The sequence below is a fragment of the Adiantum capillus-veneris genome, chromosome 9 (genome assembly GCF_014529385.1).
Source record: "Adiantum capillus-veneris isolate H3 chromosome 9, ASM1452938v2, whole genome shotgun sequence".
Taxonomy (NCBI): Eukaryota; Viridiplantae; Streptophyta; class Polypodiopsida; order Polypodiales; family Pteridaceae; genus Adiantum; species Adiantum capillus-veneris.
The window spans coordinates 121,886,686-122,030,864 of NC_140939.1; the positions used below are offsets into that span (position 1 = coordinate 121,886,686).

The 144,179-nt window shown below is 44.1% G+C and overlaps 1 protein-coding gene across 5 annotated transcripts; it reads right to left on the reverse strand.

Annotated features, from left to right (window-relative positions):
* Positions 1 to 31,928: 31,928 nt before the first annotated feature.
* On the reverse strand, positions 31,929 to 114,078 carry LOC147451105 (uncharacterized). 5 transcript variants are annotated; one of them, XM_086520066.1, is made up of 11 exons: positions 113,879 to 114,078; positions 113,645 to 113,756; positions 101,167 to 101,203; positions 100,703 to 100,772; positions 100,453 to 100,557; positions 87,066 to 87,216; positions 86,900 to 86,982; positions 86,701 to 86,794; positions 82,334 to 82,455; positions 33,801 to 34,003; positions 31,929 to 32,326 (listed from the first exon to the last, which is right to left on the reverse strand). In XM_086520066.1, exons 1-10 carry the CDS (start codon positions 114,033 to 114,035, stop codon positions 33,810 to 33,812), a joined length of 1,125 nt encoding a protein of 374 aa, XP_086376192.1. In that variant the 5' UTR covers positions 114,036 to 114,078; the 3' UTR covers positions 31,929 to 32,326; positions 33,801 to 33,809. The 5 variants fall into 5 exon arrangements, with proteins under 5 accessions (XP_086376192.1, XP_086376193.1, XP_086376194.1 ...); XM_086520067.1 differs by having other exon boundaries at positions 33,801 to 33,952; positions 113,879 to 114,077; XM_086520068.1 differs by lacking the exon at positions 33,801 to 34,003 and having other exon boundaries at positions 113,879 to 114,075.
* Positions 114,079 to 144,179: the final 30,101 nt, after the last annotated feature.

A 144,179-nucleotide genomic window follows, 5' to 3' on the forward strand; every position in this document is an offset into this window, starting at 1 on the left:
ACAATTGAGGCAAGTACATCTCCTCCGATTTCAAAGACTTTTGTAGTAAACAAGGCATTAGAAGATAATTTACCACTCCTTACACACCCACCCAAAACGGTGTGGCTGAGAGAATGAATAGAACCATTTAGGAACAGGTCACTTATATGTTGTCTACGGCCAACTTACCTCAAGAATTTTGGGGAGAATCTGTTACGACGGCTGCTTACTTGATCAATTGATCACCTAGTACACCACTAAAGTACAAGGTTCCATAGGAGATGTGGATTGGCAAAGAGTCCAATTATGATAGGTTACGTGTATTTGGGTGTGAGGCATTCTCACATGTGCCAAAAGCACTTAGACAAAAGCTCGACCCCAAATCACACAAGTGCATCTTCATTGGATATGTTGTAGATGGAGAGATCGGATATTGTCTCTTGCGCCTATAATCAAAGAAGGTTATACGCAGCTCATAGGTAATATTCAATGATTTTAAGATGCATAGAAATCTAGTGAAAGACATTGAGTATTGTAGAGTACGGTTTGAGGATGTTTTCTCATCGCACCAGTTACACAGAATGTTGGACGTGCTAGTGATGCACCTTCCACTAGTACACACACACATGTTGCTCTAGAGAGAGAGAGAGAGAAATCTAGCAGCTAAGCACTTTGAAGATCTACTCGTACATCTCATGCACGTGAGCGTTTTGAGCCAGGATTGGACTACTTGTTAGTCAGTGATTGCGATGGACCCACTTGCTACAAAAAGTCCATTAAAAGCGTGAAGTGGGAGGAGGCTATGCAGTTTGAGTATAACTTGATCTTGGCAAATGAAACTTGGGAATTGATAGAGTTACCTACAGGTAAATAGGCATTGCCATGCAAATAGGTCTATAAGAAGCAGTACACGTCAAATGATCTCCAGCCTAAGTATAAGGCAAGATTGGCTGCAAAAGGGTTCAAGCAAACAAAAGGCAGGGATTTTGATAAAATCTTTTCTCCAATGGTCAAGATGATTACATTGCCTCTTATGCTTGGTCTATTAGTCATCAAGGACATGGAATTGGTTCAAATGGATGTGAAGACAATGTTTCTTCATGGGGATCTTGAAGACGATGTCTACATGAAATATCCAGAAGGTTTTGCAATAAAGCCTGAGAAGCCAACACAAGTAGAACTACTGTGTAGACTCAATAAACTTTGTATGGATTAAATCAAGGATCAAGGAAATGGTACATCAAGTTTGATAAGTACATTCAGTCCCAAGGTTACATACGGAGCCAAGAGGATCACTGCTTGTACACAAAGAGGTTGAATGATGGTTCCCTCATCATTCTGATTTTGTACGTGGATGATATGCTCAGAGCCGGGAAATCAAAAGATGATATTTCTCTTCTCAAGGATACCTTAAGCAAGCAGTTTTCTATGAAAGATTTGCGCGATGCACATCACTTTCTTTGTATGCATATCAAGAGAGATCGCAAACGTGGAACACTTGAACTTTCACAGGAAGAGTATATTCACAAGGTCTTGCAACGTTTTAACATGCAAGGGGGGAAACCATTTCGTCTTCCACCATTGAGGCCACTCCCACTACATATGCAATGTCTGGCCGTGTGCTAGCCATGACGAACATGAGATGGAATTGCACTTCGTCTTCCACCATTGAGGCAGAGTACGTTGCAATTTCTAGTTCTAGTAAGGAAGTTGTGTGGTTATCTCGTCTAGTGGGAGACCTTGGTATACACCGGACTCCAGGTGCTACATTGTGATAGTCATAGTCGAAACACATAGAGGTCAAGTATCATGTGGTACGTGATATTTTGGCTAGAAAACAGATTGAGTTAGTCAAAGTTCACACATATGAAAACCCAGTGGATTCTCTAACAAAGATCTTAGCCTCAAAGCGGTTTGCACATTGCATAGAGATGATGGGCATAGGGTGAAGCTACACTCACGCTTCATGTTTGTACAGTTGTACATAATAGCCCCTATATTCTGTAGCCACTTAGGCCACATTGGCCTTCAAGTGGAAAATTGTAAGGTTTCAGGCCCCATGGTCGGGCGCCTACCTATTACATTCTTGCTTATATAGAGAATAAGGAGAGTGAGAAGGGTTCTTCTCACAAGCTCCACCACATCCTATGTATTCTCTTCATCCCCTTCCCCTTCTCTTCTTCCCTCTCTTGCACTCCGCATTTGTATCTACAAGCTGGAAAAGTGGCATGGATAATTTCTTGGGGGGGGGAGGGGGGGGTCACTATGTACACATTGTGTATATCATGTGCATTCAAGGACTATTTTTTAAACTCCTTATCTGTGAATTTTTACGAATAAAATATACCCTTTTTGTCATGAAAACTAATATTTAATACTTCCAAATGATTTTCTCATGTTAAATTGATCATTTAATATGGGGAAGTACCAGGGGAGTGAAAGCTAGAATATTGGTAAGGCTACCAGACTAGTCTCTATCAGGGATCCAAAGGAGGGAGCTAGGGATCCAAAGGGGGATAGTCTGCAAAAGAGCAATGTGCCAGACTAGTCTCTATTAGGGATCCAAAGGGGGATAGAATGCAAAAGAGCAATGTGCATCAATGGGGCTTAAAAGACCTAAGGTTCAGCTCCATTAAGACTTCCATAGGCTAAGGTTCCAAAAATTAACTCATTTGTCCAAAGGCCAAAATAGGAGAAATATTGGATGGTCATGGGAAGACTCAAAAATCTTCCCACATCCCTAGGAAGGAGGGGGCATGCCCTTATTATAGGGGATGAGAGAGACACACACACGCGCGCGCGCGTGTGCACTCTAAGGCTTCCCCTTTACACAAAGGGAATACTGGACACATGTCAGGTTCCTAGGCTAGTTGCCCCCAACCTCCCCTCAAATCCTATTTGATGGCCATAGAGGTGGACCAATGAGAATTAGGCTAGAGTAAAATTAGTCTAATCAATTTAAAAATGCTTGATAAAAGAACCAATAGAAATTAATCTCCCTAGAAGAATATTGGACAGTCTACCAAGGGGCCCAATGAGCATTCAGGAGCCCAATGGCTTGCCTAATTCCTATTGGCCAGAAGACTAAGAGGTCCAATGAGAGTTTAATTGAATTAATTAATTACCTAAATCTCTCACAAAAGGGGAAAGGGGGATAAATGCCACAAGGCTAGAAGTTATGCTTCTAATTTGTGATTGGCTAAGCTTTACAGGGGCCAATGGGATGCCAGCATTGGCAAATAGCAAGAGGGGTCGACCAAGACGAGAGAGAAGGCTGCATTTTACTCTAACTCATTGCTACACACACACACAAATCATGTGTGCAAGAAGAACTCCATCTCCTTCTCCAAGCATTGATAAGTAGAGGCCTACACCAACAACTCTTGGCTATGGAATGCAAATTGAACCAAGAGCCAAGCTTCAGTGGCATGCTCATCTTCGCTACCATGTTAATTACTAAGCTAATCTATGCTATTAGAGTAATTATGTGAGGAGAATACTTGTTTCTTGTAAGATACATCTTCTTCCTCTCAATCTATCCTCATTCCCTGCTAGCTCTCACCATTTTTGAAGGTGTGTGAGGTCTTGGGACTGAGGCAAGGGACACTAGGTGTGTTTTTCAAGCATAATTTGGTGCATGAAGCTTCCATCTTCATTGCACCAACAAGTTTTGTCAAGGAACACAAGAATCGTATTGTACAAAAGCCTCCTTTGATGGGAGAAGCTATAATACAAAGACTTTATGGAGGGGGAACCGGCCCCATGTAAATCCGGTCCTCAACTGTTTTCAATTGTTCTATTTCTCTCTCTTTTCAAACATTTTCAATGCCAAATTAGCTAAGTGTAAATTTCTATGTTTCTTTCTCAAATTAATTACTCTATCTGTGCGCATTAGGAACTTGTTCTTAATAAAATGCTCACTATGTTATCAATTTCCGCTACACACAAGTTACTAGTGCATTAAATGTTACATTGGTACTAGAGCTATTGGTTTCTCTTTTCTTGCTCAAGAAGAGAGTTCCTCAAGCTTGCTACAAATGGTTGTATTATTAATTGCAAAAGAGTAAGTAGAGTAGGGATTTTTCATCCTTGAAGCACGCCTGCTTTATGCAGTTAACATGGACACTGTTGAGAGCTATTGTCTTAATAATGGACACCTACGGGGCTTGACTATGGCTTAACCATTACTGAGCTATTAGAAGCTTGATAGGAACTGATGTTGTCTTGGCTCCGTTGAACCCTCTCTTCTATTTCTTGAAATTAAGAATATTTGAACCAAGGGTATAGATGCTTGAGTGCTTATCTTTGAAGGTAAAGAGGAGTAGAAACTAGGGATTAAAGTCCCAAAATACAAGTAAAATTTACACCTAAAATTTGCTAGTATGGCTAACAAGGGAAAAGAGATTGAAATGAATGTTTATAGCTTTGATTTTGCTAATGAAAGAGCAACTATGATGTTGTAAACTATCTTGTTTCTAGGCTTCAACAAGCCTTGGCAGCCATCCCTCCAAGGTGAAGTGCTATAGCGATTGTGCACCCATGGTATTCTCCAAACTCCCCACAAAGAAGAGAGAGTACCTAAGAAAGCTCCTGGTGAGACTTCCAAAAGAGGACTCTCTCCGATAATGGAAGAAGAGGAGGATCCGTACGAAGGGCTTAAAAATCTACAACTATGTCCTTCCCAAAGGAGAGCCCAAGTTTCAACGGTAGAGCCCCCATCATAAGAACAAGAAAGAAGTGAGTCTCCTACCACCTCGGCGGAGATGGCTCCACAAAGACGACTGGCAAAACGTTCTCCAACACCCCCTAAACGGAGAAGACCATCACATACTTCTCCACACCATAAATCAAACAGGGAAGAGAGAAAACAAGAGAAGAAAAAGGCGAGGAAGAGGTCACCCTCTTCTCCATCTTCCTCATCCTCTTCCTCTTCTGGAGAAAGTGACGGTGCAGACACGGAGGAACAAGGGAAGAAAAAGGCAAGAAATAGGTCACCCTCTGCTCCATCCTCCTCATACTCTTCCTCTTCTAAAGAAAGTGATGGTGCAGCTCTTGAACCACCTAAAATAAGAGGCCATTGGAAATCCTATGCCACCTGGAAGAGGTTGTCCCGGCTCAAAAAGTTCCAAGAGGGAGGAAAGAACATCTCTTTCCTTACCTACGATGGCACTTTTGGTGCTACGGAAAAAGTCTTGGCCTTTCCCCGCATCCAACAATTGGATGCGATATTTGGAGATGAGGTCTTCACGAAGTCCTCTAAGCTATGCCATGTAGCCATGCATTTCAAAAGTCCGCCATGCAATGGTGGTCTAGCCTACAGGAAAACGATGAAGCTCCATGAACATGGAAAGCTTTAAGAGCTTCCATCTTGAAGCAATTTTTGGCTATCGATGCCAAAGGCAATGTAGTCCCCGAATGGCGAAGCTTGAAGCTATCTCCCTATGAACCTATTCACAAATATGTAGACAAGTTTTGAGATTTACATCTCAAAGTCACTGTCTTCAAAAAGATGGATTTTGGAGAGCAAAAACAACAATTTTGTGCGAGTTTAACTGAGGATATGGTGGAGTATGTTAACTCCCAAAGGCCACGCAACATATCTACGCTCATACACCATACCATGGTGGCTTCACAAATTAACTTCCAACAAGGGGCTAAGAGAAATATTAATCCCACAAAAAACAAGGACCGTAACGAGCCTAAGGGGAAGGACGACGTCCAAAAGTCTCCTAAAGTCAATGCCAACAACAACAAAGCCAAGGAGAAGGAAGTTTATAAAGGCAAAAATAAACTCTCCCTTGAAGAGGTAGAGAGTTATTGAAAAGATAACCGTTGTTTAAAGTGCGGGGAGCAAGGGCATGCCTATCGTGCTTGCCCCCAGAAGAATACATGTAATGAGCCTTCTAGAGCTACCTTGGTCAAAATTCAAGAAGAGGATGCTCATCACAAAGATCTCCTCTATGCCATGCTTGGGGAAATGTAAGAGACCATGATGCTTTTAAACTCTTTAACCCTAGTTCTACTCACAATTTCATATCCACAGAGTTGGCCACCAAGCTAGGCATCCAAGCCTATGAGATGGGATATGTCCTACCTATCGATGGTGCTTTTAAGGGGCAAGAAGCCTCAGTCACTCCCTTAATTGGGAAATTGAGGCTCCATGTCCAAAGCTATGTGGACAAGGAGGGTTTATTTATCTCTCCTCTCAAGCACGAGGATGTAATCCTAGGGGCACCATGGTTTGATCGCATGGCTGCCAATGTTAAATTCCATGAAATGGGTAGTACCATACCCTTTGTACATAAGCAAGCTTTCAATAAGTCAATAAAGAGCTCTATTTCCTGTACATGATTTTTGTTAAATATTCTCAAAATGAACCTAATGCTCTAGCAAAAGAAAATATAAATAATTAAAAGGAATTAGAGTTATCCAACTTCCTCAAGGGGTTCCAAGATGTTTTTATTGACAACATCCCTTGTGAACTATCTCCCAAACGAGGCACTGACGAACATGCAATTGAACTTCTTCCAAGAAGTTCACCACCTAATAAACCTCCTTATAGAGTTTCTCAAGCTCAACAAGAGGAGATTATGCAGCAAGTGCATGAGTTAGTTGAGCAAGGCATGGTTAGGCCTAGCTCATCTCCATTTTGTTCACCAGTGTTATTAGTGCAAAAGAAAGATAGCACATATCGTATGTGTGTTGACTATCAAGCACTAAATAGAATCACTATCAAGAATAGGTTTCCCGTTCCACAAGTAGAAGACCTATTTGATAAGCTACAAGGAAGAAGAGGAGAACCCGTATGAAGGGCTCAAAAATCTTCTACTTGATGACGCATCTCCTTCCCAAAGGAGAACCCAAGTCTCAACGGTAGAACCCCCACCAAAAGAATGAGAAAGAAGTGAGTCTCCTGCCACCTCGATGGAGATGGCTCCATGAAGATGACGGGAAAAACGCTCTCCAACACCCCCTAAACGGAGAAGACCATGACGTACTTCTCTACACCGTAATTCAAAGAAGGAAGAGAGAAAACAAGAGAAGAAAAAGGCGAGAAAAAGGTCACCCTCTTCTCCATCTTCCTCATCCTCTTCCTCTTTTGAAGAAAGTGATGGTGCAGACAAGGAGGAACAAGGCAAGAAAAAGTTGAGAAAGAGGTCACCCTCTTCTCCATCCTCCTCATACTCTTCCTCTTCTGAAGAAAGTGATGGTGCAGCTCTTGAACCACCTAAAATAAGAGGCCATAGGAAATCCTATTCCACCTAGAAGAGGTCTTCCAAGCTCAAAAAGTTCAAAGAGGGAGGAAAGAACATGTATTTCCTTACCTACGATGGCACTTTTGGTGCTACGGACAAAGTCTTGGACTTTATCCAACAATTCAATGCGGTGTTTGGAGATAAGGGCTTCACGGAGTCCTCTAAGCTACGTTATGTAGCCATGCATTTTTCAAAATTCCACCAGGCAATTGTGGTCTAGCCTACGGGCAAACGGTGAAGCTCCACGAACATGGAAAGCTTTAAGACCTTCCATCATGAGCCAGTTTTTGGCTACCGATGCCAAAGACAAAGTACTCACCGAATGGTGAAGCTTGAAGCTCTCTCCATACGAATCTATCCACAAATATTTTGACAAGTTTTGGGATTTACATCTCAAAACCATTGTCTTCAAAAAAGATGGATTTTGGAAAGCAAAAACTACAATTTTGTGCGGGTTTAACTGAGGATATGGTGGAGTATGTTAATTCCCAAAGGCCACGCACCATATCTGCGGTCATACACCATACCATGGTGGCTTCACGAATTAACTTCCAACAAGGGGCTAAGACAAATCTTAAGCCCACTAAAAACAAGGACCGTAATGAGTCTAAGGGGAAGGATACGAAAAGTCTCCTAAAGCAATGCCAACAACAACAAATATAAGGAGAAGGGAGTTTATAAAGGCAAAAATAAACTCTCTCCTGAAGAGCTAGAGTGTTATCAAAAAGATAATCGTTGTTTAAAGTGCGGGGAGCAAGGGCATGCCTATCCTGCTTGCCACCACAAGAATACACATAATGAGCCTCCTAGAGCTACCTTGGTCAAAATTCAAGAATAGGATGCTCATCACAAAGGATCTCCTCTATGCCATGCTTGGGGAAAGGTAAGAGAACATGATGCTTGTATTCTCTTTGACCCTGGTTCTACTCACAATTTCATATTCACAGAGTTGGCCACCAAGCTAGGCATCCAAGCCTATGAGATGGGAGATGTCCTACATGCCATGCTGCTTTCAAGGGGCAAGAAGCCTCACTCACTCCCTTAATTGGGAAATTGAGGCTCCATGTCCAAAGCTATGTGGACAAGGAGGATTTCTTTATCTCTTCTCTCAAGCACGAGGATGTAATCCTAGGGGCACCATGGTTTGATTGCATGGATGCCAATGTTAAATTCCCTGAAAGGCAAACCTAGTTTAGGTTTAGGGGAAAATATATGTACATAGATTCTAAGGAGTTGGGTAGTACCACACCCCTTGTACGTAAGCAAGCTTTCAATAAGTCAATAAAGAGCTCTATTTCCCTGTACATGATTTTTGTTAAAGATTCTCAAAATGAACCTAATGCTCTAGCAAAAGAAAATATAAATAATCAAAAGGAATTAGACTTATCCAACTTCCTCAAGGGGTTCCAAGATGTTTTTATCGACGACATCCCTTGTGAACTACCTCCCAAACGAGGCAATGACAACCATGCAATTGAACTTCTTCTAGGAAGTTCACCGCTTGATAAACCTCCTTATAGAGTTTCTCAAGCTCAACAAAAGGAGATTATGCGACAAGTGAATGAGTTAGGTGAGAAAGACATGGTTAGGCCTAGCTCATCTCCATTTTGTTCACTAGTGTTATCAGTGCAAAAGAAATACGGCACGTATCGTATGTGTATCGACTATTGAGCACTAAATAGAATCACTATTAAGAATATGTTTCCCGTTCCACGGGTAGAAGACCTAGTTGATAAGCGACAGGGGTCAACCTACTTCAGGTGGATTGACCTAAAAAGTGGCTACCATCAAATAAGGATAGTTGATCAAGACATTGTAAAGACCGCATTTTGGACTACGTTTGGTCTTTATGAGTACATTGTCATCCTTTTGGCTTGACCAATGCACCAGTCACATTTAACCGCTTGATGGAGAAGCTATCCAAGCCTCACCAAACCTTTACTGGAGTGTTCTTTGATGATACAGTCATCTACTCTAATTCATTAGATGAACACAAGCAACACCTCCAGGTAATATTTCAAGTTTTACGAGAGAATAAGCTTTATGTAAACCGAAAGAAAAGTGAATGTTTCTTACAAGATATTTAGTATTTAGGTCATATTATCTCTCAAGTTGGCATCCAAATGGATCCATCAAAGTTAGAGGTAATAAAAGGATGGCCTAATCCAAGGAATCTGCATGAACTAAGAAGATTTATAGGTATGTGTGAATACTATAGATGCTTCATGGAAAAGTTCTCACAAATTGCAGGACCATTACATAACCTAGCTAAGAAAAATGTTAGGTATATATGGTCCACCAAGGAGAAAAATGCTTTCAAAAATCTTAAAGAGTAGATTATCTCTTAACTTGTGCTTATAATGTCGGATCTCTTAAAGCCATTTGAGGTCCAATGTGACGCTTGTGGTGATTGCCATGGAGTTGTTTTGCTCCAAGAAGGGAACGCCATAGCCTATGAAAGTTGAAGGCTCGACCCTGTTGAGCAAGCTCTAGGCATATATGACAAGGAACTCTTAGCAGTTCTACATGCTCTAGATTTGTGGAAGCACTATTTATTGGGAACTCCTTTCATTCTGTGAATGGATCACCAAAGCCTTAAGTACTTCATGACGCAGACCAAGCTCTCCGACAAACAAATGAGGTCAACAAATTTTCTTTTGCAATTTCATTCTCATATTGCTCATATTGTTGGCAAGCTTAATCAAGTAGCCGATGCACTCTCAAGACGACCGTGAGTGAATGCGGTATCCATAGCAACTCACAATTATCTATCTTCTATGATAGATGAGTACGCTATCGATCCCAATTTTAGAGATGTGATTTCAGCCCTTGCACTAGGGAAGAGAGAAGAACCATTTACCATGAAAGATGGTTATCTTCTCTATGGCAATAGACTATGTGTTATTAACTCACTACGTGAGAAAGTAATGTATGAATCTCATGCTCCTCCTTATGTAGGGCATAGAGGGATTCAGTCTACCCTAAAAGGGATAGAAACATATTTCTATAGGCCTGCCATGCAAGCAAACATACAAGAGTATGTTTCAAAATGTGTGGTATGCCAAAAGACAAAGTTTGATAGAGGGAAGCAACCTGGAATTCTTCAACCTTGCCAATCCCTAATTCATCGTGGGAGAGCATATCCATGGATTTTAACTTTGGATTGCCCAAGTCTATCCATGGGAATACAAGAATATGGACGATAGTAGACAGGTTTAGCAAAGAAGCACATTTCATACCTATCAAAAATACTATCAAAGCCCATCAAATGGCAACCCTCTTTATATCACAAATCTTCAAGTACCACGGCTTGCCAATGTCCATAGTGTCGGGGATAGAGATCCTAGAATGACCAATAATTTCTAGAAGGATCTCTTTGAGGATTTAAGTACAAGGCTAAACTTCTCTTTGGCCTATCATCCCCAAACGGATGGCCAAAGTGAAATAGCTAACGTAAAAATTCTTGATCTAGTAAAAGCTTATGTCACAGAAGTAGATCAAAAGTCCCAAAGGGAGAAGTACTTACCCTTAGTGGAGTATTCTTACAATAACACTGTACATACTTCCGCGGGAAAGCTCAAGTTTCCCAACCATTGGCTCATACACAATGCTTTCCATGTGAGCCTATTAAAGCCTTACACAGTAGAGCAACCTCAAGAAGCAATCATTGAAGACCCACCAGAGATCGAGGACCAAGAAGAGGTGTTGCAGCCCGAGTCCATTCTCCGGCATGAAGACAAGGTATTACGAGGCGGTAAGACTATCCGGTGATATCTTATCAAGGTTAAAAAGTATCCTTTTGAAGATGCTAGATGGATGCAAGGCATACAATTAAAGGAGAACCTAAGCCTTGTCAATGCTTACAATGATTTCCTAGAGTAAGCAAATGTAAATATGTATAAATGAGCAAATTTTTTGTCTTATAAGACTCTCTTTTTCTTTATTGTGCATAAATTTTAATAAGTATGCATACTTAGGATCATGCTTGTGGAGACAACGGCTCCCAAACACCAAGTAGAGCTTGTCACTCTACTATAGAAGATTGATACGGACTAATGTGCAAACATGCTTGTGGCAGCTAAGGATCTCAAGCACCAAATGGACTAGTCATCCATTTTGAAACGTTGTCGTAGGGTAAAATAGGGATCCTCTACCCGCTAGCAAACAGACTAATGATTAGGCTTTATCTTCTCTACCTCATAGTCAAGGACAACTATGATTTCAAGAGAGAGGTAATGTCATAAAGACTAATATCTAATACTCCCAAATGATTTTCTCGTGTTAAATTCATCATATAATAGGGGGAAGTACCGGGGGAGTAAAAGTCAGAATATGGGTAAGGATACTATATCACTGTCTGTTAGGGATCCAAAGGAGGGAAAATAGGGATCTAAAGGGGGACAGTCTCCAAAAGAGCAATGTGCTTCAATGGGGCTTAAAAGACCTAAGGTTCAACTCCATTTAAGACTTCCATATGCTAAGGTTCCAAAAATTAACTTACTTGAACAAAGGCCAAAAAAAGGAGAAATATTGGATGGTCGTGGGAAGGCTCAAAAGACTTCCCACATCCCTAGGAAGGAGGGGGCGAGCCCTTATTGAGAGAGAAACACACAAAGACACACTCCAAGGCTTCCCCTTTACACAAAGGGAATATTAAACACATGTCAGGTTCCTAGGCTAGTTGCCCCCAACCTCCCCTCAAATCCTATTGGATGGCCATATAGGTGGACCAAAGAGAATTAGGCTAGAGTAAAATTAGCCTAATCAATTAAAAATTCTTGATAAAAGAACCAATAGAAATGAAGCTCCCTAGAAGACTATTGGATAGTCTACCAAGGGGTCCAATGAACATTCAGCAGTGCAATGGCTTGCCTAATTCTTATTGGCCAAAAGACTAAGAGGTCCAATGAGATTTTAATTGAGTTGTTTAATTACCTAAAGCTTTTGCAAAAGGATAAAGGGGGACACATGTCACAAGGCTAGCAATTATGCTTCTAATTTGTGATTGGCTAAGCTTTATAGGGACCAATGGGATGCCAGGATGAGGAAATAGAAAGAGGGGCCAACCAAGATGAGAGAGAAGGCTGCATTTTACTCTAACTCATTGCTACACACACACACATAACTCATGTGTGCAAGAAGAACTCCATCTCCTTCTCCAAGCATTGAGAAGTAGACGCCTACACCAACAACTCTTGGTTATGGAATGCAAATTCAACCAAGAGCCAAGCTTCAATGGAATTCTCATCTCCTCTACCATGCTAATTTCTAAGCTAAGCTATGCTATTAGAGTGATTATGTGAGGAGAATACTTCTCTCTCCTAATATACATCTTCTTCCTCTTAATCTATCCTCATTCCCTGCTAGCTCTCACCATTTTTGAAGGTGTGTGAGGTCTTGGGAATGAGGCTAGGGACACTAGGTGTGTTTTTCAAGCATAATTTGGTGCATGAATCTTCCATCTTCATTGCACCAACGATGTTTGTAAAGGAACACAAGAATTTTATTGTAAAAAAGTCTCCTTTGATGGGAGAAGTTATAATACAAAGCCTTTATGGAGGGGGGACCGGCTCCATGTAAATCCGGTCCTTAATTGTTGTCAATTGTTCTATTTCTCTCTCTTTTCAAGTATTGTCAATGCCAAATTATGTAGGTGTAAATTGCTATGTTGCTTTCTCAAATTAAGTACTCTATCTATGCTCATTAGGAACTTCTTCTTAATGAAATGCTTACTATGTTATCAATTTCCACTACACACAAGTTACTAGTGCATTAAATGTTACATTGGCATCAGAGCTATTGATTTCTCTTTCCTTGCTCAAGAAGAGAGGTCCTCAAGCTTGCTACAAATGGTTGGTGTTATTAATTACAAAAGAGTAAGTAGAATAGATATTTTTAAGATAAAAATGTGAGAAAGCGTGCGAAACGACTCGAAGTATAGAGAGACAAAAGGAACGGTGGGACGTTGAATATCCTTAAAGTACGTAGGGATACACGGGGAGATTGAGGGGTGATTTAGGTAGAGAAGATGGGAAACCAAACGCGTTTCGCTCATATTAAGCTCATCAGTGGTGTGAGTTTTGTTATACAGGTGAAGGAGGTGAATGGGGATTTATATAGGGGTAGCTTGAGGTGGACTTTGGGGGGGGAAAAAAGGGAGTTAAAGGTAGTGTACAAGTGTACATAGGAAAGAGTTAGGGTGGTGTACAAGTGTACCTAGGAAAGAGTTAGGGTGGAAGAGTTAGGGACAGGTGAGTTAATGGTAGTGTACAAAAGTACAAGGTGGAAGAGTTAGGGTAGACATGTTGTACCCAATAGAGTTATGTTTTTGGAGATGATGGTGATTTGATACCCAAGTTAGTGGGGAGATAGAGGGTGAAAAGAAAGGTCCAGATTTAGGGGAACATAAGAGGATTTTTTAATATCCATTTATATTATTTTTTCATGGAGCTAGTAGATCAAAGAAAATTTTATGGGGCTAGCATACCAAAGGTGTATTGGTAGGTGGAGTTGGCTTATGATTGAACAAGGGGTGTAGAAAGAGGTAGGTAAGAGAATGGTGGGGTTTAATTGGCTAAGGTGAGCTCCCAAGATAAGGGAGAAAGGAGTGGTGTTGGGGGGGGGGGGAGGAGAAAGGGCGCTCGAGGGGGGAAAACATGGGTAGGTCTGAACAAGATAAGGGATAAAGTGGAAGGGAGGGGCCTAACCAAAAAAGTCCCCTATTTTAAAGGGTAGGGTATTGAAGCGAAACGGAAATTTTCATATATATTTATTTATTTATTTATTTTATTTTTTGTCAAAGGTGTGTGGTAAGCCAAGTAAGGGGAACGTGTAGCCCATTCAAAGAGTTATGTGAGTCTTCCCGGGTGGTGCAAAGTATGTACAAGCATGCTATGGAGGTTAGGCCCAGAGGTCCAACAGATGGTGGGTCTAGGTAGATCCATGAGTAAGGGGTTGTATTGGCAAGCTGAAGCGATAGGGTTGCTGATACAAAGGGATGGTGGTAGCCTTCTAGTGGAGGGAGTGAAAGGTAACTTGAAGGTTATGGGAGGTGGTTTTTTAAGTCGAAGAGTGGGCTCCATGAGGGAGGTGCGATTCTGATAGGTGGCTTTTTTGAACACATAAAGAAGAAAACCTAGTGGATATCCTTTTGCCCTAAGGCGTTGATAGAAGAGATTGCGGATAGAATTGAAACCTTCCAAGGAGCTTTCTCTAATGATAAATCTTTTGAGTTCTAAAAAAATGAAAGCCACTTTTAAGTGTGTAGGGTGCCACGAGATCCATGGGATGTAGTTATAGGCATTTAAGGGTTTTTGGTGGCAGTGAGAGTCTAAAAGGCTTGAGGAGGCAAACTTTGTTCCTTTAAAAAATCCTATGTCGAGGATGGTGGCATGGTTGGGAGAGATGTGGCTAGATATTTTAATGTGATCTTGAAGTGGTTTTCCATAGTCATTCAAACAAGAGGTGAGGGAGGCCTTAGAGCCAATCCATAGTCCAAAGGCATCGTCTACATATCGCTTGAAGTAGAGAAGGTTAGGACTATTCAAAAGGGAAGAAGAGGCTTCCAAATGGCATAAGAAGAGGCATGCATACACTACGGCAAAATTGGAGCCCATAGCGGTGCCTTTGACTTGCTTCCAAAACTTACCTTTGAAGGTAATGTAGTGGTGCGACAAGACGCAAGAGAGAGGATGAAGTGGGTTTTGAGAGGGTCAAAATGGGTAGAAAGGGAGGCTTTGAGCGAGGCCATGTTGATTGGGATACTAGGGTAGTGGGCCTCTACATCAAAGGTGAAGAGTAGGGTATTGGGTGGGAGGGGGAGATTGTTAAGGTCCTGGATGAGGGTGAGCAAGTTTTTAAGATTTTTTTTAAAGGTGAGGAGGATAGGAAAGAGTTGGAAGTGAAGCCAAATGGAAGCTTTTTCAAAGATATAGCCTTTATAGGAGCAAATAGGCCGTGAGACAAGGGAGGGTTTGTGCAGTTTAGGGATGAAATAAATGGGGTAAGGTTTAAGTTGCTTGTCAAGGGGTGAGAGTATGAAGTTACGATCCAAAGTAGGTAACGTCAAAAATTGGCTGGTAATGGAGGAGAGAAGGGAAGCAATAAAGGAAAAGGGGATGGAGAGGCAAGGCTCGTAAGTGGAGGTATCATTGAGGTGAGTGAGGGCGTTGCTTTCGTACCAATCCAAAGGTAGTATGGCCAAGCCTAGGTTTTTGTCGGCAGGTTTTATCACAATGGAAGGATCCAATTTGAGGCTTTTTAAGGCTTGAATGACAAAACGGGGAGGTTTAGAGGGTGGGAAGAAATTAGAGTTTAAAATAATGTTAAGGTTAATATAGTTGGTGAGTAAGATTTGGTTGAGAGCTGGGTTTTGCAAGGGCGGCTTCCAAAGGGGATTTGGTATTTTGAAAGGAGAGGGTGGTAGAGTTGGATGATTCTTGAAGAAAAACTTAAGATTGAATTCTCTTGCCATTTTGGTATGAGCGTTAAGAAGAGAAACGGGTGAAGGGTTTGAAGGGGGAGGGATGTATTTTAAACCTAAAGCTAAGCATCGCTTTTCAGGGAGGGAGAGAGTTTTAGGTGAAAGGTTATGTACTTTAAAGTTGGAAACACCAAGCTCCAAAGAGCAGGTTTTAAGTTTACCAAAAAGGAGAAGTTTGTAGTGTTGAGGATTTACAAGGGGTAGCCAATAAAGTGGCATTCATCATCAATGAACTCAAAAGATATATCATTAGAGAGAGCTCCATGGAAGGTTTCCTCACTATCCGCAGCCTCTTCTACAAATTCCTTAGGACAAAAGGCTACCCACAAGGCTTTCTACATAAGGTGTTCAACAAAGTCACCTATCAGAACCGTACCTCCCTCATGGAGCCATCACTCCATTTTAATAAAACCCTCCCCATAACCTTCAAGCTACCTTTTACACCTTACACAAGAAGGCTATCACCCTCTCTTTGTATCAGTAATCCTATTGCTCGGGCCTGTCAGTTCAACCCCACACTCTCGCATCTACCTAGACCCACCATTTGTTGGACTTCGGGGCCCGGCATCCATAAGCTTCTTGTGCATACCTTACACCACCCTGACGGACACCCTTAACTTTTTTGGATGGACTACATGTCTTTCTAGTAAAGCATGCCACTCAAATTTTGCAAATAGAAATTCGAAAAGCTCCACTTTTTTGCACCCCTTCCCTACGAGGTAGGGCTCTCTACCCCTTTTTTTTAGGTCGCCACCCACCTTCGACTAATAAATTTTTGGAAAGCTCCACTTTTTTGTACCCCTAACCTGTGATGTTGCGGCTCTCCATGATTGATTGTTTTGCTCTTATGGGTAGTAGACGTTGATACCTATCCGCTATCTTCTTCCCATCAAATTCTCCCTCTTTCCATCAAACCCATAACATCCCCCCCCCCCCCCCCCCCCCCCCCCCCTCCCCCCCCCGCATAAAAATCTCTTTACTCCCAAATATGTTTTGGCATACCTCCTTCCAATGATCCCATGCCTTCTTCCCTCTACACCCCTTGCAAAAGCCTCGCCTACCATTTGCACCCTTTACTTACTCGAACATAAACAAATTCCCCCCCTTCCCTTCACACCCCCCCTCCCCAAACAATTTTTTGTATCAAATCACACCATCCCCTTAACTCTATTAGGTACACATTGTCTACCTCTCACCAATAAAACAGGTACCACCCCTTCTACCCTAACTCTTTCCCTATGTACTTGAGTACATTACCATTAACTTCCCCCTTTTTCCCCCCAAAAAACATCCCACCTAAAATTGCCCCTCTATAAAAACCCTCTCACCACCTCCTTTTGTATCTCTAAACTCACACCACTGATGAGCTCACTATGAGCGAAACGCGTTTGGTGTCCCACCCTATTTATCACCTCAATCACCCCATAACCCCCTCGTGTATCCCTATCTACTTTACGGTTTTTTAACGTCCCACCGATTTTTGTCTCTCTATACTTGGAGTCGTTTCGCACGCCTGTTTATGTTTTTATATTAAACAGGGACACCGTCGAGAGCTATGGTCTTAATAATGGAGTCCTAGGGGGCTTGCCTATGGCTTAACCATTATTGAGCTATTAGAAGCTTGATAGGAACCGATGTTGTCTTGGCTCTGTTGAACCGTCTCTTCTATTTCTTGCAATTAATAATAGTTGAACCATGGGTATATATGCTTGAGTGCTTATCTTTGAAGGTAAATAGGAGTAGCAACTAGGGATTGAAGTGCCAAAGTACAAGTAAAATTTACACCTAAAATTTTCTCGTATGGCTGACAAGGGAAAAGATATTGAAATGAATGTTTATAGCTTTGATTTTGCTAATGAAAGAGCAACTGATGATGCCCCTATGCTTGTAAACTATCTTGTTTCTAGGCTTCATCAAGCCCTGGCAACCCATCCCTCCAAGGTGAAGTGCTATACCAATTGCGCACCCATGGTATTCTCCAAACTCCCCACAAAGAAGAGAGAGTACCTAAGAAAGCTCTTGGTGAGACTTCCAAAAGAGGACTCTCTCCGATAAGGGAAGAAGAAGAGGATTCGTACGAATGGCTCAAAAACTGACTACTATCTCCTTCCCAAAGGAGAACCCAAGTTTCAACGGTAGAGCCCCCACCAAAAGAACGAGAAAGAAGTGAGTCTTCTGCCACCTCGGTGGAGATGGCTCCATGAAGATAGCGGGAGAAATGCTCTCCAACACCCTCTAAATGGAGAAGACCATCGCATACTTCTCTACACCATAATTCAAAGCAGGAAGAGAGAGAAAAAGAGAAGAAAAAGGCAAGAAACAGGTCACCCTCTTCTCCATCTTCCTCATCCTCTTCCGCTTCTGAAGAAAGTGATGGTGCAAACAAGGAGGAACAAGGGAATAAAAAGGCATGAAAGAGGTCACCCTCTTCTTCATCCTCCTCATACTCTTCCTCTTCTGAAGAAAGTCATGGTGCAGCCTTGAACCACATAAAAGAAAGGTGTTGTTTATGTGTAATAATAAGTTGCACTACCACCACTGTACCCCAGACAATATCCAAAACATTCTATAGAAAAAAAATTATCGGACGAGGATAACTTTGTCTACATTTTGTGGTACCATTGGTCCACCTAGGAAGCGTGAGAGCCTCTTGAGGGTGAATGTTGCAGTACTTCCCTCTTGGGAAATTCCATTGTGAAAGAATATTATGGGTGCCTCACAGAGTCTGGCAAGGTATTGTCCTAGTGCTGCATCCCTTTCCACAATACTCTCTTGTGCGACGACGAAGGAAGATATCCTTTTCAGCAATCCATGACTATACACAAAAGGATTAGTTAGAGAATGATAGATGAGTACTCTATCGATCCCGATTTTAGAGATGGGATTTCGTCCCTTGCACTAGGGAAGAAAGAAGAACCATTTACCCTACAAGATGGTTATCTTCCCTCTGGAAATAGACTATGCGTTACTAACTCACTACCTGAAAAAGTAATGTATGAATCTGATGCTCCTCCTAATGTGGGGTACAAAGGGATTCAGTCTAACCTAAAAGGGATAGAAACATATTTCTAATTGCATGCCATGAAAGCAAACATACAAGAGTATGTTTCAAAATGTGTGGTATGCCAAAAGACGAAGTTTGAAGAGGGAAGCAACCTGGATTGCTTCAACCCTTGCCAATCCCTAATTCACCGTGGGAGAGCATATCCATGGATTTTATCTTTGGATTGCCCAAGTCTATCCATGGGAATACAGGAATATGATGCTAGTAGACAAGTTTAGCAAACAAGCACATTTCATACCTGTCAAAAAGACTATCAAAGCCCACCTAATGGCAACCCTCTTTATATCACAAATCTTCAAGTACCACGGCTTGCCAATGTCCATAATGTTGGATAGAGATCCTAGAATGACCAGTAATTTCTGGAAGGGTCTCTTTGAGAAGTTGGGTACAAGGCTAAACTTCTCTTCGGGCTATCATCCCCAAATAGATGGCCAAAATAAAATAGCGAACCTAAAAATTCTTGATCTACTAAAAGCTTTTGTCACAGAAGTAGATCAAAAGTCCCAATGGGAGAAGTACTTACCCTTAATGGAGTATTCTTACAATAACATTGTACATACTTCCACGGGAAAAGCACCTATTGAGGTGATAGAGGGAAGATCAAAAAGTCCCCTGCTACTCAAGGTACATGGGAAGATCTTCGCTGCAGATGAATATAGGCGAAACCTGCAAGAATCTTTTCAAAAGATTAAGGATGCTATATCCATCTCTTAGCAAAGGCAAAAAGCTGTTATTGATAAGCACAAAAGAGCCCTAGCCTTTAAACGAAACAATTTGGTCTTGCTTAAGTTTCCCAAGGCTCGATTAAGGAACACAATGGGCAAGAATCCTATGGGACACCAAAAGTACTATGCTAAGTTAGCAAAAAGGTATTATGGTCCCTTTCAGATTCTTAGGCCCATCAATGAAATGACCTATCAACTCAAGTTTTCCAACCATTGGCTCATACACAATGCTTTCCACGTGAGCCTATTAAAGCCTTACAAAGTAGAGCCACCTCAAGAAGCGATCATTGAATACCCATCGGAGATCGAGGACCAAGAAGAGGTGTTGCATCCCGAGTCCATTCTCTGGCACAAAGACAAGGTATTATGAGGTGTTAGGACTATCCAACAATATCTTAGCAAGTTTAAAAATTATCCTTTTGAAGATGCTAGATAGATGCAAAGCATACAATTAAAGGATAATTTAAACCTTGTCAATGCTTACAGTGATTCCCTAGAGTAAACAATGTAAATATGTGTAAACGAGAAAATTTTTTGTCTTATAGGACTCTCTTTTTCTTTATTGTGTATAAATTTTAATAAGTATGCATGCTTAGGATCATGTTTGTGAAGACGACATCTCCCGAACACCAAGTAGAGCTTGTCACTATACTATGGAAGATTGATACGGAGTAATGTGCAAACATGCTTGCGGCAACTAAGACTCTCAAGCACCAAATGGACTAGTCATCCATTCCGGAACGGTGTCATAGGGTAAAATAGGGATCCTCTACCCACTAGCAAACGAACTAATGATTAGGCTTTATCTTCTCTACTTCATAGTCAAGGACAACTATGATTTCAAGAGAGAGGTAATGTCATAAAAACTTATACCTAATACTCCAAAATGATTTTCTCACGTTAAACTGATCAAATAATATGGGGAAGTACCAGGGGAGTAAAAGCTAGAATATTGCTAGACCAATCTCTGTCAGGAATCCAAAGGAGGAAAAATAGGGATCCAAAGGGGGACAGTCTTCGCGAAAGAGAAATGTGCTTCAATGGGGCTTAAAAGACCTAAGGTTCAGCTCCATTAAGACTTTCATAGGCTAAGGTTCCAAAAATTAACTCATTTGTTCAAAGGCCAAAATTGGGGAAATATTAGATGGTCATGGGAAGACTCAAAAGTCTTCCCACATCCCTAGGAAGGAGGGGGCTACCCCTTATTTTAGGGGATGAGACATAAACACACACACTCTCCAAGGTTTCCCCTTTACACAAAGGGAATATTGGACATATGTCAGGTTCCTAGGCTAGTTGCTCCCAACCTCCCCTCAAATCCTATTCGATGGCCATAGAGGTGGACCAATGAGAATTAGGCTAGAGTAAAATTAGTCTAATCAATTTAAAAATGCTTGATAAAAGAACCAATAGAAATAAAGCTCCCTAGAAGACTATTGGACGGTCTACCAAGGGGTCCAATGAGCATTTAGGAGCTCAATGGCTTGCCTGATTCCTATTGGCCAGAAGAATAAGAGGTCCAATGAGAGTTTAATTGAATTATTTAATTATCTAAGTCTCTCACAAAAGGGAAAAGGGGGACACATGTGACAAGGCTAGCAATTATGCTTCTAATTTGTGATTGGCTAAGCTTTACAGGGACCAATGGGATGCCAGCATGAACAAATAGCAAGAGGGGTCGCCCAAGATGAGAGAGAAGGCTGCACTTTACTCTAACTCATTTCTACACACACACACACACACACACACACACACACACACACACACACACACACACACAACTCATGTATGCAAGAAGAAATCCATCTCCTTTTCCAAGCATTGAGAAGTGGAGGCCTACACCAACAACTCTTGGCTATGGAATGTAAATGCAACCAAGATTCAAGATTCAAGCTTCAATGGCATGCTCATCTCCTCTACCATGATAATTACTAAGCTAAGATATGATATTAGAGTGATTATGTGAGGAGAATACTTCTTTCACGTAAGATACATCTTCTTCCTCTCAATCTATCCTCAGCTCTTTCCATTTTTGAAGGTGTGAGAGGTCTTGGGACCGATGCTAGGGACACTAGGTGTGTTTTTCAAGCATAATTTGGTGCATGAAGCTTCCATCTTCATTGAACCAACGAGTTTTGTCAAGGAACACAAGAATTGTATTGTACAAAAGTCTCCTTTAATGGGAGAAGCTATAATACAAAGCCTTTATGGAGGGAGGACTGGCTCCATGTAAATTCGGTCCTCAAGCGTTGTCAATTGTTCTAATTCTCTCTCTTTTCAAGTATTGTCAATGCAAAATTAGCAGGTGTAAATTGCTATGTTGCTTTTTCAAATAAGTATTCTATCTATGCTCATTAGGAACTTGCTCTTAATGAAATGCTCACTATATTATCAATTTCCACGACACACAACTTACTAGTGCATTACATGTTACACTTTTCTTATTCAATCTATAAATTTTATTTTATGGTACCCTTTTGTATGTGAAAATTTGAGAAAAATTAAAAATTACTAACCCCTTTTGTTGCACTCACGTGATAGTCACCAAATAATTAAGTGACCCCTCCGCTATCTATCTTTCCATTGTGCATTTAGCTTCCTTCATCTTCTCCAAGTTATGTGTGTTTTCCTACAACCCTAATTCCAACAATTGGTATCAAAGCAGGTTGCATCCTCTCGAGCTTAGTCGCTAGCAGAAAATGCTCAGATTTTTTATTCAGGCTCGTTTCAGCCTCCATTTCCACTACAAGTAACACTCCATAGGCTATTTTTTTCTTTTGTGCAAAAATTCTGTCAGTGTCGTTTTTTGCATAGAAGGTCCCTTACAGTCTTCTATAGTTTGTGCTATATAACACATGTTGTTCCCGCTTTGTTTCTCTTTTTTTCAAGTAGCTTTCACATCATGTGCAGCATTTTCTAGGGCTAACAACAACACAGATGTGTTCAAGATGTTTGTTGTTGAGGATAGATTGGATAGGGACAATTACCCTATGTGGGCTTACATGATGCAACATGTCCTTGTGTCAAAGGGTGTCTGGAATATTGTGCAAGGCATTGATGTACGTCCTAGTTTTGAGGATGTAGGCGATGTTGAGGATGTTTCACATTTTGGTGGCAAGGTTGCTACTGCCAAAGCTGTTTTGTCTACGACTGAGCAAGCTTGTTGGTATGTAAAAGATGCACAAGATCATGCTTTGATTGCATTGTCTATGAAGCGCACTATTACTCCTCATATTTGTTTAGCAAAATATGCAAAGCAGGCTTGGGATATTATGGCTGGTCTTTATGCAAGTCGCAATGAGTCAAAAATTGCATTGCTGCATAAAGACTTGGAGTTGAAGATTATGCATGAGTAAGATGATATGGACACTTTCCTTGTTGGTGTCAAGGATATTAATGAGCAACTTATTTATGCAGGTGAAGTCATTTTTGACAATTCCCTTGTGCAGACTGGTCTTGATGCTTTGCCAAATTCTTACCAGACTTTTGCTAGTTCTTGGAGACTTATGACCCAAGGAAATCCAAAAGTTGTCAAGTTTGGTGCATTATGCACATTGTTGTTGCAAGGTCACTTTTCAAAAACACGGGACTAGACAATGTGCAGTTAAACATGCCTTTATTATTGCTCAAAGAAAAGGTGATAATAGCAATGCAGCCACTTCTCATGGTTCTTCTATGAGTGGTAAATCACATGTTCCTAAAGGTTCTGCTGGTAAAAATTCATCTAGGAATTATGTTGAAAACGGCAAAAAGAAGATGCGTTGTCATTATTGTAAAGCTAATGATCACTTGATCAAGCAGTGTCCTAAGTTCAAGTCCAAAGAGGCTAAGAATAAAGAGGCTAGTTCCACTACAAATGCAGCTATTGTTGAGTCTTCTGTGAAAGGAGACAGTGATGCTGATGTTGATGTAGAATGGGCTCTTAGTGCAGAGCGCACTTATGATCCTTTTGTCCATGATGCATGCATGTCAGATGGTGTATATTCACATGTGTGGTACTTTGACAGTGGTGCTACAAAGCACATTACCTCTCATCGTGGCTTGTTTACCTCTCTCAAGAAAGTCCCTCATGAAAATTCAGTCACTTGCTCCAACAATGCCTCTTCTCCGGTCAAGGTAGTTAGAAAGATTGTGCTTACTATTGCAAATGGCAGTTATTTCACACTTGTTGATGCATTGTATGTACCTGGGATCAAGAAGAATCTTTTGTCTATATCTGCACTTGCTAGACTTGGTCTTGTAGTCAAATTTGTGGGTGGCAGATGTGTAATATATGATCTCAGTTTTGGTGAGATGAAAATGTTGCATCTTGCATTTTATGTCGTGGACTGTATAAGCTCACTTTGTATGACAAGTGTGGGTAGAATTTTGCAAATGCTCTTGTGGATTCAAAGGTTGTTACAGATGCAAAACTTTGGCATGCATATTTTGGGCTTCTAAATTTTGTCAGTTTGTTGTGTGCAAAAATCTGATATGGTTGCATCTTTGCCACCTCTTGAAGCACATGTCAAACATGTTTGTGAAGGTTGTAATTTGGGTAAGATGCATTGTTTAAAGTTTCCGAAGGATGGTTCAGCTAGGGCCACATATAGGTTTCAGCTTGTGCATAGTGATGTTTGTGGGCCCATGCAAACTTCGTCCTTGGGCAATTAACTTTACTTCATGACTTTCATTAATGATTACTCCAGGCATGCATGGGTGTATCCGCTTAAAGCAAAGTTTGATGAGTTTATGTGCTTGAAACAATTTTTGGCTATGGTTGAAAATGTCTCAAAATGTACTATGGGCACCCTCAGACCAAGGGAAGGAGTATATGTCTCATGAATTTAATGCTAGTCATGGGATAAAACACCAATGTACAATTCCTTATACACCTCAACAAAATAGTGTTGTTGAGAGGAAAAACAGATCACTTATGGAAATGGCGCAATGTATGGTCAAAAGTCAAGCTTTGTTGCATTCGTTTTGGCTTGAGACCATCATGTGTGCCACTTATGTACTTAATAGGTGTCCTAAAAATTCTTTGCAATCTATGACTCATTATGAAGCATGGCATGATAGAAAGCCTTCTATTGAGCCCATGCATGTTTTTGGATGTTTGGCATATGCTTTGGTGCCACAAGCACAGTGCAAAAAATTGGATGATAAGGTTGTCAGATGTATTTTTGTTGGTTATAGTGCTAAAACCAAAGGTTACAGGTTGTATCATCCGCAAACAAAGTGTATCTTGGTTCGCGAGATGTTGTGTTTGTGGAAGATTCTGTTCAGCCCTTGTTTTCATGTACTAGAGACAGTGTTCTAAGGTCAAAAGACATTTATGACACATTTTGTTGCCTCTTTTCAGCGGTGGAAGTTCGGATGTAAATTCTAATGAGGAAAATGTACAACCTATGGGGGTTTCTAAAAATGTTACATATCAGCATATTACTGATGTAGATGTACATGATGTACTTGATGAGGAAAGGGCTGAGAATGAGCATGCTAGAGGTATGTCAAAATGGCTGGTGCATACTTTGTGTGACAGTAAAATGGATGCACCTTTGTCTAGTCGTACTCGTTCAAGTTCTCGCCATGCATCTTATGCATCAAATTGTTATGCTTTTGCTGTGTCTAGCTTATGTGATGTTTTTTATGAAGCACAAAGTTTAGAAAATCGGATGGCTGCCATGCAATCAAAATATGATGCACTTATAGAAAATGACACATGGAATTTATGTGATTTGCCTCTTGGCAAAAAGGCTATTGGTACAAAGTGGGTTTACAAGTTGAAACGCAAGCCAGATGGTGATATTGATCGCTATAAGGCTTGACTTGTTGCAAAGGGTTATGCAAAGCAAAAATGCATCGATTATGAAGATACTTTTGTTCCCACTTGACGTATGACTACTGTGCATTTTCTATGTGCATTGGCAACTCATTTTGGTTGGGATGTACATCAGTCAGACATTATTACTACTTTCTTGAATGGTGACATATTTGAGGAAGTTTATGTAACGCAGTCACTATAGGGCAGGAATATAAAGTGTGAAAATGTAAGAAAGCTTTGTATGGGTTGAAGCAGTCTCCTCGTGCTTGATATCAGAAGTCTAACACTCATTTGGTCAAACAAGGCTTTCATAACAGTCCAGCAAAAAGCACATTGTATGTAAAGAGTGAGGGTGATGTAGTTCTCATTGTGGTTCTCTATGTGGATGATTTTTTTATCATTATTGGACCAAATGAGATATATTGTTGAATTTAAGGCTGATTTGAATGCTACTTTCAAGATGAAAGATTTGGGATGTTGTATCATTACTTGGGTATACAGTTTACACAATGTGATGGAGGTATTGCCTTGTGTCAAACAAGTTACATAAAGACATTGCTATGTAACTTTGAACTTGAGGATTGCAAACCTATTGCCACTTTTATGGAAACATGTTTGAAATTGAGTCTTCATGATGTTGGTGATCTTGCCGATGTCACTCTTTACCAAACTGTTGTTGGCTGTCTTATTTATGTATGCAACACGAGGCCAGATATTTAGTTTGCAGTCTCACAGGTCAGCAAATTTATGCACATCCTACGGTCTAAGCATTGGCAGGCTATCAAGAGGATTTTTTGCTACTTGAGTGGCACTTTACATCTTGGCTTGTTTTATCCCAAGGGGGGATCATTGCCACCAGATTTACATGCTTTTTCGGACTCAGATTGGGTTGGTTGTTTTGACACGCGAGTGTCCATGAGTGGTTTTTTTTCATGCTCGGTAGTTCATGCATATCATGGTTGAGAAAGAAGCAACCTACTATGGACACTTCTAGTTGTGAGGCTGAGTACAGGGCAGTCTTCACCCAGCTACAGTTGAGTGTGTATGGCTCAGACACCTTATGGCTGATTTGGGTGTTGGATAGGACATTGCCAACACTATCTACACTAACAGTCAGAGCGCATTGGCAATTGTGAGGAACCTAGTTTTCCATGCTTGCACAAAGCACATTGAGGTGCATTACCACTATGTCAGGGAGAGGCTCTCAGCAGGAGAGGTCAACTTAGCTTATGTGCCAACACAGGACAACCTTGCAAATCTTTTCACAAAGGCATTGTCTCGTGAGAAGTTCGAAGCTTTCTGCAAAGCTTTGGCCTTACAACCCTTTGTGGACTAATCATGTCCTTAGGGAATGACACTTCCCTATACTCTATGTTCCAACTATCACTCACCGCATCACTCCCAAGACGGATTTGTTAGCATATACATGTGGTAGTGATGTGTGTGAACACATTAGGATCTCCGCGGCATTTTTTCCCTCACTAGGTGATTTTTTTCCCCCATGCATTGTATATATGCCCATCACTCTAGGGCTATCTATCTTTCCATTTCACACTAAGTAATACACTCTCTGTTGTGTGCCTTGAACTTCCTTTGTCTTCTCCAAGCTATGTGTGTTTTCTTGCAACCACAATTCTAACAATTTGCAATATTTCAAGTTGGAATATGGTCAACAACTTTGCTCAAGAATTTCAAGGTGCTAATTAGATGCCTTGAGACTAATGCAAAGAATAGTTACCCTTTCTTCATGATTTGAGGCCAAGAACAATGCCATAGACATATAATAAAAACTATCTATTGCCCAGATAAGATGGGAGTGGAAGCAATCTATAAACCTTTAAAGTATGTCTAGAGTCAATTTGGAGATGGTTGTGAGCACACAAGGGCTATTCTAATAGATGATAGTCCTTACAATGCATATATAAATACTATTGAAAATTGTATCTTTCCAAATCCCTTTGATGTCAATCATCGAGAATCAATTCTAATTGAATAAGTCCTACCATAATTGATTTGCTTGAATGAGTCCAATGATGCATGTGGACTTATTAAGTTTGATCCCTGTGGACAAGAACCTATTCAATATGGGCATAAACTGTATGAACAATTTAAAATTTTAATCATTGAGTGGAATAAACCAAGTGAAATGATGTCTCATATTCTTTCTCAGTGCAATCTAGAAGTCTCAATGACAAACAAGTAGGATATATTTTCAAACTTCAATTACTTCAAGCTTTAAAAGACCATCTACCTTGCAAAGAATTGACATTGTCAGATATCTCAACAACGCCTCCATCTTTTCCACTAAAGAGCATACAAATAGAAAAGTTGCAACGGCTTCCTTTGCCTTAAACTTTGAAAGATATGGAGGCAATGTACATAGCTCAGGAATTGGGCTTATAACAAACATTACATAAATGGTCGCTCAGATCTACAAAAGTTGTACCTTCATAGAAAATGATTTCCATACACTTGTACACACTTCATGCTAGATCAATGAATTGGTAATTTTAATGTCTATATCCTATCAAAGTGTGCACAAAACTTTTATTGTCACTTTTAAAGTTTTGATGTTTTAATATGTTTTGAAATGATAGAAGTTTCGTCTATATATACATTATCTTTAAGAGAACTTCAAAGCATTATACAGAGTGATGCATACCTGCATCAATACTCTCAGTCAACTCTTTGGTGTTTATAAACACCATTAATCAAAATGAGTCTTCTTTGCCCAAAATGATATAGTAATACGCAGTTGTTCCTATTCATTTTCATGAAGATGATCTTTTCATTATACTTTGAAAACTCAGTCTCATTGTATTGAAATTAGTTGAACACAAAAAAACAATTCTCTTTACCTTTAACATTAAGTTATTAGCATAAAGAGCTCATGTGACATATTAAGAAGTAGTTGTGTGAATATCTTGATCTGTGAATTATTGCAATAAGTGAGCAAAAAAATCTCTAATATGGAATTCTACTTAGTGTTTATACATCATTTTAGATTGAAATTCCCAAATTCTCTAATATGGAGTTCTGCTTAGTGTTTATACATCATTTCAAATTGAATCATTTGCCCATTTTTGTAATGTATATAGACTTTCACACTACGAAAAAAACTTTTTACCTTTGACATTGGAAATCCCTTAACACATGTGTATCAATGAAACACAAATTATCTTCAAATTTCATGTCATCTTAATGTTTTTAGGTTCAATTATTTTTTATCATTGTCATTCGTTTTGAAAGTTCAAATTTTTTCACAATGGTAAATTATTTTCGTCCTACCACCCCAAAATTTTGCATTTACAGGTGTCAACATATGCGTCAATATATATGGTTATGTAGCATCGATATCACAATTGATATAGGCATCAATATCTACGTCGTCCAATGAACCTATATAGCAACGCAGATATCGATATCTACATTAATGTTTTGATCACGATGTAGATATCGATGCCTCGAGGGAGAGTCGATACAGGCATCACAAGTGTGAAGAGCCCTTGTAGTGTAAGTCATCCTACGTGTTTACCATTAAGAGATAAGCTTGTTCCTAGAGAGTTAATCCTGTGATATTTTTTTGTGACTCATCAAACAATACAAGATAGAAGAGCTCTAGCAAACATGCTTGTGCACTCATACACATGCACATGTATGTGCACGTTTTTGGGCACGCCCTTGCACACACACAATCTAGAGAAGAACAACGCGAGAGGGTGGTTTCTTCTTCTTTTATTTCTCCTCCTCCTCTTCCTTTAGAATGATGCTAAATCCACCACATGGAAAAAGAGCATTGCAAGTGTGGACAAACGATGACAAAGTGTGAAAATATGAGACATAAGTAGAATTAGATATGCATGTAATCTTTGCTAAAACATGAAGTGAATATTGATTATCATCATGCACATAATGTAGTGGTCGCATTCATATACTCAATGAGCTCATACTAAATATCCCGAAAAACCAGCTCACAAATATGTCAACGATCTGATCATATCCGTTGAGGTTGACAAAGTGAATGGCACCAGATGTTATTCTCTCCATTTAAGGGGGAGTCTATGGTGGTGATTTGTGGAGGCTTGTTTGTCAATGGTAAAACCAAGGACATGAAGAGCGTTGCTTGAGTTGCCATGGATGAAACTTGAGCTCTATGCCAAGTTAGTATTGGAAGTGTGATTTGTGAAGACTTGTTTGCCAATGGTAAAAATGAGGCCATGAAGAGCGTTGATTGAGATGACATGGATGAAACTTGAGCTCTAGACCAAGTTAGTATTGCAAGTGTGCTTGTCATTGCAGATCGCAAATGCATTCTTCATATTCCTATTCATGTATGGACATAAATTTCGTGCTTAAATGTGTGTATACTTGTACATATTTTTCTCTTCACATGATACGACATTGAAAAAGGTGTTGACTTGCACTTGTCAATACTAGTGTTTAAGAAAGGTGCGCCCCAACTTAGCATTGAGCCGGTTGAAAATCAAGAGTAGCAAGTTGCAAATGATGGTAAGGGGAAGAAAAACAACAAAATATACAAGAAAATAGTTCAAAAATCCTAGTATTTCTACTAGTATTTTTGGTTTCCATTTGCACAAGGAGGAAACCCGGTCGCTTAGGGACAAGTGCAAGATATGAACAATTACTAATGGATAATCTATCACGCTAAACCTAAAACTCACTTAGCTACATCAATCTAGGCTACACATTCTAAATGGCCTACTTTTTGTTTGAACAAAAATAAAAAATTTGCTATCTCTCTTGTTTATAGTGAGTTACTGATGGCTCAACAAATACTCAAGATCGTGTTTATGAGTCCAAGTTAATTGATCTTGAAACCTAATTTGCTTGAGTGATAATCTAACCAACACACACTCACTTGTGTGCACTATGTTTCTCTTTCATCCACCCTAGCTAGCACGATCGCATTCCCATCAAGTGGTATTAGAGCTTTAGGCTATGCTAGTTAGGTTTGTCATTATGCTTTTGTGTGTTAATTATTAGCATCTTCATTAAAGTAATTATTATTTCTCCATCATCGTTATGACCAACTGGCATTCTCATAACTAGTTGCATCTCTTGCTAATTAAACCCTAATTTAGCTATAAGTGGACATGTCCTTGGCACACTCAAGAGGCCACTACCTACCATGGCTAGGTGGGCTTGATTAGGAAAAGAATTAGTATCCAATTGAGCACTTGCATTTGCATTTAAGGTTGATTAGCATGCAATTAGGTAATCACATTTGTTGATTGGATGAACAATTAGTAACCTTACCATCTAGCTTTGACCAGATAATGACCATCATTGAGGAGAAGAATCCAACGCCAGATTTCCAAGATGTACTCTCTTTAATGTTCAAGAAGAAGAAGCAAGGAAGAAATGTTGCTTCAAGAGGAGCTTTTGCAATTAGCTCAAGTAACAAAACTAGTTTCAAGTGTAGCAAAGAAGGGCACATAGCAAAGGATTGTCTAGCATCGAAGACTTTACAGCATTTGTGCAAAGAAGGGTCATCTTCCTTCCAAGTGTTTCAAAAGGGACAGAGTTGGCACCAACCGAAATCCAAGGCCCAAAGTTTGTTTGGCAGAAGAAGACAAAGATGGAAGTGAAGAAGAAGGCGGCAATAGCCTCTAGTCTACCACGACATTCTCAAGTTTCTTTTGTTTTGCCTTTCCCCTTCAATTATGTTTATTTGGAGATAGCTTGGATTAGCTTGGTCTCAATTTTATACATCTGGTTGAGGGGAGGTATTTGAGAAGTCTCAATGGATTAGAGATAGTTTGTCTCCTAGATTGGGAATGGTCTCTTGGATTGGAGATGTTCTTTTGCTCCTGGATTGGAGTGTGCTAGAGATGTCATTTTCTGTAGTTTCTTCCTAATCCAAACCTCAAGGGGAAGATTGTAAAGTGTGAGCTTTGCTCTAGAGTACAAGAGTCTGAATCAAAGAGAAGAAAGGTGGATTCATCCCACATGCAATGGTGCGAAGCTGTAAAGCTACTTAAAGCTCATTTCATGAAAGAATAAACACAAGTCTATTTTGCATTACATCTCTCTTGTTTATAGTGAGTTTGTGATGGCTTAACAAATACTCAAGATTGTGTTTATGAATCCAAAGTTATTTGATCGTGGAAACTTATTCGCTTAAGTGACAATCTAGCCAACACACACACACTTGTGTATACTATATTTCTATTTTATCCACCTTGGCTAGCACGACCGCATTCCCATCAATTCCTAACACATCAATGGCCTGCATTCTATCTCACCTCAGCCTCGAGAAACTGCGAATGCATTTGGAGCCTCCATTGTCTGGCATCTATGTCACCTTTGTTGCACTCTAATGGCACTAGACACACGCACCTTGTTTTTGGTCCCCGAACACTTGACCACCGAGAATGGTCCGTCAGTGACCATTGCCCGCCCCTACCATGGCTCCCAACTCCCCGTCAATCGCCATGCAATCACAGTGGTTACGGGCAATGGTCACTGACGGACCCATCCCTACACCACAACAATGTTTCTTCCTTAATGTAGAGAGGGAAAATGATAAGAAACGGGTTGGGGCGTCGGAAGGGGGGGGGCGGGGGGGGGGGGGGGGGGGTTTCAAGTCTGAATCAATATAATTTCAGAATCATTACATCTTCCAAATTATTCATCCCTTACAAGACATTATCTGGAAAGGCTCTGAATTGTGTCTTCGCCACTTGATTCGTAATTTTACTGTTGATCAATTTAAAATGCAGTTAATAACAATCATAAGAGCGATGTACTCCTATGTACTCATTTCAATCAGGATTTGGTAGCCATCCAATTCACACTTAGCAGCTGACAATTTGAAATGTGGCTAACAACAATTACATGGCAATGTATTCAATCCAATCACGATGTTGACCTTAAAACTTCCGAAATTGAGCTCCCCCCTCAATTGAAGAGGTTCAGCCTTGCAATTGAAGCCTTTCTTTCAAAAAGGTACAGATGTCCTCCATCTCTGTGCTGTTTGTATAATGGCCCAGCCTGCATCAAAACATAGTAACACCATAGTAATCACTTGTCGCAGTATCTAATCTTTTATTTGGCAAAAGTTGTTATTCATCCCTTCCAACACTCTTTAGCTGTGGGAGTGCATCTCCTGGATCACCCTGTGCGTGTGTGTGTGTGTATGTGTGTGTGTGAGAGAGAGAGAGAGAGAGAGAGAGAGAGAGACACATGTGTGACGTGAAAACCCTAGCCTGTCTGAGAAACCCTAATCCTGCAGCGCCTCTGTAACCCTACAGTGCCTCAGCCCATCACCATTCCTTGAACCCCGTCGCCCTGCAGCCCTGTAGTCAGCTGCCATGTCGCACGATTTTGTAGAATCTGCATCTGCACCACACAGGTTTTGCGTGCACATTACAGGCGCGACCACCTCCCTTTTCCGCAAGCTCCTTACAACGCGCTGTTGCAGGTTGCACCTTGGGTCACCTCCACCTTTGCATCTATGCCCACCTTGCTTGCCTTTGTGGTGCAGAACCTCCATTCCCTGCCTTTGCTTCCTTGGAACTCCTTCCCACAACCACCTGCCCAGCTCTCCCATCTCCAATCATCCTCGCTGCTCCACCCCTATCGATAGCACTTAGCAGCATTAGTGCTGTGTGCTGTGCTGCCCCGCCACCCTTTTTCTCAAATAATGGCATAGATGCCCTAAACACTCTTCCACAATGGAGAAACATTTTGGAAGTGTTACAGAACTCCATTTCCCAGCCTATTCCGTTTCTCTTTTTTCAAAACCCCTGGGAACTATGCTTTTCTGCCTGCTGCTGTTGAGCTCTTGTCTCCATTATACGCTCACACAAAAATTGTCTCTGAGTCATTGCAGCACACGTGTCACGATTGTGACTATGTTGCAGTATTAAATCTACTCCTAGTTGCAGATACGCAAAGCGCCATGCCAAGGAAAACCCGGATGGTCACGACTCTTCGCTCAAGAGACATGCCTCTTCCCCAAACGCCACACTCCTTCGACGACTGTCAAACACCCCTTCGCTTTACGGTTGCCACTCTTCGTCCAATGGTTGCAGCTCTTCGCCAAAAGGATGTGTCTTTATGTCTAAAGTCATGTCTCTTCACCATGAGACGTATCTTTTCATTTGTGTCTCTTCGTCTCCTATATAAGGAGCCTATTGTACTCGGTTTTTAGGGCATTCATTCAATCAATCAAACACACATTCAATCTTTTGAGACTCAGTTTGATCTTAAGTATGAAGTCTTAAGTCTTAATTATAGGATTAGCACCACTAATCCTCACAGTGGTATCATAGCAAATTTTTTTCTCAAGACCCGAAGGTTGTGAGCCTCTCACCCTCGCCGCTACGCACTTTCCCTTCCCGGAGTTGTATGGAAGTGGAAGAAAGGTGGTACACACACACATCCGAGCATGAGGTAACTTGAAATTTTTTTGTTCCAATGTTATGAATAAAAAAGAGAACACAGATGCGTGTGTATGGCGTACCCGGTGAATTTATGTTGGTGACTCTTCGCGTACCCTTTCCTCAGGTGGCACCTCTTCAAAACCGCACTGGCACCCCTTCATGCGAAAGGACACCAAGCGCTGGCTGCTCACACCTCCTCCTCCAAGCTCGCATCCTTTCTCAATGCACTGGCCTGAAACACCGCCAAGCTGTTTTTCTCTTCGCTGAAGACCTCCCACGCTGGCTGAAATTTTTTTACGCTGGGAATTTAAACGCTGGCTGGACTTTAAGCTTGAGACTTAATTTTTTAAGTTGTTCGCTGCCTCTAATTGGGTGACCGACCAAAGAACCCCTTTTTTTAAATCCCATGTAAACTCACTTAATCAATTAAAAACCCCAAATAATCTAACTTTTTAAAGAAAAGAGAAAACCCACCATATCAAAATGAATTCAAACATTTGTTTATAGCAGCGTCACCCTCTCTCCGACTCTCCCGCGCTGGCCTTGTGTGCACTTTGCACGTGCGAGACTTTTTGCCATCATCGTCGGCGAAGACTTCCATATTCCGGTCCCATTCCTCTCGTATGTAGACGGGATTCCGAACACTGTTCTCCCATAAAAACCCCTTGCACCCGAAGTGGTCATAATTCCCGATTCCCCGACTCCAGAGCACGAACTTATTCGCGAGGGACTTTCCGCTCCCGGTACCCGTCCCATAACCTGCACTTGCACCTGTTTGAGAGTTCCCTTTGAGACATAACCATGCCGAATTCTCAAGACGGAGGTGGTCAATCTGACGATGCCCTTACTCTTATCAAAGAGTAGATGGCTACACTTTCCACAAGCCTCGCATCACTTCACTCTCGCATGGATCATATGCAGACGCAAAACACTTCTCGAAGTCGTCCTACTGCTTCTCAGACAACACCTTCTTTCGAAGCTTCAGTGGACGAACCAAACGAGCCAGATCCAACTGATAAGGTAGACAATCGCAAACTTCAATTACTTTATAAAAAAATTTGATGGTGCACAGAAGAAGAAACTAGATGTTAAACTGCCTGAGCCCTATAATGGTCGCCGCGACAAGCGCGTGCTGGACCAATGGCTATTCAAAATGAAGGTCTACTTGTCCAACACGGACTTAGTAGAGAGTAAAAAAGTTACACTTGCTAGTTCCCTGCTCAAGGACACACCATTTCTTTGGTGGCAACGACGGGTTGTTGATGGTAAACACACACCTTCTTGGGATAAATTTCGGCGTGCTATTCGCGAGGCGTTTGAACCTGCCATTGTAGATTTTCATGCCCGGTCCTCTCTTTGCCACCTAAGCCAAACAGGTTCCTTGGCCGCTACATCATAGAGTTCCAAAGGCTACCTATGGAGATAGAGACCCTTAGTCCCTCTGATAAACTTCACAGCTTTATCGACGGACTCGAACCCAACCTGAAGGACGATGTGCACAAATACAACCCTACCACCTTGGATGTTGCAATAGCTTATGTGGAGAATCTCGGCGATAATTGGTGCCCTACAGAGAATTTTCTCCCTGGCAATAGATCTTCAAACAGCACGCGCTTGTCACAGCAAGATCGCAGAGAAAGCTATAGCCAAAGTCAACAGCAGCAATCTCAGTTCAGGCAGCACGCAACGGAGTCTTAATCAGCTTCAAGGTTCTATTCTCAAGATCGACAATCTCAAAGCAGATCTTCTTCAAATGTTCCTCAACCTATTCGTGATAAAGGACGTGATTTTTCTCAAGATCGGCATTCCAATCCTCAGTAAGGCTCTTCGTCAAATGCATCTTCATCTTCAAAGGAGGATAGATTATGTACAATTTGCGGTGGTGACCATAGACGGTATCAATGTCCAAAGAAACCAAATCCATCTAATTTGAAACGAAATTCCAACAGGGAAAATTCATCGAATGCTGAACAACCAAATTCTGCTCAAGATAAAGGAAAATCAGCGGTCAATACAATTCATGTCTCCGAGGATACGACTGTTCTTATGAAGCATGCTCAGCGCAATTCTTCAGTTTTGGAGCAAGTTATGAGCCACAAGTTATGGTCGCTCCATTAACATTTTTATGGACAACGGATGCTCTAATAATTTTGTCAGCACTCAAATAGTTCGACAGCTTGGCTTGCCAACTCAGAAGACATCTCACTTATATGATGTGGAATCAGCAAATGGATCAATTTTAACTTGTGATTAGACAGTTCAACAATTACAGTTCGAGATTCAAAATTATGCATATCAACTGGATTTCGAAGTCATGCCTTTATCTTACTACGACATGATTCTTGGTTAGCATTGGTTATTCCAATATGATCCAGCAATTAGCTTTCGAGGACATACTATCAATTTGTTCAAAGATGGACGTGAATTGATTTTACACGGGCTTTATCAGGCGGAACGAGTGATTCAAGCCTCACGTCTACAAGTCAAACAACATGATACAGTGGATTATGAAGAGAATATGATTTCCGATGCGGATGCAGAAATTATTATTGATAAATTTTTGAATTCATTAACTTCTCTTGAATCAATTGCTAAAGACAAGAATGATTTCAAGCAAGAAGTTTTTCCAAGTGATACTTAGTTACCAGACAGAGATAAGGACATAGTTGAAGATTCTGAGTCTGCAGACGACTATGTTTTCTTTGATTCTTTGTTGGATGATGATATGCCAATTGCAAGTCATGAAGTGACAGTTTCTGAAGATGATTTTGAAGAACTTTGGGATTCATTATTGGAAGACGATTGCAGTCTCAATCCAAAATCCTCTCCAGTGATTGAAGTTACCCTCGCTGAAGAATGTCTTGAGAAGATTTCCTCTTCACCAAATATCTTGCACTAATCGGAAGATCTTAAACCAAAAATCTTACATTGCATGAAGAATTTTGAACATTAATCTCTTGTTGCAGTCAACCTAATTAAGCCAGATTCTTCTCAAAAGTCTTTGAATAATGCAATGACATGGGATTTAGTAGTCAAAGCAAAAAGGTTTCGCAAGAAGCAAAAGTTCAAGACAAAGATTTCAGATAACTCAAAGACTGAAGATTTTCAACGATTCAATGCTTTTCCAGAGTTCTATCAACATCAAAAGTCATTTCTTTAACCGAGGCTATGGGAGGGAACGTCACAATTGTGGCTATGTTATAGTATTACGTCTACTCCTAGTTGCAGATACGCAAAGTGCCATGCCAAGGAGAACCCCTACGCTTGGATGGTCACGACTCTTCGCTCAAGAGACAAGCCTCTTCGCCAAAAGCCACACTCCTTCGACGACTGGTCACACCCCTTCGCTCTACGGTTGCCACTCTTCGTCCAATGGTTGCAGCTCTTTGCCGAAAGGATGTGTCTTTACGTCTAGAGTCATGTCTCTTCACCATGAGACGAGCCTATTGTACTCAGTTTTTAGGGCATTCATTCAATCAATCAAAGACACATTCAATCTCTTGAGTCTCAATTTGATCTTAAGTATGAAGTCTTAAGTCTTGATTATAGGATTAGCACCACTAATCTCCACACACATACACACTTTCACACACACACAACACTTTCTCACTCGTACACACATAGTTACAGCCCTGACTATGTGAGGTAGTTTTCACATTATAGGTCTGTCGCCGCCATTGTTTTGCCCACCCTGTATTGATGGCAGTGTCATATAGTTTGCCACTTGGTGGCCCTGGGCCTAGAGTTTTTTTCCGTGATACCCTGTTCCACTGGCTTTCCCCTAGGGCTTGGTTTTTGTTTTCCCTATCTTAGAGTCGTGGGGTTTTCAGTGTGAGTCGGGCAAAGTTGGTTGGACACCTCATAAGGTGTTCAGAGTCCCTATGGAGGGAATCAATCAGTCACTTGTGCATTAGCAGACTCCCTCTCTCTCTCTAATAGGTCATTTTGGCCTTTTGAAGACGTTAATATAACATTTCATTTCATTGCATTTCTTCAGAATTTTTTTCTCTCTAGCGTTTCTTGCTCCAAATCACCCTCCCCTCTCTCTGCCTTTGCATTATTGTGAATCCCTCTTCTATTGTGCCCTCTCTTGCCCTAGGTGACTCTCGAGCTACGCTTACCTTGCAAATCTCAGAGATCACCATGACGGGGTTTCTAGGAGGTTCCACATTCAGAGGTTGCTGCGCTCTGCCATCAAATAGGAGAGGTTGTACACATGTTGCCGCTGTTTTCAGCCATATCCACCGATCCTCCATTGCAACTCCCGACACGGTATCAAAGCTCTGGTGTTGAAATCCAACCTTGGAACATTTTTGCAGTGTGTTCAGTGCTTTTCTTGAGTTTTCAAAGAGGAGTTAGCTTGCTGTTTTTACTATTCAGATCTGGTATTGTCACATCAGGTGCACGTTTTTGAGGATCTGGTTTGAGTTTTGCGAGTACAAAGAGGTTGTCTATTTGCTGCAGTAAAAAAAAAAAAATCAAGAAAAAGATCCTTCTATTAGTTAATGAAACTGCCCATAGGGCTACAACCACCTCTACTAGAGAGGGCTACAACAATCATAAGGGGGAGTGAAAAAATAACAAATGTACAATGAGGCTAAATCAAGAGATGGGAGGAGGGAAAAGCCACACAAGTGGACTATAGTGCCATCTCATCACACCTTGAACCATGGTGAAGAAGGGCCCAAGGCGCCAGAGTCGAAGAAAGCCTCTCTACGCTGCCGCATGCGGTCGGAGCTGCCCCGGAGTCTCTAGAACTGTCCTCTGAGAGTATGGATCAGCTCTAGCCACAGATCTCGAACAGTCTCTACTGGTGGTACAAGACGAGCCTCAAAGATGCTGAAGCAACGAGCCTGCCAGATGAACCAGAGTGTCAGGCCGCAGATGAGCTCCCAACACTCCTCTCTCTCACTGCACCACTCCTGTGGAGTAAGCTCTGTTAGCAGGCTCGAGTGTAGGTCGACCCCCCTGCATCACTATCATCCTGCAGGTGGAAGATAGCTCAAACTGAAGTGCCAAGCCCGTGAGAGTGGACCAAGCAGCTGCCACCCAAGTGTACTCTTGTCTCGTGGAAAGAGCTGGCATCAGCAGAAGGACACGAAACCAAACCTATTGTGCCAAAGGACAATCCCAATGACAATGACACTGACTCTCCACAGGATGGTCACAAGCTGCACATGCTGCTGAGAGACCACTATGTACAAGCCAGCTCCCAACTGTTGTAGCTCGATATGCAACCAGCCACTAGAACAAAGTGACTCGCCACAGCTGTCTGGAGTCCCACAACCTCGTCCAAAAAGCTGACAAGAACTCAGTTGTGAGACCCTCCTCTTGCCAATGAGGTGATACAGCAGGACAAGCCTCTCTCCGTGCTGCCAGTATGTGACGTCCCAGTCGTACAGTGTACTGAAAGAAAGGGACACCTGGATGGTTAGCTGAGGAGAAAGGGTCCCTCCAAAACCACTCTCTAGGATCCCACTGCACTCGTGCCAGTGGACAGCACTCCCAAGCCCACAGCCTCCAGTGGCCAGTCTCAAGAGCTGCAGGGTCGGGATCTATGACACAAGTCCTCCCACAGATGCCCACAACTCGGATCCTCTGAAAACAGCACTGCCACCTATGGGGCCTCTACTGAGACTCGGTGTAGACGACCCTCACCCTGTAGCTCAAAAAACAGGGAGGGTACAGTCTCTGAGCAAGCCCGAATTGTGATGAGAACCTCCAGTCACGTGAAGGCCCCCATCCATATGGGTGTTGCCGACTCGAGAGGCGTAAGCCACGCAGCTGTTACTGCCTCTGTGATGTCCTAACACATGCTCTGCACCCCTCTCATGCCCTGTAGCTGGATACTCTGAAGCTCCTCTGACAAGCCTGAGAACTGTAGCCAGTCACCTAGAGTGCGTGCTGGAACCTCTGCCATGGGACCCCAAGAAACATGAGGCTTACTACCAACCAAGTGGTCTCTCTGAGTGCTAACCATGGGGTTCCAAACAAGGGGCTGTCTCAGGCGCTCCTGCGTGCAAGTAGGGTGATGCTACTACAGGCCTCTCCACAGCTGCTCCCAGGAGCGGAGCAGACTCACAACAAAATGGTCCTCCAGTCTCCTACTCATGCCAACTCTGCACATCTCTATGAAAATCCATCTAGTCGAAGGTCGCTAGGGGCCTCCAGCCTGAGGCACTCTAGCTCTAAGCCCCTGAAGTAAAAACTCCTTCCACGGCTCCTTCCCTCGAAGTAATAAACTTCCCAAGAAGGGCTCTACTCTGTTGTGCTGGGTCTATGATCCCCGACCCTCCCTAAGAACAAGGAAGAGTGATGAACTACCAGGCCACTTTGGCCCGGGCTATCTGAGTGTCGCGCCCTGACCAAAGGAAGTTCCTCATCAGCCTCTCTACCTGGCTGATGTAGGAACTCGAGAAGATCCAACAAGAAGTGATGTACCACATAGTAGCCAACAACACCTGGTTGGCCACTACAACTCTGTCTGCCAGAGAAAGTCGTGCGGAGCTCCAATGTAACAACTTCCTCCTGATGGACAGGAGGAGGGGAGTAATCTGCTGCTGAGGAGACAAGTCCAAGCCAACCTGGTAGCCCAAGTATCGAGCTGCAGTCCTTGGGGGAATCCATTTGAAACCCTCACATGGCAGCCAATCAAGCGTAGGAGCACTACAACCGAGAAAGCCACTGCCTTTCTCCAATTGATCAGTGCGCCTGATGCACAACAAAAAGTCTCAAGAGCCTGCTCACACCTTTGAAGGTTGGCATCCTGGCCCTCCAAGTACAAGGCTAAGTCGTCTACAAACTCAGCATCCAGTAGCTCATCTCCCCGAATAGGTAACGCTAAGCCTCAAAGGCCAACCTGCTGTGAAACCAAAAACCTGCTCATTGCCTCAACATAGAACAGAAAGAGGAAGGGGGCAAGAGGGCAATCCCGTCTCACCGAACTTGTGAGCATGAAACAATCTCCTCTACCACCTGACAAAAGTACCTAACTGTGTGTCTGTCTGTAAAGAGCTGACACACCTTTGATCCAAGCATCTGAGAAGCCCATCCTACGTAAAGTGTCCTCCAAAAAAACCCAATCAACTGTATCGTAGGCCTTCTCAAAATCAAGAAGAAGTATCACCAAATCCTCACCACGGAGGCGCGCGAGGGCAAAAACCTCCCAAAAAGTAAAGATGTTGTCACGAATACTATGCTCCTTGACAAAATCTATTTATATCCCATGTATGATGCTCTCTAGAAGTGGCTGAATCCTCAAACTCAGGGCCATGGCAAGAATTTTGTAGGCTGAGTTGAGGATGGTGATGGGTCGCCACTGTCGAATCTTATCCAAGGAGCTGCCCTCCTTGGGAATGAGGTAGATCAGGCCCTCACTCATCCTGTTAGGCATCTCTCCTGTGTGTAGGATGTACTGAAAAGCGCTGCAGAGATCTGAGCCAAGCAAGTCCCGGTACTCTAAGAAAAAGCTGGGAGTCAAACCATCCTCACCTCAACAGCTACCACAAGGAAGTGCTCCCAGGGCCACGTGGAGATCCTCTAACTGAAGAGGCAGCTCAAGCCTCTGGCGCACCTCCTCAATCACAAGACAAGGCATTTGTGCCCACACCTGCTCTCTGCATGCATCATGACGCTCTGATTGAGGCTCTACTTACAGCAGGTCAACGATAAAAGCCAGTAGCAGTTGCACGCATGTCCTCTGGCTCTGAAGCAACTGACCCGTCAGGCCTCCTCAACTGGCAAACCCTGGCATGCGCATGTCGGGGCCCCACTGTCTCAAAGAAAGCCCATGTCACTCTGTCACCCACCTGGGTCCGCTGAGATGCCTGTCGATGAATAGGAAGCTCCTGGCGCCTCTCCTCTGTGCTAGCAAGCTCCTGGCGAGCCTGCTGCAATTACTTTGCAAGGAAGCGATGCCTCGTCGCAGACACTACTGCTCTTCTCTCGCTGCAGCCAGGCGGGCCGTAGACTACTGGAGAAATAGCCGCCTAAGTTGAGCAAGTCCAGAGGCCACTCTGTTAGCACGAGAGTCCTGCATGTCTAAGCCCTCTATCCAAAGAGCCACCACTCGCTCTCTGAACGCAGAGTCCAGCAAGACTCTCTCAGGAATGCAAAGCATTGTGCTCCCCTTCCTCTGTCTATCTGTCACTGTGAGGATCACTGGTGCATGGTCCAAAAAAGAAGTCCCAGCCAAAATGCAAACTGAGAAGTGGTCACTAGTGTAGAAGCGATCTATCCGAGATAGATTCACTCCTCCCACTCTCCGGTCCAAACGAGAAAAGGCCAGGCTATCAAGGGGCTCACAAAGCTAGAGTTCTGCCACACATCTGAAACCCGCAGAGTCATACATAACCTCTCCCAAGCTGCCAACTCAGCTCTATGTACAGTAGTATGGCTACCTCCAATCCTGTCAAAGGGTCCTCCAACATGTTGAAGTCACCCCCAATGCACCATTACTCTGCCTGCGGCAGAGACTCTACAATATGAGACCAAAACTCTGCACGTGCACTCGCCACATTGGGCCCATAGATGTTCAGGAAGCCCATGAGGCAACCCTGAACCTGCATAGTAATCCATTGAGCCCTACCTCGCACAATAATCCCTCTGCCCACAATGGCCTACTGCAAAGAATCTGCAATAGTCATACATACCCCACCCTGGATGCCTCTAGGTCCAAATGCAACTGACCAAAACGTCTCATAGCGACCACACAAAATCTAACCACATCGTCTAATGCGGCTCTCACAAAGATGATGCTCCTGCAGCATAAGAATGTCAATCTCACCACCCACAAGGCATCTGAAGCTCCTGTCGCAATCGACCCCTCTGACGCTGACACTGGGGCCCTCCTAATCCCTGCACATTCCATGAGATGATCCTCATGCAGTCAGTGAGAGAAAACAGTTGCTGCCACAGCAACCAACCTCGCTATCTTTGAGGCCGGTTTGGATGGGGAGTAATCCGCATCCGAACGACCTCTAGACAAGCGTAAAAGAAGTGACTGTCCCGCCCAAGCTCAAGCCGAGCGTGTAGCCTGAAGGACTACCTCCTCTGTCCAAGAATCCTCATGTACAAATACATAACAAGGAGGGCTCTGGGTGTCAGCAAACAAATGCACCACAATGTGTCTGCAACCTGCTGCATCCGGAGGCGTTACGCTAAACCTGGCAAGAGGCCAAAGTGTCTGCACCAGATCTGTCACCCCTATGTCCCTTGTGTGGTAGGAAGTCTCAGTAGCCTGAATCTGGAGCCAGTCAAGAACTGTGTGTTGGATCCACTCTGTAAGATCCCTACCACATAGCGGAAAGGAGAAACCCACCGTTGTGTCCAAAGCCTCAATGCCTCTAGCTGCAAGAAAGAGGACGTGGACTCGAAAGCTAGCCTCGTGTCACGGGGACGTGGCAACTGTTAACTATGTCACGAGGACGTGGCAACTGCTAACTTTAGTTGTTGGTTTCTTTCCAAGGGGTTTTGTTTTATTTTGGAGACCCTCTTCTTGAAGTAGCAAACGGTCGGGCATTGCATGGCTAATGTGAACGGTAGTTTCACCCGCAGATGGGTAGTGGTCGGCACTGGAATTCGTATGGTAAGAGGATGTCTAGGCTCAAAGCAAGATCATATAGGTCCCCCCGTCGCACTTAGCAAGTTGGTGGATACTAGGAAGTGAACTCACTAAAGGCCTAAAGTCAAGGTGTCATTACCAACAAAAAGTATACGACAGTTGGCCACATTGCACTTTTGGATGTGGTCCCAATGAGGATAGATGGTCAGATGACCACAGGGAGCCCAACGGAATCATTCCCTAAAATTTAGGAAACTGCTATTTTGGGCCGTGAAATGTGTTCGCATCATTACCTCCGGTATGACTAGGGGAACGTTTTACAACTGTGCCGCGAAGTCAACTGACACGTCGGTTGAGATATTTTTAAGCAGCAAACCCGAAACGAGCAAATGCTTGTAAATGCGCCAAGTGTCAGTTTTTCATGGACTTGCCTCCTACAGGAAAAAATGCGCTGAATTTTAAGCTGGGAGAGGGCTTCATTTGCATTTTGTCACAGGTTAAGAGCTATGGAGTGCTTCCTTTCCCTCTTATGTATAGTGTGGTGCTAGGAGTGATGCCCTGCACGCTACACACTGCTCTCTCTTTCCCCTACGTGCAGTTATGTGATGCCCCACAAGAGGGCTCCTCATTTGACTGATGTACAGTTGTGCGGATTCATGCTTTTGTGCTGAGGCAAGAGCCTTCTTGAGCAGGAACAGGGGTAGCTGACTGCTACTCCAAAGTAGGCACCAGTGAGGGTCATAACCTCACCGTACAGGTGCAAAATCAGCGTTGTGTATGTGCTGTAAATTGACTGTTTTTCATCCATACGGACGTCAAGACCATTGGGAATCGTGCCCCACTGACAGAGGACAGCTAGGGGAACAGGGCAAAAAACCAGTAAATACAACGTGCTGAATTTGTTTTTGGGCAGGAATCAGAGGGTATACGCCAGTAGAAGCGAGTTCTAGCAGGGGAATTGATTTTGTGCAAGTTTTGGGGCTGTTATGCTACCGAAATTTGGGCAAATCAGGTAGTATCTTACGGGATACAGGTGAAAGATTCCCGGGACTCTTTTTTGTAATTTACCCTCCTAAAGAATAAAGAAATACCGAAAGGAGCGCCAATTTTGGGGCCTACAGGTTGTGGGCGTCTGCTCGGGGCATTCTAGCTTATGAACTGTGTGTGTATTCAAGTGTTAATTCCCGTAGCACGTTTCCTTTGCACGTTCTCTCTGTGTGTGTCTAAAGTAAAGAATTTCGGGTGAGAGCCAACGCCTACCGCCCCACGGGCCGGTTTCATGGTTCCGTTGCCGGGACATCAATCACTTTTTCCTTAAAGAGTGAGCCTGGATTGTTTTGGGTAAAGACACAGAGTGCAGGAACGCGGGATTACACTATGGCCGACAAGGGGAAGGGCATTATGGAAGAGGGTTCCTCTTCAAAGGACAGGCAGGAGATCCCTATGGTTTTCGAGATTGGCGAGAGCTCACGGCCACGTCAGTCTGTACCTCCTATCAATGTGAATGTCCCTCCAGTAGTACAGGGCTTTATGACTGGGCAACTTGAGGATGATGCGTTCAAGACTCAGTTAGTTGCCGCAATGAATGTCTTTTCGCAACTAGTGTAGAATCCAAGGTTTATGGAGTTCTTGCAAGCGCCACCAGTGCAACAACAAAATAGGCAACCTACGCCGCGTACGGAGCTTGTTGATGCTCAAGCCCAGGTACTTCATGCGGCTCAGGAGGATAGGGAACACTCGCATGTTGCGGAGTCAGGGGCTCCAAAGCAGGTTCCTCCTGTGCTTGAACAGGTGGCTAGAACGCCTATTCCACAGGTTATGCCAGTTCAGCCCGCCACCTTTTAGAGCCAGCATGCTGTTTTGAATGGACAGGGAGCTGGATACCAGGCAATGCACTCAGTTTTTCCACCACCCACGGTACATCCTGGGTATTTCGGGGGTGAATCAGTGTTCCAAAGTATGGTTGGTTATGCGCCTGGAAGTCAGCCGTACATGCCAGGAACAGTGTTTGGGGGTATGCAAGGCATCATGCCAAACCCCATGTATGGTAGTATCGGCATGCAGCAAGGTTTTCACTGCAACAAGGCCAGTTTGGGATGCCACAGGGTCATTTTGGCATGGCTGGTTTTTCTGGATAGCAGCTAGATATCCCACCTCTGACACAAAATGTGAATGGCTAAGATGTGCCGATCATGCCTACTACAATACCCATGTTGCAGACCATTCCGTATGACAACTTGGGGGCACTAGAGAGGCCAAAGGCTTACAAAGAAGGTGGTGCAGCTGTAAAGTTCAGTACCTTCAGTGGTTTCGAGGATAAGACAAAGGCCCTCACTTTCCTCCAACAATTTGATACAGCTTATGCGGGAGGGAATTTTACAGAGGCCTCGAAGGTCAGAAAAGCTGCCACTTTTTTAAAGGACAATGCGCTTACATGGTGGACGACATTGTTAATGCACGGACAGGCACCCGCCGCTTGGGTTTACTTCAAGCAAATGTTTGCATCTGCTTGGCTGTCAAATGAATTTTAAGCCGGCGTCATGACAGATTGGCACCAGCTTACTTCAGCTTCGTGCAAGAGCTTGCTGGAGTACAATAGGAGGTTTTGTAAAGCGTTACTCTCAGTGACCTCCTACAGATTTGTGCCATTGACAGAGCAGATAGAGAAGTACTATTGTGGGCTACCTAAAGGGCTTCGCGATTACTGTACAAAGAATAGAGTGGCTACCCTCACTCAGCTTATGGAAGTTGCGAACACTGGTCTTGCCTTGTTGAAAGGAGAGGACAGTGGATTTCCGAGCAGTGACAAAGGAGGGCAGCAAAAGAAAAATTCAGCGAAGAAGCCCTTTGTGAAAACGACTCCTGATGCGTCACAGGGGTCAGAAAAGGCCACCAAAGACAAGGATTCAGCCGGGACTTCTGGAGCGCAGGCAAAAAAACAGAAAAGAAAGCCTTTTGTGCGCAAGTCGCTCGAGGAAAAGGTCCTAATGGCTGAGAACATGCGAGCAGCCTGGTCACTTTTCTATCAATTGTCCACAAAGGAAAAGACCAACTGACTCAGAGGATAAAGAAGACCAGAACGGCAAGAAGCCTAAACCCACGGCAGGATTAGTGCCAGACATGGTGGGTGACAGGCCCAACACAGATGCCAGTGAGTTATGCACGACATGGGGTAAAGTTAGGGATCAGACAGCACCCATCTTCTTTGATCCAGGTGCCAAAGCCAACTTTATCTCACCAAAGTTAGCTATGAAGCTAGGCATCAGAGTTGAAGAGATGGGGTACACAGCAGAGACAGGGTTGGCATGTCATGGCCACTCAGAGTGTGTTACTCCCATCATTGGAAAACTGCGTCTGCATATTCAGTCGTATATGGACACAGAAGAGTTTTACATCATGCCGCTTGAAGGTTGTGACGCCTTGTTGGGGATCCCGAGGATGTTCCGAGTGCATGGAGTCTTGGATGCCTACAACAAAAAGATCACTGTACATCATAGAGGCAAAACTCACATCTTGGATGTAAAGCTTAAAGGAGAGTCAGTCCCTATTGTATCTGCTTCTGCTATCACTTCTGTAAAAAAGAATCATCTTTCTGTGTACTTGATTTTTGCACGTGATGTCTCAGATAGTGATCAATCAAATTTATCTGTGTTAGATAAAGAAAGGTCAGCATTTTTGCAAAAGTTTAGTGATTGTTTTTCTTATTCATTACTGCCGCAATTGCCGCCAAAGAGACCTGAGGACCATCGGATAGATTTGGTGCCAATGTGTAACCCACCAAATAGACCTCCCTACAAGGTTAGTGCGGTGCAGCAGAAAGAGATTATGGGCCAGGTTGAGGAGTTATTAGAGAAGGGGCTGATTCAGCCTAGTCCTTCACCCTTTTGCTCCCCAGTGCTCCTAGTGCAGAAGAAGGATGGCTCATGGCGCATGTGTATTGATTACAGTGCGTTGAATAAGAATACCATCAAGAATAGGTTTCCTATTCCTAGAATTGATGATATTCTCGATCGTTTAGAGGGTGCTGAAACCGGCCCGTAGGGCGGTAGGCGTTGGCTTTCACCCGAAATTCTTTACTTTAAACACACACACAGAGCACTTTGCAAAGGAGACCTGTAACGGGAATTAACACTTACTCACACACACGGCTCGGAAGCTAGAATGCTCCAAGCAGACGCCGACAACCTGTAGGCCCCAAAATTGGCGCCCCTTTCGGTATTTCTTTATTCTTTAGGAGGGTAAAGTACAAAGAAGAGTCCTGGGAATCCTTTGACTGTATCCCACTAGATACCGCCTGTTTTGGCCAAATTTCGGCAACATAACAGCCCCAAAACTTGCGCGAAACCAATTCCCCTGCTGGAACTCGCTTCTACTGGCGTATACCCTCTGATTCCTGTCCAAAACCAGTAAATTCAGCACGCTGTATTTACTGGGTTTTGCCCTGTTTTCAGCCCCAAACAGTCCCCTAACTGTCCTCTGCCAGTGGGGCACGATTCCCAATGGTCTTGGCGTCCGTATGGCTGAAAAACAGTAAAATTACAACGCATACACAGCGCTAATTTTGCACCTGTACGGTGAGGTTATGACCCTCACCAGTGCCTGCTTTGGAGCAGCAGCTAGCTACCCCTGTTCCTGCTCAAGGAGGCTCTTGCCTCAGCACAAAAGCATGAACCCACACAACTGTACATCAGTCAAATGAGTAGCCCTCTTGTGGGGCATCACATAACTGCACGTAGGGGGGAGAGAGAGAGCAGTGTGTAGTGTGCAGGGCATCACTCCTAGCACCACACTGTACATGAGAGGGAAAGGAAGCACTCCATAGCTCTTAACCTGTGACAAATGCAAAAGGAGGCTCATCCAAGCTTAAAAATTCAGCGCCCATTTTTCTGGAAGAGGCAAGTCCCTGAAAATGTGACACTTGGCGCATTTACAAGCATTTTCACGTTTCGGGTTCGCCGCTTAAAAATATCCCAACCGACGCGTCAGGTGACTTCGCGGCAGAGTTATAAAATGTTCCCCTAGTCATACTGGAGGTAATGACGCGAACACATTTCACGGCCCAAAATATCAGTTCCCTAAATTTTAGGAGATGCTTCCGTTAGGCTTCCACTGGTCTTCTGACCATCTATCCTCATTGGAGCCGCATCCAAAAGCGCAATGTGGCCCAACTATCGGATACTTTTTGTTGGTAGTCCCACCTTGACTTTACGCCTTAATTGAGTTCACTTCCTAGTATCCACCAACTTGCTAAGTGCGACGGGGGAACCTATATGATCTTGCTCTGAGCCTAGACATCCTCTTACCATACGAATTCCAGTGCCAACCACTTCCCGTCTGCGGGTGAATCTACCGTTCACATTGGCCATACAATGTTTGACCGTTTGCTACTTCAAAAAGAGGGTCTCAAAACAAATAAAATAAACCCCATTGGAAAGAAACCAACAACCAAGGTTAGCAGTTGCCACATCTCTGTCACATGGTTAAAAACTGCCACGTCCTCGTGACATACCCCCCTCTTGAAATCGCAAACGTCCTCGATTGCATACCATAAATACACACCACTGATTATCTTGTGCTATTAACACTCTTTTATCATCGCATGTATCCGCAAGAAAGGTCGTAACATACATAGATACAAATGACTTAATGAGGCCTTCATACTTTTGCAAATTCCATCTATGGCACTGAACTCATATGTACATTTGATGTACTAGCTCTATCATTACCCCTCCTTTGCACACGTTGGGTTGGGGCATAAGTAGGTTGTAACCCAAAGGCTTCAAGGTAAAGCTGCAATACATTTGGTGACTCTGACAGGTCATGCTCTTCCATCCACTTTGCATCCATAGGCGGATAATTCTTGAACTTCACCAAATAGCGTCTTGCAACTTGTCCTTTAACTTTTCTCTCCTTATGTGCCAAAACTTTCTCAGGTACCAGGATCTCATCAAGTTCCTCAACTTCTGGCTGATCCTCAAATGGCATATCTTCTGGCACATCACCCACGAAGAGTCTTAGAAGACTCACGTGAAACGCATTATGAATCTTCCATGCATCAGGCAATTTCAGCCTGTAAGCCACATCGCTGATCTTGTGAAGCACTTGAAAAGGCCCATAGTAACGCATGCTGAGCTTAGGAAACAGCCGTTCCTTGCCCTTCATCTTCTTTAACTTTGCCTTTTCGAACCTTAACAGAACCCAATCACCAGGTGATAACAACAATTCACGACGGTGACGATCAGCAGCCTTTTTCTGCTTTGCGTGAGTCTTCTCCAAGGCAACTTTAATTTTCTTATACATCTCATCCATGTTCTCAACGTATCGATCTGCCTCAAAGATCTTGTCCTTTGTATGCAAAATGGAAGGAACCTTTTTGCCACCTTCAACAATCTCAAAAGGTGCTTTGCCAGTAGACGAATGCACCGTATTATTGTACGCATACTCAAGCATAGGCAAATACTGTTCCCACTTGCCCTTATTATCTGACACATAGCATTTCAGCAGACCTAAGACAATAGAATTAGCCTCTTCTGAATGTCCATCAGTTTGTGGATGAAACGAAGACGAAAACTTGAGCGTAGTGCCCATGTTCTCAAACAATCCTCTCCAGAACAAACTGGTCATGTGAGGATCACGATCACTGATAATCGATTGTGGCATACCATGGTACTTAAACACATTGTACATGAACAAGCGTGCCATCTGATCAGATTTTATCTTCTTCCTGACAGGGATAAAATGGGCTTGCTTGCTGAACCTGCAGATAATGGTCCATATACCATCATTCCATGTTGGCGTCCTTGGAAGATCAAAGATAAAGTCCATAGCAATGCTTTCCCATGGCTTATCCGGAATCGGCAGTGGTTGTAACAACCCTGGTGCCTTTTGCCTATCAAACTTGACCTTTTGGCAAACTATGCATGCTCGCACAAAGGCATCCACATCTCTCCTCAAGGTAGGCCAATAGAAGAACGTCTCTACCGCTTTAACTATTGCATCAATGCCACGATGCCCTGCATACAGTGGGACATGACTCTCTTCCATGACCTTATGTCGCAGTGGCCTAGTGACACAAAGTCTGCCATGCATCATCATAACACCATCTCTGAGGAGGTAGTGCTCGTGATGTTGCCCCTCTTGTAACTGTTCAAAGATCCTTGCAAAATCTTCATCAGCAGTGTACTGTTCCTTCATGTCATCTAACTCATGATGATAAGGAATTGACACAGCTGAAATTTGTGGCTTTCTTGATAACGCATCAGCCACAACATTCTTCTTACCTTCCACATGCATAATCTGGAAGTGGAACATGGAAAGAATGTTTGCCCATCGCATATGCTTTTCGGATAACTTTGACTGTGTCAAGAAGTATCGCAAGGTCTGATGATCTGTTTGGACAACAAAATCAGCACCTAAAAGGTAGTGCTTCCAGCTAGAAAGCGCATGAATCACGGCCAAGAGCTCTTTCTCATAGACTTGCATAGTCCTCTCTGGCCCTTGCAAAATTCGGCTTTCATAAGCTACTACCCGTCCATCTTGCATTAGCACTGCTCCGATGCTACTGCCACACGCATCACACTGGACCACAAATGACTTCCTAGGGTCTGGCAAAACAATAACTGGATCTGAAGTCAACTTTTCCTTTAAGAGACTAAAAGCTGAAATCTCTTTTTGGGTCCGTCTGAAAGTGACCTCTTTCTTTTGCAATGCGTGAAGAGGCGATGCTATCTCTGCAAAATTTCTGATAAACCTTCTATAGTAGGAACACAATCCCAAGAAGCTTCTGACATCGTGCACAGTCTTCAAGTCTGGCCATGTCTTGATAGCTTCGACCTTTGCGGGATCCATTCTAACACCATCCTTTGAGACTATGTGGCCCAGAAAGTGGATCTCTTCGAGGAAGAATTCACTTTTCTTAGGATTGACAAGTAACCTGTGACTGCGCAGCTCTTCGAACACAATGGTCAAGTGACGCCTATGCTCCTCTTCATTCTTCGAATACACTATCATGTCATCGAAGAACATTCCAACAAACTGTTGATGCGAGTTGAAAATCTGGTCCATCATTCTGTTGAACGTGGCAGGAGCATTTGTTAGCCCAAACGGCATCACTAGAAACTCATAAAGACCAAATGTCGTTCTAAACGCAGTCTTGTGCACATCTTCTGGCCTTATACGAATCTGATGGTACCCACTCTTAAGGTCTATCCTGCTAAAAATTGCAGCACCCTCTAAACGATCGAGAATATCATCAATGCGAGGAATAGGAAACCTATTCTTGATGGTATTCTTATTCAACGCACGGTAATCAATACACATGCGCCATGAGCCATCCTTCTTCTGCACTAGGAGCACTGGGGAGCAAAAGGGTGAAGAACTAGGCTAAATCAGCCCCTTCTCTAATAACTCCTCAACCTGGCCCATAATCTCTTTCTGTTGCGCCGCACTAACCCTGTAGGGAGGTCTATTTGGCGGGCTACACCCTGGCACCAAATCTATCCGATGGCCCTCAGGTCTCTCTGGCGGCAATTGCAACGGTAATGAATCAGAAAAACAGTCACTAAACTTTTGCAAAAATGCTGACCTTTCTTTATCTAACACAGATAAATTTGACCGATCACTATCTGAGACATCACGTGCAAAAATCAAGTACACAGAAAGATGATTCTTTATTACAGAAGTGATAGCAGAAGCAGATACAATAGGGACTGACTCTCCTTTAAGCTTTACATCCAAGATGTGAGTTTTGCCTCTATGATGTACAGTGATATTTTTGTTGTAGGCATCCAAGACTCCATGCACTCGGAACATCCACGGGATCCCCAACAAGGCGTCACAAACCTCCAGCGGCACGATGTAAAACTCTTCAGTGTCCACATACGACCAAATATGCAGACACAGTTTTCCAATTGGGAGTAACACACTCTGAGTGGCCAGGACATGCCAACCCTGCCTCTGCTATGTACCCCATCTCTTCAACTCTGATGCCCAGCTTCATAGCTAACTCTGGTGAGATAAAGTTGGCTTTGGCACCTGGATCAAAGAAGATAAGTGCCGTCTGATCCCTAACTTTACCCCATGCCCTGCATAACTCACTGGCATTTGTGTTGGGCCTGTCACCCACCATGTCTGGCACTAAACCTGCCGTGGGTTTTGGCTTCTTGCCTTTCTGATCTTCTTTATCCTCCGAGTCAGCTAGCCTTTTCCTTTGTGGACAATTGATAGAAAAGTGACCAGGCTGCTCGCATATAAAGCATTTGTTCTCAGCCATTAGGACCTTCTTTTCCTCGAGCGACTTGCGCACAAAAGGCTTCCTTTTCTGTTTCTGCGCTCCAGAAGTCCCGGCTGAATCCTTGTCTTTGATGGCCTTTTTTGACGCCTGTGACACATCAGGAGCCGTTTTCACAAAGGGCTTCTTCGCTGAATTTTTCTTTTGCTGCCCTCCTTTGTCACTGCTCGGAAATCCACTGTCCTCTCCTTTCAACAAGGCAAGACCAGTGTTCGCAACTTCCATAAGCTGAGTAAGGGTAGCCACTCTGTTCTTTGTACAGTAATCGCGAAGCCCTTTAGGCAGCCCACAACAGTACTTCTCTATTTGCTCTGTCAATGGCACAAATCTGTAGGAGGTCACTGAGAGTAATGCTTTACAAAACCTCCTATTGTACTCCAGCAAGCTCTTGCACGAAGCTACCGTAAGTTGGTGCCAATCTGTCAGGACATCGGCTTCAAATTCATTTGATAGCCAAGCAGATGCAAACATTTGCTTGAAGTAAACCCAAGTGGCGGGTGCCTGTCCTTGCATTAACAATGTCGTCCACCATGTAAGCGCATTGTCCTTTAAGAAAGTGACAGCTTTCTTGACCTTCGAGGCCTCAAAATTCCCTCCCGCATAAGCTGTATCAAATTGCTGGAGGAAAGTGAGTGCCTTTGTCTTGTCCTCGAAACCACTGAAGGTACTGAACTTTACCGCTGCACCACATTCTTTCTAAGCCTTCGGCTTCTCTAGTGCCCCCAAATTGTCATACGGAATGGTCTGCAACATGGGCACTCTACTAGGCATCATCGGCACGTGTTGGCCATTCACATTTTGCGTCAGAGGTGCGATATCTAGCTGCTGTCCAGAAAAACCAGCCATGCCAAAATGACCCTGTGGCACCCCAAACTGACCCTGGTTGCAATGGAAACCTTGTTGCATGCCGATACTACCATACATGGGGTTTGGCATGATGCCTTGCATACCTCCGAACACTGTTCCTGGCATGTACGGCTGACTTCCAGACGCATAACAAACCATACTTTGGAACACTGATCCACCCCCGAAATACCCAGGATGTACCGTGGGTGGTGGAAAAACTGAATGCATAGCCTGGTATCCAGCTCCCTGTCCATTCAAGACAGCATGCTAGCTCTAAAAGGTGGCGGGCTGAACTAGCATAACCTGTGGAATAGGCGTTCTAGCCACCTGTTCAAGCACGGGAGGAACCTGCTTTCGAGCCCTCGACTCCGCAACATGCGAGTGTTCCCTTTCCTCCTGCGCCACATGAAGTACCTGGGCTTGAGCTTCAACAAACTCCGTACGCGGCGTAGGTTGCCTATTTTGCTGTTGCACTGGTGGCGCCTGCAAGAATTCCATAAACCTCGGATTCTGCACCAGCTGCGAAAAGACATTCACCGCGGCAACTAACTGAGTCTTGAACGCATCATCCTCAAGTTGCCCTGTCATAAAGCCCTGTACTACTGGAGGGACATTCACCTTGACTTTTTGTTGGTAGTCCCACCTTGACTTTACGCCTTAATTGAGTTCACTTCCAAGTATCCACCAACTTGCTAAGTGCGACGGGGGAACCTATATGATCTTGCTCTAAGCCTAGACATCCTCTTACCATACGAATTCCAGTGCCAACCACTTCCCGTCTGCAGGTGAATCTACCGTTCATATTGGCCATACAATGTCCGACCGTTTGCTACTTCAAAAAGAGGGTCTCAAAACAAATAAAATAAACCCCATTGGAAAGAAACCAACAACCAAGGTTAGCAGTTGCCACATCTCTGTGACATGCTTAATAACTGCCACGTCCTCGTGACAGGTGCTGCAATTTTCAGCAGGATAACCTTAAGAGTGGGTACTATCAGATTCGTATAAGGCCAGAAGATGTGCACAAGACTGCGTTTAGAACGACATTTGGTCTTTATGAGTTTCTAGTGATGCCGTTTGGGCTAACAAATGCTCCTGCCACGTTCAACAGAATGATGGACCAGATTTTCAACTCGCATCAACAGTTTGTTGGAATGTTCTTCGATGACATGATAGTGTATTCGAAGAATGAAGAGGAGCATAGGCGTCACTTGACCATTGTGTTCGAAGAGCTGCGCAGTCACAGGTTACTTGTCAATCCTAAGAAAAGTGAATTCTTCCTCGAAGAGATCCACTTTCTGGGCCACATAGTCTCAAAGGATGGTGTTAGAATGGATCCCGCAAAGGTCGAAGCTATCAAGACATGGCCAGACTTGAAGACTGTGCACGATGTCAGAAGCTTCTTGGGATTGTGTTCCTACTATAGAAGGTTTATCAGAAATTTTGCAGAGATAGCATCGCCTCTTCACGCATTGCAAAAGAAAGAGGTCACTTTCAGACGGACCCAAAAAGAGATTTCAGCTTTTAGTCTCTTAAAGGAAAAGTTGACTTCAGATCCAGTTATTGTTTTGCCAGACCCTAGGAAGTCATTTGTGGTCCAGTGTGATGCGTGTGGCAGTAGCATCGGAGCAGTGCTAATGCAAGATGGACGGGTAGTAGCTTATGAAAGCCGAACTTTGCAAGGGCCAGAGAGGACTATGCAAGTCTATGAGAAAGAGCTCTTGGCCGTGATTCATGCGCTTTCTAGCTGGAAGCACTACCTTTTAGGTGCTGATTTTGTTGTCCAAACAGATCATCAGACCTTGCGATACTTCTTGACACAGTCAAAGTTATCCGAAAAGCATATGCGATGGGCAAACATTCTTTCCATGTTCCACTTCCAGATTATGCATGTGGAAGGTAAGAAGAATGTTGTGGCTGATGCGTTATCAAGAAAGCCACAAATTTCAGCTGTGTCAATTCCTTATCATCATGAGCTAGATGACATGAAGGAACAGTATACTGTTGATGAAGATTTTGCAAGGATCTTTCAACAGTTACAAGAGGGGCAACATCCAAGCACTACCTCCTCAGAGATGGTTTTATGATGATGCATGGCAGACTTTGTGTCACTAGGCCACTGCGACATAAGGTCATGGAAGAGAGTCATGTCCCACCGTATGCAGGGCATCGTGGCATTGATGCAACAGTTAAAGCGGTAGAGACATTCTTCTATTGGCCTACCTTAAGGAGAGATGTGGATGCCTTTCTGCGAGCATGCATAGTTTGCCAAAAGGTCAAGTTTGACAGGCAAAAGGCACCAGGGTTGTTACAACCACTGCCGATTCCGGATAAGCCATGGGAAAGCATTGCTATGGACTTTATCTTTGATCTTCCAAGGACGCCAACAGGGAATGATGGTATATGGACCATTATCTGCAGGTTCAGCAAGCAGGCCCATTTTATCCCTGTCAGGAAGAAGATAAAATCTGATCAGATGGCACGCTTGTTCATGTACAATGTGTTTAAGTACCATGGTATGCCACAATCGATTATTAGTGATCATGATCCTCGCATGAACAGTTTGTTCTGGAGGGGATTGTTTGAGAACATGGACACTACGCTCAAGTTCTCTTCTTCGTTTCATCCACACAACTGATGGACAATCAGAAGAGGCTAATTCTATTGTCTTAGGTCTGCTGAAATGCTATGTGTCAGATAATAAGGGCAAGTGGGAACAGTATTTGCCTATTCTTGAGTATGCGTACAACAATACAATGCATTCGTCCACAGGCAAGGCACCTTTTGAGATTGTTGAAGGCGGAAAAAAAGTTCCTCCCATTTTGCATACAAAGGACAAGATCTTTGAGGCGGATCGATATGTTGAGAACATGGATGAGATGTATAAGAAGATTAAAGTTGCCTTGGAGAAGACTCAGGCAAAGCAGAAAAAGGTTGTTGATCGTCACCGTCGTGAGTTGCTACTATCACCTGGTGATTGGGTTTTGTTAGGGTTCGAAAAGGCAAGGTTAAAGAAGATGAAGGGCAAGGAACAGCTGTTTCCTAAGCTCAGCATGCGTTACTATGGGCCTTTTCAAGTGCTTCACAAGATCAGCGATGTGGCTTACAGGCTAAAATTGCCTGATGCATAGAAGATTCATAATGCGTTTCACGTGAGTCTTCTAAGACCCTTCGTGGGTGATGTGCCTGTAGATATGCCAGATGAGGATCAGCCAGTAGTTGAGGAACTTGATGAGATCCTGGTACCTGAGCAAGTTTTGGCACATAAGGACAGAAAAGTTAAAGGACAAGTTGCAACACGCTATTTGGTGAAGTTCAAGAACTATCCACCTATGGATGCAAAGTGGATGGAAGAGCATGAACTGTCAGAGTCACCAAATGTATTGTAGCTTTACCTTGAAGCCTTTGGGTTACAACCTACTTATGCCCCAACCCAACGTGTGCAAAGGAGGGGTAATGATAGAGCTAGTACATCAAATGTGCATATGAATTCAGTGTAATAGATGGAAATGACAAAAGTATGAAGGCCTCATTAAGTCATTTGTATCTATATGTTATGACCTTTCTTGCGGATACATGCGATGATAAAAGAGTGTTAATAGCACAAGATCATCAGTGACGTGTATTTATGATATGGAATCGAGGACGTTTGCGATTTCAAGAGGGGGGTATGTCACAGGGATGTGGCAACTGTTAACTATGTCACGAGGACGTGGCAACTGCTAACTTCAGTTGTTGGTTTCTTTCCAAGGGGTTTTGTTTTATTTTTGAGACCCTCTTCTTGAAGTAGCAAACGGTTGGACATTGCATGGCTAATGTGAACGGTAGTTTCACCCGCAGATGGGTAGTGGTCGGCACTGGAATTCGTATGGTAAGAGGATGTCTAGGCTCAGAGCAAGCTCATATAGGTCCCCCCGTCGCACTTAGCAAGTTGGTGGATACTAGGAAGTGAACTCAATAAAGGCCTAAAGTCAAGGTGTGATTACCAACACAAAGTATCCGACAGTTGGGCCACATTGCACTTTTGGATGTGGTCCCAATGAGGATAGATGGTCAGATGACCACAGTGAGCCCAACAGAATCATTTCCTAAAATTTAGGGAACTGCTATTTTGGGCCGTGAAATGTGTTCGCGTCATTACCTCGGTATGACTAGGGAAACATTTTACAACTCTGCCGCGAAATCAACTGACGTGTCGGTTGAGATATTTTTAAGCGGAAACCCGAAACGGGCAAATGCTTGTAAATGCGCCAAGTGTCAGTTTTTCATGGACTTGCCTCCTATTTGAAAAAATGCGCTGAATTTTAAGCTGGGAGAGGGCTTCATTTGCATTTTGTCACAGGTTAAGAGCTATGGAGTGCTTCCTTTCCCTCTTATGTACAGTGTGGTGCTAGGAGTGATGCCGTGCACGCTACACACTGCTCTCTCTTTGCCCTACGTGCAGTTATGTGATGCCCCACAAGAGGGCTCCTCATTTGACTGATGTACAGCTGTGTGGGTTCATGCTTTTGTGTTTAGGCAAGAGCCTCCTTGAGCAGGAACAGGGGTAGCCGACTGCTACTCCAAAGCAGGCACCGGTGAGGGTCATAACCTCACCGTACAGGTGCAAAATCAGCGCTGTGTATGCGCTGTAAATTGACTGTTTTTCAGCCATACGGACGCCGGAACCATTGGGAATCGTGCCCCACTGGCAGAGGACAGCTAAGGAACTGTTTGGGGCTGAAAACAGGGCAAAAAACAGCGTGCTGAATTTACTGTTTTTGGGCAGGAATCAGAGGGTATACGCCAGTAGAAGCGAGTTCTAGCAGGGGAATTGATTTCGTGCAAGTTTTGGGGCTGTTATGCTGCCGAAATTTGGGCAAATCAGGTAGTATCTTGCGGGATACAGGTGAAAGATTCTCGGGACTCTTCTTTGTAATTTACCCTCCTAAAGAATAAAGAAATACCGAAAGGGGTGCCAATTTTGGGGCCTACAGGTTGTCGGGTCTGCTTGGGGCATTCTAGCTTTTGAGCCGTGTGTGTATTCAAGTGTTAATTCCCGTAGCAGGTTTCCTTTGCATGTTTTCTCTGTATGTGTCTAAAGTAAAGAATTTCGGGTGAAAGCCAACGCCTACCTCCCCACGGGCCGGTTTCACCTCGTCACGAGAAGAGTCGCCCAGAAACCGAGTGAAGATGTAGTCGAGGGAGCCCCATGGCTACGAATGTCGAAGCTAGTCAAACCTCTAGTAACTACTGCAAAGGGAGAAGTCTGCACCAAAATAGGAGGCCTCATGTGGGGCTGTCCCTCTAGAGCCACACGGCTCGTAGCAAAAGCACTACCAAGAGAACGCCTCGCGGCAGAAGCGTGTCGAGTCCCCTACGTCAGAGGAGGAGTGAAGGAGGGGTGGGGAGATGAGGCTGTGGGCCCCATCGGGGAGAGAGGAGGAGCGGGAGGCGAAGGTGGAGGTGGGGGAGGGGGAGGAGGCGGGGGAGGCGGATCGGCAACGTTTGTGGGAGGAGGAGGAGGAGGTGGAGGTGGAGGTGGAGGAACTAAAACGGACGGGGCCTCCTCAGGCGGGTCCTGCTAATGGGGGTGAAAACGGTTCCCAATCGGAACCCACTGCTGCTAAGCTACAGAAGGTCGGTCACCATGGGGAGCAGTGGGGCAAGCCTGCCCCTATCGGCGGCGACCACACAATTCCTACCAACCATCAGTTGTCTGATCGCTTGTCTCAGTCGAGGTACCAGCTTGTGCATCCTGTGTAGCTGGTTGTTGGGCAGGCTCAGCCTTGGGAGGCTACACATGCGTCGTAGGTCGAGGTCTCCTGTGAGGACATGCCTTTGCCAAATGGCTCATCTGTCTACAAATGAAACACTGATTCGAGAGGCCCGAATACTCCACACTCTGACGGAACCAACCACCAATCACCCGAGGTAGTAGGATGACCTTCGGGAGAGTATGGGTGTCCCTAACCAGAACACGTACTGTGGATATGCCGGTCGCCTTGGCAGCTACAGAGGTTGCCGTGCGAGGTGTCTCCAGGACAATCCCAATCGTTGATCCTATCCTTGAAAGGAGCGGAAGGTACTCCCTCCTCAAGCCGGGGAAGCAGACAGAGATGGACATGTCTACCTCCTCGACAAGAAAGTCGGTAGCTGGGTCGAAACCATGGCGCCACTATCGAAAGTGTGCTTGAACTGCTCGGATGGCCAAGGGGCTCATCGCAATGACCTTGGACGCCATCTCGGGAGTCTCAAACTCTATCTGGTAGTAGCCACATCCGAGAAGCTGAACATCGAGGATCTTGCCTACCTCTGCGAGAAGGCGGGCCTGGAGGAGATCACGCACCTCCCTCTGCTGAGTCTGGTGTCGAGAATCTTGCAGATAACAGAGGTGACCTGGAGGCGCACCACCTCTGCCTCTAAACTCGCTTGCCTCTGTCGGCGAAAGAGCAAGTCGGATGGTGGATTCTGCGGAGTCGGGCGAGGGGCTTCAGTGGAGTCCCTCTGTGGCGGAGCAGAATCCTCCATCTCTATCTACTGTTGTGAAGACGGGTGAAGGCGAATGAGAGTGTCGAAGAAGAGGCTAAATGAGGCGAATGGCTGAGCCGCTGCCACTGGGAAACAACACCAAGCCCACGCTTAGGTTAGCTAACCAACGAGCAACAGAAGAAAGGGGGGGGGGGGGGGGGGGGGGGATGGGGGACGAAAGCAGGACAAATAGCGCGCCAGGCGAGCTACCTCAACGCGGCAGCCTGTAGGGGGCAGTGCAAGCGCGGGTGGGCAGCCTGTAGAGGGCAGTGCAAGCGCGGGTGGGCAGGCTGAGAGCGGGCGGGCTGGCTAGAGCAGAAGGCGAGAGCACGAGGGTAGGGGACAGCGAAGGCGAAGGGCAGGGGGCAGCGTGAGCTGCTGGGCGGGGGGGGGTTTAGCGATGGCGAGGGAGGAGCGTGAGCAGCAGAGAGTTAGCTCCCATACTTGGGAGTGGCAATCGCTGCAGTAAAATTCATCTTCAATATTATCAATCTGTTTAAGTATAGACCCAGATTTGAAGGTGAAAATTAGTCTAGAGGAGAGACACTTTGCTATCTGTCCATTCGTGTCTCAAATTTGGTGCTGCTTTGGAGTTGTACGGGCTGATTTGGAGCCGACTCAAATGGTGATCGTGCTCGACCATCATCAGGTGCTACATAGGATTGGTTTTAGAAAAAAACCAGTGTCAAACCTGGGAAGAACCCTACCCTTCCAACTTTTTGGGTTGATTGTCGGTTAGATATTACCAGCTATAGTACTTGTAGTATTCAACTCGCATGATCTCCGCTTCTATGTGACCAAGAAGATAGAGAAGCCATCTACAACAAAGGAGATAGCACTTTGGGAGCGAGTCAATGCTTGAGTGCGATCTTTTCTCATCTTAAATTGTACCCCACAGATTTTGAATCATGTGAAGGCAATGACGAGTGCCAAGCAGATTTGGATCATTTAGAGTCTATCCATGAGCGTATTACCCCTATGAAGCGTGTTGCTTTGCAAGTGCAATTGGTCAACCCAAGCTACTTCTGTGAGCTCTCATATCAACAAGATGCAATCACTGCGGCAAGAAATTCTTCGGATGGGGAAGAACATCACATCGGAGGACATTTATTTGATGTCCCATTTACTGCCGTCTTACTCAGATTTCTTTTCTTCTTTGCTTGCAAGTCAACGACTGAATACTGTTACGTGGGAGGAGTTAGTGCCGATGGTTTTGGACCAAGAGGGGCACGTCAAATCCCAAGTTAGATTACGATCGTCAGATTCAACGCAGGATTTGGCTACAGATTCTGAAGGAAAACAGAAGGTTGATCCACATTCTTTGAAGACCTGTAAGGTGCAACGGAATGAATGTTGTATTTTTCTCAAGATGAGTGCTCCGTACTGTGCTCAAGGTTCCTTTTGTTCTTATGGAAGGGAGAGCCTTCCGTTTTTAATGCAAGAGTGCAATGGACACAAACAAAGTGAATGGACACTGTGCATGAGAGTGTCCAAGACTAAGAGACAGAGAGAGAAGAGAATACTACACCAGAGACGACGTAAAACCTTCCTCCGAATGCCCCACTCTCGTTGGCGAGAGTGGTCTACTATTGATTGCACAAACTGGTACAAAGTGGATGCATGTGATTAATGCAAGTCTAGGCTAGATCGATGACGAGGACGGGGATGGCGAGACCGATCTAAGGGCTGAAAGCTGATGCTTTTGTACTGCTGTCCAAAAATGCAATTGGCTGAAATCTGCTGCTTTTGTCCTGCTGTCCAAAAACGCAATTGACTGAAATCTGCTGGGATCAAAAACGCTGATGTGGGCTGCTCTTGCGGGCTGAAATCTGCCGGTTCTGAGGCTTGTCAAGGCTGAAATCTGCTGGTTCTTTATCTGCTGAAAAACGCCATGCAAATGGGGGCGACTTGGGGTTCTGGAAAACGCTAGAGCTGAGAGGCTATGGCGAGGGATGCTTGATGAAAAAACGCTAGGGACTGGGGTTCTTGCTTGGAGGAAAAAAAGCCACCAAGGCGGATCTTGCTGAGAAGTTGCCTGTTGAGAGCAATGGTGCTCCTGCTGCCTCTTCTGCCAATTAGTGCTAGCTTGAGAGCCAAGATCGATCCTTCGTGAGTGATCGAATCTGCAACGAGGTTAGCTTCGCTAGAAAAAGCATCAACCGACACATCATCTTCATGCAAATCATCATGCTTGTGAGAAATCACATCTTGATCAGCATGCAAACCATCATGCTTGTCAGTGTCATCCAGATCATCATGCTTGTCAGTGTCATCCAGATCATCATGCTCATCATTATCATTCAAATCATCATGTGTATCATCATGCAAATTTTGTGTATCATGCTTTGGAGAAGACGAGACCGAGAGAGTCTCCTTCTCCTGAATCTGTGCAAACTTCGCCTGCACAATAGAAAAGAGTCGCAAGAACTCTTTCATGTGTTGGTCGCTTTGTTCTTGTCTTGCTTTGGTCTCCCGATCAAATGTTGCTTGTCTTTCGTAGTTCTCGCGATCCAATTTGGCTCGACTTTCTTTGGCCTCCAAGTCGTACTTACGCTCTATGGCTGCCACGCTTTCTTTGTAGTCACAATCTATGGCTGCCATTGTTTCTTCGTAGGCCTTTCTTTCTGCTTCTCTTTCTTCGCGTTCTAACTTTCTTTCCATAAACGATTGCTTCAACTCCTCCATAGGAGTTAGTGCAATCCTTGGCGTAGATGGGGAAGGGGGAGGGTCGGAAAAGCCTCCTGGTGGGAAAAATTCTTCTTCGACTCTCTCATGCTCATCACCTGTATGCGAAGTATCCATTCCGCTTCGGGTGATGACCATGCACTATGATCTTTGGTTCTTAACTTCACGAGGAATTTGCGTTCTTGCGTGTCTTGGGGTCTTGGGTTCTTGAGGTTCTTGAGGGTCTTCTTTTGCTTGCAATCTGTGTTTGAGAAGGATCTTCTCTTCACCCGAGTTCTGCTCCTTTCCACGGGCGGACCCCTTGGCGGCCTTGCGCTCGCACCAAGGTTGCTTTTTTCCACCTGACGTCGATTGGCCGGCCGCTCTCAATGAGTGAAAAGAGGTACAAGGGGAGGCTGGACAAGCCCTTCTTTCTTGGGTTTCCTGTCACTCTTCAAAATCAAGATTAGGAATTGACACGCCCAAGCGAATTCGTGCGACCTCAACAAGCAAAAAAAATTATGTGGTTCTTGTGGTTCTTTCCTTGAGTGATACAGAACACTGCCAAAGCTCTCATAACCAATGTTAGGTGCACCGGAATGAATGTTGTATTTTTCTCAAGATAAGTGCTCTGTACTGTGCTCAAGGTTCCTTTTGTTCTTATGGAAAGGAGAGCCTTCCGTTCTTAATGCGAGAGTGCAATGGACACAAACAAAGTGAATGGACACTGTGCATGAGAGTGTGCGAGACTGAGAGATAGAGAGAGAAGAGAATACTACACCAGAGACGTAAAACCCTCCTCCGAAGGCCCCACTCTCGTTGGCGAGAGTCGTCTACTATTGATTGCACAAACTGGTACAAAGTGGATGCATGTGACTAATGCAAGTCTAGGCTAGATCGATGACGACGACGGGAATGGCGAGACCGATCTAAGGGCTGAAAACTTATGCTTTTGTACTGCTGTCTAAAAACTCAATTGGCTGAAATCTGCTGCTTTGTCCTGCTGTCCAAAAACGCAATTGGCTGAAATCTGCTGGGATCAAAAACGCTGATGTGGGCTGCTCTGCGGGCTGAAATCTGCCGGTTCTGAGGCTTGTCAAGGCTGAAATCTGTTGATTCTTTATCTGCTAAAAAACGCCATGCAAATGGGAGGCGACTTGGAGTTCTGGAAAACGCTAGAGCTGAGAGACTATGGCGAGGGATGCTTGATGAAAAAACGCTAGGGATTGGGATTCTTGCTTGGAGGAAAAACGCCACCAAGGGGGATCTTGCTGAGAAGTTGCCTGTTGAGGAATGGTGCTCCTGCTGCTTCTTCTGCCAATTAGTGCTAGTCTAGGTTTGCTTATATACAAACTTACTCAATTTGCCCTACCTACTTTCCAACAACAGTCACTTAAAAATAATGAGTGAAATGTCAAAAATAGGGAAAATAGGCTAATACTAGAAAATTCCCCTGAAGAATTCTGATTCTGATGGGAATGCTTATGATCATGTTGTGTGCAACCAAAGGATATGCATCTATACTAAGTGCCTGGGCATGCACGATCTGCGAACACACTCACAAAAGTGCCAGAACACTTGCTAATCTAGACTGACTGGACTGACGGAACCCTTGTCGTGCTGTAGCTTGTCCACAGACACATAGGGTTGGATGTGTCACGTGACAAGACCAATGCACATCAGGACACCTTGAAAGCCAAGAGGCATTATAACAATAGTGAAGATAAGGGTCATTACTTCAGGAATGTCCTTTGCGGACAACGGAGTCTATAGCAATGACTCTAGCACCTGCCTTTGTGTAAGCACATACTTTATTACACAGATGGAGATTCCTCATATCAAATACCTTTGGATCAGGAGGGGGATTTTACTTTCCACGATTCTCAAGATTGGATTCTTGACAATGGTGCTGCTAGGCACATGACTTCTTTGATGTACGATCTAAGGCAATATGAAGGTTCAATTATATTTGGAGGTAGATCAATGGCTTCTGTACACAATGAGGGGGCTATGGAACTTATTGTAATAATGTCAAACTTTGTATATAATTAATTTATTTACGAGAAAATAGCTATCTAATTAGTTGTGTGCACATCAGAATAGAACTAGCAGTTCTAGGGCCTCAAGTGCGCCCAAATTTGGGCCAAAGCACCTCAGGGAGACCCTAGCAGAAAATACCCTAAATCCCTAGTAATTGGGAAAGTGGGTCTTTAATAAGGGATAGATACTAGCCTCAGATTTCAGGCTCATAAAATTACGCGCATCAATACGAGCACAGGAATGAGATGGGGTCCTTAGTACAGTAATCTTAAGGCCTGGGGTATTTTTAAGGCCTTAAGATAAGTCAGTTAAACTAATTTAAATTGTTCGTGCCGGACCAAATGGTCGGACAAGTGCAAACAGGTAATGTCAAAGCAGTGCCAGTACGATAGTGTGTTGGGGAACAGCTAACGTTTTCATTAGTAGCATCCATGTGTGCAGTTGTGAGTTAATTTGCACATTTCATTAATAGCCTGGGAACATTTAAATGTGAAAGTTGAATGGTTTTGAAGTTATCAAATAAGTGTGCCACTTGGTACACTTACCATTGCAAAGTGACTCTCTCACTCTCACTCTCACCCTCCCTCATACTCTAGCGTCCCCTCTTCTTGCTAGCTATATAGGAGCACCCCCTCCCCCTCTTCACAGGTTTGTAGTGCACCTACCCCCCCTAAAGTGAGCGTGCTCTACACACCGGAGCTCTCCATTGAAGCTTAAGAATCAGCCCTTGTGGTGTATGTGGAGTTCTGGAACTCCCATCACCTAGAACAAGGTTTCTCTTTATCATAGGCTGCTGTGAGGGAAGATTCATCGCAAAAAGTAGAAGGAAACTCTCTTTCTCTCACGTCTAGCTGCTGCAAATTCTCTGTTTTCAGCTCCTAATCACCTCTATTAGGATGAATTTAAGCAAAGTACTCGTAGAATCTCGTTCTTCTCTACCTACACTACGCGTACACAAAGTTTGGTGCGATTTTATCGCGCAAAAGGTCTCTGTTTCGGCATTGGAACGTGCTCAGGTAACGTTTTCAGATTATGTGCAGAAAATTACAGCAAGCTTGTGTGCGTGCATTTTGCGTGTTTCTCCCTTGTTTTTATTACAGGAATGCTTATGCATGAAGGGACACGGTTAGTGGAAGGTAGACTCTCATTTTAGCTTCCGAGGAGTTTTGTGGAAGATAGACTCCCATTTACGAGAGCTTCCCAAAATCTCACAGCAGAGAAAAAATCCTCTCAGTAGTCACAGAGTAGTTTTCTCACTCTCTCAGTCACAAGCAGAAAAAAAACAAAGAAAGAATAGAGGACTGGCTTTTGAGCTCCGTTCCTGTGCTTGTAAAGATTCCCCTTAGTAATAAAGAAATTCTCTTTATGGGGGGGACCAGCCCATCTTCTGGTCCCCAATGAAGTGTCAAGCTCTCTCTCTCTCTCTCTCTCTCTCTCTCTCTCTCTCTCTCTCTCTCTCTCTCTCTCTCTCTCTCTCTCTCCAAATTCTTTTGAGTATTTGAAGTGCAATTAAAAGTCAGTTTACACTCCCGTATTTTTGTGACAGACAGAACGGGCTTTTGCCCCATTCCTATGCTTGTAAAGATTCTCCCTTAGTGATAAAGAAATTCTCTTTATGGGGGAGGGCCAGCCCATCTTCAAGAAATTCTCTTTATGGGGGGGGACCAGCCCATCTTCTGGTCCCCAATGAAGTGTCAAGCGCTCTCTCTCTCTCTCTCTCTCTCTCTCTCTCTCTCTCTCTCTCTCTCTCTCTCTCTCTCTCTCTCTCTCTAGTATTTGAAGTGCATTTAAAAGTCAGTTTACGCTTTCGTATTTTTGTGACACTTATTTTCGACGGTAAAGGGGGAATATATATCTCCCATGTTCTTTATGTGCCTCATCTTTAGTTACCACACTTTGTCAGTGTATGAGCTTTGCAAACTTGGTATGGGGATAGTATTTGATGTGAGCACAGGGTGCCGATTCGAGATAAAGCCTCCGACTCGGAAGTCAAAGGGGGTACAATTGTATGTGGATTGTACCGACTTGATCCTCTTCCTTCACATTTGGATTCATACCCAACAGAGTTTACTCCTACATAGGTCAGATCAAATGTTACATGGTGTGCCAGACGGGAGTGGTTACGTTCGAGAAGAGCAACAGAGTGCTCCAGTTGACGCGGCATGGATTGCGGAGATACCTAAATACATATGGGTTACTTCAAGAATTCAAGCGTATTGGATTTGTACCAGATGTGCGAGCTAGTGTTGACATTGGCAGACACCAGTTATAGTTACAATTACATAGTAGAGTTTTTTATGAGAGCGTATGGAGGCGTGCCTCGCCTTGTTGTCTTCTTGGATAGACAAGCTTCTTCTTCAGACGTCACTTAGCAGCTCCCAATTGTGTAGTTCAACCGTTAAGGATTCGTCATCTCTCCGGCCGGTCCTGGCGGAGCTGCTAGTGCCCCAATATCCCCCAGGGGCTGATCATAGGGAGTGAGGGCTGTTTTGTGCCACAGCTACGACAAAATGTTCACCCATCTCATTTGCTTCTCTGAAAGCTTGTTCTGAAACAAGAAGTATCTTAAACTTTAATAATCCATGTGTATTGTAAAATCTACACCAAGCAAGTAATGCCGCCACTAAGTCAAAGCATGTATAACTGCTAAAAGCTCCTCCTCATAAATTTGTGCAACCCTCTTTGGTTTAGACAACATCCTGCTTTCATAAGCTATAACATGGCCATCTTGCATTAAGATCTTTCCCAAACTACTTCCCACAACCATCACAATAGACTTCTATGATGAGTGCGCAGCAATGTGTGCAAGTGATAGAGCACGAGGAGATGTGCAGGAGTTGAGGCTTGGAGAGGAGGCGATGTTCTGCAGAGGTGAAGCGCTAGGGAATCGAAGAAGGAGAGAGAGAGGGAGCGCACGATTTTGTGAAGGGGAATATTGAGAGTGAGTAAGTTTGGGCTCTCATTCCCTTTATTAAAGTATAGGACCATTTTTAAGTTAGTGGCCAAGTTCAATGTGAACTTGGCCAAAGGTTAGTAACCTTTAAAAATGTACATAAAAGGGTCATTTGGGCCTTTAACCCAACAACCTCCCACTTAAAGACATAAATGGCGCCTTTAAGCTACGTGACTCCCACCATTTGTATGCATAGCTGATATTGTGCTTTGGGTAAGCACTTAGTGAGAGCATCTGCTGGATTTTGTGATGTATGGACCTTAACCAATGTAATAAGGCCATCCTCAAGCACTTCTCGAATAAAGTGATACCGCACATCAATATGCTTTGTGCGTGCATGAAACATGGCATTCTTTGCGAGACATATGGCACTCTGGCTGTCACAACCAAGCATAGGTGCCTTGTCAGGCAAACCAAAATTACTGCATAGGCGTGCTAACCAAATAGCTTCTTTAGAAGCCTCAGTGGCTGAAATATATTCGGCCTCTGTAGTAGACAACGCAACGATCTTTTGCAATCTAGAACACCATGAAACAGCACCTCCCGCGAGAGTAAACACATAGCCACTTGTGGATTTCCGTGTGTCCACATCAACAGCCATGTCAGAGTCACAAAATCCCTTCAACTCCAATGGTCCTTTACCATAGCATAGGCATTTGTTTTTAGTCCCTTTCAAGTACCTCATAATGGACTTCACTACATCCCAATGCAACCTGCCTCGATTAGCCATAAACCGGCTCACAACTCCCACTGCATGGGCTATGTCAGGCCTAGTAGCAACCATAGCATACATAAGTGAACCACAAGCTAGAGCGTAAGGCACACTTTGCATGTCATTGGCTTCTTCCTTTAACTTGGGGCAATCATTCTTGGAGATTTTGACATATGGTTGTAATGGCACGCCAAGAGGCTTTGCTTCAGCCATGTTAAATCTGTCCAGCACCTTTTCAATGTACTTTTCTTGCGACAAATACAATATGCGCTAGTCTCTTTGCCTTCTAACACGCACTCCAAGTATATGTTCAGCTGCCCCAAGGTCTTTCATTGAAAATGCAGATTTCAGCTGCCCTTTAAGAGCATCAACAGTGCTTCTTTTCTTTGAATCTATCAACATATCATCCACATAGAGCACAAGAATGATAGAGCTGCCATCCTCATCACGTTTGGTATACAAACAATGGTCTGCATGGCTTCTTTTGTAACCATGTTTGAGCATGAAGCGGTCAAACTTCTTGTACCATTGTCTACATGATTGTTTCAGCCCATACAAGCTTCTATTGAGCATACATACCAAATGTTCCTTGCCAGGAATAACAAAACCCTCGGGTTGCTTCATGTAAAGCTCTTCTTCCACATCACCATGCAAGAAAGCGGTATGTACATCCATTTGGTCCATTTCCAAATCAAGAGCAGCCACTATGGCAAATGTTGCTAAATTGGCTTTATCTGACAGAAAAATAATTCTAAATGAATTATTGGATTTATAAGTGAGGGTTTTCTCGCTTGGAACACCAAGAAACTAATTCTAAATGAATTATTGGAATTTTAAGTGAGAGGGTTTTTCTCACTGGAGACATCCGAGTACAGAGTATTCCTAGTGCGTCGTTCAAAGTAATGACCGAAGCACTGAGAACGGGAATATCTGTAAGGCCACCAGGAACGGGTACTTCTGATGCGTCACATCGGATGGGTGACAGGGAGTATCGGAAAGAAGTATCCGACCATCCGGGAACGGACATCTCTGATGCGTCATAGGATGGGTGACATAGAGCATCGTGAAGGAGATTGTACCGTAAGTTCGGTAGGAAAGGACTAGATGATGGGTATCCCTGATGCGTCACAAGGTGGGTGACGGGTGCATCGGAAAGGGAATATCCATAGTCGGGAGGAAATTCCGAACTGTGTTAGAATTGTGCACAAGGAAAAAGCAAGCACTTGAATGAAGATGGGTTCAGAGGAAACTTTGAGGAAAAATAGATGCTTCTGAGAAAGCTGGATTGCTTTTCGGGAAAGCAGATGCTTTCCCGCGAGGAAGTTTATGTTTGCATTGCAATTGTGCGTGTGATTGCATCCAGGGATGCCTGGGAAGTGCTGTGAAAGCATTGTTTTTAACTTATAAGGTTTTACAGAGTTTTTGGGTAGGTTCAGACTACTTTTACAATACGCCGGCCGCCCACTTAATAAGTGGGTAGCCATCTGATAAATAAGGCAATAGATCAACCAGCGTTTTCTCTCTCTTTTTCTGGCAGAACAGGAAAAAAAAAAAAAAAAACGGCCACGATCTCTACGCGAGCAGCTATTCGTGCCCGTGGCTAGGAGCTATAAAAGCATCACATGCCCTCACTCAGAGGGGAGGACCAATCTTTGCAAGGAGGAGATGCTGCTACAGATTTCAGCCGTAAAGAAGACGTTGCCGGTGATGCCCATGGCTGCCCCAAGTGTACCAGATGTCGCCAAGACCCAGTGCGTGAGTTCCCTCGCGAAGAAGTGCCTACGAAGCGTGTTTCCATCGCGACAAGTTGCTGTTTTTCTCTGTTTTCAGCCCATAAACGTCGTAGACGGGGCTGATTTACGAGAAGGAACCCGAGAACACACCTCTTTTGTGTGTAGGATTGGAAGAGAGGATTTTCTATGCAGAGATCTCTTCCGGGGAATTGCTTTTCGAGAATCGAGTTGCGTTTCGAGCGTCGAGACTTTGAAGGTAACGATTTTCATGTTCTGATCTTTGAGTATTTGATTGCAGGTGTACTTCCTCTTCGTGAGGGAGTAGGAGCAGAGGAAGGCATGAGCCTCTGCAGGAGAAAAGCGCTCTGAGGAACTAGAGCCAGATCAGCCCAAGGGTTTCGTACCCGAGTTTGGGAAGTAGATCCACGGATCGGAGAGAGGTAGTCTCTCAAGTTGTGATCCGAAAGTTGGGATTCCCAAGTAAGGACTTCGTGTCCGGGAAAGCAGAGTTGTTCTGCGGGAAGAGGACTCTGGAAAGAGAGTTGGAAAAGAGTTGCAGGGATGCCATGCCCTGAGTCTAGAAGGTGAGATCCAGAGGCGAGAACCTTGATTCTCGAGGAATTGGAATAAGGAACGGAAGTTCCTTGGAATAGGGTTTTGCCCTAGGAATCGGAAGTTGAGGCTTCCGGGAACCATCAAGTCTTATTCTAGAACGAACGTGGTAATACGTTCGATTCAAGTGCTTGTATAGACTTCTCCTCAATAATAAAGATACTATTACGGGGGGGACCAGCCCATCTTCTGATCCACAGTACTGTGTCGATCTTCTCACTTTATATTTCTCTCTCTATCTATTTCTCTCTATATCCTCTGGCTTCAATATTAAGTGATAAATTTTATTTATCCGAGTATATTTTATATTGCTATGCGCTCCCGTTTGTGACAGCAAACAATACACGCAAAGTGGTCATCTTCACTACAGGAGAGAACACTTCCTGAAATTCTATACCCTTGGTTTGAACATATCCCTTTGCAACTAGCCTTGCCTTATACTTGGGTTTTGCATCAACCGTCTTGATTTTCTACACCCATTTGTTAGGAATAGCCTTCCTGCCCTTGGGCAATTCCACCAAATCCCAAGTATGATTAGCATGCAAAGCTTTAATCTCTTCCTGCATAGCAAGCTCCCACTTGTCGCTGTGCTCACATGTCTTTACCTCTTTATACGTAAGAGGCTCTCCCTCATCTGTCAACATAATGTAATGCAAAGAGGGATCATATCTACTCACGGGCCTACTCACGGGCCGCCTTGGACGAGTAGACCGCCTCACCCAATGATCCACATTATCCGGCAATGGGTTTACATCAGGTGGCATGAGAAAATCATCAACAATGAGCTTCTGTACATCATTTTCAGCACCATTTTCAGCATTGTTTCGCAGTTGCAAATGCCCTTCACGAGCCTCAATTTGCTTCCCAACATCTTCTCGCTCAAACACCACTGGATCATCTACATTTTCAGCCATATGTGGTGCATCCTGAGGGTCAAGAATAGGCCTAACAGGTGGCTTGTCATGCTGAAATTTGACCCTTTTATGGTCATGCTTTGAGGCACAATTGTTTTGAAGCAACCTTGCCTCATTAAAAACAACATCCCGGCTGCGCACAACCCTTTTGAGCTGAGGTAACCAAATCCTGTAACCCATTTCGCCTTCTTTACCATATCCCATGAAAAGGCCTTTAATGGACTTGGCATCCAGTTTGCTTCTCAACTCAGGTCTAATATGCACAAAAGCTTCGCAACCAAAAATGCGTAAGTGATCATATGAAGCAGGCTTGCCAGACCAAACCTCTTCAGAGATGTCACCTTTCAAGGGGATCGATTGCATATATGCACTGCAGTTTTCAAAGCTTCTCCCCAAAATCCATGAGAGAGATTAGTTGTGGACAGCATGCATCTCACCCTCTCACAAAGTGTCCTATTGAATCTTTCAGCCACACCAATAGAAGAGAGGCTGTATGGCACAGTAAGCTCCCTCTTAATGCCCAAATTTTCACAAAATTTGTTAAATTCGGCACTTGTGAACTCCCCCCCATTGTCCGTACGCAAGCATTTAGCTTTCTACCTGTTTGGGTGGGGTCACAAATACATGAAATTTCTTAAACGCAGCAAAGGCTTCATCCTTAAATTTAAGCAAATAAACCCAAATTTTCCTAGAATGATCATCAACAAAGGAGACAAAATAGCATGCACCTCCCATAGACTTAGTAGGCATGCTACATACATCAGAATGTACAAGATCAAGCACACAAGATTTACGAGAGACGCCAGAGTAATAAGAATGCTTTACTTGCTTGCCATATTGACATTCATTACAAAAGTCAAGCTTTGTGCCTTTAGCATAAAGCTTGTTCAAAGTACAAAGCTTAGTTTGGCTCATATGGCCAAGCCTCTTGTGCCATAACTCCATGTGAGACATGCATGATTGTTTCCAAGGTATACATGGCCATGCTTGCCTGCAACAAAAGTAGAGAAACACTCCTTGATAGGAGTCACATGAAATGAAGCACCGGAATCAACTATCCAAGTTTGAGATAAATGCATCATTGACAGTCAACAAAGCATCAATAAGATCACTCTTGGTGATCTGCATGTCCTATGAATGAACATTAAGAGAGGCATCAAGGTCATAAGCATCATCATCTGACAAAGTGGCACACAAGATATCCTCTACATCTGACAGCTCCTCAATCACAACACTAGAAGCCACATTGGCCTTCTCTTTGTCCTTTGAGCTATCCTGTGCATCTGTCTTGACTTCCTTCTTCTCTTTCTTTTTGTCTCCACCATTCTTTTTCCGTTCTAACTCGGCTTTGTAGTACCTGCAATCGGGTTTCTTGTGACCTTTCCTGCCACACTGATAGCAAGTCACATCACCCTTGCCTTTGCTAGCATTTCCCCTTTCCTTACTCTTACTCTTACTCCTTTGTGCATAGACATTCTTCTTCTCTGTCCTGCCTCTAACCATGTTGGCAGAGCTACCTCCCTCTGCACTTGCTTTCCTCCTGATTTCCTCGTTCAAGATAGAACCCTTAACACCATCAAAGGTCAAATTGGGGTTATTCGACAATGAAACCACCAATGTTTCCCATGAATCAGGTAAGGTCATAAGCAAGAAGATAGCTTTCAGCTTATCATCAAAAGGAGGAAAACCTCAATCCCTGTAACTGCGACAAAGTACCTGCGAACAACGACAAGTGCTCTGCAGCGGTCTTGCACTCATCAAGTTGCATGCCAACAAGTTTTCGCATCAAATGCACTTGGTTGACAGGCCTTGTATTCTCATACATCCCCTTTAACTTCTCCCACACATCAAAAGCAGTTGTGAGACTTTCAAATCAATGACAGTCTCATCGGTCATGGCCATTTTAATGTATGTAACTGCCTTCCTGTTCAGGCTAACCCATGCTTCGTCCGTCATATTCTGTGGATTTACTTGTTCAAGTGCCCCTTCACAATCCTTAAGAAATAGGATTCCCTGGATCCTGTCTTTCCAAAGGTCGAAGCCTGTTCTATCGAACCTCCTAATCTCGAAGAGATTCTTCACATCCGAAGAAGATGAAGCCATAGTTGCACGAATAAGAGGACTAATACGCTGAATTTTTGGGCAGAATACACAAAAACCGGAGTATAACCTCATAGGAGTGCGCACTACAGCTCCAAATGGTCACAGGAGCAATTTGGGGCAAATGGGTCGATTTAGGCACAAAAAACAATTTCCGAAATTTATGCGCAGGAAATTTTAGCGAGTGAATTTGTGCTCAAAAACAACAATTTTAGTTGTTTTTAGCCTCACAGAACATACAAAAGGCTAATGCACAGCCTTTAGAAGCATGTATGAGCAAAAGCCCCAATTTGTAGCATCAAATTGCACAAAATTGAGCCACAAATGGTCATACATAGCCAAAACTTGTCAAATGTGTGCGCATCAAAAATACACTTGCAAAAACCTACGTAAATCTGAAATTTGCTGAAAACACCTGTTTTGGGACCTGTTTTTCGACAATTTCTTTATTTTCGGGTAGCGGGGACCTAGCAAAGATGTTCCCACCTTAATACATGATTTGCAAAACCTGTATTTTGCTGTCATAACCTGTAATTTGCTGATTTTGACATAATTTCAGCCCGTTTTAGGTCAATTTGACTTGCCGGGAGCCCTCTAGTGTCCGGGGAAGAGTCCTTTGACGATGAAATTGCAAAATCTCGCGTGAAAGTTGACCTCCTTGGCTGAAAATCAGCGTTTGCAGGTTTCGGAGCAAACCCTAATTTTGCTCTGATACCACTTGATGAGTGCAGCAATGTGTGCAAGTGATAGAGCACGAGGAGATGTGCAGGAGTTGAGGCTTGGAGAGGAGGCGATGTTCTGCAGAGGTGAAGCGTTAGGGAATCGAAGAAGGAGAGAGAGAGAGAGAGCACACGATTTTGTGAAGGGGAATATTGAGAGTGAGTAAGTTTGGGCTCTCATTCCCTTTATTAAAGTATAGGACCATTTTTAAGTTAGTGGCCAAGTTCAATGTGAACTTTGCCAAAGGTTAGTAACCTTTAAAAATGTACATAAAAGAGGTCATTTGGACCTTTAACCCAACATTCTACAGATCTGGTAACTTCAACATTGGCCGTGTAGTCAACTTTTGTTTTACTCTCTCAAAAGCCGTAATCTATAAAGGTCCCCGAGAGAAAGGAACCCCTTTCTGAACGATCTATAGTCAGAACATAGTCCCAAAAAGCTCCTTACATCATGTACATTCCAAAGAGTCAACAAATCTCGAACTGCAGCATACTAACACCTTCTGCTCACAAAAAGTGCATCTCTGGAAGTCGCATTTATATGTGCTGCCTTAATGCCTGAAACACTTTCAATAAATGCTCTCTATGTTCTATCTCAAATCAAGAGAGAACAATGATTTCATCAAAAAACGTTCCCACAAAGTGACGCTACTCCCTAAAGATCGGACCCATAGCATTCGTGAGTCCAAAAGGCATCACCAAATACTCGTACAATCCAAAGGACATCCTGAACATGGCCTTGTATAAATCTCCAGGAGTGATCTTGATCTGATGATAGAGACCTTTAAGATCAATTCTCTTAAAACAAGAAGAACTGCGCAATCGTAAGTATATCATTGATCCTGGGTATTGGAAAGTTGTTCTTGATGGTGATCACCTATAATCGATGCACAACCTCCATTTTTCTTCTAAACAAGAAACCTGAGAACAAAAAGGTGATGTATTGTGCTGGATCAATCCATTCCTCCAAAAGGTTTTGTTCTTGGCTCGTGATACCTTCCTGTTGAGCTCGACTCACTCTATAAGGGGGTCTATTTGGAGCACTATTGCCAATCAGGCCTATGGTGTGATCCTTTGGTCTTTCACGTAGTAACTTGCCAAGCAAAAACTCGGAAAACAATCGGCGCCGCTCCAGCTCTAAATCTGACAAATTGGAATCCTTATTGTCATCCACATTATTGAAAAGATCGAGTACACTAAAAGACTTGCTTTCATTAATTTAGAAATGGCCGAAGTTGATGCAATGGTACTGATTCGCTTTTCAGTTTTACATCAATCACTATTTCCCGACCCTTTCTATTCTTCAGCTGGATTTTCTTTGCCCTATAGTCCACTATTACTCTGCTTTGGACATGCCACAGCATTCCTAACAAAACATCGCACCCTTCCAGAGGCATGATGTTAAAGTCCTCATGCCCTAAGTAACCCTGAGAGTGTAGCCACAGCTTACGACAGTCATTACAACAACTTCATGCCTTGTGCCGCCAACTCTGCATCCATTTATGGCCCCCTGATCGATCTGCCATCTCAGTCCAAATAATATTGGCTTGGCTCCACTGTCAAAGAAGATAAGTGTCAAAGAAGATGAGCATTTCTTGGTCCTACTACAACTTGCCTTACATCTTGCAGAGCTCAATGTTGCAATCATGGTGACCTTCATGTGTCCCCATGAAATCTAGAATAGGTTCAGCCTTGGTTATTTTTTCTTTGTTGGTTGCTCTGCCGCTTTCGAAGATTCTGGCTTGTCTCCATTCATCTCCTCCTATCAACACTTCGCCAAGATGTGCCTTGTCTCTCCACACCCAAAGCATTTTCCTTGCTTGTAGTACTCTGCCTTTTACTCTACAAACCTATGTGGGGTGCAAGATTTCTTCTTCTTCATCTTGGATTTCTTTTTATCCTTTCATGCATCTCTCTATAGCCTTACTCATTGGATCATTTGCAACATAAGTCAATCACCCTATTCGTAATCAGAAACTATCCATTGCATGTTCCTTGAGTCTCTGAATGCTAGAAGACCATTGTTTGAGACAATATCTCTCTGTATCTCTTTAGGTAAGCCACAACAATATATATATATATATATACCTTCATAGTTCAGAATAGTCTGAACTCACGAATTATAAGAGGGAATAAAGCACTCATAAAACTATAAAAGCAAGGGACACAAGAAAAGAAAAGAAAAACAAAAACAAACAAACTAAATCACTTTGTTTGCTACGAAATAAAACTAGATAAAACAAAACATTATTAACTTAAAAATGTTTTTAAAAAAGGCATGTGTAAAATAAGTTGACGCAACGTATTTGGCTTAAAACAAGTACTCAACTTTAAGCAAAAAAAGGATAAGACATCTTAAAAACTTAATCCTAGAAATCAAACTTCACACAACAACTTCTAACGAAACACGTTCTAACAATACCATTCCATTTGCTCCTTAAAGATGGAGACCTTTCTAAAAGAAGCCACCAGTAAAAACGTGTCCCTAAATCTCTCATTCTTTGTCAAGATATTCGTCCATTAAGTGGTTCCAAGCCGTCAATACATCTGCTTCAAACTAGGGAGTCAGCCAAATAGAAGAGAACAACTTCTAAAACTTTACCCACGTTCTTGGCGCTCTACCATGCAATAAGAGTGTGGACCACCATGTCTGAGCATTCCCTTTGAAATGGGAAGCTACTTTTTGAACCTTGAAGGCTTTTGTGAATTTGCCTCCGGAAAAGGCAGTATCAAACTGTTGTATAAAAGAAAGAGCTCAATGGGTATCCTTATGACCAGAAAAAGTTCAAACTTGACGCTTCAACCCCCATCCTTGAATTTCTTCTCTCCCCTTCTCCGTTCAAATTTGTCATGCTTAGCTTCCTAAATCATGTGGTTCCTCTTCTTGTCGTAGACATTACCAAAAGTATATGAATTAGAATCGTCACAAGAAGTAACATCAATGTCTGAGCGTCAGTAGCTCTTTCTGCCTCGTCTCGATCTCCTCTTCTAATATTTATGCTTGCTCGACTCCCGTCAATCTTCGAAATGAACACGTCGGTAGTGTCGATCCCTTCTCTACAAGTTCTTCAAATGTAGACAATCAGCCCAAATAGCCGGAGAAAGAGTCGCCCTTTCTTCTTTTCTTAAGTATTCCAATGCTTCATTAACTCATTGATTTTCTATTCCATCGTGCGTTCAATGTCCTCTTTTGTCAAAAGAGAGTGCTTCTTATCTGACTTCGGCTTTGCTTTGCCTTCCATTGCCAACATTAGAGGTTGTTTGATAGCCTTCCGCCATATATCATAGAATTTTGGGATCGGGTGGTTCTTCAAATACTGTGCATAAGCCAGATCTCTTACAAACTTCATCAACCTCTTTGTACAACTGCTCACTTGCAATTGTCAGTGAAGATTTATGGATTTCTGATCCTCTTTGAGAGAGTCGTTGAGTGATTCATCAGATGAATCCTAGTTGACTTATTGTTGTTTCCAATTGAAATCATCCTCTTGCAAAATGGTCGGCGGGACAAATTCTCATTCCTGATCTGAATCTCTATCAAAGCCCAAAGCGAGTGCTGCAAAAAAAATCGGATCGGATTCAGCTAAAGCTCTGATACCAATGTAACCAGCTTGGCGCTAACAAGATGGTAATTTTCAGTAACACACAGATAGAATAGAAACTCTTGTCAAAACTCAAAGTAGTCGAGACACAAAGCAATGGAGTTCCGCTTCCAGATGCACTGGCCCTAGAGTCTTGGCGCAGCTTTCGGTACTTCTTTATATATTGATAAGCATACAGTACGATTGCTGCGAGGTTGCTCTGCTCTGTGTGACGACACACTAATCTGTCGAGCCAACCCCCAAGGCACATATTTAAAGGCCCTATGCCAAAAAGCAACTGTAACCAAAAGCTAGCGCTAACTCAAAAGCCTCCACTAGAATTAGGCACCCCAAAAATCCCTTCAAAATTGGCTACGCAAAACTACCACGTGGCAGGCTAAAAATCGGACCGCAAATTGCACCCTGCCACGTTAGCGATTACGGAAATTTTTGCCATGTCATCACTTCTTCGCACTCACTCTCCAGTCTGGGCCACGCGTATATTGCAACATCATTACTTTTGTGACAAATTGACTCCTGTTTGATATCCATAAAGTAGTTGGCCTCGACCATTGTCTCCTAATGTATGGTATCATAAGCAGCGTCCCTTGTCAAAAGGAACCCTCATGTACAACCAATCTATCTTGGGAGCTCTCTTTGGACCAAGGAAAATGTGACACCCTCTTGACATCTCCAAAATTATGCAAGAAAGATCTCAGATACCAAGACATTTGCTAGTGATGCAGAACCTGCTGAATAGTAAAACTCCTCTGCAAATTGAGAAGACTCTCTCTCTTGCAAACCCTCAATAGTGCCTATTGTAAGAGACACCTATGATTGAATCACCAAGGGTGTCCTGAGGCAACTCAGGCTAATCCAAAACTGCCACCGACTACTAGTCCGCGTGCTCTATCCCTTTGTCCACCTACTCTAAAATCTCCTCTTGATCTTGCAATAGTACCCTCTCCTCAAGAGGTTTGTCTTGGGCTGCTTTGCCTCATCCAACCTCTATCTCGCTACCTATCTATAAACAAGGATAGATTGTGCCTATCCCTACCTACCTACTATCTTTGTCTCTGTGTCTGATCAACATTGTGCTGCTCCTAATCACTCTGCTCCTACCGACTCTGACCCCTCTAATCTCTATCAAGTTGTCCCGCAGAGCCTTGCTGCTGTGCACATCTCTGTTGTAACAAACTGCTGACGTGTCGACCTACTAATGGCATGCTTCCTGGAGAAGGTGCAGAGTCTGGAGTACCGGCTTGAACTGTGTTGATGCAATATAAAGAAATACCGAAAGGGGCGCCAAGGTTTCCGGCCAATACTCTCTGGGGTGGAATTCCGCCACTCCGTGTTGCGTGTCATCTCTCTCTATTTCAGTTCAGTTGTTATTCGAAGTGCTTAAAGTTGTCCAGTTTGTTCTTTTCTATTGGCACATGGTGTCCGCCTTGTGACAGTGGTATCAGAGCATCAGTCGTGTGTTGTTTTGAAAGCATACCGGTCCTACAAAAGAGCAGACAGAGGTGTTGGAATTTTAAATCGAGGTATCTTTGCCCTCCAACCCGGACTTATTAGCGACCCCCACCCTTACTTCATCGCGCATCGGGTGCGCTCCCGTCTTCACCGCAGTGTCTTACATGGCATAAGCCAATTAAGATCACTTGCAAGAGAAGGATCTAGATTTGTTTCAAGTCTCAGAAGCAGTGCCATGCAGATGTTGATGTCTACAGCTACCAAGCAGCATACTCCAAGTACTTGGCAAGCTTTCAAGAAAATTTTTGCCCGAAGTTATATGGTTTCTGACATCTTCCTTCGGAGTGCAACTTCTGGCAGAGTGGGGTATCCTGAAATGCTTGCCATGGAAACCCTAGCAAATAATAACTAGAAATTTCACGACATCTTTCAGTAGATGTCTCTTCACGAGCAGGTGACCTTGGAGATCCAATGCAATTGCTATCTTGGGACTACCATCGCCGCCAACGAAAACATTGTCTGTCCAAGAGCTGATAGACCATGCTGTGCTCGGCTACGACCTTACGGAATGAACCTAACCCTAATTTTTGGTGCAGGTTCTAGGATGGAAAGTTGATCGACTTTTCGAGCTCAACTGATGTCGAGATTGTTTTTTTAAGTTTCAAATATGTTTGAGAACTTGTTTGGTGATCCTGTTTGTAATTTGTTTGAAATGGATGCTATCTGTTTTGAACCTGCTTTGGTGCCGATTTGAATTGTTTGACTCTGGTTTGATACTGATTTCAATGATTGGTGATTTTACTCCCGGGTGGAGAAGTGAGAAATGATGTTTGAGAATGCTTGTTCATACTCATGGCCCGGACCCTTGTTATTTGAGGGGAGTATTGAATGATTGAAAAGTGTTGTTTTTACTCATGGCCCGGACCCTTGTGGTTATTTACGAGGGGAGTATTATTGTTGTTACTCATGGCCCGGACCCTTGTGGTTATTTACGGGGGGGGGGGGTATTGTTGTTGTTACTCATGGCCCGGACCTGGATGGTTATGCGGGAGGAGTATTAAGAAGTCTGAGCAGTGGTTACTCTCAGCACCTCCAAACGACGCACGCTGCGGTCTGCGGGGCGTTTGGTTGTAAAAGGCCTCTATATCTCATGGCCCGGACCTTTTTAGGTTATTTGCGAGAGGAGTGATGAGGGAGTCGTTGAACAGCACATGGCCCGGACCTGGATGGTTATTTGCGGGGGGAGTGTTCATCGGCGGCTTTATGTTTCTATGTCTTGTCACATGCATATGTGAGCATTTGTGTTGCATTGTGATGTGCCAACTACTGAATATTCCTAATTGGATGAGATTGCCTGGGTATGTAATTTTAGTGCATCAAGACACCCGTGGAAGATCAGTACGGTTTGGGTGTGATGGCTAAGTTTACTACGCCGGAATATCAAGAGTTCCGATTTGGACGAAAGGAGAAGCTAACTCCTTGATCAAAACAGCAGAAAGGAGAAGCTAACTCCTTGATCAAAAGAGCAGAAAGGAGAAGCTAACTCCTTAATAAAAAGAGCAAACTGATTGTCCCTCTAAATGTCCCTCGGAAATTTTTGAGCTAACTTGAGTTGTTTTGCAGATATGCTGTAATTGAGGATGATTACTCTCTTTCAAGAAGGGGAGATGTAACAAACTGCTGACGTGTCGACCTACTGAAGAATGGAGCTATCGGCCGAGGGACCTAAACCCTAAGAAGAACAAGTAACAGAAGAAGTGTCACAAAGTGATGATGTGGTTGCCCGGGAGCAGAAACCCTAACCCTAATTCTTGCCTGAAACCTAATTCTGGAAACCCTAATCCTAAAACCTGCAAACCCTAATTTCTACCAAAAACCCTAACTGCTGAAACCCTAATTTTGAAAACCCTAACCCTAAAACTTGCAAACCCTAATTCTGCTACCAAAAACCCTAAAATTGCAGAAACCCTAACCCTAAGGGCAGATTTTCGCGTGTTGCGCTGACTGATGACGTGGCAGCTGTACGGATTTCCGTGATTTGCGCTGGCAGCTTTTGGCTTTGCTTTTGGACCAGAGAAGCTTTTGAGTTTTAAAAGCTTTTTACTGTACCTGCTTTTTAGGCCAAGGGCCTTTAAATATGAGGTTAGGGCTCATTCTCTAGCATGCTTCCTGGAGAAGGTGCAGAGTCTGGAGTACCGGCTTGTACTGGGTTGATGCAATATAAAGAAATACCGAAAGGGGCGCCAAGGTTTGCGGCCAATACTCTCTGGGGTGGAATTCCGCCACTCCGTGTCGCGTGTCGTCTCTCTCTATTTCACTTCACTTGTTATTTGAAGTGCTTAAAGTTGTCCAGTCTGTTCTTTTCTATTGGCACGTGGTGTCCGCCTTGTGACAGCTCTGTTGGGGCTGTTGTGGTTTGTGAAGGTTGTCCCCTCCTATGGCCCATCTCTCTCTGTTGGCGTCCTTGGGCAATCCATCACCAAATGCCCCATCTCATGACATTAAGGCATTGGTTCGGTTTGCCTGAAACCACGATCCTCTATGAGTGTAGCACCCCCTTTCCATTCACAAGTGATGGTATCTGGAAACTCTGTGGAAGGGATGGTAGCCACCATTATAGACGGCACACATGTCTAGGTCTGTACTGAACACAGAAATGGTATGCCGAAATTAGAACCCATTTGCCTCAACATGTCTTGTAGCCAAAACTGTGTAGGAAGCTCTACAAAAACGATTTTAACAAGAAACTTCGGAACCTGATACCTGTCCTCAAAAGCAGCTAGTGTAAAATCCTCATACCACGGGTGTTGCAAAACAATCAATCCGTCCCCAAAATCGAGAGGAGTGCAGCTGAGGATTCTAGAGATAAGCTCCTGTGATAAGAAGTCAAAAATGAAAGTACCTTTGTCCAATAGATTGATGTCCTCCACTATGCCTTCATCCAAAGCGGCTAGACTGCACTCCAGCGACTCCCAGATCTTGACCCAAGCGTAGGTGCATCCGACCATGCAACAGACCACGTCTCTGAGATAGAGAATCTCAATGCAATCATCGATCTTGTGCTCCAGCTCTTCTTAGATAATTACCTAACCCTCCTCTCCCCTCAACAAACAGGAAAAGGAAACAGCCAAGCTACTGAAGTGTGTGTGTGTGTGTGTGTGTGTTTGGTGGGGGGGGGGGGAGTATGTGTGTCTGAGTGCAGGAGTGTAAACACAGGTGGTCGGGCAATGCGAGCAGGCGGGGCAACGGACAAGGAGGAATCAACAACACGCGACGAATGTAGGTCCAAGCAGCCCGGGCTGAAGGCAACGACAAACACAGCTGAGGCAGGCCTACGTTGAAGGTGACAACCAGCAACAAGCTTAGGGTTTTGCAGTAGAGCGCAACAGGTTTCATAATTGCAGCTCTCTCTCTCTCTCTCTCTCTCTCTCTCTCTCTCTCTCTCTCTCTCTCTCTCTCTCTCTCTCTCTCTCTCTCTCTCTCTCTCTCTCTCTCTCTCTCTCTCTCTCTCTGCACCCAAAAGGTGCCTACCTGCAGGGAAGTAAACTTGATACAACCTGCCTGAAGGCATAGAACCTTTAAAGAGCTGATGTTTATCAGAAACGAAAAAAGCTCAAACACAATGCCCATAGGCTGAAACTAGATAATTGAAAAAACCAGGGGAAAAACCCCTCCTAGAGAGGGTAAAAGTAACTAGGCGGAGAAGGTGTCCACAAATGCCTCTAGAAGATAGGCACCTCGTAGCTCTCGAGCAAAGAGTCCTCCAAGTAAGTGGTAAGGGGGCAGCTATGCTACCAAAGACCACCAAGCCACAACGAAGAAACTAAACACGAAGGTAGGAGGATGGGCGAGAAGACACCGGAAGATGCTGGAGAGAGCAGCTTGAGAAGATTCCAGCCTGAGGAAGAAGCACAGGTGCACTGCAAAGCCCTGCATGCAAGCGTAACACACAAACACAGCGACAAACACTGACACACAGCCAAACCTACACACACAGACAAAGAGACACATTGAAGGCCACCGACCCAGAAGCCCACGAACACAAACTCACGCATGAAACCTGAACTAGAACCAAACAGAAAAGAAAACACACGCGCATGCACACAACAAGCAAGCAAGCATACACGCGTGCACACACTCTCACGCCCATGCAGACACACACACCAACACAAAGCGGCACCGAGGGCAACAGGGCGATGGCAAAAGATGGAGTTTGGCGAGGAGAGACAGAGAGCCGGGGCAAGGTTCTATGCAGGGGCTTCAGGCAACGGGAGCATGAGGGGTGGCTGCAGCAGGGGGAGCACAGACGGGCACAAGTCGTGCAACCAGGTTGGGGGCGCGGCATAGGTTGCGACGACGCTGGCGAGGGACGAGCAAGGCAAGGGCACAACAAAGCCGCAACCTACGCATGTTTCAGCAAGGCCGTAACCACCACATGCTGCAACAGAAGGGGCTCGATAGCAAACATGGCAATGGCGCATCCTGGGGCAAGGTATTAGTCCTGCGGCCACGGTGTCTGCAGGTGGGGTTGCACAGCTCGCAGTTTGCTGAGGAGAGGGCAGGTCCACTTAAAAATTTAAAAATGTAAGTGAACACATATTTACTGATGTTCTATGTGACTTATAGGTTGCCCAAGGCTCTAATCCTAATATTTATTATCCCAAAAGGAGGGTTATACTTGCCACCTGTTCACAAGCCACAAAATGTGTCAGCAAACAACATACGCACAGTTTCAGGCGGGCGTCCCCGTTTCCCCCAATGCAACACCGGTACATGGATGGTCCCCGTTCATGAGCCTATAACTAGAAGATGGTCTCGTGCAAGTACATGATGGTACCAGACCTTGTGGAAAGTTCATGCACGAGGCATTTCAATTTTCCGGGCATGTGCATGTGAACACAAGTCCAAGCCGAAAGCCAAGTCCATCACTCCGCGCATGAACTCAAAGTTCAAGATCTAACGGCACATAAGATCTAATAACACCTAGAAAGAGGTGTCAATTCATGAGGTAATATCATTTATTTTCCCAATGCAAGCATAAAATTTGGTCCACAATTACCATTTAAGCAGCCAAAAGGTGACACCTCTCCTCAGAAGGTCTATCTGGGGCTTGCTTCCCCTCTTCCAACCTCTGTCTCACTACCCGTCTGTAAACAAGATAGGTTGTGCCTGTACATGTCTGCCTGCCTGTGTCTATCTCTGTCTCTGTGTCTGAGCAACATTGTGCTGTTGTTGAACTCTATGCTACTGACTCCGACCTCTCTAATCTCTATCATGCAGTCACGTAGGGCCCTGTTGCTGTGCAGAACCCTGTTGGGTCTGTTGTGGTTGTAAGGGTTGTCTCCTCGTGCAACCAATTTGTCTCTACTCTCACTCCGATGCCCCATCTCATGACATCTAAGGCACTGGTTTGGTCTACCCATAACCACAATCCTCTGCAACCGTAACACCCCTTTCCACTCAAAAGTGATGGTATCTGGAAAGACTGTGGAAGGGGTAGCCAGTTTCATAGATGGCACAAATATCTGGATCTATATTGAAAACATGAAAGGTGTGCCAACGATAGAACCCATCTGCCTCAACATGTCTAGCAACCAAGATTGTGCACGCAACTCTGGAAAAGCTATTTCTGTATTGAAAACATGAAAGGTGTGCCAACGATAGAACCCATCAGCCTCAACATGTCTAGCAATCAAAATTGTGCACGCAACTCTGGAAAAGCTATTTCAACAAGAAATTTTGAAACCTGACATCTGTCCTCAAAAGCAGCTAATGTAAAATCCTCGTACCACAGATGCAGAAAAACCACTCTGTCCCTGAAGCCGGGAGGACTGCAGCTGACAACCCTATGATGCAAGCTCCTATGATAAGAAAATAGCAATGAAAGTACCTCTGCCAAGCAAGATAATGTCCTCCACTCTGCCTTCATCCAAACCGACTAGAGTGCACGTGAGCCACTCTCGGACGTTGACACAAGCATAGGAACATCCGATCAAGCGGCTGACAACCCCTCTTTGAGAGAGGCCCTCAATACGACCACCTATCTTCAGCTCAAGCTCCTTTGAGATGAAAAAAGATGGTGCCCTAATACTCAAGAGACAGTGCCAACGGAACCTTCTTTATCTGAACCCAGTTGTTAAGACCCTTCCCTACCTCGCCTCTCAAAACCCAAGCTAGTGAAAAAGAGTGTTAGAAAGTGAGGCGGTCTAAGAGTGCCAGGAGACTAATGCAAAGGATGTGTGTGAGAGTGTATGATGAAGGTGAGAACTGTGTGTGGAAAGTGCGTAATGAGTGCAGTGAAAGCAGGCAAACTGTTGTATGTGTGCAATTAAATTAGTGGAACGCTGTGTGCCATAAAATAAGGCGCGCGCGCACACACACACATACATACATATTACCTTTAGTAATCAGACAGATTTCGCTGATAACAAACTTATATTAATAACCAAGAACTCTCGTTTTCTTAACCTCATTAGTCCCCCTTTTTCCAAGGAGTTTCAGCACATCGACAGATGCACTTTGATGTTCACAAGGAAGAATGACCTTTTTTCGAGACACTTCCCCCTTTGCCTCTTTAAACGGATTCTTTTTAAATGAGTGAGATCTTCCAAAATCATTAGGATTCCCCCTCCAAGGAAGTGTCAAGAAGCTTGAGAAGCTTCTGGATGCCCATAAGCTCTCAGCTGCCCTGATGCTTGGCGTAGTTACTTGGGTGGTTTTGTTATTACTTTAAGCAAAGGCAGCCCTTCACAAACTGAGTATAGTGCTGTCCTGCGCCACCCATAAATCCCTGCTCGTCTCGCTAGATGTCCTTGATGTCATGAAGAATAGGACATCGAGCAGACAGCCTACAGTTGATATCCTGCCATGGCCACGGCCATTGCCCTTGACGATGCAACAGCCGGATTGGGACCAAATAATTGCTCACACCAATTTTCGCAAAGTAGCATGACAGAGAGGGTTCAGGCATTAGCCACTCACTTTGGACAACGCTCAAGGGCAATACACCCATTCATTAATTGTAGCACCTCAAATGTATAGAAAGAGAGAAACCTCTACAAGAGTTTGTGAAAATGATTCACATGTAAAGAGAACTCATCAAGGCTCATGGTCTTGCATCCACACGCCCTTCGAGTGAATATATTAGCTAAGAAAAGAACAGTAAGCTATGCTATTTGAGCATCAAACTGGCCAAAAATTGAATGTATAAAAGTTACACAATAATCAACTAAGTAGAATGAAGCATCCCTGTAAAGAAGTGAAGATTACCCTTTGTATGTTTTGAAGACGAGACTGCTGAAACCCAAAGCTTGCAGAGCAACGGCAGACTTCTGTCCAAACTTGTACAGTACAATTTCATCACCTGTGCACCAAACGAGTAAATATTGAAGAAATCACATGCCCGCATAATAGGAAAGCACTAGCAGTAAAATTTCATAAAAGCGCTCCAAATCATCAAACCACTTGCTTGTTCCATGACCCAAGAAAATTGAATAATCTTTCGCTCCCTTGATAGCTTCTGGATTCTCCTTCAAACGACTCTCTATGGTTCTGAGCACCAAGTAAATAACTTTAATAAGCAGTAAGCTCCATCAAGCTGTAGCAAAGCATTGAGCAAACTTGTGCTACAGTACTTTGTGGATGGCAGCCAACCACTGATCGCAACAGTAATGTTGAGCTTGCATGGAAAACTAGTTCCATCACTGTAGGACCCAATGAAAGAGCATGCTGTCGTATACATGCTGGTTGCTGCACCTTGGCTAAAACCGCCAACGCCCAGCTTTACTGCATGCAGATCATGAGGGCATCAGTAAAGAAAAGAGACAACAAAAGCTTAAGGGCTGAAAATGTTTGCCTCCTTGTACACCAGGTAGGTATAGAACACCTAAGCCTGGCTGAAACCAGGCAGTCCTCGTTTCAATCACACGGCTAGTCATTGCCAAAAGGCTCTGCCTTGCCAAGATGGTTCGAGAGATGACATAACTGTGATTTACAGACCAGCTCATTGAAAAATCCAGTACTCTTTATCCTTGTTTCTCAAGATCCTATTAAAGAAAAAGTCCTGCATGTGTCTTGAGCTTCATGCACTCATGTTGCAGATCACTCATCTTTGCTTCTTTTACACTGAAGCTGCATGTCATGGGTGACCTGATAAATTATGATGTGCACATTTTATGAGGTCTCCTTTTAAACACGGAAAAATATTATTTGTCCACCAGGCTGCAATATATGATATGCTCATCGGCAAATTATGTGAAAGAACGACCTAGAGTGAAACAGGTGTCACCATGTCTAAACAAAGTTATACATAAAGGCGTTTCAACTACAAAGAAGCAATTCTAGAACCATTTCTCAGTCTGGAGTGCCCGTGCATGGTGCTTGGTTTACCAGAGACAAACAAAGAGAGAAAGAGATAGGGAGATTTAATATCTACTAATATCTATTGGAGCCCAAGGAATGAATATGCCTTTTGATGTCTTGGACCTTGGTCAAGTTGTGAGTGCACAACAATTGCAGAAATTCTAACAGTAGCATAATTTTGAGTGCATGTGTGATCAAGCTTAAACATAAAGGAAACAGACGACTCTACAAAGAATGGGGGCCAGATTTCATGAGGACAGCCCCGACCCCCTTTGGAAGGTATCTAAAAAAAACAGATGAATCATGCTGACTGCAATTGATTCTAGCACTTGGATGACTCTTTCAGATTCAAAAGGCTTATTCTCAATCTGGTATAAAAATTGACTGAAATTTTGTCTGCCGACAATCGCCACCATCATCAAAGACTACAATTTCCACGAGTCATAAGTGGCAAAAAATACAAAGGAAACCATGCACAATATGGGTTTAGGATTAGGGTTTCCGTCTGGGTAAAAAGAGATGCAATCTGCCACGTGCACATCTAACCCTATGTGTACATGGACAAGCTACTTCATGACAAGGGTTCAGTTCAGTTCAGTCAGTCTAGCCTAGGAAGTGTTCTGGCACTTTTGTGAGTCTGTTCGCAGGCCGTGCATGTCCAGACACTTAGAGTAGATGCATATCCTTTGGTTGCACACAGCATGATCATCAGATTACCATCGAACCCATCAGGAGCATTTTTACAGTTTAGACCTATTTTCCCTCTTTTAGCCAATTTTCACTTATTATTTTTAAGTGACTTTTGTTGGGAAACTGGGTAGGGCAATTTTACAAGGAAGTATATAAGAAACCCTAGCGCTAGCACTTTTGGGCAGAAGAGGCAGCAGGGACCTGACATCCAACAGTGCACCTTCTCAACAAGACCCCCCTGGCGGATGACTTAGCATTTTCAGCCAAGAACAGCCAGCGTTTTCTTCAAGTACAAATTCAGCCCAGCCTTTTGTAGTTGCAGCAGCCTGGCGACAGCATAGCACATTAGATCCACTAGCGTTTTTTCAGCAGTTCACAGATCAGCCCTAGCGTTTTTGCATCAAGCAATCCACCTAGCGTTTTACAGATTCTCCGCGACAAAACCAGCAGTTAGACCAGCGTTTTCAGTTTTCAGCATCAAGACACCGCAGAACAAGCCCCAAACCTCGCAGATCTCACCTTCCCGCAGCAGATCCTTGCCGCACGGTCAGATCAACGAGCGTTTGCAGATTCAGCCTGGAAAACGCAGATTTCAGCATCTGCGTTTTCAGCGCGTCGTCGTCGTCGCCGTCGTCACCGACAGAGAGTCAAAATTCAGCAGATCAAAGATTTGCAGATTTCAGCCATTAGCGTTTTCAAATTTCAGCCCGTCTCGTCGTCCTCCTCATCATCGTCGACATCGTCGGCAAGTCCATTGCATTGTAGAGATTTGTGTAATCAATAGTAAACCGCTCTCGCCATAGAGAGTGGGGCCTTCGGAGGAGGGTTTGACAACATTCTGGTGTCGTATTCTTCTCTCTCTATCTCTCAGTTTCAGCACCTTCATTCACAGTGTTTATCCACTTTGTTTGTGATCACTTGCACTCTCTCACTAAAGGAACGGAAGGCTCTTCCTTCCGTAAGTAAAAGGAACCTTGAGCACAGTTCGGAGCACTCATCTTGGGCAAAGTTCAACATTCTCATCCGCTGCACCTTACACAATCGATCTATACATTTATCTACCAGTCACACTCTCTCTCAATCTAGAGAGGTAGCCGATGCCAACCTCCGAGCCCTAGCAAGTTTGTTGCTCTCTAAGTCCCTTGTCTCTCTCTAAAGAGTGCTAATACTCTCTCTTTGCGCCTAATTCTACTGTTCTCTTTTCTAACAGTTTTTTCTATAGAACAGAATCGCTTTCTCACTCTACTAGTTGGGAACTGATTTTTGTTGCTTGGCCAATTTCCTCTCTCTAGCATCTGTTTTATTCCTCTCAAAACTCAGCAGTATCTCTCTCTAAAACAGAGCTGATTTTCTCTCTCTAAAATTTGGAAACTGTTTGTCCTTTCTTGCTTTTTAGTGCCCAAAAAGTGCTTTCTTTTTGCTTTTCCCCGAAAAGTGCTTGCTTTTTCCTTTCTGTTCATAAGCACTTAATTTGTTGCCGATCCTAAAGAAGCATCTGCTTTTTATTTTTCCTTGAAAAGCACATGCTTTTATGTTGTAAATTATGGAAACTGTTGTTGCTCTAAAGCATGAGTGGAAGTGGGAGTGGGAGTGGGTGGGTGTGTTGGGGGGGGGGGGGGGAGAGAAAGAAATCTTTTTAACATCTACGTGAGGCCAAAGTCGGCCTATGAGACGAATCATGTATACATGTGTGTATGTCCTGTGTCTATCAGAAAAGACAAATTAGTTCAAATTGTTACAAAATAAAAGAGAGGACGTCTGGTGGGTGATGAGATGTATGGGGATGGGTGGAGCTCTGGTACTAGGGATATGTGCATGTCTATATGATGAGAGTAATACAACCATGCAAATGCATCAATCTAGCTAGCTCCATCCTGTGCTAATGGGCAAGGGGGGGGGGTAAAAAGGAGTACATGGAAGGGTCAGGAGCAAGGGCTGCCCTGATGAACGCCTCTGGGTGAGCCATCATCTCGCTCGTCTCTCCTCGAAGCTCGATGTGCTCGAGTCCGGATCTCCTCGATCTGTATGCGGTGGAGTCGTGGGGCCATGCCTCTAGTAGCCCGCGGGCGTTGTCGGGCCCGGTTTGCCTCAGCCTGCTGAGGGTCACCCCCCTCGGTGGGCCTAGGAGTGCAAGGGGTATGGCTCAGAGAGAGAGAGAGAGAGAGAGAGAGAGAGAGAGAGAGAGAGAGAGAGAGAGAGAGAGAGAGAGAGAGAGAGAGAGAGAGAGATGAGATGAAATGTTATATTAGCCGTCTTCAAAAGTCCAAAATGACCAATGAGATCAAACAGGTGCAGTCATCATGAATCTGATACAATCTTAGGATACAAAATAAAATGAAATGGAATAAAATAGAGAGTAAATGGCTACTATCACGAATCTAAGCAGCTCACAACTGTGTAGCACTATAAAGTATGCGACAGTGAAACAGTGGGTAGTACAATCTCAGTGTATCGACATCATGGTCCAAGGATGTCCACCATCGAGCGCTATCCAAGGATGTACTACATTGATCGCTGTAGAATATCGTTGATGTCTGCCATGGTAAGTACTCGTACTTGGTGTCTCGCATGTCGAGCTAGAGTGATCTGTATCCTCTGTCGTAGTATCCGTCGATGTTGTGAGGTACCCCCAGCCGCAGGCATTTAAATCTCCCTAGCTCAGTAGCTCAATTGATCAACGTACCTCTGGTGTGGGTGATATCTCGGATCTGTTGAGTGGTATGCCCCTCTGTCTGCCCAATAGGTGGTCAAAAGAAATCCGTAATCTAAAGTTACAACCACGGATCTCTGCTCGCTATTGCTGAAACCCCCCCCCCCCCCCCCCCCCCCCCCCCCCCCCCCCCCCCCCCCCCCCCCCCTGTGCGCATACCGACCACCTGCCCCATCTCGCGCTGCCCCTCTCACGCCACCACCCCCGCCACTGCCTCTTGAGATCCCGCACACTGCCCACCTTATCCGATCTTCCCCCTCGTCTTCTTCTTTCCCGAATCCTCCTGCACTTGGCTCTAGCAGCACTGTTTTTTGGAGAGTGCTCGGCGCGTCGGTTGCAGAGTCGCTTCACCGTCCGCTTCTTCGCCACAACAAGAGACACAAATGGAGGCTCCAGCTCCGCCACGGAGGGACTCGTCGAAGCCCCCTCGCCCGACCCCGCTGAGCCCACCATTCGACTTGCTCTTTCGCCGACAGAGCAAGCGAGCCTAGCCGCAGAGGTAGAGCGCTTGCAGGCGACTTCTGTCATCTGCAAGATTCTCGACACCCGACCTAGCAGAGGAGAGTTGCGTGACCTTCTCCAGGCCCGCCTTGCAGAGGTGGGCAAGATCTTGGACGTACAAATACTCAGACAAGGTTACTATCAAATCGAGTTTGAGACCTCCAAGATGGCGTCCAAGGTGATCGCCATGAGTCCATTGACCATCCGAGCAGCACGAGCCCACTTTCGACCGTGGAGACATGGTTTCGACCCTGCTTCGGATGTTCTAGTAGAGGAGGCAGACATCCCCATCTCCGTTTGCTTTCCAGGTTTGTGGAGGGAGTACTTACCACTTTCTCCAGGATCGGCTCAGCCATTGGGACTGTCCTGGAGACACCTCGCACGGCAGCCTCAGTAGTGGCTGCCAAGGCGGCTGGCATTCCCTCAGTTCGCGTTTTGGTCAGAGACACACGCTCCCGAAGGTTATTCTTCTGCCTCGGGTGAGTGGGGGTTGGTTTAGATAGAGTGTGGAGTATTCGGGCCTCCCGAACCAGTGCTTCATTTGTTGACACATGGGCCATCTAGCGAAGGCCTGTCCACGGAGGAGGCCTTGACCTACACCATAGCCTCAGCCCCAACCTGCAAGGGCTGGCCAGCAGAGACAGACACAGACAGAGACAGCGCACACATGCAGAGCCACCCTCTGAGCCTGGGGCTCTAGCGGAGGAGGGATGGCAGCAGGTCCGTGGTCGACGACGACAGGGGCCACAGCGACAACCTGGCACTCAGAGTGGTCTTCAGGCGCCTACTCAGCAGCAATGGGTTCCCACGGGGAACCGGTTTGGTCCTCTTGAGCAGGATGAGGTCCTTGCTCCCCCCCACCCCAGCTTCACCCTCGACAGCCCCCCCCCCCCCCCCCCCCCCCCCCCCCCCCCCCCCCCCCCCCCCCCCCCCAGCTCACCCTCGACAGCCCCCCCCCCCCCCCCCCCCCCCCCCCCCAAGAGTTCCCCCCCTCTTCCTCATCCTCCCCCCGCCGCCTCTTCCCCCCACCCCTCTTACCTCTGCCGCTCCCCCCCGTTCCTCTTCTCCACCGCTCCCCCTGCTCCTTCTCCCCCCCCTCTCGCTTCAGTTCCACAATCGTCCCAAGGGGCAGGGCCTTCTCCGGCTGCTAGGAGATCTCTTGGCAACGCCTTTGCCACGAGTCGCTTGGCGAGAGAGGGACAGCCTTTCTTGCGGCCCCCTCTACAAGTACAGACGTCTCCCCTTGCAGCTATCCCTCATGGTCTGACGAGCATTGACATCCGGCGCCGATGGGACTTCTTCGACTACGACTTCACTCGTTTTCTCGGTGACCCCTCAGCAGACCATGAGGCAGCCTGCTTCAGGGTCCATGTTCTGTTCCTTGCAGCTAGGGGGATAGAGGCCTTGGACTCAGCAGTTGGCTTCTCCTTTCCCCTTTGCGGTAGGGACCAGACAGAGTGGACTCTCGACCTAGTGTTGGGATGGTTGCACACACAGGTCCTAGAATTCTCTCACCACATGGGAGAACTAGGAGTTACAGACATGCTTCAGACTTTGTGGCCATTGGCCAAGTTTGCGGTGACACCTCCAGATTCAGCAGGATGTAAACACATTGTGGTTTACTTCTTTGCCAATACACAGTGCTTCCCATGCTATGTATACATTCATGAGGACTCCTCGACAGAGGAGGTTGCTTTACGTACGGCTCGCTCTGCTTGGACTTGGGCCAGGCACTCGTTGCAGTCACGCCTATCTAGAGGACGCTCGGATGCGGATTACTCCCCATCCAAGCCAGCCTCGAAGATAGCCCGTCTAGCTGCGGCAGCATCTGTTCTCTCTCGCTCCCCGTGAGGATCGTCTCATGAACGTGCAGGGACTAGTTGGGCCCCAGTTTTAGCGTCAGCGGGGCCGACTGCATCAAGAGCTTCAGCGCTGCCTTGTGGGAGGAGAGATTGATCTCCTTATGCTTCAGGAGCACCATCTGTGTGAGAGCCGCATTAGACGTTGTGGTCAGCTCTTGCGTGGACGATATGATACTTTTTGGTCAGCTGCTTTTGGACCTGGAGGCATCCAGGGTGGGGTATGTATGACTATTGCGGACTCTTCGCAACAGGCCATTGTGGGCAGAGGAATTATTGTGTCAGGCAGGGCTTACTATGCAGATTCAGGGTTGCCTAGTGGACTTCCTGAACATCTATGCGCCCAATGTGGCGAGTGCTCGAGCAGAGTTTTGGTCACGGATAGTTGAGTCTCTGCCGCAGGCAGAACACTGGTGCATAGAAGGGGACTTCAACATGTTGGAGGACCCTTCTGACAAGATTGGTGGTAGCCATGCTACTTTGCATGGAGTTGAGCTAGCAGCTTGAGAGAGGTTTTGTATGACTCTGAGGGTCTCGGATGTTTGGCAGCACTCTCGTTTTGTGAGGCCCCCAGACAGCCTTGCCTTCTCTCATTCGGACCGCAGAGTGAAAGGAGTGAATCTATCACGGATAGATCGCTTCTACACTAGTGGCCATTTCAGTGACTTGGGAGGAACAGTGGGCATTCTGGCAAGGACTTCCTTCTCGGACCATGCACCAGTGATCCTCACAGTGGCAGACAGGCAGAGGAGTGGGAGCACGATGCTTCGCATCCCAGAGAGGGTCTTGTTGGACTCAGCACTTAGAGAGCGCGTAGAGGCTCTCTGGACAGAGAGCTTGGACAGGAAGGATTCTCCTGCTGACAAAGTGGCCTCAGGCCTAGCTCAGATTAGCCGTTTTTTTTCTCCAAGAGTCTCTGGCTCGCCGGGTTGCAGCGAGAGAGGAGGAGCAGCGTCTCAGACGGGGCATTGCTTCGTTACAGAGGATGCACGAGCAGCATCCAGACAGTCCTTGGTTGGAGGAGCAGCTACAACAGGCTCGACAAGAGCTTGTTAGCACAGAGGAGAGGCGACATAAGTTTGCTTTCCACCGACAGGCATCTCAGTGGACCCAAGTGGGCGACAGAGTGACTGGTGCTTTCTTTGAGGCAGTGGGACCTCGGCATTCGCATGCCAAGGTCAGTCACTTGAGGAGGCCCGGCGGGACAGTTGCTTCTGAGCCCGAGGATATGCGTGCAGTTGCTACTAACTTTTACCGTGAGTCACTGTCTGCAGAGTCCGAGTCAAAGCGTCAGGATGCATGCAGGGAGCAGGTTTGGGCACAGATGCCTTGTCTTGTGACTGAGGAGATGCGTGAGAGGCTTGAGCTACCACTTCAGCTTGAGGAGCTGCACACGGCTCTTAGAGCCCTCCCCCGGGGTAGTTGTCCAGGTGAGGATGGGCTGACTCCCAGTTTTTTCTTGGAGTATCGGGACCTCCTTGGCCCAGATCTCTGTAGTGCTTTTCAGTACATTTTGCACACCGAAGTGATGCCTGACAACATGAGTGACGGCCTGATCTACCTCATTCCCAAGGAGGGTGGCTCCTTGGATGAGATTCGACAGTGGCGCCCAATCACCATCCTCAACTCAGCCTACAAAATTCTTGCCAAGGCTCTGAGTTTGAGGATTCAGCCACTTCTAGAGAGCCTTATACATGGGACTCAGACAGGTTTTGTCAAGGAGCGCAGTATCCTTGACAACATCGTTACTTTTTGGGAGGCTTCTGCCCTGGCACGGCTTCGTGGTGAGGACCTAGTGATTCTTCTTCTCGATTTTGAGAAGGCATACGACAAAGTTGACTGGGACTTCCTAGAGGGCACTCTACGCAGGATGGGCTTCTCAGATGCTTGGATCAAAGGGGTGTCAGCTTTGTACAGACAGGCTCACAGTCAGGTACTTTTGGCAGGAGGTAGAGGTGATCGCTTCATGCTCACACGTTCGGTCAGACAGGGCTGTCCTCTTGCCCCCTTCCTCTTTCTGTTCTATGCGGAGGCAATGAGCAGGTTTTTAGTGTCGCAGCAGGTTGGTCTACGGGGCTTAGCACTCCCTATTCGGGGAGATGAGCTACTGGACGCTGAGTTTGCCGACGACTCAGCCTTGTACTTAGATGGCCAGGAGGCCAACCTTCACAGGTGTGAGCAGGCTCTGGAGACCTTCTGTTGTGCATCGGGCACACTGATCAACTAGAGAAAGACAGTGGCTTTCTCGGTTGGTAGTGCTCCTGTACCCGATTGGATGCCAGGAGAGGGTTTTAGGTGGATTCCCCCAGGGACTGCAGTTCGGTACTTGGGCTGTCAGGTTGGTTTGGACTTGTCTCCCAAGCAACAGATTGCTCCCCTTCTCCTGTCTATCAGGAGAAAGTTGTTACATTGGAGCTCAGCACGACTTTCTTTGGCTGGCAGAGTAGTAGTGGCCAGCCAAGTGTTGTTGGCGACTATGTGGTACATCACTTCATGCTGGATCTTCTCAAGTTCTTGTATCAGCCAGGTAGAGAGGCTGATCAGGAACTTCCTTTTGTCAGGACGTGACACTCAGATAGCCCGAGCCAAAGTGGCTTGGCAGGTCATCACTCTTCCTTTTTTCACAGGGAGGGCTTGAGATCATTGACCCAGCACAGCAGAGCAGAGCCCTTCTTGGGAAGCTCATCGTCAAAGGACTTCTTCCAGGTGAGGAGCCCTGAAAGGAGTTCTTGCTACAGCGGCTTCGTGCTAGGGTGCCTCAGGCAGGAGGCCCCTGGCAACCTTCGACCAAATGGATCTTCACAGAGATGCACACAGTTGGTTTGAGCAGGAGACTGGAGGACCGCTTCGCTGTGAGTTTGCTTCGATCTTGGGAGCTCTTGCGGCGAGGCCTGGAGCAGAGACAGCCTACTTGCACGGAGGAGCGCCTACGGCAGCCCCTTGTCTGGAACCCATGGTTAGCACTCAGAGAGGCCACTTGGTTGGTCGTCGGCCTCATGTTTCCTGGGGTCCCATGGCAACGGGTCCAACATGCTCTTTAGGTGACTGGTTAGAGTTCACAGGCTTGTCAGAGGAGGTGCAGGGTTTCCAGCTACAGGGCATGAGAGGGCTGCAGAGCATGTGCCAAGACATCTCAGAGGCAGTTCCAGTTGAGTGGCTCACGCCTCTCGAGCTAGTAGCACCCAGGTGGATGGGAGCCTTCACACAACTGGAGGTTCTCATCCCAGTCAGGGCCTGCTCAGAGACTGTTCTATCCCTTTTCTTCGAGCTTCAGGGTGGGGGACGCCTACAGCGAGTTGCAGTAGAGGCCCCGCAGGTGGCAGAGTGCTGTTTTCAGAGGATCCGAGTAGTGGGCATCTGTGGGAGGACTTGTGTCATAGATCCTCCCCCAGCAGCTCTTGAGACTAGACACTGGAGACTGTGGGCTTGGGAGTGTTGTCCACTGGCACGAGTACAGTGGGATCCTGGTGAGTGGCTCTGGAGGGACCCTTTCTCTTCTGCAGACCACCCAGGAGTCCCGTTCTTTCAGTACACTGTTCGACTAGGACATCATATACTAGCAACACAGAGAGGCCTGCCCGCTGCAGGACCTCATTGGCAAGAAGAGGGTCTCACAGCTGAGTTCTTGGCAGCCTTCTCGGAGAGGTTGTGGGACTCCAGACAGCCGAGGCGAGTCACCTTGTTTCAGTGGCTGGTCGCACACAGAGCTACAGTAGTTGGGAGCTGGCTAGTGCATAGTGGTCTCTCGGCCGCATGTGCAACTTGTGACCATCTTGTGGAGAGTCAGCGTCACTGTCTTTGGGACTGTCCCTCGGCCCAGCACGTGTGGCTACGAGTTCTTCGGCTGATGCTTGCTCTCTCCACGGCTCGACAGTACACTTGGGGAGCAACGGCTTGGTCCACCCTCACGGGCCCAGCACTTCAGTTTGAGCTATCTTCCACCAGCAGGATGATAGTGATGCAGGAGGGGCGACCTACACTCCAGCCTCCTACAGAGCTTACTCCACAAGAGTGGTGCAGTGAGAGAGTTGAGTGTTGGGAGCTCATCAGTGGCCTGACACTCTGGTTCATCTGGCGGGCCCGTTGCTTCCGCATCTCTAAGGCTCGCCCTGTGCCACCAACAGAGACTGTTCGCGATTTTTGGCTAGAGCTGATCCATACTCTCAGAGGACAGCTTGAGGGACTACAAGGCAGCTCCGACCGCATGCAGGAGAGCAGAGAGGCTTTCCTTCGACTCTGGCGTCTTGGGCCTTTTTACACTATGGTCGAGGGTGTACTCCGATGGCATAACTGACCACCTGTGTGGCTTTTCCCTCCCCCCATTTCTTGATTTAACCCCATTGTACATATGCTGGTTTTTTCATTGGGAGAGTCTCCCATCATGGTTGTTGTAGCCCTCTCTTGAAGAGGTGATTGTAGCCCTATGGGCAGTTTCAGTAACTAATAGAAGGATCTTTTTCTCAAAAAAAAAAAAAAATCTGTAATCTGCCTCAGAGACTGTCTCTTTTGGTCTCCACAACAGGCTCTCTGTGTCTGCGTAGCTCCAGTAAAAATAACCGAGGACATCTCTAATCTTGATATCTCACAATAAAACATGCATGATAACTGCCATTGAGTGTTGTTTGAAAAATGCTTTAGCATTAGGTATTCCACTCAAAAGAGCTTTGATTTGATTCCCATATTGATATTTATGTTATCAATTTTTTGCCGATTCTAGAATGTTCTAGAAGCTAACGGCTAGAAGAATCTAAAAGGAGTATTCCAAAAGAAAGACAAGTGTCAAAACACTGGTTACATGTGTACAGATACTTGTCAAAGACAAAAGACATTCACTTTTTTCTTTTTACAAAAGGCAAGACACTTGAGACATGCAACGACACTCGTCAAAGATAATTTATCTTTCTAGACAAGTGCCAAGACACTTGTGTCAAAGCTACCACATAACCTCCTTATTCAAGAGGCAAGTTCATCTATAAAAGCAGCCCTTTTCCCTCATTTTGGTAGGCGGGCTCTCGGACGCGATTGCTTCTATTAATCATGGCTGACTCCTGCCATTAGGTCCAAGGAACCAATCTATGTGACTTGATCAACATGTGTGGCATAGACTGTGTGGCAGTGTTGTCTCCATATCAATCTACTTATAGGTTTATTTATATTCTTGTTTGGAGTTTCCTCATTTCCTCCTAGGCACAAAACTCCGTTTCTCCCGTTTCCCAGCCATTTCCGTTTCCCCGTTTTTGAAACTCCTAGCAACTATGATTTGTATAGACCCTAGATACTCTTGCACTTGTACTTAAGGAGCCATCTCTTGTATAAATTGCTTGAGTTCATTTGGTAATGCAATTCTAGTTTATTTTTTGGTTCTCTTGTGTCACTTAATACTCTGTTATCATAAATGCTGCTCTAATTCACCCTCTTTAACCTAGGAAGAGTACAAAGGGCTCTCTTTTATAGCCTTTAGCTAGGCGTCTCATGTGTAGTACAAGTGTGTAGAACAACTCTTATGTGAATGAACCTTCAAGTCCTCCTAGCAAGAGGGGTCAACCCATGATTGTAGGGGTTGAATTTTTCTTCACGTGGATAAACCATGTGAATTACGGACACTCATGAACTCATGTGAAGACGCATATGTAAACTCATGGATAAATCATATCATCATAAGAGGAGGGTCATGAGCTAAAGCCCATTCCTGATCGGTACTATCTATCCCTATTATACCTTATCTTCTAGTTGCCTTTCCCAATGGCACATCAAATATGGTCTCTGCTCTCTTAGGTTTGGCATTCAGTTACATGCGGTATCAAGCATCTATGGACTTGGGTTGGTCACAATGCTTGTCGTCTTTCCCTTTCTGCGTTTTTGGGGCTATTGGCATAAATGGACACTCAGAAAAGCGTTTGTCTATGATTCTCACTCCAGAGTGCACCATCACATTGGTCGTCTCATGGGATATGGCAGTTTGATTCCATAAAGCACGCGGATCTTCTCAACAAGGATGCTCTTGCCCCTTGGCATCCTGCAGTCTCTTCACGTTCCTTTTCCTAGTACTCTTGTGACGTTCGCATTTTATATTACCCATTTCAAAGAGAGAGACAGAGAGAGAGAGAGAGAGAGAGAGAGAGAGAGAGAGAGAGAGAGAGAGAGAGAGAGAGAGAGAGAGCCTGCAAAGTTGCCGCTGCACAGACCCACACCCACTGCAGTGCGCGAGTATTGCACCTGCTGTGCGCCACCTAAGGCTGTCTTCGCACGCTGTTTCAAGCCAGTAACCACTGCGCGTGCTAGCCTCTTCACACTGCTGAAGACCTGCTGACCGCCAGCGCTGCCCTGCTGCCTTTGTCCCACCACTCCAGAGTAAAGCAGGAGCTGCCGCGCCAGCCTTCTGCACGACAGGACATGTTGCTGTTGCTTAATACTTTTTGACAGCCAGCTGCCTCCAATCTCGCTGCAGCTAGCCTCAACACCGTACCTCTGCTGAAGTAAATGAGGCATCTGAAGAAGATTGACTGCCAGCTGGAATCCCTAGCCATACAAGCATCCATGAGTATCCATTAGAAAGTAGCAGGGGCTGATCTTGTGCAAGACGCAAGATAGCCCCTTGGATTAAGAATCTCAGAATATCACCCTTGATCACCGTTCCCACCCGTTCCATCATTTCTGCTGCGCAACCAATCTCAAGAGGACATTTTTGCACACGTAAGTTGAAAGGACCCATCTGACGGAAGATCATTCTCACACCATTGCGTTTTAAGTTGAGAAAGCATGTTTATAGACCAGGAAATTTGTAACTTTGACAGAAAAAAATCTTAAGGTTGGAATTGTACAAACAGCATCGTCTTGAGCCTTACTTGTGCAATATCAAGCTACTACTTTGACACACACACAAGCAGAGATCCAGCTCACCATTGGCAGATTCCTTGGACAAAAGTTCAGCAACATGTGCTGCTGAGGCATCCAGACCCTCTAAGTCGTTGGGTCCTTCTTCAGTGAGTGATCCTACATCAAACCCTTTAAGAACAAACAGAAAACTCGTGAGAAATGATGCTAGCAAAGCGCAGCACAGTTTATAACTATTAAAGCCAATTATCTAACCTCTACATTACTTGCTCAAAGGTCACACAAGCTGGTCATTCGTAACCAGAGAAAATCTTACATGCATTGCATGGGAAACCAGCCATAACAGCCACAGGTTGTACAGGTGCTGTAGGAACAATCCACTTTATCTGCAACCCAACAATACACTTGGTTTATGAGGGCCCCCCTCTATGCGCTAAAGCTACGAGATAGATATCACATAGAAACATGCATTCAAGTGCATAAACAACGAAGACAAACATACAGTAAACATTGTTTCCTCATGAAACCCAATTTTGTTTCAGTCACATAATTGCGGTTGAGAGCATTTAAGATCATTTGAAGTGTGTGTATTATTCTTCACATTTGCAAAAATGTAGTACACTGTCAAAAAAATATGCATATGGTCAGAAAACATTAAAGCAAGCAAATGCATCTAGACATGCATCTTAAGAAGTGTGTATGCATCCTCTACATCAAACAGATTTGTCAGGCAATGAATATAAAATTGAAATTTGTATGTGATAAAGATCAAATACCCACATTTTGCAAAGGAAGATCTTCTAATGCTTCAGCCCAGCTGTAACCGATAGAAAAAAGTAATCAATAAGCAGCTTAATTATCGTTACCTGGCATAAACACGCACAGCAACATGTGATGACAGAACAAAGAGGATGTTGAAGGCACACAACAGAGAGAAATAGAGATGGAGAGATATTAATGCCCTGAAGAGGCCCAACCCACAAAGTTACCCGGAACGGGAACAGGGGCCTCAGGAACGTGAACGGGTACCCCCCAAAAAAGCGGAACGGGAACAAGGGCCGGAACGATAAGCTTAAAATATATTTAAACTAGGTTGGATTCTTCCTATATGTTAGTAGAGAGCCATACACACCCATTAGTCTAAGTAGAATCCTATTTAGGCATGCTTCGCAATGATTCTTAAATCTTAAGGCTTACACGCGATTGCGCACTACACACATCCTTTACAAGAGCATCTTGATTTTTCATAGAAAGAACATTAACTCAAAGTTGAATAGAGTCCAAACTCCACACAAAAGCTTGGAGCAAAAAAATGATAGATTATAAAGATGGCTTACAAGGCCAGCCAAGGCGCTACAAAAAGACATGTAGAGGCTAGAGTGCTAAATAACAATTGTAAGAGTCACTAGGTGACATGTCAAGACTCAATCACTCATACGGTAGTGCAATACAAAAAAGGGGCAAAGCCGGTGGCCACAAAGGAAACAATATCAAAAACCAATGAGCAATGAGTCATGACTCATGCCTAATGTTCACCTCTAGGTAGGGGCAGAAAAGCTTACCATAAGATAGTTGTAGGCAAAGCAGGTCTCACAATACTTTAGAAGCACATTGCTCCCTGACCACTTCAAGAACTCGGCTCGAAGTATGTTGTGGTTGTCAATGAAAGAAACCACCTTGGACGTGGATGCAATGAGAGGCTCTATCCAAGGTAGTTTGCCGAAATCCTTCAAGAGGTTGTTAAGGCAACGTGCCATGCAAAAGGACACCGTGATGTGAGGATAAGCACCTTCCTAAATAGCTCCGGCTGTCTTGTTTGATGCCTCCCTGTCGGTGATTAGCCGTATCACAAGATCTGCCCCCCACTCTCGTGCAAGGACATCGGCTGATTTTTCTCCTTTTGTGGCGTCATGGGAGTGGGCAAACTACATCTCCCCTTTGGAATAGGCAACAATGCCATGAATGGACCTCCTCATAGTGTCGCTCCGTCCACCCGCAATGAGGGTCACACCATACTTCGTCCATTGCCTCTTCATGTTGAGGGTTGCCATCTCCACAACGGCCTTCCCTTTGTCGAGTAGAGTAGTGCAGAGGGCCTCGGAGGAGGGTGGCACATAGCGTGCCCCATACTCTCCAATTCTCATGCACATGGTCTTGAAGTACTCCGACCTACACATTGCACACAAGGGTATTAGAATTTACTATTAAGATGAGAATGAGCATCGAGATGATTGATTGATAGTAAGTCTTACCGAGCGTTTATGAAGGGGATGTGATCATGATAGAAAAAGCGGGCAACACTTGCTTCCTTTTTGGATCCCAAGTAGTATGTAGGGTACGTTGGTGAGATTTGGGAGTGGAGACCGGAGTAGTATTAGGCAATGAAAATGCCGATAGCAATGATGTCACCGTCGTCTCCGTCGTTGCCGCATTACTATCACCACCGACCGATAAAGAAGATGTAGAAGAGAGAAAAACCAAGTCGTTGGAATGAGAATGAGATGAGAATGAAAATCGAGATGATTGATTGTGAGAAAATGATAGTAAGTCTTATCGAGCCTTTATGAAGGGGATGTGATCATGATGGAAAAACACTTGCAAGTTGCTTCCACATCCTCCTTCCTTTTTGGATCCCAAGTAGTATGTAGGGTGCATTGGTGAGATTTGGGAGTGGAGACCAGAGTAGTATTAGGCATTGAAAATGCCGATAGCAATGATGTCGCCACCGTCGCCGTCGTTGCCGCATTACTATCACCACTGACCGATGAAGAAGGTGTAGAAAAGGAAAAAACCAAGTCGTTGGGGTCGATTGCAGGACGCTTACGCCTTGCCGCTTCTTTCTCTTCTTTGTTGGCTTTGATGGCAGCATCCTTGGCTTCAAATACCTTTAAGAATTGCTCGTTGACCGCCTTGCATATTGCTACTTGTTGTCCCTCTAGCTTAAGGAGGTGAGCACGGGACTTTGGTTGTGCCAGATTGCCGTTCAAAGCCACATAGTTTGCACTTCCATGCACGTGCACCACCGGACTTTCCCAACACTCGGGAATGTACTTCGTCCCCCACCATAAAGCTTCATCCTTCTTCTTCTTCTTCTTCGCACCCAAGGGCACATGTTCACTTGATGCGGAAGCTTGGGCCATAAGTGATAAGAGTCGAGCCTCGAGAGAGGGAGGGAGCTTGAGAGAGAGAGAGAGAGAGAGAGAGAGAGAGAGAGAGATGAAGAGGTGGTCAAACCGTCAATGGAGCCTTGAGCGAAAGAGGGGAAGAGGGAAAATGGAGCTTGAGCCTTGAGGCCCAACGTAGAGGGAGAGAGAATTGAGGCTTGAGGGAAGAGGGAGCGATGGAGCTTCAAAGTTGAAGAGTTAGTCTTGAGGGAGAGATAAAGAGTGAGGGATGGAGCTTCAACTTTCAAGCTTGAGCCTTGAGGCTTAAAGCCTTGAGGCCCAAGGGAGAAGAAGAGAGCTTGAGGTTGGGAGCTTGATACCGGACGGAGGTAAGACAATGAGGCTTTGAGCGTCAAGAGATGAGCTTAAGCCCTGAGGGAGGGGTGAGATTGAGCTTGCTCATGAGGCTTTAAATAGGAGAGGTTAGAGCCCTCCCTCTCTCCCCAAAAGTTCAAATTTCACAAGGCGTCCAAGGCCCAAACGGCGAGATTTTTCAAAAATTTGAAAATGGCTTTTTTTTTTTGAACAAGCGTTCCGCCCAGCCCCGTTCCTCTCCGCATTCCAGTTTTGACCTGCAGCGGAACACCGTTCCGGTTCCGTTCCCATTTCGACTGCCAGGGGGGGTGCGAACACGTTTCGGGAACGGGAGGGCCTCGTTCCGCCCGTTCCCTGTTACTCTGCCAATCCAACCTGGAGGCAAAACCAGATAATAACGTACATCAGGTGGGCCGCATTTGGCACATAAGAAGGAAAAACTAGCTATGATTCCAAGACTCTCCACTACACTGACCCGTGAAATACCCAAGAGTGTGTCACCATCCTCATAAGAAGGACTAATAACAAGATATTACAGAAATTTGTTGGCAAGTGTAGTGATGAAATTTCTAAAAATAGCTTTCCTCCTCAAGCTCCTCCACTTTCCATTTTTTTGTCTTCTAAATGACTTTGGTTAAACACATACACACACAATTTTTTTATAAATCTTTGGAATTAATTTACAAGTGGGAAACCTCAAGGCGAAAAAAACCCACAGAAAGGATCCTATACAAAAGAAAGAACACATCAGTGTTCTGCTGTGAAGGAGGGCTAAAAGCATTCATAGGAAATCTGATGTATCTCGAGAGTGATATCCCCAACTTCCATGGCGTAATGTAAAGATTGCCTCAGAAAAAGATCCATATTAGAGTGGTGAAACATGCAGCCATTATGTTGGCGCCACAAGGTCCAATAGGCCCAAAATCTGACCCACATGAAGAAGACCGCAAATCGCTGCAAGGCGGGAGAATGCTAAGCCAAAAACCGCATGAGAGGGCAAATGCAACCGTATACAAGTTGATCTCCGTTTTCGCGCATCTCTCTCTTCCCTTTGCACATATGCTAATGCCCCATTAGTTGGGCTTCTCGGTCGCCCAGTACAGTTCTGGGGTTTTATGCACGTTTGCCAAGGGAAGAGCCTTTTGTACAGGAACCGGATTAGCTAATTGCTAATTCCCTTCAAGTGCGCATAGTTTCATCGCGAAGGAATGCGAGAACAGAGAGTTTTCTCGCGTGAAAACTCGTCCGATTCACAGGGGAATTGTCCCATTGCGTGCGGGAGCACTTGAGACACGTGTAGGCGTGCTCGCTCCGCTCAAAACAGTCCAAAACAAAGAATTACAGCCTGCTGTGTTTTTTCTGCAGGTTTTTTCGCACCTAAATTGCATGGAATCGCCAAGGGAGCCTCGATTGGATGTGTGTACAGGACAATAGGCACCTAGCAATGCAAAACAGAAAATTACAGCATGCTGAAACTAGAAAGCTTCCATACCGCAAGGGAAAGTACTTTTGACCTACATAAATTTTTGCGTTGTTATGCTGGCGAAATTGGGTCAAATGTCTGCAATTACATCCATGGACAGGTTTGGACAGCTTGGTGAGGGTTAAATGAAAGCGTTCGGATCGTTTATTTGTCAGGGGAGCCTTGGGAAAGCATTGGGTGCTTGTATAGTACAATTTAGAGAGATTTCCCGCGAGGAATCTCATCTAATTCAAGGGGCAAGTGACCCTATAGGTACGAGAACTCGAGGGCTATCCATAGAAGTGATCGACACGCGGATTGGAGCGCAAAACAGAGAATTCAGCGAGCTACAATTTCACGCCAGGTTTTGTGAAGTGCTCTGAAGTGCGTGGAAAGTCACCGTGTACTTGGGATTTTGTCCGTGGAGACTTCTCGTGTGGTTATGTTCCCGAAATCGGGTTGAGTAGAGCTTATAGAAGTTTATAGGTTTTTCTGAAGTGTAATAAGAATAAAGAAATACCGAAAGGGGCGCCAGTCTTTGGGGCCAACAGGGTGTCGCTGTCTGCTTGGGAGCGCTCTAGCTAACAAGTCGTGAAATGTCTTGAAGTGTTGAATTCCAATCACAAGCTTATTTGTGAAGTTCCTTTGTGTCGTAAAGTTAAAATAAAGTTTTGGGTGAAAGCCAAAGTCTACGCCCTACGGGCCAGTTTCACTCCTCAAGGCCTTGTGCATCCTGCAAAGAAAGAATTTGATGTACATGAGAGAGCAACACTTGTCGAGGTTCACAAACTTCCACAGAGGGCTGAGGAGTAGCAGCAAATGCATGCTTATAATGCGAGACCATGGCATCAGCAAGTTCCTGCTTGGATGAAGTCCAAGCGCCTGAAGGAAGCATTACAAACTTAATGTCCTAGGAAACGCTCGTGTGATGCTTGGATGAAGTCCAATCGCCTGAAGGAAGCATTACAAACTTAATGTCCTAGGAAACGCTCGTGTGATGCAGATGCTTAAAAAATTGTTTCAAGGCATAGCCTTTGTCCATAAAAGCCCTTTGACGAGCACGTGTCTGCCATCTATCAAGTTTCCGCTTGTCATTATGTTCGATACATACACGAGCTTCACACAGCTCTGACAACTCAAAGTCAGACAAAGGCCGCGAGTCAACCAATACCTGCACCCGTTGACAAACCTGTTCGGCAACATTAATGTTCGCTAACATTAACGTTCGCTGGAGTCCAATGCATGTATTGTTTACCATAAACCCGAATAGCACATTGCACCCGCATAACAAAGCGAAATCAAGCAGCATCAAAATCAAGATGCATGTGGGCAAACAAAGAGGGAATAATTCTAGAAATTAAATCTCAAAATGCTCGATGCGTAAGATAAGCATTATTAATGTGCAGCAAACGCTTCTGGGAAAGAAGTCGATCACAACAGGATTGCCCAAAGTACAAAGTCAACAAAACAAGGAGACAATTTGAAAGCTGCAAGGTGCAATCCATTCTTAGATCGCATAGAAATTCATCATATTGTTGCACGTTGAGTATGTACCAACCATCCATACGTGCGCGATAAGATGAATGAGTATTATGCTGAAAAGTAAACCTCGAGACATCTGAATGCTGATAACGCCATAAACCAAGCATGTGTGTAGAAGCAAGAAGATGATCCCATGCTTGTCTCTCCGCAAGCAACATGTGAGAAATTAGAATTGCATGTGGTGCTATCATGCATATTTGGAGTATTATTAAAATAACCACAAAGGAAAGCATTGGAGATCCATGGATAAGAAGAGATGTCTCGCCATAAAGTGGTCCTTTGCCCAGAGGCTGTGTATACATAGATGCCTCCAAATTAATATGTTTGGCCATTCACCAAACATTGCACAATCATCCAGCGCGACCACGTGGGTCGTTACTCACCAGAATTGGCTGAAGTTCGAGACGAACCATCATCAAAAATCTCAAGTAATCCTGCAAACCAACATAAGAAATCCAATAACCAACAAAATAGGAACATTCACCAGCAAACTCATGTTAATTGTGTTCCTACAAAACAACTATATCTGCCTTACTTGTATTTACATAGTGCTAGGTTAGCCGCCACTTATCACGGTTGCATAACCCACACACATTGTACGAGATGCATCTAATGCAATTATGCGTGAAAGATCATGTGTACAAGCGGCAAAGGAACGTAAGAGATCAAGTAGACGTGCCCATGGACACATCTTCATCCACCACATGTGTGCTAGGTTCAATCCGTTGATTCAGTGTAGACGAAGCTTCCACAGAGTTTGCATGCGGGGTGAAAGTCTCACCAATAAGGACATCATTGTAAGAATGCATCACTTTTTCCCACGCGTCAATCAACGTGCAATTATCATTACATGGAAGTTGCTTAAACAATACATTCTTATTAGCATTAACAAGTGGAACATAATTGCGAGATGAGGGTGGAGTGCGAGTCTTCACTGTTTTTTTAGGCACCACCCAAGCACTATTATCATTGGACCCAACATTCTTCCCTTTCAATTACCACGAACAACAGATTGAGAGGGCTTGCTTTTCCCTTTCTCCACATTTGGGACCACATTAGAAATGGAAACTCCTTTTGGCTTCGTCTCTCCACTGGATTTTCCCATACGGATAGGAGCGGATGATGGAACCGCTAAAGGAGTGGACTGCAAGGCACGCTCGAGAGATTCCAATTGCATGTGTCCAAATTTACCACATCTGAAACAGGAATTTGCAAACTTGCCCCATTTGAGTCTAAAGGGAGTTTACCACCCATGGGTCCCACGAATCAACCATATTGCCTTCCGGAGTTGGTTTATCAGTATCTCAAAGAATGCAAAACCTATTGGTGTTCACATCCATTTTCAGGGGGCAGACTGACTTCCCAAGCTGTGCAGTCAACAACAGCAAAAAATGTCTCCATGTGCGAGGGAAATCAACAATTTCCACCCATACCGAGCATTTATGGCGAATAAGATTTTAATAATCCTTAGTCAATGCCCATGGCAAAACATGGGTCATCTACGTGGTAAAAAAAGAGAGGAAACATCTCCAACAACAGATTTCTAGTTTCAATATCTACCAACAAGACTTCATAAATTCCACGAGCACCAAAATAAACCCCATGGACAGCCTGACGTTTGAGAAGAAAATCGACCCATTGCCCAACATCCTACGCAGAGGCATTTTCCCTAGGAAAAACAAGATGACTGCATTCATAGCATACTACGCAACCAAGTCCATGAGGTCCTGCACGGGAATACACACCTCAAGAACAAGTGCCTAATCATTCCAAGCTTTCTGAGCCTCCTCAAAATCCTCATACAAACAGATTTTGATCTCAAAAATGGCCTCCGAGGAATTACCCATGACTTTCCGACGCTTAAATACACAGAGATTCGAACATATAGTAACAAACCACCCAAAGAGCAAATGCCTAACAAAGGCTTTTCTTTTTTTTTATGTATTTGATGACCTCTAACTCTGTACAGGAGCCACAAGAAAATGTACATGAAGCCACAGAGGGGCATACAAAAAATTAGCACTCTGCCTTCCCACAATTCTGTACAAATCCACACCGAGTATTATAGCACACCAAATTCTAAACCCCAATTCTGTGACTAAATCGATGGAGATAACCCACGTACTGGCAGTGCAGAGGAACTATCTGGCTTGCAAAGCAGTCGCCTTTTGCTGTTGTCACACACACGGACGCACACCTTCATGCCCACACACGCACGGTTTCAAAGAATATACACTACTCAACAAGTTGTTGTAGCGGGACATGCTAAAGCGAAACAGACGGGTTCAAGCACTAACACACAAGCAGAGCACGCTCAGGTCGACCTGCACGTGGGTTGCAGACTCGCGCAAGGCAGATTCGCGTGCAAACAGACTCACTGACCTACACCACTCTCTCTCACACACACACCACACACTAAAAGAATTCTTTTTTCTTGTGTGTGCGCGCGTGGTGATTGTGTGTGTGTGTGTGTGTCTTTGGGGGGGGGGGGGGGGGGGGGGGCTAAGAGAGCACATCTTGGTAGGTGAGGAAGACTTTGAACCCTAATAGAAGAAAAGAGCCAATACTCGAATGTTCATAGCGTGCCACGCCACCCCTATTTATGATCGACATAGCCACGCGTTCATGCTAATTCTAGTATCGGCTTAAAGTCTGTTTTGCCATGCCACTTGGTTTTTTTCTTTATCCTAGTATCGTTTGCATTAGTAGTCCCAAAGCAAGCAAGTAAAAGCAGTCTTTGTTATTGTTCAAGTACTCCAAAACGATGCTCACATCACAAGGAGACAATCATGGTAATCGCCAACTAGATCCATTATCGTAAATCACTAACTCGTAACATTTTCTCCAGTGTATCAGTGTCAATGGGACACTAAAGACATCAATGGTACAAGACAAAGTAAAGTTTATGTACGTTGGTTTTTAACTACAAGCTACTACCAATCTTTGAGATATGCAACTAGGACTCTTGTAGAAGTCCTGGAAACCTGACAATAGCAGCTAGACCCTCATCCAGGCTAGCAAGATCCATCCCCGTCTCCATCTGTATAGGTAATAATAAGGTCTGCCAAAATCGAGGGAATTACATGAAAAAACTGAACTAGCCTGGTCCGATGTCTCAGACTGGAGCCTGAAATAACTTTTCCTCAACAAGAAGACAATCACAATCCTAGGAATGGGCATATATAGAAAGGTAGCCCTAAGGTAAGAGAGAAGCTGCATAGATGACAGTCTATACCCCACCACTTTGCATACCAAATAGCACGCCTCCAATGTGACCACTCAATCATGAGTGGAGCTGGTATTATCCGTTGCCAAAAGTCAGACTCTACAGTCCAGATGAAGAGAAAACTTGCTTACAATGAGCAATACTAAGGGCGACCCAAATGCTGATGCTCGTGACCCAATGGAATTTCCTCCCTATAAACTCGTAGATTTCCTTACGAGTCTCTGAAACCAAGGAGGTTCATTAACACCAACAATGTGTAGCAGCCGATGAAGACCCCCAGTAGCAAACTTTCTCCCTGAAGCAACAATGGACACCAAGCCCTGGAAATGCTAACAAAGTGTGCAGAGAATAAGATGTGGGTGAATGTGCAAGCGAGAGGAGGCTACTAAAGCTGAGGGGGTGCGATGGGTAGAAGCTATGAAGGTTGTACGGCCTATACAGACTGAACAAGTTGAATGGAAAGGGTGAGCAGGCTTAAATAGGTGGGCTGAGCGAGCAGTCTGGGTGATAGCAAACAGCTGGGGCAAGTGGGTAATGTTGCAAGGCTGTAATGGCGAGCAGCGCGAGAGGGAATGTGAGGCTCAAGGAATGAGCGCGATGGCAAAGGGATGATCTTCCCTCCATAAGTTTGTAGCCAACCGCAACATGGTCTGTGAGCTCTTAAATGGTCGAGACTTGTTTGGACAAACAGTACTCCTGAAGTGGTGATGGCAGTTCTATGGTGTAGCGCGCACTCTTGTCCTCCGAGGTTATTAGCTAGAAGAAAGACACCAGGAGGTAGATGTCTGGGAAATTTTGATTGTAGTCTTCCATAGTTTCAATAGCTAGCATTTTCAAGTTACCCCATTTTGTCAGAAGCTACGCGTCAAGCAAGGATGTCATGTAACTTCGGGCAAAAATATTCTTGAAAGCTTGCCAAGTCCCTGAAGCGTGAGGCTTAGAACTCCATCACTGCATAGTATTGTCCATGAGAAAAGCGGCTGCTCGAGAGATTTTCGATTCTTCTGTGTAGTTCCTCAGTGCATAAATATTGTCGTACTGTTGTTCTTTTGAAGGAAGTGCAATGCTTTCTTCCGATCTTTCACTCCCAAAACGTGAAAAAATTTACCATAGATCCACCATCTTTGAAGTCTTTGGGCTGATTTGGTGCAAGTTTTGGAGGTGGATAATAGAGGTAGGCATACCGGCTCCAACCATTAAACCCGAGTGGCAATGGGGGAGGTGGTGGCAACAGCGGTGGCAAAGTAGGTGGCACCCGATAAAACTCGGATGGTGCAACCATATTTCTAAAAACTCCCCCGATCGGAATAGAAGACTGTGTAGTTTGTCGAGACGGGGCCCTTGCACTATCTAGGCTCGGAGCAAGAAAAACCTGAGGAAACAGTGGTGGTAACATGTAGTTTAGAAACTATTGGAAATTGTGCAGAATAGGTAGGTTCTACTAAGGACGCTTTGAGACTATGTCTCGGAGTTCATTTAGAAGGAACTGCAAATACTCGTTAAAATCAAGTGCCATTTTGTTCTTTGTCTATGCCAGGAGGATCGGTGTGCTTGTCAGAAGAGTGTGCACACACCTCAAGCTCTGATACCATTGTAACGAGATTGAGCACCACGTGCTAACTACGAAGAACAAACTAGAACAAACTTTTAGCACTTCAAACAACCGGGGGGGGGAAGAGAGAGAGAGAGAGAGAGAGAGAGAGAGAGAGGCAAAGTTCCAATCCTAGAGCACTAGCCCCAAAATCCTAGCGCCCCTTTCGGTCTTTCCTTTAAATTACTTCACAAAGGTACAACTGTCCGGGAGCCCTTCCTCTACTTCCGCACATGCGAGAATACGAGAGTGACCCCCAAGGCTCATATTTAAAGGCCCTTGGACCCAAAAGCATCTACTATGAAAAGTTGTGCCCTCCAAAAGCACTCGAGCCCAAAAGCTAACCCCCAGAATTACTTCCACAATTTGCGAGCTATCCATACACTTCCACAATTTGCAGGCTGGTCGTACAGTGCCACAGCAAATTTTAGGGTTTTATTGTATTGGCCGGTGTTGTCCATTGTGGGGTTCTTTTAAGGTTCTAACCCCTTGGGATCATGCCACCTCACCAACTTGTGCCACGCAGTTCCCTACACTGCTCGTGGCAACATTTGCTTGGAGATTTCTCGGCAGCTGGAGTTCCTGAATTGTTGCTTCACAGTAGACATCTTCATTTGAGGCCTCACACCCTTCGGCTTCATGCGGTTTGTTCAGCATCAAGTGTTGAGAGGGGATGTTAAGAGTTACACCACTCTGCTGCTGCTTCATCGAGGGTTAAAACGTGCTTGTGCGGATAGTGTCTCCCAGGCTGGCCATTCATTGCACACACATTTAGGCTGCACCTGATTCTCGCCGGATGCTTTTGTTTCGTCACCTAGTTTTACATCACTCCGCCTACGTGACGCTCTCCTCTTTCCCCTGATGGCCTGCTGCCGCTCTTGCTTCAGCTCAAGATCTGAGGCAGGCCTATGTGGACACCAAGCACCTGCTGCTTGGTGTGCTTCACGTCGAGCAAGTGCAGCCTGAGAGGGTATGTAGGGGCCCGTTTTCTTGGAACGGTCAGAGTGGATGTCGTTTACTACCGCAAGGTGTTGCTTCACGTCGAGCAAGTGCAGCCTGAGAGGGTATGTAGGGGCCCGTTTTCTTGGAACGGTCAGAGTGGATGTCGTTTACTACCGCAAGGTGTTGCTACTCGAGCCAAAGTCGATTACTGCGGCAAGTAGCAATCAGGAATTAATGCGGTATGAGACCAACAGCAAATTCAGTACTAGGGTGCTCGACATGGAGGACATGCAAATGCTGAAGGCCTTCTGTATAGAGCTCAGTGAGCTTACTGAGCGTGTTTTCGGTAGAGAAGCCCAGATTGCCTGCATCGGTGGGCAAGACTGTAAACATCAGGCCACGGTGCTGATAATTCAATCCATTCATCCTCTTCCCTACGGCCAGACCATGCATGAGCTGAAGTGGAAAGCCTTGCATGCGACCTCGCCATAGCTAAACACCCCATATTTGCATGCATCGAGCTGCAAGTAAACTCGCACCTATCATCATCCCTTCAGTCTGCCTAACTTGCACCTAACATCTTGCCTTCAGACTGGTTGTTGACTGAGCTGAAATGGACTGAACATCTTGAAACCCTTTTGCTAGGGCAGTGCCAACACAGTTTAGGAACTGCACACTATTGCTGCTCGCTTGCACCCATCTCTCTAAATCCAGCTTCCATGCCACAGTGATGACAATAACGATGCAACTCTTTGACTCTAAAATGAACCTTTTAAAGTCACAGTAGAGGCAGTCAATGTTTCTGCCATTATACTGATAATGTCTTTACACTCAAGTTCTTCAGGATCATAAGATTCTAGATACAGAAAAGTAAAATCCTCTTTTCCAACATATGTCAAGAGCACGTGAAAGAAAGAGAGAAGAGAAATAAAGATAACTAAGGCCAGGTAATTTGATTTCCAAGCCTAATATCGCAAGCAAATATCGTATTGAAAGAATTTCAAAACGTGATGTACCTGGCACCCACATCCCCAAGGCCATGAAGCCACACCACAGTGGCCCGATGCTCGCCTTTGGGCTGAATGACGTGTGTGGTCCCGAAGGACAGCTTCCTGCCGCTTTGCAGCTCTGCACATGTCATCCTGTTCAGAATCGAAACAAACCAAAACAGAGCACAATGCGTGGAGCACGACACAGCCGCTCGCCACACCTATGAGAGAGAGAGAGAGAGAGAGAGAGAGAGAGATTACTCGGTTTCGAGGAAGTTGAAGCCGAAGCCATACAAATTGGCCGAATTTGCTTGAAGCAAGAAGGATCGCAAAGGAAGGTCGCAGAACAACGCGCGATGCTGCTATTGAGGTGAAGTCTCATGGGAGCTAGGCCTAACAGCAGACCACAGCTTCCCATGTACCTTTTTCTTTCATAGTCAATCAAAACAAGTGAAAGAGTGACGACGGCTTTCAAAAACAATAAGTATAGTGATACAACTGTTAAGTGAAAGAGTGACAACTGTTAAGTGAAAGAGTGACGACGGCTTTCAAAAACAATAAGTAAGAAAGTGATACAACTGTTAGGATGAATTAAACTAGTATCAATGTTTGGAAAAGAATTGCCTCAGCTTAGTCTTGAGCCGATTGAAAATCGAGGCTAACTAACTCAAACCATGGTAAACGAAAGAAAAACTGATGAAATATGTGAGAAAGTTGTCCAAAAGTTCTACAAACCTCAAAAAATTTGCGAGTATTTTCGATCTTCTTCTTTGTGAGGAGGAAACTCGAGCAGTAGCCGTTTAATAAAAGAGACTTTCTTGAACATTAACACTGACTAGAATCAGGCTATAGAATGCAAGAAATGTAAAGCCATGTGAAGTTGTGAAATGAAAGGTGAAATTAAAAGAACTAATTAATACATGTGTGTGTGTGTAGAATTTATTAGAATTATGCAAGGTGAAGCTTCACTTCAGCATTCTAAAACAATAAGAGTGCCAAAAAAAAAAAAAAACATATATGTCTGTGTGTGTAAAATTTACTAAAATTATGCAAGGTGAAGCTTCACTTTAGCATTCTAAAACAATAGAATGCAAGAAAAGTAAAGACATGTCGGATGTGAAATGAAAGGTAAGTCTCATCATGCACAGAAAACAATGAAAGTCTCCCTAAGCTAGCACAACACTAAGGGTTTCTTTTAAAAAGCCAAAAAGAGAGAGAGAGAGAGAGAGAGAGAGAGAGAGAGAGAGTTTTTACTTGGTTAGCTTGATGAGATTTTTCTTGCAACTCAAATTTGACAAAAAATTGTGCAAGATGCAGAATGGGTTAGTGTGCAATGTTAATATATCCCATCTGTTTACAATGCATGTATTGCGGAATATGTGGATCATGTGTGGTACTTTGAGAGTGGTACAACTAAGCATGTTACGTCTCATAAGAATTGGAAAGATTGTACTTAATGTGGGGTGCTTTATATATACTTAGGATCAAGAAGAATCTTTTGTTTATGTGTGCACTTAAAAAACTTGGTTTTGTAGTCAAGTTTGTGGATGACGGATGTATGTTGCATGATCTGAGCTTTGGTGATACTATTGTGGCATCTAGTATTTAAAATGTTATCAAGGTGGAGTCGTGGTTGTGTACTCGAAGCGTCCAGTGTTGTGAATTTATGTCATTTTTGTGACACACAAAACAAGAGCTAACACAAATACAGAATGTAAGGGTTTGCTGGAAGGGTAGGCGTGCGTCCTGCTTGCACCTTGCTCTGCATGCGAGGGTTGCAGAGCTAGGGAGCTCATAGGCAACGCTTGCGGCAAGGAGCAAACTCGGGCAGGATGGTGGAGTCGCAACGGTGCTGAGCTGGTGGCTTTGGTGGTGGGGTTCGCTTCGGTGGAGGGATCTTGGCTACCAGGTTGGTGTTGTACCCGCTCGTCCTTGAAGTTGGGGCTCCTGGTTCTTCTTCCGACTTGGGGTTCTACTCGTATGTGTTCCTTCAGCTAATATCAAATGTAAGCTTGTTGGTTGAGCATGACTTGCCTTGTGGAAGGAGGTGGGTTATGGTGGCACCCTGCCAACCTTGTTTGATTCTGTTTTTGTATCGGTTTAAGGCTTCGTGTAAAAAGCGTGTTTGTTTTTTGTATTTGTGGGGTTGTGGTATCATTGTAATCTATTGGTGAATGGTTATGGTGTTCTATTGTACCCATGCCTCGTCCGAGCATGGCCTTTATGTAGTTTTGTTAAGTTTTAATATTAAATCCCTCACTTTGTTTGGGTGAGTATGGCAAAAAATAAAAAAGAGTTAACACAAATACAAAAGATGTAGGACATAGACTTAAGTTAAAGAAAAGCAGAGGTTATTCTAGTGATGACTTTTTAGTTCATAAGCTTTGTCACAATGATTGCAATAGAATGGCTCAATTAGCAGGCAACAAATACTGAGCTGGCGAACGCCTCATTTTGTGTTTGGACTCTACATTATACTATTCAAATAAAAAACTCAAACTATTTAAAGTAATTATAACTTTGCATTCTACTAAAACCTAAACTAAGGCGGAATATGTGACAATGGGCCAGGCATGCGATGGTCGGTCAAGCTGGTGTGTTGGCATTTAATGAGGCAGAATTAGACCACGAGTGTGACAAGTCGATGGGTAGACATGCTCGGCTAGCTTTGTGCGGCTTTGTCCAATTGTAGGGGGATAGGCGGCCTAATGGTGTTAATATTATGGTCGAAAAGTAGCAGTGCGAGGATAGTTTGGAAGCAAAGATCAACAAAGATCTTGAAGCCAACATACTTTCTTCTAACAAAGTATAGCAGAGTTGAGCATGTCCTCAAGCATAAGATTTAGAAGCAGAATCCTTTGTGGAAAACATAAGAGAGAATCATTGTTTACGAGTATGAATGTTGCTCTTCGTTTGCATAATGGAGAGTGAGGTCCACAAGGTAAGGAAAATAGAGCAAGCGAGTGAGATTGTTATCGACCATGATGCATATGGGATCTCTTCAAACACAAAGGGTGTGGGGAATCAGAGGATGATGATGATGACGACGATGGTGGTGACAAAGAAGATGATGGCAAAGATCTGTGCACCTTCAAATGGGACACCGATAAACGGACGTGTGCTAGCATGCAATTGGTTCTTGGACTTAGAAAGGGATGCTTGACATGAGATTCAAAGGTGCGTCAATGGGACATTGATGTAATTTATCCTATGATGGGTTATTACTATGTTGTTGCAAAGGAGAAGACGAGGAGTTCATCGTGCCCTATGAGAGGAAGCACACTCCGCCAAGCACAAGGGTAGGGAGTGGCCCCCTCATCACAGAAAATGCCACACCCACGCTCCCCTGTTTTCACTGCTTCATGCACCCCAATCTCTTCTACTTACGATTTCTTTGTTCATCATCATTGTCACTCCCATTATATGCATTGTGTCTACCTATGCGATCATTGTGCTCTCTATGAGTCCTTCAAATACCTGTGGCTATGATTTGTTCTATATTCATCTTGTCATAATAACTAATATCTAATTCTCCTAAATGATTTTCTCATGTTAAACTAATCATTTAATATGGGGAAGTGCCAGGGGAGAAAAAGCTAGAATATTGGTTAAGCTGACAGACCGGCCACAGTAGGGATCCAAAGGAGGGAAAATAGGGATCCAAAGGGGGGGGCATCTATAAAGGAGCAATGTGCAACAATGGGCTTTAAAGACCCTAAGGTTCAGCCCATTAAGACTTCCAAAATGCTAAGGTTCCAAAATTCAAAGGTTGTGTCCAAAGGTCAAACACTAGGGAAATTGGATGCTTTGTGCGTGTACCAAAAGTCTTCAAAACTCCTACAAAGGAGGGGGCGAGCCTTGCAAGTAGGGGATGAGAGAGAAACACACACACACTCACAAGCTTCCTTCACACAAAGGGAATGAAGGACACATGTCAGCTCCCTAGCCCAGATGCCCACAAGGTGCACTCAAATCCTATTGGATGGCCATTGAGGTGGACCAATGAGAATAAGGCTAGAGTAAATCTAGTTTAATTCATTTAAAAACGCTTAATAAAAGAACCAATAAGAATTAAGCTCTCTAGAAGACTATTGGACAATCTCCCAAGGGGTCCAATGAGCATTCAGTAGCCCAATGGCTTGCCTGCTTCCTATTGGCCAGAAGACAAAGGGGTCCAATGAGAGTTTAGTTTCATTATTTAATTACCTAAAGCTCTCACAAAAGGGGAATGGGGACACATGTCATAAGGCTATCATTTATGCTACTTAATTCTTACTAGCTAATCCTAGCATGGGCCAATGGGGTGCCAGCAAGAGTAATTAGCAAGAGGGGTCGACCAAGAGAGAGAGAGAGAGGGGGGGGGGGCTGAATTTTCAAAGGCATTATTCCACACACACTCACACTAGCTCATGTGTGAAGCAAGAAGACTCTCTCTCTCTCTCTCTCTCTCTCTCTCTCTCTCTCTCTCTTTCTCAAGCTTTAATGAAAATCTTATCACCTACTCCAAGCTTTGAGAAGGGAGGCCTACACCAACAACTCTTGGCTTTGTGATGCAAATCCAATCTAGAGCCAAGTTTTAATGCATGCTCATCTCCTCTACCATGCTAATTACTAAGCTATGCTATGCTAATATGAGTGATTATGTGAGGAAATGTACTTTTTTCTTGTAAGACTACTACTTCTTCCTCTCAATTTACTCTCATACCCCGCTAGCTCTCACCATCTTCGAAGGTGTGTGAGGTCTTGGGTCTGAGACCATGAGGGAATTGATGTTGTGTTTTAAAAGTGTTTCCTTCGTGCTTGAAGTTTCCATCTTCATTGCACTAGCTAATCATTGAAAAAACACAAAGAATTGTATTGTAAAATGTCTCCCTTGATGGGGGAAACCTATAATACAAAGCCTTTTGGAGGGGAGACAAGCTCCATGAAAATCCGGTCCTCAACTGTTGTCAATAGCTTAATTTCTCTCTCTTTTGAAGTATTGTTCATGCCTATCTAACTAGGTGTTATTCTTTTTGTTGCTCTCTCCACCCAAGCACTCTTGCTGTGCTCATTAAGAATCTATTCTAATGAAATGCTCACTATGCCTATGCTATTTTCCGCTACACACAAGTTACTAGGCCATTAAATGTTACATTGGTATCAGAGCACAAGTTCTCTCTTTTCTTGCTCAAGAAGGAAGGTCCTCAAGCTAGCTATAAATGCTTGTTATTATTAATTGCAATTGAGTAAGTAGGGGCTACCCAATTGGAGAAATCAAAAAAGCGATAGAATCTTTCAAGGTTCGTTTCAAAGCTGAAGATGGTGTCGTCGAGCGTCAAAGCAAGCAGAGAATCGGGGGGGGGGGGGGGAGGGGAGGCACGAGGCGACCTCAACAAGGATGGCAACGAGAGTGCGCAGTGAAGCTGGCAGCTGTGAGCACAGTCTCTTTTTTATAATATATGAATTGCAAGAAAAGGCAACAGCACGGCGCTATGGGTTGGCTACGTGGGTGTTGTTTAAAGCCTTCTCGGGCAGCTGGTCCGCGTTCGAGTTCCTCGATCTGATCCTTTTGTAGGGAGGAGACCCATGAGAGAGATCTCATACCAGGGAACATTAGCGGATATGGAGGAGAGGTATCGTACAAATGAATGAATATAATATGTAGAGAGCCAGTAGTAGTAAGTAGTATAAGTAGAATAGGGATTTTTCAGCCTTGCAGTGCGCTTGCCTTCATGCAGATAATGGGGCATCACCGTCGAGAGCTATGGTCTTAATAGTGGAGTCCTACGGGGCTTGCCTACGGCTTAACCACTATTGAGCTATTAGAAGCTTGACAGAAGCCCGTGTTGTTTTGGTGTTGAAAGGCCCTCTCTTCTATTCCTTGCAATTAATGATATTTGAGCCACGGGTACAGTAGCTTGAGTGCTTTTCTAAAGGGGTAAAGAGGAGTAGCAACTAGGGCTTGAAGTGCCAAAGTAGACCTAAAATATTTTACACCTAAAAGTTATTAGAATGGTTGACAATAATAAAGAGAGTGAAATTAACGTTGATAGATTTGATTTTGCTAATGAGCAGGCTACTAACGATGCCCCTATGCTTGTTAACTACCTTGTTTCTAGGCTTCAACAAGCCATGGGCAATCCATCCCTCCAAAATGAAGTGCAACGGCAGCTTCGTGCTCATGGGATTCTCCAACCTCCCCACCATGACAAGAGAATACCTAGGAAGCCTCCTTGTGAGACTTCCAAAAGAGGCCTCACTACAATTCGGGAAGAAGAAGAGGATCCATACGAAGGTCTTAAAAATTTGCTTCTTGATCACGCGTCTCCTTCCCAAAGGAGAACTCAAGAGCCCCCACCAAAAGAACGAGAAAGAAGTGAGTCTCCTGCCACCTCGACGGAGACGGCTCCACGAAGACGACGGGCAAAACGCTCTCCATCACCTCCTAAACGGAGAAGACTGTCGCACACTTCTCCACACCATAATTCAAAGAGGGATGATAGAAAACAAGAGAAGAAAAAGGCGAGAAAGAGGTCACCCTCTTCTCCATCTTCTTCATCCTCTTCCTCTTATGAAGAAAGTGATGGTGCGGACAAAGAGGACCAAGGCAAGAAAAATGCGAGAAAGAGGTCACCATCTTCTCCATCTTCCTCAAATTCTTCATCTTTTGAAGAAAGCAATGGTGCAACTTTTGAACCATCAAAAAAAGAGGCCATAGGAAATCCTATGCCGCATGGAAGAGATCGTCCAAGCTCAAGAAGTTCAAAGAGGGAGGAAAGAGCATCTCTTTCCTTACCTACGATGGCACCTTTGGTGCTATGAACAAAGTCTTGGCTTTCATCCGACAATTCAATGTGGCGTTTGGAGCCTATGGACAAATGGTGGAGCTCCACGAACATGGAAAGCTTTAAGAGCTTCCATTATGAAGCAGTTTTTAGCCACCGATGCCAAAGACAAAGTACTCATCGAATGGCGAAGCTTGAAGCTCTCTCCCTACGAATCCATTCACAAATATGTAGACAAGTTTTGGGAATTACATCTCAAAGCCACTGTCTTCAAAAAGATGAATTTTGGAGAGCAAAAACAACAATTTTGTGCGGGCTTAACTGAAGAAATGGCGGAGTATGTCAACTCCCAAAGGCCACACACCATATCTGCTGTCATACACCATACTATGGTGGCTTCTCGAATCAATTTCCAAACAGGGGCTAAGAGAAATTCTAAGCCCACAAAAAACATGGGTTCCAATGAGCCTAAGGGGAAGGACTATGTCCAAAATTCTCCTAAGGGCAATTCCAATAAACAACAAAGCTAAGGAGAAGGGAGTTTACAAAGGCAAAAACAAACTCTCTCCTGAGAGCTTGAGCATTATCGCAAGGATAACCATTGTTTCAAGTGCGGTGAGCAAGGGCATGCGTACCGCGCTTGTCCCCAAAAGAACACCCGCCAGGAGCCTCCTAGAGCTACCTTAGTTGAAACCTAAGAAGAGGAAGCTCGCCACAAAGGATCTCCTCTATGCCATGCTTGGGGAAAGGTAAGAGAACATGATGCTTTTATTCTCTTTGACCCTGGTTCTACTCACAATTTCATATCCATAGAGTTGGCCACCAAGCTAGGCATCCAAGCCTATGAGATGGGAGATGTCCTACCCGTCGTAGATGGTGCTTTCAAGGGGCAAGAAGCTTCAGTCACTCCCTTAATTGGGAAATTGAGGCTCCATGTCCAAAGCTATGTGGACAAAGAGGACTTCTTTATCCCTCCTCTCAAACACAAGGATGTAATCCTAGGGGCACCATGGTTTGATCGCATGGCTGCCAATGAAGTTCCCTAAAAGGAAAATTCATTTTAGGTTCAGGGAAAAAGATATGTACATAAATGCCAAGGAGTTGGGTAACACCATACCCATTGTACATACTCTAGCTTTCAACAAGTCAATAAAGAGCTCTATTTCCGTGTACATGATTTTTGTTAAAGATTCTCAAAATGAACCTAATGCTTTAACAAAAGAAAATATAAACAATCACAAAGAATTAGAGTTATCTGATTTTCTCAAGGGGTTTCAAGATGTCTTTATTGACGACATCCCTTGTGAACTACCTCCTAAACGAGGCAATGATGACCATGCAATTGAACTTCTTCCAGGAGGAAGTTCACCGTCTAATAAACCTCCTTATAGAGTTTCTCAAGCTCAACAAGAGGAGATTATGCGGCAAGTGCATGAGTTAGTTGAGAAGGGCATGGTTAGGCCTAGCTCATCTCCATTTTGTTCACCCGTGCTATTAGTGTGAAGGACGGCACATGTCGTATGTGTGTTGACTATAGAGCACTAAATAGGATCACTATCAAAAATAGGTTTCTTGTTCCACGGATAGAAGACCTATTTGATAAGCTACAAGGGTCCACCTACTTCAGTAGGATTGACCTAAAAAGTGGCTACCATCAAATAAGGATAGTTGATCAAGACATTTTAAAGATCGCATTTCGCACTATGTTTGGTCTTTACGAATACATTGTCATGCCCTTTGGCTTGACCAATGCACCAGCCACATTCAACCGCTTGATGGAGAATCTATCCAGGCCTCACCGATGGAGTGTTCTTCAATGATATCATCATCTACTCTAATTCACTAGAAATGAACACAAGCAACACCTCTAGGTAATATTTCAAGTCTTAAGAGAGAATAAACTTTATGTTAATCGAAAGAAAAGTGAGTTTTTCTTACAAGAGATTCAGTATTTAGGTCACATTTCTCTCAAGATGGCATCCAAATGGATCCATCAAAGTTAAAGGTAATAAAAGGATGGCCTAATCCAAGGAATCTTCATGAACTAAGAAGCTTTATAGGTATGTGTGCATACTATAGAAGCTTCATAGAAAAGTTCTCACTAATAGCAGGACCATTACATGACCTAACAAAGAAGAACGTTAGGTATACATGGACTGCCAAGGAGAACAATGCTTTCAAAAAGCTTATCTCTCAACCTATGCTTACACTGCCGGATCTCTCAAATCCATTTGAGGTCCAATGTGATGCTTGTGGTAGTTGCCGTGGAGCTGTTTTTCTCCAAGAAGGACACACCATAGCCTACGAAAGTCAAAGGCTCAACCCTGTTGAGCAAGCTCTAGGCATATATGAAAAGGAACTCCTCTCAATTCTACATGCCTTAGACTCATGGAAGCACTACTTATTGGGGACTCGTTTCATTCTGCGAACGGATCACCAAAGCCTTAAGTACTTCATGACGCAGACCAAACTCTCCGACAAACAAATGAGGTTGGCAAATTTTCTTTCGCAATTTCATTTTCATGTTGCTCACATTGCTGGCAAGCATAATCAAGTAGCCGATGCACTCTCAAGACGGCCGAGAGTGAATGCGGTTTCCATAGCAACTCATATGATCTATCTTATATGATAGATGAATATGCTATTGATCCTGATTTTAAAGATGTGATTTCAGCCCTTGCACTAGGGAAGAAAGAGGAACCGTTTACTTTACAAGATGGTTATCTTCTCTATGGCAACAATAGACTATGCGTTACTAACTCACTACGTGAGAAAGTAATGTATGAATCTCATGCTCCTCCTTATGCGGGGCATAACGGGATTCAGTCAACCCTAAAAGGGATTGAAACATATTTCTAATGGCCTACCATAAAAGCAAACATACAAGAGTATGTTTCTAAATGTGTGGTATGCCAAAAGATGAAGTTTGATAGAGAGAAGCAACCTGGATTGCTTCAACCTTTGCCAATCCCTAATTCACCATGGGAGAGCATATCCATGGATTTTATCTTTGGATTGCCTAAGTCTATCCATGGGAATACGGGAATATGGACAATAGTAGACATGTTTAGTAAACAAGCTCATTTTATACCTGTCAAAAAGACTATCAAAGCCCATCAAATGGCAACCCTCTTCATATCACAAATCTTCAAGTACCATGGCTTGCCAATGTCCATACTGTCAGATAGAGATCCTAGAATGACCAGTAATTTCTGGAAGGGTCTCTTTGAAAATTTAGGGACAAGGCTAAATTTCTCTTCGGCCTATCACCTGCAAACGGATGGCCAAAGTGAAATAGCTAACCTAACAATTCTTGATCTACTAAAAGCCTACGTAACGGAAGTAGATCAAAGGTCCCAATGGGAGAATTACTTACCCTTAGTGGAGTATGCTTACAATAACAATGTACATACTTCCATGGGAAAAGCACCTTTTGAGGTAATTGAGGGAAGATCCAAAAGTCCCCTGCTAATCAAAGTACACGGGGAGATCTTCACAGCAGTTGAGTATAGCCGAGACCTACAAGAATCTTTCCAAAAGATTAAGGATGCTTCTCTATCTCACATCAATGCTTACAATGCTTCCCTAGAGTAAGCCAACGTACAAATGTTTAAAATGAATAAAGTTTTTGTCTTATAAGACTCTCTTTTTCTTTATTGTGCACAAATGTTTAGTATGCATACTTAGCATGAAGTTTGTGGAGATGATGTCTTCCAAACACCAAGTAGTGCTTGTCACTCTGCTATGGAAGATTGATAGGACTAATGTGCAGACATGCTTGCGGTAGCCTTAGGCTCTCAAGTGCCAAATGGATTAGTCATCCATTCTAGAACGATGTGGTAGGGTAACATAGGGATCCTCTACCCGCTAGAAAAAGGACTAATGAATAGGCTTTATCTTCTCTACCCCATAGTTGAGGACGACTATGATTTCAAGAGAGAGGTAATGTCATAAACTAATATCTAATTCTCCTAAATGATTTTCTCATGTTAAACTGATCATTTGATAATGGGAAGTGCCAGGGGAGAAAAAGCTAGAATATTGGTTAAGCTGGCAGATCGACTAGAGTAGGGATCCAACGGAGGGACAATAGGGATCCAAAGGGGGGGCCATCTGCAAAAGAGCAATGTGCAACAATGGGCTTTAAAGACCCTAAGGTTCAGCCCATTAAGACTTCCAAAATGCTAAGGTTCCAAAATTCAAAGGTTGTGTCCAAAGGTCAAACACGAGGGAAATTGGATGCTTGTGTGTGTACCAAAAGTCTTCAAAACTCCTACAACGGAGGGGGTGAGCCTTGCAAGTAGGGAATGAGAGAGAAACACACACACTCACTCACAAGATTCCTTTACACAAAGGGAATGAGGGACACATGTCAGCTCCCTAGCCCAGATGCCCACAAGGTGCACTCAAATCCAATTGGATGGCCATGGAGGTGGACCAATGAGAATTAGGCTAGATTAAATTTAGTTTAATTATTTTAAAAACACTTAGTAAAAGAAACAATAAGAATTAAGTTCTCTAGAAGACTATTGGAAAGTCTCCCAAGGGGTCCAATGAGCATTCAGTAGCCCAATGGCTTGCCTCCTTCCTATTGGCCAGAAGACAAAGTGGTCCAATGAGAGTTTAGTTTCATTATTTGATTACCTAAATCTCTCACAAAAGGGGAAAGGGGAACACATGTTAGAAGGCTATCACTTATGCTACTTAATTCTTACTGGCTAAGCCTGGCATGGGCCAATGGGGTGCCAACAAGAGTAATTAGCAAGAGGGGTCGACCAAGAGAGAGAGGGGGCTGAGTTTTCAAAGGCATTATTCCACACACACTCACACTAGCTCATGTGTGAAGCAAGAAGACTCTCTCTCTCTCTCTCTCTCTCTCTCTCTCTCTCTCTCTCTCCTTCTCTCCTTTTCAAGCTTTAATAGAAAGCTTATCACCTACTCCAAGCTTGTGAGAAGGGAGGCCTACACCAACAACTCTTGGCTTTGTGATGCAAATCCAACCAAGAGCCAAGCTTCAATGCATGCTCATCTCCTCTACCATGCTAATTGCTAAGATATGCTATGATAATATGAGTGATTATGTGAGGAGATGTACTTCTTTTTTGTAAGACTACTCCTTCTTCCTCTCAATCTACTCTCATACCCTGCTAGCTCTCACCATCTTCGACGGTGTGTGAGGTCTTGGATCTGAGACCGTGAGGGAATTGATGTTGTCTTTTATAAGTGTTTGCTTAGTGCTTGAAGTTTCCATCTTCATTGCACTAGCTAGTTATTGAAGGAACACAAAGAATTATATTGTAAAATGTCTCCCTTGATGGGGAAATCTATAATACAAAGCCTTTTGGAGGGGGACCGGCTCCATGAAAATCCAGTCCTCAACTGTTTTCAATAGCTTAATTTCTCTCTCTTTTGAAGTATTGTTCATGCCTATCTAACTAGGTGTTATGCTTTTTGTTGCTCTCTCCACCCAAGCACCCTTGCTATGATCATTAGGAATCTAGTATAATGAAATGCTCACTATGTCTATGCTATTTTCTGCTACACACAAGTTACTAGGCCATCAAATTGTTACACATCCTTTGGCTGTCATGGGCTCATTGTGTTCCATATCTTCTCTCATGTTGATCTTGTCTATCATAATCTCCATCCCCTTGTCGATCATGTCTAGTGTGATCTCCGTCGCCATCTCTTTTGCAACTCCTATGACACTAGCTTTTAATGCACTCATTAATCAATGCATGCGAACAAAAATTATGGAGCATGGCACCAAGAGGGCATAGGGTAGACAACTATCAAGTGGGCATGGTGCAAGGTGGCTCTCAAGAGTGATTGTCGGTGCTGGTATCAAAGGTCAGCTTGCGGGTTGGATGACTCATGGTTCATCAGAGAGAATGCTGGATTGTGGACTAAGAATGAGCGAGCAATGGAGTGATTGCGAATTAGGGGGAAGGGCTTGGAGAGAAACGAGTTGAAGAGGAGGGTGCGGTGCAAGAGCGAGCAATGGACCGACTGCGAATTAGCGGGAAGGGCTTGGCGAGAAACGTGTTGAAGAGGAGGGTGCGTGCAAGAGGGTAATCTAAGTGGGGGTTCATGATGGGTATCCTCATCATCATCATCATTGCCATCGCTAGCAGTGCCTCCTCTTATGTGGAAGATGGGAGTGGACTTGCAAGTAGAGTTGCGACAAAAGCAGACGTAACACTTGGACAAATAATAGTCGGTTGTGAGAGGAGCGGATAGAGACATGGCCATCAGTAGACATGGTTGCATGTAGAGAGGATGACAAGATCCAAAGCTTGTGGCTTGTTGTAGCGCTGACATGGGAAGTTGGGCTTTGAATGCGTTGCTGCTACTTCGAGCTTTGCCACGATGTTTGTGTCTAGACAGTCACGAGGATGAGGGGAAGCAGGTGCACCGCTCGCTAGCATATTGGGCAGCCCACCATGACATTGTTCCTCAGCTAGCTACATTCACAAACACAGCCATCGGAAGAGATGTTTGCATGTCATCACCATTGCCTCTCTCTCCACTACCTCCCAACATATTCACAAGGCTCCATCACCCACCATACTTGTCTCTCTATGCAGGCCATGAAGAGCAACCAACCATAAAAAGCAAGCACTCCTAGAGCTGGCTATAATTAGGCTAGGGTGGCGATTCGTCCACGTAGCTCATTGTATGGGATTGATTTGGAAAAAACTCCTTAGGCTTACCAAGTCATCAGTTCGTTGCCATTAGCATCCGTGGTGATAGCGCAATCACCTCCACGTCAGGATCTGCACACACCATAGAATCATGACTAGTTAACCTTGTCCTAGAGCTAGATTTGATTAGGCTAGGGTGGTGATTCGTCCATGTGGCTCATTGTATGGGCTTCATTTGGCAAAACCTCCTTATTCTTACCAAGCTAGCATGAGGGTCTTGGCCATACGATTTGGATCGAGGGATATGTCTGTAGAATTCAATGCATTTCTCGCTAGTTATTGGATAAAACACCAATGTATAGTGTCGTATATCCCTCGACAAAATGGCACTATAGAGAGGAAAAATGGCTCAATTATGGAGATGGCACGATGTATGGCCAAAAACCAAGCTTTGCCACAAGCATTCTGGCTTGAGGTTGTCATGTATGATGTGTATGTACTAACAGGTTCCCACTAAAGTGTCGCATTCTATTACTCCTTATGAGATTTGGCATGGCAAGAAGCCATCCATTCGTCATTTGTGTACATTTGGAGCAATAGAGTAGAAAATTAAATGATAAGGCTATGAAATGTATTGTTGTTGGTTACAGTTTAGAAAGCAAAGGTTATAGGTTGTATTATCTTGATTAGTTGAAATGTTGTTTTTGTGGAAGATGCAATTTAGTCCTTGTTAGCATATACCAAGAAGGTGAATGCAAGATAACAAAATGTATTTGATATGTTGTTGCTTCTATTTGGTGGTGGGAGTACCAGTAGTAGCCACCATTTGGATGGAATGTACAGTAGTCGGACATAAAGATTGCATTTTTAGATAATCTACAAGAGAAAGTGTATGTATCACAGGCTCATGGTTTTGTTTAAAAAGGGCATCAAAACAAAGTGTGCAGGCTTAAGAAGGCGTTGTATGATTTAGCGCAAGGTCCATATGCTTGGTCGTATGAAAAGATTCATGCTTACTTGTCTAAACATGGTTTTTAGAATAGAGCACTTGGTATGTCAAAGCAGATGATGTATTTATGATCATTGTGCTCTATGCTGATGACATATTGCTCACTAGCTGACAAAATGAGGAACATATTGTTGATTTTAAGGTTGATTTTAATGCCTCTTTTGAGATGTCAAATTTGGGACTTTTGCATCATTATTTGTGTATATAGTTTAATTAGGTTGATGGAGGTGTTGATTTGTACCATAAAAAGTATATTGAGACTCTATTGCATAGATTCAACCTTGAGGATTGCAATGTTATGCTCCTAGGGACACAGTTTGGAAGCTTAGTCTTCATTATATTGGAGAGTACTTGTCACGCTATATCATTAGGATGTTGGTTGCTTCATTTATGTATCCAATATGAGATTCGATTTCCAATATGAAGTCTCACATGTGAGCATATTTATGTATATCTCAGGGTCTACACATTGGAAGGAAATAAGTGGATCTTTTGGTACTTAAGTGACACTATACATCTTGGGTTGTTTTATCCCACGAGTGATCCTTGCCACCAAATATACATGCTTTTTCACACTCAGATTGGGTGGCTTCTTACATCACACGAGTGGCACCCAACATTCTTTGTTTCATGTTGGGAAACTCATGTACATCTTGGTTGAGCAAGAAGCTACCTACAGTGACCACTTCAACTTGTGAGGCTAAGTACATGGGCAACTTTCATAGCTACCACTAAGTACATTTTTTGAGTAACTTTGGTCTTGGATAGCAGTATTCCACCACCACCTTTGTTGACAATCATATTGCTTTGAGCACTTGCAAGGAACCTAGCGTTCCATGCTTGCACAAAGCACATAGAAGTGCCTTATGATTATGTCAAGGAGAGACTCTCTGCAAGTGAGGTTAGCCTAGCTTATGTGCCTACATATGAAAATCTTGATGATCTTTTCACAAAGGCTTTGCCTCATAAGATGTTCAAAGATTTTTGCTAAGCTTTGGGGTTTGTGAACAAATCACATAGTCTGGCACTTCCCTATATCTGAGTGACAGTTCATGTTTACTGCATCACTCTTATGGGGGATATTGCTACCCTATTATGGTAGCAATGTGTGTGAACACACTTAGAATCCCATCAGGGCGTATGCCCAATACTCTAGGAAAAGTCTTATCTTTATATTGGCACACTTCGTAATACTACTTCTTGTGTTGTGTGCTCTTGAGCTTCTCCTTCATCTTCTTTGTCTTTGTGTGCATTCTTGCAACTGCATTTCCACGACATGTGAGTAGAGCCAGCTTTTTTTGTTTAAGAAATTGAGCCAATTGGAGTTTGGGAAAACAACTTATGATGATTTTGTTAGTCAACTACCTTTAGAATAGAAGTCATGTATGAAGTACAATAGTCCTTGAAAATCCCTTGCACATGAATCAACACAATAGCTACAGTAGTTCACTTCAAGACTCCAAACATTCAACCAAAAAGAGGGCTTCACCCACATGGCAATAGGTTTATTTTTCATATTTTCTTATCAAACTCCTCCAACTTGCATCAATAGATTCACCTAAGCCATTTGAGAGAATCCGAACTCTTCAGTACCATGTTCACCCTCCAACTTGGTTATCAATAAAGGGAATACAATGACTGGCAATCTACTCTATTGACTAGGTAAGATGGTAACATAGGACCAAGGGCAGTCAACACATAAGAGGACTCCATTCAAGCATTGCAATTACATTAATTTTTATTCTTCTGTATCATAGTAATCCACGTGCATTGACACTTGACACATGAATTAGTACATAAGACTCAAATTGCCTTTTTTGATGCAACTATAATAGTCTGATCATCTTGAACCAGATTTGTAAAAAGTGGTGATACTCTCTCACCTTCATTGTTAATCCACGAGTTGAAGAAAAACATGGTAGTGCTTTGCCATTAGTTGATGATCAAAAGTGAAGAGAAACATGAAAGGATTCTAGATTTCTCTACCCATTTATGTCATAATGCATGGTATGACAAGTTATAAGTGATGAAGGTTGGCTAGGGATCTTTAGAGCATGGTACAAAAGGTAGATGCATGCACACTCTAATGGAAACAACTTGTGTTTGTTTTGGAATTCACCATAGATGCTTTACGAAACTATAATTTGGTTTTTGATATTAGAGATTGCAAGGTCGGTAATTATTGAGTTTAAGAAAATTGGCATGTTTGCATATGGTTCCATAGAGAAAGATCTTTAATTTTATTAGTCAAAGAACAAGTGCATACTAGATTTAACGATTCAATCGTCTTCTCAATTTGTCTTGGACATATTACCTCATAATGAAGCATTTGTTGAGCCGCTTGATTTGAATATACCAAGCCCTTTGCAACAAATGCAATTGTTGAGATATACAATGACATCATCTATGTTTGAATTTTAACATTTGGACATATCTATTTTGTATGTTGTTTGTGCATTGGCCTCTTAAATTTACACCTTTATTGTTATACTCAACTGCAGTAGTCAAAGGAGCATTGGCAACAAAGGTGACTAAAATGCTCCAATATTAACTTACTAATCAGAATGTTTGGTCCATTACCTCATTCTTCAATATCACACCTATGTAATAGGAAATGGACTACAGGGCAGGGCCCAACTTCCATTTCTTATAAATTATGAAGGGACATTGTCCCAACTCTCCATCACACTTCCGTGTTTCACTCACTTAGATCATGTACTTTCTCTTTTCTGATAATATTTTCAAATTTTCATAATGTGAAAAGTTTCAAGTGTTGCTAGATTTTGTTTGTAGCTCCTCAAAGGAAAAACTTTTGAATGGCAAACTTGCTCAAGTGAAGACATTACACATAAAGTTAGTGATCTATCTTGATGGATAGATTGTACTCATGCTTTACATAAAAATGAGTATCTAAGTTAGTTACAATAGTTACATTCATAAATATTTATATTCATCTTGATATATATATTCTTTAGAAAAAAATATCAGGTATTATCCTATTATATCCTAAAATTATATCAAGGCCAACCAAGCATTACTATTTTTCTAGTCATTGATGTAAATTGAGGCTTTTGGCTGCCCAAAATTGAAGAGGTAGAGGCTGCATGTGCTACTTAGCGGGCAAAGGATAATAGCACCCATGAATTTGAGATACTAGGTAGCCACTACTCCTTGTTTAAGAATGGGTTTGGTTGAGTAGAGGAGCCATTCTATATAGTTGAATATCTCAACCAACTTTTTGTGCACAACTATTGATATGTTTTTTTTTTGGGGGTGCAAAACTCACAATGGTGAGTGGATTATATTGATATATCCAAAAAATTATGTATCCTTACCATGCTTGTGACGAGCCATGGCCACTTCAACGGATCATAGATACATCGACTTATGGGGGAGCCACCCCACGACCATGGATGAACCCATACTTTCACCTTTGCAAGTCCGTTCTTGCGGTTGCCCAGGGTTCTGTCCACTCCCCTAAGTTCCTTTGCTTTTAAATGGCGATGATCGTTGCGCTAATTTCTTAGACTATCCCTGTAAACTTAGCTACTTCTAGAGAGTTCTCATATATCTGATTGTTCCTAGTCTTCCAATTGTGTTTAAAGTAGCAATACCTCATGATTTGTGTAGCAATGAGTAGTGCTTCGCTGTTAAGCATTTCCCCTCCCAAGAAAATATCATTCTTAAAGAATCCTACTTTCCAGGTTTTTTGTACCCATTTGCAGATCTTGCATGCCAAACCACAGATCGTGTGACACTTTTTGAGTAGGTGAGAGAGGTCTTCACAAGCCATTCTGCATTGCGAGCATCTGTCTAGACCAATTCCCTTGGCAAGGACCTTCACTCGACTTGGCATGGCTCCTCGTAGCACCTTCCATAAGGAAACCTTCATCCCATGCGGCCATTGAGGGCGCCATAAAATATGACATGTAGTTTAGATTACATACACAATTGTGAGGTGGAGAAATTGTGAGATACAAACTATATTGCTCATTCCAAGAGGGAAATTTTGACATTCAAGTAATGTAGTATGACAGTCTCCAAAGATTCAATGTTGTATATGATTTGTCTAAACACCGTGCGATGGATTTTTGTAAAGCAAGTGGCTAGTGTAACAATGTCAATGAGTATAAATTTTTAAGGGGACCCTACATAATATGATGGGTATGTTTTTGTTTAGAAAAGGAAAAATATATCGTCACTCTCGCATGTAATGCGCATGTGCCATTGCTTACAGATCATGTGAATGGTAAGTAGTATTTCAATTTTACATTTCATCTTCAATTTTTGTGTGTCATCGTAGGATGTGAGGCGGTGTCTAGAGGTGGTCACTTTTCAAAATGTGTATCGTATCGTGCGAGTTAACCGGACGAGATTATAAATAGTACAAAATGTATACTTTTATGTACATTAAAGGGGTATGGGGGTGTTTAATGTATATTGAGGTATTATTAATAATGTCTTGAATGGGTGTCATATAGGGATCTTTTAATGAGTGATCGCCCTAGGGGCAATGTTGGCTTTCTTTAAGGATGTGAATGAGCTAGAACATAATCTAGCTATGGATGATTGAGGCTAGCATAAGGCCCACCTATATTGGATTATTTATACTAAATAAGATGGTCCTAAACCGAATGGCCTATCCAAAATATAGTAGTACATATTTTGCTTGTCAGAGGTAGCCTCATCCTTTGTATCAGTTTCATTTATTGAAGATTGCTATTTTCATTCCTATGTCAACTCTTGTCTACTCATTCTTCCAGCATGGTATCAAAGTAAATTTTAGGGTTATTCAATTAAGCCATTTTGAAAATTATTTTTATTATCCTTTTTCTTTTAGCTTAGCCTCTAAGTAGAGCTATTTAACCTTATTCAGTTACAACATTTCGTACTACAATTATGGTTAGAACGACCAGTCGAGCTTATAACTAAGCTTAGTTTGAGATTTGACGTCCTTGATTGACTAAAGCAATTCACTTGTATTGATGTGCATAAGCTCCTCGGTATTGGCTTTAATTAGAGCTCCTAACCTTTGCAATTGGAGGAGTTTGAATTCTCTACTACCACCCAAGTAGTGTGTGTACGTGTGTGTGTGTGTGTGTGTGTGTGTGTGTGTGTGTGTGTGTGTGTGTGTGTGCACGCACGCGTTTGCAATATCATGTGTCATGGACTAGCCAATTAGACTCGCTCAATTAATATTCAACTAAGGAGGCAGATGCCACAAAGGGCAATTAACTCCATTACATTAAAACCTGGGTCATACCAGATAGAGTCGTACAAACTAAAGCCCTTGCCTACCAATGACTGACCATCGGCCGCAACATTGTGTGCTCAACAGAATTTTGTCTTGTGATCATCAACGGAACCTACATGTTGATTGTTGCATGTGTTTGTTTGCCAAGTGGACTCCAAGTAGGACTTAAGCCTTTTGAAGATGGTTTTTGACTCGGTAGCAGGGTAGTCCCACAACATAAGGTCCTTAGTGAGGGATCTAAGGATCCAAGCCCCCCATTCACACGGGGTCTCTTAAGCCAAAGCTCTACTCTTTAAATGGAAATTTCCGTGGGCTCCCAAATCTTCAACACTTTTTCCTTAGAACACCATATTTTCATAGAACAGCAAGTCGAGGGCAATCTCCACCAGGTAAAGCAATAGTCACTTAAATTTTCAAATATTTTTTACCTTGGGGATCTTAACTCAACCAAATTTAAATTATGTCGCCCAAGTCTTCAATTAGTCACGTGTAAAGATGAGGCCCATGGAATCACATGGTGCACACAAATTTCCTCGAGAATGGACACCAACTTCAAATGTAGGTATTTATAAAATTTATTCTTCCATGCTTTGGACTATCCAAGAAAGTTTCCCATGGTTTTCCCTTTACCTTGTATAGATTCATGTAGTTTAAGAAGGACTTCAACCTTTGAGCCATGCTGGTTTTTGTTCATCCTTTGAGTCATGTAATGTTCTCTTTCAATCATGTAAGATCATTATTGAACCAATAAATTTCCTTATAACTATTAGAAATGATGGAAATAATGTGGAGATGGAGTAGACAATGGATGAGCTAGTAGCAACAGAGATGATAACCATGGTTCTTACCTTGGTTTACTTTAAAGGATGATAACCATGACTCGTTCGGTTGGAAGGAGAGAAGATGTCATTCCTTTGATAGCCACGTGCTTGCCAACCTTTGAGCCATGCTAGTTTTTTTTCATTGTTTGAGTCATATAATGTTCTCTCTCAGCCATGTTGGATCACTATTAAACCAATAAATTTCCTTTTAACTATTAGAAATGCTGGAAACAATGTGGAGATGGAGTAGACAATGGATGAACTAGTAGCGGCAAAGAATGTGCACTATGTGTATATGCTCATGTCACTCGACTATACAGATTGGGTGTACATAGTAGAGTCACTAGTGTATAAGTGACTTAGAGTCTAAGAGGCTAAGTGGAAGACCACTAGATGATAGGAGAGAAAAACCTGTAAGAAAAAAAGTATCTCACATAAGCTCATGGAACACTAGCACTACATAGAGAGAGATCCAACAAATTCCCCTTGGAGTGATAGTGTGATAGGGTATGTGGAGACTAACCATGTATCAAGCATAAATCTTTGCAAAAATTTTCAAACTTGGATCGAGGTAGAGCCTTCATGAATATGCCACTTTGTCCTATGTAGGACAATATGCTAAGTGTGATAGTGTGACATAGTATGTGGAGACTAACCTTGTATCAAGCTTAAAGCTTTGCAAAAAGCTTAAAAATTGGGTCAAGATAGAGCCTTTGTGAATATGTTTGCCACACTGTTGTGTTTATGATAGTATGCCAATTAAATGTCTCTTGTTGCAATGCGCTCTTGCACATAATGATAGTGCACCTCTACATGCTTTTGCAAGCATGGAAAATGAGTTTCTACCACTACAATGGCTACATGTCTATCTATAAAAATTGTAATAGCACAATCTTGAGGTATCAAGAGATCACCCAACAAGTTACATGTCCAAAAACAATCCACAATTGTTGTGAAAGCTGCCTTGTATTCATCCTCACATGTAGATGTCACCATAGCAGGTTGTTTTTTGCTAACCCAAGAAGCACAAGCATCATCCAAGTATAAACAATTCCCATTTGTGGAGTGTTGTGTATCATAGTCACCCAACCCATTCTAAATCATTGAATGTGACAAGCTCAGGAGATTGTGCTCCTTGTAGAAAGAATAATCCATAGTCCTTGGTATGTTGAAGATATCGCATAATCCTCTTCATTTTCCAATGTGTCAGAGTAGGGTGATGCTTACTTACAATTGAGGAGCAATTGAGAATACACAATGTATGTCTTGACACAAAACAGTTTTGAAAAAAATGAGATACCAATCACTGTACAATATCTATGTACATTAAAAGAGAATGTGGATATAGAGGAGTTAAAGGAATGTGAGTGACATTTCAAGAACATTGTCATTCATGGAATTCAAAAAGAGAAGTTCTCTTGCCTTTTCTATGTAAGATTTCTTCAAAACCCGCTTTGGTATGTTTTCAAATACAATTTATAGGGCACATAGAATCGGCAAGCAAGGAGCTTCTTGCTAGAGAGAAAGACCAATCATATGCACTATGTTGGATGAGACCAAGCGAAATAAATTTAGCTATTATTCTTGATAATAGTTGGATGTAATTGAGAGGTACAAAACGTTTTGCATGTGAAGATTGCACTCTTATGCAACAAAATGGGTATTGCATGGCATATGAGGATAGGAATAAGGACATGTCTTATAAACAGAACATTCTCAAGGAGAAGGCAAGTCTGTCAATCATATAACATGTGACCTATGAGGTCGTGTTACAATTGAAAGTATGCTTTTGGAATTGCCATGGATTCCATGGAATGCAGGGAGCGACATCGATTAACAAACTAGCAAAGCTGATGTTATACTTCTTGTTGACACTTGGGAGCATGAGGCACAAAGGATTGATGGGATACAAAAATACAGTATGCATTTATTAATGTGGTAAAAAAAATGTTGTGCAATGAAGAGGGCAAGGATAAACAACATGCATGATTAAGAAAGGGATGAATTTTTTTAATAAATTGTTAAAGATGACAAGAAAAATAGTATGTATGGCTGAGAATTATGATTGTCAACCAAAATTAGTACCCATTGACAACCAAAAAGAGCACCCATTTTTGTATTTGATTGCTACATTTCTCATCATACTCCCTCCATTTATGCTTGCATGGATAGAGATTGGTCATTTGCATATGTCCCATTTTAGCACATAGTATGGGCCTTCACTGCCCATACCATATTGGATGGTTGGGAAAATTTGCATGGGTGGAGGTGATCACCATTTCACCACCTGTGCAAAGTTTCACAACCATCGGATATGATATGGGTGGTCAAGGCCCATACTAAGCGCTAAAATGGGTCGTATGAGTCATACACTCTATTCTAGCACATAGTATGGGTCGAAACGATTCAAAGCATATTGAATGGCTGCTAAAATGGGTCGTATGAGTCATACACTCTATTTTAGCACATAGTATAGGTCGAAACCATTCAAAGCATATTGAATGGCTGTGAAAATTTTCATGGGTGGGAGTGAGAACCATTTCTCCACCCGTGCAAATTTGCACAGTCATCCAAGTTTAGGGTTTATGGGTTAGGGTTTAGGATTCATGGTTTAGGGTTTAGGGTAGCTATACGGCCCATTTAGCGCATAGTATGGATGGGGACCGCTCAAACCATATTAAATGGATGTGAAGCACCATTCCCAACCCATCCAAAGTTTCACAACCATCTGAGTTTGGGATTTATGGGTTAGGGTTTGGGGTATAGTGTATAGGGTTTAAGATTTAGGATTTATGGTTCAAGGTTCAAAGTTCAAGGTTTAAGGTTGTGGGTTTAGAGTTTATGGTTCAAGGTTTAAGGTTTATGGTTTAGAGTTTAGGATTTAAGGTATATGGTTAGAGTTTAGGGATAAGTATTTAGGTTAAGAGTTCAAGTTTAAAGGTATTCGGTTTATGGTTTAGGAATTACGGTTCCGGGTTCAAGGTTTAGGGTTTACAACACATAGTATGGATCGAGATCGCTCAAACCATATGATGGCGCGATGAGACTTTGCACCAGTGAGGGTGAGCACCATTTTACCACTCATGGAAATTTTCACAACCATTTTGATATGGTTTCGGTGATCAAGGTCCATACTATGCGCTAAAATGGACCATATGGCTTATACGACCTATTTTAGGGCATAATGTGGGCCTTGATCACCCAAACTATATTGGATGGCCACGAGAGTTTGCATGGGTGGGGGTGAACAAAATTATCCCACCCTTGAAAATTTGCACAACCATCCAAATTGGTATGGGCATTCAAGGCCCATACTATGTGTTAAAATGGGTCGTATGAGCCATACGGTCTGTTTTAGCGCATAGTATGGTTTGAGATTGCCCAAACCATATTGGATGGGCACAAGACTTTGCGCGGGTGGAGATGAGCACCATTATCTAACCCCTACAAGGTTTCACAACCATCCGATATGGTATGAGTGGTCAAGGCTCATACTATGTGCTAAAATGGATCGTATGAGCCATGTGGCTCATTTTAGTACATAGTATGGTTCAGGACTGCACAAACTATATCGGATAAATAAAAAACTTTTTAAGGGTGGGGATGAGCGCCATTCCTCTACCCATGCAATTTCACACCCATCTGATATGGTATAGGTGGTCAAGGCCCTTACTATGCGCTAAAATGGGATGTATGAGACATATGGCCCATTTTATTGCATAGTATGGGTCGAGACTACTCAAACCATATTGGATGGCTTTAAAACTTTTCATGGCTGGGATTGAGAAAATATTACCCATGTATGCAAAGTTGCACATCCATCCAGTATGGTATAAGCTGTTAAGGCCAAAAGTAAGAGTTAAAATGGGTTGTATGGCTCATACGACCCATTTTAGAGCATAGTATGAGTCGAGATCTCCCAAACCAAATATCGGGGCTGTCAGAATTTGCACATGTGGGGGTGAGAACCATTCCCCATCCTTGCAAAGTTTCACATGAATCAAATATGGTTTGGGAAATCAAGACCCATACTATGTGCTAAAATGGTTCGTATGACTCATATGGCCAATTTTAGTGTATATTATGTATCAGGACCTCCCAAACGGTATTGGATGGCCACCAAAATTTTCACAGTGGAGGTGAGTACTATTTTCCAACCCGTGCAAAGTTGCATAGCCATCCAAACTACTATGGGTGGTCAAGGCCCATACTATGTGGTAAAATGGATCGTATGGCTTGTACAATCCATTTTAGCATATAGTATGGTTCGAAACCACCCAAATCATATCGGATGGCCACATAACTTTGCACGGGTGGATTTTAACTCCATTTCTTCACCCCTAAAAAGTCTCATGGCCATCCTTCTAGTTATAGCACAGGTGGCTCTGTCAACGCTACCGGCCCCGTCATGGTGTCATCGAATCAGCCATGGTGTTGTCCACTTCGTTCTTCACGCACCCGTCGACCCTCTTTGACACACCCATCGTGTTGGTTCACCCATCCACCCATGCCATCCCATCGTCGCACCCGTGCACGGCCCGTCGACCTCGCCGATGCTATCGGCCCCATCACGATGAAGTGGGCGGTGGCATCGTTCGCTCTGTCCTTCATGTAATCTTTGATCGTCGCCTGGCTTACACGACGACGCACGCGGCCCCATCACCATTGACGTGCATGGCTCTATCGGCACCATCGGCCTCGATCGACGGCTCCATCACGATGCAGTCGACGCTGGCGTCGTCCGCTCCGTGCTTTAAGCACTCATTCACTTGTCCACCCCTGTGGGCCCGATCCATCCCGTCATGAAAGACTTGCACGGATGACCCCTCGATTGTCCTCCCTTGACGTAGTCGGAACCATCGGTGCACCCGACCTCAATCGGCCTTGTCACGTTGTCATCGGCAATGATGTCATCCGCTTCGTGCTTTACATACCTGTCAGCCCTTGCCCACATACTCGAAGCATCATCCCAACCATCGGTCCATGCCGTTCCATCAACGCGTCCATGCCCTCGGTTATCCTCCATCCATGTAGTCGGCCACATCATGATGGAGTCTCCGATGGCTCTGTCATCCTCATCCGTTCACTTCGCTCCTCGCTGCACCACAAGCCATCCCGTTAGTGCATCGAGTGTCGTCGATGGACACGTTGTTTGCGCCCTTGACCATCGCATCCTCTCATGGAAACCTTCTCTTGTGGCCTTCCCCCAACAAGGGGGTTTCCCCCGTTTTCCAGCCTATGGGTCATGGTTCTTGGGGGGTTTGTCGGCCCGCGACGGATTGTGTACATCTATAAGATAGTGGTGCTCGATTGAGACGGGAACGGGGCGGACCGCGGAGCAAAGGACGGGTGAGGTGAGGTGAGGAGTACTGCACACCCCTCTTGTGATGTTGGGATGCACATCCCCCCCCTCCCCCCCCCCCCCCCCCCTTGAGCGAGTGCCAAGGCTACGGGCTTGGCTACTTTTGGGTTGTTTTCAGGTCTCACAAGGCTCAACACGCTCAGGGTGGCCGATGGGGCTCGATAGGTGTTGAGTGATAACGAACCATGTCCAGGGCCGAGGCACCGACTATGGTAAGCTCTCGCCCGGGCCGCGGTGTGATCAAGGAACGCGGCAGACATTTTTTTCATCTCAAGCTACGTGAGGCTTGTATCGATACACAAAAGGTCTCGAACCCGTGTGCATACGTAAACCAGAATCTATTTAAAGAAAATTTTTCTTTTTGTGATCCAATGATATTTCAAATAAATAGAATTTTATTATTAAGTTACACTTTTAAAAATAAAAAATTACATAAAAGTGTATATATTTTTTCTTAAATTACTACGTAAATAATTAGGTTGAGATATCTTGATTTTTAATTCATTTACATTATTTTAAAAAAAATGACATGGCTATTGAGGTGGCAATGCATGAATGACATGGCTATTGAGGTGGCCATGCATGAATGACATGGTCATCCATGTGGCAAGCTGATGTGGATGATTGATGACATGGAATGCATAGGTGGAAAGATGAGGTGGCGGATGGGATCCCCTCATTTGCCATGTCATATGATGACATGTCAAAATGGTGACATGTAATGACTAGGTGGCAAAAAAGGACATGATGAGTTGGCAAGGTGGTGATGTGGCATGCTTGGTGGCTCATGAGGTGGCAAGCCATGCAAGCAATACTTACACGTGGCATGTGAGGTGGTGGATGACATGGCACTTAAGGTGAAGTGGCATGCAAGGTGGCAGTGGAGGGTGGTGGATGAGTTGGCAATTTGACGTGTCAAAATGGTGACACGTAATGACTAGGTGGAAAAAAGGACATGATGAGTTGGCAAGGTGGCGATGTGGCATGCTTGGTGGCTCATGAGGTGGCGAATGATGTGGCAAGCCATGCAAGCAATACTTACACGTGGCATGTGAGGTGGTGGATGACATGGCACTTAAGGTGAAGTGGCATGCAAGGTGGTAGTGGAGGGTGGTGGATGAGTTGGCAATAAGAGTGATATGGCAAGCCAAGTGTTATGGTCAAAGTGTTGACTATCACTACAACATGTTACGCGTTTTTCAACGCACCATACCTTTCCACGCGCTTTTCAATAGGCATATCGCTTGTCAATATACGCGTCGATACAGGCGTGGGAATACACGTGGCAATGCCCGTCTATTTCCACGTGTATTTCCACACGTATTTCCACGCATATATCGACGAAAAAAATTTGGGAGAAAAAAACCAAATCTGCACGTAGGCGGTCATTTTCGCCTGCGAGCGCGCATAGATCTGGCCTTTGGAAACATGCAGCGCAGGTATTATTGATCTCTCCCCCCCCCCCCCCCCCCCCCCCCCCTCTCTCTCGCTCTCTCTCAAGCTACATCGTGTGTATGTGTGTAGAGAGAGAGAGAGAGAGAGAGAGAGAGAGAGAGAGAGAGAGAGAGAGAGAGAGAGAGAGAGAGAGAGAGAGAGAGAGAGAGAGAGAAATGTGTGTATGTGTGTGTGTGTAAGAAACTAGAGAGAGAGAGAGAGAGAGAGAGAGAGAGAGAGAGAGAGAGAGAGAGAGAGAGAGAGAAATGTGTGTGTGTGTGTGTAGGAAATTAAAGAGAGAAAGAGAGAGAGAGAAATGTGTGTGTGTGTAAGAAATTAGAGAGAGAGAGAGAGAGAGAGAGAGAGAGAGAGAGAGAGAGAGAGAGAGAGAGAGAGATGTGTGTGTGTGTAGGAAATTAAAGAGAGAGAGAGATGTGTGTGTGTGTGTGTGTGTAGGAAATTAGAGAGAGAGAGAGAGAGAGAGAGAGAGAGAGAGAGAGAGAGTGATATATATATATATAGAGAGAGAGAGAGAGAAAGAGATAGGGAAACAGAGAGAGAGAGAGAGAGAGAGAGATTGGGTACGTAGAGAGAGAGAGAGAGAGAGAGAGAGAGAGAGAGAGAGAGAGAGAGAGAGAGAGAGAGAGAAATAGAGAGATAGATATATATATATATATATATATATATATATATATATATATATATAGAGAGAGAGAGAGAGAGAGAGAGAGAGAGAGAGAGATAGTAGTAGATAGAAAAAGTCGGCGCGAAAGAGTTAGCTTGGTTGACCAATTGTGTGAAAAGGACAGAAACTCTCTCTATCTCTCTCTCTCTCTCTCTCTCTCTAGAAGAAACTATGGAACTAAAAGAGGCAAAGGGATTTTGCCCGCTACATGCATTGTCATGTACACTTGGGAGAGCACGTATGTGTCTACCCATATAGGATTTGACCAATAAAGATGAGATTTTGACCCGATGGTCTTGATCTCCGTATACGTCTGGACCGAGGTGTGCGGAGATCGGGCAAGGCTAGAGAATGCGAGGTAGTTTACATTGTGAGGAGTATATATATTAAAATGACTTTCATAATCATTGTAGATGGCAACGTCATCAACTAACATGGAGGAAAAGATTGCATGCTCGTGCACGCTCTGCAAGTATCAAATCCTGCGCAAGCGTAGGATATGTAATGAGCATGTGCACAAGTACGGAGAGTTTGCCAGAGAAACCGTACAGAATCTATGATACGACTCCTACGGAACGGGCATTGATTTTCGCAACATAACACCTACATCTGAGAGAAAGAGAAAAAGGATTATTGCGTGAAGGTCCGACCAATCTAGAGCCAAGAATGGAAGCAGAGGAGGGCTTACAGACAGAAGACAACGGCATGGAGGAGATGTTGGATGCCTTCTTCTAGACAAGCGAGGAGAATGCTAACGAAGCAACACCAGAAGACGTGCGTCTATCTCCTGAAGACATGTTGAGAAAGTTGGCACGTCAACCAATCTATGAAGGCGCCAAAATATCTATGCTTCGTACTTGTCTGTCGTTTTTGAATCTGCAGTCAGTGTACGGGTGGTCAAATGCAAGATTCACTGCTTTGTTTAGGTACGTAACTTACAAAAGAGATTTTTCGATTGCAACGGTGACTTGGCAATGGGAGCTTTTAATTCAATGTGGATTAAATAGGTTGTTGCGGGAGCAACTTCTCCCAGCTGGCAATGAAATGCCCCCCTCTAGGCCAGACAGGTCAATTGGCTTGGACTACAACAAGATTCATGCATGTTCAAATGATTGCATTCTTTTTCGCAATGAATTCGCAGATTGTCTTTCGTGTCCTAAGTGCGGAGCAATGCCCTACAAACAAGATGCGGTTGGCGATTCAGTGCCAGCTAAAGTGTTGTGGCATTTCCCTATTATTATGAGGCTAAAAAGCATGTTTCGTTGTGGTTCCATTGCAATGTTGATGTGGTGGCATTCTACGAATAGATCCACTGATGCAACATTTAGGGTGCCCATTGATTCAAAGGCTTGGAGGCACATTGAAGATACCTGTCCACATTTTAAGAGTGAACCACGCAATTTACGTTTGGCATGGCAATGGATGGAGTCAATCCATTTGGCTTGAGAAGCTCGTCATGGAGCACTTGGCCTGTGTGCCTTGTCAATTACAACCTCCCGCCGTGGCTTGTCATCAAGAAGGGTCATTTGATATTAGGCTTGATTGTGCCTGGTAAGTTCAAGGCCAAAAACATGGATGCTTATCTACTGTGACATTAGATGAGATGGACGAAGGTATGGCAGAGGAAGCTGACAGATATACGAGGGATGACGTAGACGAGGCAGATATGACACTTGTAGATGAAGATGCAATGGATGAACCCTATCCGCCAGAACGAGTTGGGGCAAAGTTATGTCTGCAGTTAGAGATAGACGATGATATGGTGCAAGATCTTATCGATGGTGCCTCACTAGTCGAGGCCTGTAAGTGTTTATGTGAAGACGTTGATTTAAAATAAGCTCTTTCTTAATTTAAACAAAGGTGGTCTGACGCTTTCTTTTACTTTCTTTGTGTAGGACTTTAGTATGGTAGACCAGTCGCCAGATCCCGCTTCTATAAGTGCGGATGCATGTATGGGCTTCATCACACGGATGACGCCCAGTCAGATGGCAGATGCGTCTCAATATTGGATAGCCAGAGGCACAGGTACCACACCTCCGGGCTTCACACCCGAGTGGCCGACGCCTATGGGGGGGGGACGCCTATGGGTACGATGCCTGCGAGGTCTCCCATCACGGTTGCTTCGATACCTAGGGGTATGGCAAAGGCGGGTACGCCATCATCTCCGCAGCACAGGTGCACTCGCCGATGGTCAGGTGGAGGTAGTGGTTGCTGTGGAAGAGGGTCCACAGATGCTTCGACCCCTCCTCGCTCACGACCCCCGTCCTACCCAGGCACACCTCTCGACACACCTCTTAGCACACCTCGGACACCTTGGGGGACACACGATCCTAGTGCCTCCAAGGTCTATACTGTACGGGCAGATGGACAGGTTGACATGGATAGAGTCGCGACTGAGATGAGACAGCCGGTTCGCCAGCTCGCAGAGCTGCAGTTTTCTACCACCATTATGACTTCTTGGCATGATCAGGATCACAACAAAGTCAATTATATAGTGGAGACCATCATGAGAGAGTATCAACCTGCTCCGGGTTCAGAGGAGCTTCCGAGGAGGTGGATCACGAATGTTGCACGGGGCATCGTGAA

Coding starts and splice junctions, on each gene's coding strand:
- LOC147451105 (XM_086520066.1), bottom strand. CDS start 114,035: ATGGGAAGCTGTGGTCTGCTGTTAGGCCTAGCTCCCATGAGACTTCAC. Junction 86,983..87,065: donor GGTTGGCTGCCATCCACAAA/GTACTGTAGCAC, acceptor CTTGGTGCTCAG/AACCATAGAGAGTCGTTTGA. Junction 34,004..82,333: donor CATCAATCTATTGGACAAAG/GTACTTTCATTT, acceptor AAAAAATTTCAG/CCAGCGTGGGAGGTCTTCAG.